This window comes from Rhineura floridana, chromosome 4, assembly GCF_030035675.1.
Source record: "Rhineura floridana isolate rRhiFlo1 chromosome 4, rRhiFlo1.hap2, whole genome shotgun sequence".
NCBI classification, from domain to species: domain Eukaryota; kingdom Metazoa; phylum Chordata; class Lepidosauria; order Squamata; family Rhineuridae; genus Rhineura; species Rhineura floridana.
In genome coordinates this window covers 70074223-70196118 of record NC_084483.1, presented here as the reverse complement: position 1 = coordinate 70196118, position 121896 = coordinate 70074223, and the positions used below count along the sequence as shown (strand labels likewise).

The following is a 121896-nucleotide window of genomic DNA, read 5'->3' as shown; positions in this document are numbered from 1 at the left end:
TACAAATGACTTGTTAACTTCAGCTGTTCCAAAATGCAGCAGCCAGATTACTGGCTGGGGTTCTCTTTTGATATCATTTAAACCCTGTTTTAAAACAGCTGCACTGGTTGCCAGTTCTTTTCAGAGTCCAATTCAAGGTGCCGCCTCCTTCCTTGCAGACCCTCTCGGGTGTTGAGATCAGCAGAGGGGGCCCTGAGGGTAGTAGCCTGGGAGAGGGCATTCTCTATGGTGGCCCCTAAGTTGTGGAATTTCCTCCCCACCAAGGTGTGTTTGGCAATTTTGCTGTATAGTTTTAGGTGAATACTGAAAATGCACCTCTTTATCCTGGCCTTTGATACCCAAGACATATATTTTTAGAACTCACCCTATTTTGTGATTGTAGTTTATTTTTTGTTTTTAATGCTGTATTTTGAAACTGTTGTAACCCACCCTGGGACATTTGGGTGAGGGGCAGGTAATACATGCTAAAAACAAAACAAAAAGACCAATAGCCATAGATAGTTTGAAATGAGATTAGACAAACGTATAGAGAGTAAGGTCACCTAAGCTGATGACCATCATCACATTCTGTGGTAGCAAATTCCATTACTTTAACTATACCAAGAATATCTCCTTCAAACCAACACTCCACATGAAGCTAGATTCTCAGAGGCAGTACATTATGAAATCTGTAACACAAGATTTCAGAAATACATGTATGATTGGAAATTGAGAATTGACTTGTCTGTGAATTCCCCGTTGTAGGTCAGAGCCTCAGATGGCGTGCTCTCAGTATCTGGCCAATAGAAGGCAACCTTTTTTTGGGGGGGGGAGGGGAGTTGTAATAGCCTGCAGTACTCTCCCTAGGGGTTTTCTATTGAGAAGATACAAATATTTTATAGAATAGGCATAGGATCATAGAATAGTAGAGTTGGAAGGGGCCTATATGGCCATCAAGTCCAACCCCCTGCTCAATGCAGGAATCCAAATCAAAGCATTCCCAACAGATTGTTGTCCAGCTGCCTCTTGAATGCCTCCAGTGTCAGAGAGCCCACTGCCTCTCTAGGTAATTGGTTCCATTGTCGTAGGGCTCTAACAGTTAGGAAGTTTTTTCTGATGTTCAGTCGAAATCTGGCTTCCTGCAACTTGAGCCCGTTATTCCGTGTCCTGCACTCTGGATCCCGGCCCTCCTCTTTGTGGCAACCTTTCATGTACTTGAAGAGTGCTATCGTATCTCCCCTCAGTCTTCTCTTCTCCAGGCTAAACATGCCCAGATCTTTCAGTCTCTCCTCATAGGGCTTGGTTTCCAGTCCCCTGATCATCCTTGTTGCCCTCCTCTGAACCTGTTCTAGTGTGTCTGCATCCTTCTTGAAGTGCGGAGACCAGAACTGGAGACAGTACTCAAGATGAGACCTAACCAGTGCTGAATAGAGTGGAACTAATACTTCATACGATTCGGAAACTATACTTCTGTTAATGCAGCCTAAAATAGCATTTGCCTTTTTTTGCAGCCACATCGCACTGTTGGCTCATATTCAGCTTGTGATCAATGACAATTCCAAGATCCATTTAAAGCTAGCCTCTTAAGGAAAACCATGCCTCACCAAATATTGTAGCGAGCAAACGAATATTGCAAGGCAGATTTAAGCAAATGGCTGTGGAGATATGCCTGGCTCCAGATCACTTCTTTGCTCTTAGAAAACAGTGAGCATCTTAGAAAACTGAGACTGGTCAAGGATCTGAATGAAAAAAACTAACATTCAAGTGAAGGAAACTCTCAAAAGGCTCACTGATATGTTCTAGAGCTTGCTTCTATGGAACAATATTCCACAGCTCAAGACATTGCTAAACCAGTCTTCTTACAAACTCATAATTACTATTTTTTGGAAAATATATCAGAAGTTCCATGATAGTTCCAGGGTTTTGGGGGCCCTCCAGCAAGGCACCCTCAGTGGAGCCCCCAAACTTCAGAAAACTGAGCATGCAAACAGAGATGTCTCATATTGCCTCAGGACTTTTAAAGTCCTGTTTATAAAGAGAGACAGGTGGCACTGTTGTGGTGATATATCTTTTACCTGCCTCGGGGGCCTGGCAATGCACACTGTCAACATCTTCTGGAGCTGGTTCTGCAGAAGAGAAAAGCACATCTATTTCTTCTGCCTCAAAGGACATCTACTGCTGACCTTACACAGGATTGGTAACATTTCCTCTTCACAAATGCACTAGAGGCTTACCCAAAATACTTGGGTACTGATTTGAATATCCATAGGATTTGCCATCCCCTTTTCTCAAGTCACCTATGGTATCATTGTACATCCTATGGGTACTGGGGAATACCTGGCAGCCAAACGGGTAAAATTATAGACAATTCATTTCAGAAAGGAACATAAATTTGAAACATACGTTCTACATTCTACCCATCTACTTTGTACTGCAGCTACATTAATAGATTGAAACAATTAGTTTTCAAAATGCAGTTCTGCATAAATATACAGTAAAGCAAGTTTCATGTACCATGTTAGCACATCTTTCTTTGATGCTATACAGTAACCTTTTTAAAAAAATTGCCAAGCTACTGCTTTAGCTTCTGTTTCAATGAGATAAACCACCACTCTTGCTTAATTGGTGTCATATAGTAAGCATTTTCACAATAAACACAATTTGGGGGTTCAGTTTAAAAACTATCCTTGGGCACTCACTTTTATACATGTTAATTTCTTCTGGAGTATCTATATACAGCATATTCTCTACTATGCTATGCACAAAATGACTAAGGGATACAGATGATTTGGACGCTCTACAGTACAAGAACTCTGTAGCCAACCTACGTGTGAAACATCAAATGATTACAGGGATAGTATTCCAGAAAAATACAGATGACCAAAAGAGGAAAGTGCTGTATGTTCAAATGCTGAGCTCCCAATTGCAAAAATTCGGAGAGTAAATCCACCTAACGTGAAAATCTAGGCACATCTTGAACAACCACCACCTAACCTTTGGTATCTTCAGTTGAAATACATATAGATTTAAAATGTACATTAAACCTGTACTGATGAATTGCATTTGGTTTTGCATATAGTAAGCTAAACATGCAGCACTTCTCACTGTTCCTTGGCAAGAGGACAGTTGCTATGAAGATAATCCAATGTTCCTGTCTAACCATCATACTAGCATTTAAAAAAATGTCTTTAAAAGTTTTCAAAGCTATAATATTCAGCATATTTTCAATGACTGCAGAGAAATCATGTAATTTTGTGGCTATATATTAGATAATATTTTTATAATACACTGAGGTCGCTTAGTTGCATCACTCAAAATATCAGCATCTCTCCAGCTATTAAGCATTCCCTAGAATTCAAAAAGAAAAATTCTGAACTTTCATGTTTAGATTTGTAATATGGTGTACTATTTCAACGTGATGCACATGCTGCTCCGATACCGAGACCAGATCCTTTTCCATTTTCAGGGATATTCAAGTAAACTTCCTCTTTCAGCTTCACCATTCTGAAGTCTTCTCTGACTTTTTCCAATAAATCTGGCTTGAAAATAACATCCAAGGCAGTCATTGCCAAAGCTTTAGCTGTCCGCAAGGCATAGAACTGAGCTTCTTCTGACCCTATGGTAAATTAAACCCACAAACAAGAGCAGAAAGGATCAAAACAACTGCAATGAAAATACAGTACCCTCTGTGCACCCAAAATCTGCTTGAGGGTTGGGGGAGCCTTAAGAAGTATCAGCGGTGGTGCAGGAGGCTGCATAGGGGAGGGAAACTGGCAAAAATCACCCTCCTTCCCCATTCTGCTGAACAGAAGCCTCTGCTGAGCTGAAGAGCCTTCTGTCAGTGCAAAGGACACCACTGAATACAACCAACCACTTTTGAAGCCAATTTAACCTGGTTTACGAGTAATTAAAACATTTTTAAAACAATTAAAATAGCAATAGACTGAAAAGATTAAAGCACTTCAACATCTGTGTGTCTGGAAAAGCTTGCCTAAACAAAAAAGTTTTAAGCAGCTGCCAAAAAGAACACAGCGAAGGATGCCAATAGGCAAGGATTTCCAAAGAGTTTGTGCTTCCATACTAAAAGAACAATTTCTTACAAGTGCAGAAGTAGTATTATGTGAACAGTGCCTGTTTTGCAGATTGAAGTGCTTGAGTGGGTGCATATGGGCAAGGCAGTTCCGCATGTACACTGGTCCCAAGTTGTTAAAGGCTTTATATACCAATAGTAACACCTCGAACTTGGCTCGGTAACAAGTCAGCATCCAGTGCAAATCCCTGAGCAGAAGTGTTATGTGTTGCCAAGGTCTCACTCCTGTCAGCAATCTGATTTTAACTGCTGCTGTTGATAATTTTACTTGCTCTTATTTGTTATATTGTTATTTTTTATGATTTATTATGCATTTTATAGTATTTTAACCACTCATGAAAAAGCAGGAAATAAATCCGACAAATTAAAATAAATAAAATCAGGGCAGCAGCTTTATGTGAATGCAACATCTGTTCCTACTTATGTAGCTTTCATTAATACAATGTCACAATTGCATAATCAATAAACCCTCACAATTTCTCATTATTTCCTTACAAAGGCATTGATAAATATATTTCTCAGAAATATGCACCCTTCTTGGAAGTAAGATTCAGATGTGAAAAACCCAGGTTCAAAGCCTGCTCAGCCTTGGACAAGTTGATCTTAACCAACCTCAGCAGGGTGTTGAGAGGCCAATATACCACTGTAAGCCCCTTGAAGGAAAGGCAGAGGGAAATTTAACAAGTAAATAGTTCTATGTAATTTCTACCTTAGTGTTCTCAAGAGTTTTTTGAAGGAGAAATGTGCGTGCACACACAAAACTCACTAACCTGAAGCTGTTGTGTACTGCTCAGTATGGTTTAGTGCATCAGAGCCAATATAAAAATAAGGATGGATCCCAGGAACCACAAAGGTAACATTTCCAAAATCAGTAGAACCTAGGGAGAGGTAACACACCGTAGAGTTTTAAGTGTATCACATCAGGCTACCAAAGGAAGCTATACACTTACTGCAGAGTTGTGCATGCTCTGCACACCAAAAATCAGGATTATACACCAAGAAAGCTGCTTATAGTCAGAACTGTGCAAATAGCCAATTCCATATATTATTGTTTTAAATGTCAGGATTTTCAAGATTTTTATTTATTTATTTCCTGCAGAATTGTAAGAAGAGAGTGACAGAGAAGCAGTCAAAGGCAATGGAAACTAAATGGAAATACAAGAATCTGCACTGGACACTCAACTCCAATCCCTAGTCATGGGAAGGTATGGCAGAGTAAAGAGCACATAGCACAGATAAAAGGACAAAGATTTGTTTGAAGCATAAAAGGAAGATTTTGGGTTCAACAATTAAAGTTGATAAATGTAGAATCACGCTAATTTCACAATGTGTTTTTCAAGCACATTAGGTAAATTTCTAACAGAAAACATATTTTACAAAATAAAATTAAACAAAATGCAGAATTCATTCCAATGGCACAACCGAGTATTTAGTTGAGAGGATTTAGCCTTATTTATTAACAGTTTAAAGCTCCTCACTAGAATAGGAAAAGCATCACTCTGAAAGGAAAAAAAAGTTTTATTCCTCAGTAGTATACACAGAAACTGAGTTTTTCCTTTCTTCAGCATCAAATTATTTATTTATTTATAATAATAATAATAATAATATTTTATTTATTGGTCGCCTATCTGGCCAGGTTAGTGGACACTCTAGGCGACTTACAATAACAAAAAGCTATACATAATATACATATACAAAAACAAACCACAGTCCTAAACAATTTAAAACCAATTTCCAATTAAAACATCATAAAATTAATCCTCCTTAATCCCACACACACACAAAAAAGCAGCACACAAAAAACAAACAAACACCCAGGCCACCCCAGCCAGCCGGCTTATGTATCCCTCCAAAGAGGAACAGGTGGTAGCAATCAGTCCCAGCTGGCTGGGTACCTGGGGCCTGGTCCTACAGGATGCCGGTCTGCCAGGCAGAAGTCCCACAGGGAAGGGTGGTGGAGGTGGCGATCCCACAGCAACAGCAGTAGCAGCAGCAGACTCTCCTTCCCTTATTTAATTTATATCCTGCCCTTCCTCCAAAAAGGAGCCCTGAATCAAAGAGTCCTGGAATAAATGTTTACTTAGGGGCTACCAATCCTATCCCTTGCATTTTGATGGGCAGTGGGGTAGATTTTCCAACATGGTTTGTGATGAACAGCCGATACCCTGGAATTGCAGAAACATTACAACACAGCTGCACAATTAACTCATTCTATCCTCACTTAACAATGCTAAGAACAATACAGGAAAGGGAGTATCTTCACTATGATAACATGGTTAAAAGGGAGACATTTAAAACATGTGCTTCTGAACCTGTGCTGGTATCATAATGTTTTTAATAAAAAAAATGAATAATCAAAGTTTCAGAACAGCCCAATTTTATTTTCCCTTATGAAACCTTAAAATTTGTTTCCTGCATTTACTTAGCAGTACATGAGATGATACTCTAAAATATGGAAACTGATCAGACTTCCCAATAGCAGGGAACTTCTTAACATGTTTTTAAATGTATTTTCTAGTTTAAAAAAGGAGAAGGAGAAGTAAGAATTAAGAGGTTTTACCTCTACACCAACTGGAAAGGGCAGAACAATATATAAATTTTAAAGTATTCTGGAATAAAGGCCAACTTGAATAATGTGAGTACACAAATGTTCTATGATTACCTGACAGCCCATTCAAGTTATCATCGGGGATGAACACCATGCCAAGCTTCTTCCCATTCTCTACGTAGGCTTTTTCCAGGCTCTTGTTAGGAAGCACATTGTAGTAATCATTTGCACCACCTTTTAATTCCACCTAGGCAGAAAAAAAATATACATTTGTTTTTCTACAAGAGTACCAGACAACACCTAAACCAAAAAATTTCCAGCTCAATCCTATGCATGTTTACTCAGACGTCAGTCCCATTATACTCAGTGAGATTTACTTTCAAGTATGCATAACACTGCAGTGTTAAACTGAAATCCTACGCTTGCTTACATGGGAATACAGTGAGGGCTTACTTCAAAATCAGCATACATAGACTTACACTCCTAGGAACTAATTAGTATTCTTCTGTATTTCCCATTCTATAGATATGAAGCACAAGTGTTGCATTATTTCCCAAAACAAGCATGCCCTTTTCTGTTTCCTGCCCTTAGGTTAACTGCAAGCATTTTACAAACTAGTATTAATTTGAAGTGTGGGGGAAGAATGTCAGTTTCAAAAGCTACCATATGGAAAGACCAACACTCCAAGGGTAAACACCTGGAAATGAGCTCAACTGAAATAATCAGGGCTTAATTTGAAGTTGAACCTTTAGGATTCATGTTCTTTGCCTACTTACTATCTTTACAATCAACACCCCCGCCCCAGTAAATCTACCAAAGGAAATGTATTAAGAAAATGTTCAGTGTGAAAGGAATACAGCCTGGTGCTTAGTCTTTGTGGATTTAAAAGCATGTGAAATTTGGCGTTTAGTTGGATTTATTAGCACTTTGGAGAACTATGACTTGATGAAGCTGAGATAATAATCCAGTTAAGTCCAAATTATCAGCTATGCAGAGATATGAATTCAACACGATCACGATCTAATCTAGGTGGCTAAACCTTTCCAGTCCAAGGGCTGCATGCCAATAGTGACCATGGCCAAACACACACCACATTCATCCCCACTGCGGCAATGAGCTGAGAGGAGAGGCTTAAACTACTCCTTGAAGTCCTGCAATGGTGGAAAAGATGGGGGGTGCTTCAAATGTCTTGGCTGGCCTCATCAGGCTGCAAGTTCATCACCTGATTTAGTCTGTTCAGAACCACAAATATAGAGGGTGTCTGTCAAAGGATATTTACATTTAGATGCTATAATTCTTACAACAAAAGCAATTTAATAGGGGCTGAGTGGTTTGGTCAAGATGTCATTCACACTTTTTTCATTTTACTTCAAAATCAGCTCACATATAATTTTTAAACAGAAGCTTAATCAACCTTTAAAAACCTTACTTCACACCCTGTGGCCAGAGCTGCAGCTCTAAAACAGTTCTCTGCTTTTTCTGTCAGGATGGAGAGTTCCCTTAACGAAGGAGCACGCAAGTAAAATTCTAATTCAGCATAAGAAGGGATGATATTAGGTTTCACACCTCCATTCTTTATTATGCCTAGATGAGAGAAAAATAAATATAACTGAAGTTAGAGCTTTGTACACTAGGTTTTCTGAGGCTTCTTACAAAACTGCTAAATAGAAAAGCCACACTAGTTTGTGCACTTGATCCAACTCTTTTCTATTCTCCAGCAGATCAGTGGGAACAGAGTCTGAAGATTTTCTTGCTTTCTTTAAGGAACAAAAAGTGTGTTTTGAAAATATATTATTTCAGTTAAAAAACACAAAGTTAGATATACATTCATATCTTTTCTGTTTGTTGTCTTTCAGGCTGAAATATTCTTAGATGGTACTAGACCGGGGGGGGGGAGGGTTAAGGGAGCAGTAAGACGGATGCTGAATATACTTTACCAGAGAAGAAGTCAAGGCATAAAACCATCCCTTTCACATTGAGTCAGGTATGAATTAAAACTGAACAATTTGGATGGTGCTTATGCCATAATGTCACTTGCTTAATCAGAGTAGGTATCAGTTTTGAAGAGTACACTTCTCTGGCTTTTTTCTTCCACATACTATATGGTGGGACAATACTAATGTAGTAGTTATGCAATGCCTTCTATCCCTAAGTTGACCAAAACAAAGGGTAAGAAAAGATTTCAAATTCTTAGATGGCATCAATTTTTAGGAGCAAATATTAAATTACATGTCCTCTCCACATCAGCATCTGAAGACTCCGTGTGTGTGTGTGTGTGTGTGTGTGTGAGTGAGAATTCCAAACACCAACTCTTTTCCAGCCCTGGATAATATAATTAACAACAGCGAAGAAAAGGTTCTAGATCAAAAGCAATGTGCCATTTCTTTGCTTTCCTATTGGCTCAGATCTAATACACATTAGACATTTTTAGTAATGAGTAGATCCATTGAAGTCCATTGATTTCAACTGGTCTACTCAAGAGTCTGGCAACTGGATATCACCCAAAAACTTAATGAAAGCCCCAACTGAAGCCCCTTTGAAGAGAACTTTTAATCTGTCATATCTATACATGTATAAGTTTTGTACCCCTCTTGCCTAATATCTGCAGAGAAAGGATAGCAGGATGGGAACTGTAGCATTTCTTCCTAAATAAATATATGATTTTTTCTGTTTTTTCCCCATTTAAATGCAATCTTGAGTTTTCCTGGGAGAAACCATGGCAATACCAATGCTGGAAAGATTCTGAGCATGCAGTTTTCCTTCTCTGAGACACCTCCAGTAAGCCCTAGATGAATTATCCCATTCTCAATAGGGGGGCTTCACACAAAAATAAAGGAGTATGGCATTTCCCATCTTAAAAGCAAGTCTTGCCTGAATAAAGAGTTTTATTTGGCCAAGGGTTTGAATGGACAAATTCTAAGAACAGCCTCTTTGTTTCAAGATCATTTAAATTATTGCAGTATTATTACCTCTACAATGCCCAGACCTAAGGCACTCAAAATGTATGCAAATTTTTTAGCAGAAAATTATCTTCAGATTTTAATATTTGAAATAGTTGTTTTCCCAAATATGTATCTTGTTTGACAGTTCTTTGGTTGTCTTGGGCTATTCAAATCACTTGCCAGAACACAATCTGCTAAAGTTTATGTAACAAAACAACAGCAACAAGTTTGAAAGTTACATTAATATTTATAAAGCATCTAAATCATATTAGGTGCTGAGTATAAACGGACAAGCTTTCCTGCCTAAAGGTGCACATTATAATATGCAATCCTTTTATGTTTGTAACAGTTATATGTAGCAAGAAGGGCTATTAGTGGATGGATACCCAGGAAGCCCTATTGAAGCGAATGTGTAAAAATGAATGAGTTGTTAGCTATGAAGCAAAAATTGGCAAGCTTTGTCTCACAGGTTAAAGATGACACTCAGAGAAGGCCTGAAAATCTATAGTAACTCTAGTATGTGTCTCTGCTTTCACTACAATTTCAAGCAACTTCCTACAAGCACCGATTACCACAAGTCACATTATGTTTTGTTTCCAAAGTACAAGGCCATGTTTGCACCTTGGACATTTTGTGCACTATAAAAAAAAACTGTGTGATTTTTTTGTGCAGTTGTAATATGGGATTCAATAAGGAGCTAGGTAGTTTCTAAAAAAGAAATAGAAAATGATGATAAACACTGGTTTAATTTAAATCTTCATAACCTCATACTACTAGTTAGTGCTTTTTGGTGGAAAACAACAATGAGGTGCCGGCACTCATATCTTGATAAAAGTACTGTGGGTGCCAGCACAAAATGGCTGGCATGGGCAGCAAAACAAGAGGTGCCAGTACTCCATACAGGTGAATACTGTCACAAAAATAGCACTGCTAATAGTATATTATGGGACTAATTACTTGACTAGTCTGCGGGTGGGCAGCGTACTGGCTGTTTGTGTAGTAGGAAAAAAATAAACCTTGAATAAACCTTGCACCTTGCTTCAGCAAATGATCAAGCTTCAATATGCACAATTAAGATTTCTGAAACATTATCACTATATATGGTTGATCAAGAAGGCCAGAGAAAAACAGAGTGCTGATCTGCTGGTACAGTCCAATTCTTATTTATTTTGTGCTAACTACCAATGCTGTATCTCTATGCTGGGAAATTCCTCATCTGGGGGGATATAAAGACTGGACAGAGAACAGTGTTTTCTGATATTGGCTGAGTAATCCAACTTTGCCTGAAGAAGGTATCATCACTCACAAGAGCATTAATAAAAAAAATTTTCACTAATATTTATGATTTAAATTGTCCACAAGCTAAGAATATTTTAAAGGCAAGTTATCATTTGACAAGCAGCAAACCACTTGGACTGATGTCCGGTACACAAATGCTTTAATTCAGGTGTGGGGAACCTTTGGCCCTCCAAGATGTTGCTAAACTGCAATCTCATCATCCCTACTACTAGCCACTGAAGCTGATGGGAGCTGTAGTTTAGCAACATCTGGAGAGTCAAAGGTTCCCCACCCATTTTAATTGACTGAACGTTGTGCAAAGAGTTTGACTAGCCCTCAGGACAACATAACAAGCCAAATGCTGACTAGAAAGTTAACACCATGAATACAGCAACCTTGCCTATGCAAAAAGTGTTTAGCTTTTTAAAAAAATTAATAGAGCTATTCCAGCTAATTTAACTACTAACAATGCAACGGTGTTAAACATTACCAAGTTCATGTCTTGTAAATCATTTTTAAACACAATGAATTGCTGTTTAATGTGGGCATCACAAAAATTGGGTCTGCAACAAGACATACCATTCCTTTCTTAATTTCACTAAGGTACAAACTTTGTCTCATTCTTTTCAATTTACATTATTTCGGGCAGTATTAGTCCTACTCAGAGTAGATTCACTGAAGTTAACAGACATGGCTAAGATTAATTCATTTCAGTGGGTCTGTTCTGAGGACTTGGGGTGCAGTCCAATACACGCTTACCTGGAAGTAAGTCCCACTGAACCCAGTGGAACTTACTTCTGAGTAGACATGCATTGGGTTGTAGCCTTAGTTGAATACAACCCTCTGATTTAATAGCTCTAATACAGAGCAACACTTTTACAGGGCAGAAATTGGATGGAAGGAAATACAGAACGAGAAAACAACACCCTGAAATCTAAACTGAAATTATTATTAGATAAAAATACTAAAAGTCTTTTGTATTTTAATTCATCTGGAGGAAATTTTTATGCAATATCCAGACCTTCTATCCTGACCCACAGTTCAGGAAAGAATGATCTTCTATATAGAAGGTATTAACTTCTTTGCAATAGACTTTACAGCAACATAAATATTAAAGTTAAATATAAATATTAGAGTTTACAGCAATATAAATATAAGTAAGTATTAATAGCAATATAAATCACTGTGTTTGCTTCCACTCAGGTGGTGGTAGCTAATTTGCAAATGGATTGTTGAAATATGCCAAACAGACCACTGACAACAGATTTGTTTTACGTCTCAATTTTTTCCTGGAATAGGTAAATCTTGATTAAATGAAAAAAAAAATGGGATGGCAATTTTGATACCAATGACGTATGGATGCAGCAAAAAAAAACTGCAAGCATGAGGAGCACTGATCCCACAATACCTGTCCAGCAGCACCATGAAAGGGAACAAATCAGCAAAGAACTACATGTAAAATCAGATTGTCTCGTTAATAACAGAATGGCATGGCTGGCCACTGATCAGAATTCAGTGAAAACAAAACATTGAAAAAGTATGTACTGTCCTATGTAACTGAAAGGCTGTTCTTATTTGTTTCAATTCCCACGTGATTTACAAGAGTTCTGCATTTAAGATTTGAAGCCATAATATGGATCCCACTTTACACAATTTTTATTTGGCACTGAATAAAGTATTAATAACTAGGCAGCCAACAATTAAATGTACATACCAACTGTGTTAAAGGAACCCAACAGCACACATTTGTGTTTTAGAAGGTTAGACATTTAGAAGAAACTTTAATATTTCTGTGGCTTTTACTCAATAGCTACTCATGAAATCATTGGGAAATAAAATAATTCTGCAAAATAAATGTGAAATACAGTGCTTTAAAAATATTTATAAATTATTAGTAACTCTGAATTCATATGGGTCCCAAACAGAAATAGACTTTAACAGAATAGTACCTTTCAAACACTACACTAGCAGCATGAGAAGTGCTTTTCCTTGGATTCACCCCACAGCATATGACATCAGGTGTGTCACAGTGGGTTGAAAGGGGAGGCCTGGTGGGATTAATTAGGCTCGCAGCCCAGAGGTTCCCTACCCTGATCTACATTAATTGAGCTTTTTAGAAATTTTACCATGCAGCTGGATGTGACACTTTCCCCATAATTATTAACTTCAGGGAAGTTAACAAACTGCAATTATTTAAGGGTAATTTGAGCTCTTATTAGCTGTGGAGTAGTTGCTGATTTATTTAAAAGGAAACATTATGCAAACCAGAATCTTTCTATAGTTATGTCCATATTATTATGACTAGGTAGAAACAACAGTAGGTCACATATTAAACCTTTTCCTAGGCTATAACACTTTGGCCTGCAGGTGTAAATATGACATGTTTGAATCCCCCCACTCAAACAAAAATCCCTTTATGTAGTGAACTAGCACTTAAAGCCTAAGGCTGCAATCCAATACATGTCTACTCAGCAATAAGGTCCATTGGGTTCAATAGATCTTCCTCCCAGGTAAGTGTGTACTGGATTGCAACCTTTGTATGTGCAAGGATTTTTCAATACGTGGGAGCATTTAATTATTTAACCACCACCTCACCTAGGACTCCACTAATAAATGTGTTGATTGCATGAACTGCAGAGCTTGCATTAAAGCATTTGAATTCCATACTCATAGATGTCTTTACACATTCTTAAAAACTTCCAACAGAGAACACAAGCCTGGCACAGCTACATCCCAATCAGATTAGCGGGGCAGGTAAAAATGTCATCAGAAGCATCCCTAAAGTGTAAAAAGATGGGAGGATATAGCAAGCTAGACTGACCGCTAAGGTATGATGACCTCAGTTTTGCGAGGCAAAGATCTGTGGCTGCTCACTATTACAATTCACATTATTGCACATGTTTGCCATAGTAGTATCAATCTAAACACCAACCGCTATCTATATGAACATTTAGTAACAAAATATAGTATACATGTCAATGCCTAAACCAAAGTAACAAACAAAAAACCTTGGCTTAATAAACCATACTGTGCATGCAGCCTAATGGCAACCAACTCAGCATGACATCCAAATCCGGGATCATGGTTTGTTTCTCCCTAACTAGTAGGGATTTGTAAGCCAACAACAAATTTTTGATGTCTAATTAAGCGATCACAGCTTGTTACTAAGAAACCAACTACAGTCCCAGGTTTAGGCATTGTTAAGCTGGTTTATTTACCTACTTGCACCAGGGGAGAAATGGTGGGACTAGTTGTTAGGCTGCATATACTAAGGTAAAGGTGTCCCCGCATTTATAGTGTGAGTCGTTTCCGACTCTTAGGGTGATGTCTTGCGACATTTACTAGGCAGACCATATATATGGGGTGGGATTGCCAGTTCCTTCCCCGGCCTTTCTTTACCCCCCAGCATATGCTGGGTACTCATTTTACCGACCACAGGTGGATGGAAGGCTGAGTGGACCTCAACCCCTTTTACCGGAGATTTGACTTCCTCCTTCCGTTGGAATTGAACTCCGGCCGTGAGCAGAGCTTCGGCTGCATTACCGCCGCTTACCACTCTGCGCCAGCTAATGCACAGTATGGTTTACTAAACCAAGATTTTTGACATTGTTATGTGCAAAGGCATTCAAAGTCTATTAAGTGATCAAATTCTTAATGAAGTTGTATAGCTCTTCAAAAAAGTTCTACTTCACCAAAAGAATGTCAGAAAAATAAAACACACGAATAGCCATTTCTATTTTAACATAAACATGCCTGTTATAATATATTTGCTTCAACAGTCTCTGAAATATTACTTGCTGGACATAAGATTTAATGAAGATCTCACCATGAACTCTCCATGTTGGTTTCATTTGCTGTCTTAAAACTGACAGATTGTTGTATGCAAGAACAGCAGCATCTAATGCATTTACTCCTTCCCAAGGGTAAGCAGCAGCATGAGAAGCTTTTCCATAGTATTTCACAGTCACACTAGGAAATAAAAGCCATCACTTGTTTTTAAACACTTTTTGAAAGGAAAAAGATCCCTTTGGATTCATTCAATGAACTTAAGTTTTAATGAGACAAATGTGTATACTGTGGGGTTGTAGTTTTTTTTAACCTCAAACCTCTATAAAGATAAATTGTTGAAAAAACAGACCAACATGATTTTGGGAGTGGGAGGTATTTGATATGGAGCTTCAATACCCAAGGCTGATTTTTGTCACCACAAAACAAAGTCTGACATTTCTATGAACCAGTAGATTGAAAAGTACACATACAAGACAAAAATTAAGCTCTGTGGAAATAAAGAATATTAATTTATTAAAGACAGATACTTAAGTTTCTCTACTAGACACCATGTAACAAATCAACCAAGAAAAGAGACATTTTCAAAAGGGGTGAAGCAAATAATGAAAACTACAATTAACTCACTTGAGATTTCCTGACATCTTCTCTGTTCGCCACCTCCTACAATACCAAACACAGCCTAGAGATCCTTTCTGCATAGGGAGCTATTAGCATTCATTTCAATAGAAAGCAATACACATTCACAGAAAAAATGTATGTTTAAACTAGGCTCATCAACTGAAACATGTATGTGTAAGAGAAGCATTTTCAATGGAGAAGCTCCATACATGCAAAGCTTCCTTCACCAGAACCAACTGCTTTGTCAAGATAACAGAACTGACAGAATGTAGTAATGCTTTTTAATTAAATATGAGTAACTGCAGGAATCTTTTCTACCTTCTTTTTAAAAATAAAAGTTTTTACATTTTCTAAATTTTAAAAGGTCAAATAATTGCCAGCTTTGACGCTGCACTGAATTACACAGAGAGCAGTTTAGTGTTCTTGACAAATTTAAAAACCTTGTCTGGATGTTTATTTTCATGAACAAGAACTGAGTGTAGTTTAAATGAATGTAATCTTAAAAGATCTAATCACAACTAAGTAAAACCTGAATGTTTGAAAGCAATGTGAAAAAATTAGCCTAAGAATTCAGAATTCAAGCAACATATAGTGTTGAAATACAACTTTCGCACTACTATAACTTTGTCCCATAAAATCTGTGGGAATTAAAAGATTAGCAATTATTCCCTCAACTTTTATTATTTATGTATTTATTTATTATATTTATGTCCCATCTTTCCTCCAAGGAGCTCAAAGTGGTATACCATTATCGTTCTCTCCATATTATCGTCACAACAGCTCTGTAAAGTAGGTTATACTGAGAGTATGTGAGTGGCCCAAGGTCACCAGTGAGCTTTATGGCCAAGTGAAGATTTGAACCCTGGATTCCCAGTCTGACACTCATATATCCTGGCATCCATTATAACTTCCTAAAATCTTTAGATAAATATATGAAACCAGCTGTGATGAATTGCAACAATTTTGTTTTTAGATTCTAGGCATGTACCTCATGGCTTTATTCTGACCTTGCAAAATTTGAGTTACATTTATGTAAGATGACTAGCTTAATTAGAAACAGGTATTAAGAAACGCACATTTTCGTGTGTGTTTGTGCTCTGTTGCTACTATAGACAAGGGGTAGGAGGTTCTTGCTGTGGATGCTTGCAAGCAACAATTCATGCCACTCAGGATCAGAGCCAGGGTTGGGGTGAAAGGTGTTAAGTTGCTCAAAAGCCAGAGAGAGAGCCTACTGGCACAGAGTGGGTCCCTCTTTATGTGAGGGACAGAGAGGGAGTGAGTAGGCTGCCACAGATGAGAGATGAGCTGGGAACTGTTACTAAGACAATTGGTTGTTTCATGTGTTTGAATGTCCTGGGTGTGGTTTTTTTATCAAGGTATTTTGTTAAATGGGTTTTTTATTTTTTTGTTCTCATTGTAGTTTTGCTTGTTTGCCTTATGACAGAATTGTTAATTTGTTGTTTATTGGACCTGTTTGTATGATTTTCTAACTTTATTCAATGAAAACCAGGCTATAAATAAAATAAAAAAATAATATTGCATGGCACAGGACCTGTGCATAGGCTTTTGCTGCTGCCATGAATTCATTCCTAAAGTATGAATTAGAACCTAGAGTGTATGTATGTATGTATGATGATGATGATGATGATATAGTCCTCTTCTCTGGCTGCACCCACGTTTGGAGACCATGGTACAACACCATACAGGCTTTGTTCTAAAAATGCAGAGATGTGTTCAGCAACACATGATGGAAATTATAGAGAAAAGGTCAGGATAAACATAAAAACTAACTGAAAACAAAGTAGTTTCAAGGTGCTATGGGAAAATAAATTGAAATGTTTCCCAAACAAAACTAAATTTTACAAAGAATTCAACAGTTTTGCAGAGTGCCAGAGTAGCCGTCATATGTGGATATGCTGTGTATCAACATCATCCACTTTCAACATGACCCAAAATAATCCCAGCAATACATGCTAGGTGCAACTTGTAAAGGTGCACCCAAGGACAGCCCAGCCTCTTCAGGTCATGCCAGGCTACAAAGTTAACAAACTCCAACGAAACAAGGTAACGTAAAACAAAGGATCATATTTCTATCCCAACTAGACCAAACTAAACTAACCTAGAGATTACTAGTTGCTGAGCTCAGAATGCCAGCGTTCTTCAATCCTTATACATGTAAATATTCTATACTGTCAGTTTGTTCAGAGCAGCCAGAAATGTCGTATGCCTCATGCTGTGGAATTCAACAATGCTGCTGAACATAACAATACTAAACCTGCAATGCTAGAGTTCCTCCCACTGAAATAAGATGCACTGGCAAAAACTGGTGCCCGAGTTTGCGTGTTTTCCTTTTTCCTTCTCATCCCTTTTTCCTTCTGTGCTATGGGTGATATCCAACTAACTCATATCCAGAGAAAACCAATTTAAATTAACTGAGTTAAAAGAGAGTATCACCCTATGTCTTTTAGATTAAAAGCCTGTGAGCAGAGACAGTCATGTTACTGACTTTATGTAAGCTGCTCTTGGAGCCTTTCCACCTGCGGGTAAAAATGTTTTAACTAATGTTAAGGGGGGCCAAGAGCTGGAATGTCATTCATCAGTTAAGATATTTGTCAGAGGTCCTTCTCTGCGTGCCCTTGCTTTCTGAAGTTAGGCAGACAACTAGTGGAGCATTTCCGGGCTGGTGCCAACTATGGAACCCTCTTCATAGGTAGGTTCACCTGTGCCTTCATTACTATTTTTTAGGCACAAGGCACAGTCTGCTACGCTATCTGACAGCCTCTTATGATACATGGTTCCCCTTTTAATTAGATAAGTGATTTTGAAAGTTATTTTCTGGCTCATTGCTTTTATTTGTTGCTACATTTTAAATGTTGTGTTAGCCACCTTGAGATGAATTTGAAAGGTGAGGTATAAATTCCTAAAATAAATAACGTAACTAAATTTGCTTACTAGTCCTTTCTCAGAAATCTCAAATGAACTCTCAACTTCTAGGGGAGAGTTCAGTACTGTTAGTTCAATGCTGACTAATGTATCAAAAATACCATCTCATTATTGTCATGGCACAGTTATTTAAACCACATTTGAGAAGTAAAATGGGCAAAACTTTTCTATTACGTATTTTGATATGTGCAGAGATGCTAAAGCTAAGAATAAAGTATATAAAAAACATCTGAAAGTAAAAAAAATTAAAATAAATTAGTCTAATACTTTGACAGGCTGATGTACACCACCTCCTTTCCCCTAAATCCTATTAGTAAACTATTATTGCTGCAAGAGAAGATCAAGCACCAGATGTACTGCATTCACAAAAAATAATTGTGTTCTGCAAATGAAGACAATTCAAAGGGCTGTGTGTTTTTACTTGATGAATCACCTGCAGAAGATGTGAAAAAAATTAGAATTAGTACTGATCAAAAGTATTCTGTTGTTACATGAGACCACAATTAATTGCAAAGCCTATAGCTCCTATATTAGATTTTATTCCAGTTCTGTTCAAGATGAACAACAGAAGAGGGTTAAATCAAACCAAACTGAAGATACTGATTTAAATTTCTACAAAGGGATAACATCCCTGCTGTACATATTCATATATACAAACATGCTATGCAATTTTCAGAAGAAGTGAGGAAGTGTTCTCCAGCCTCTAATGTAGTCACAAGAAGTTGTCTGTGTTGGATAGCTCACTTTAAAAATGGAAAGACATATCTAACAGTGTTACAGTGATGAGAAAAGACACCTGAGGTTTATTTCATTTATAGTGATCTAATTAGCGCTAGCTGGTGAAAAGAAGCCACAGTCTTTATAAATGCACAGCATAAGATCTATGGGTCTTACTAAAGAAAAGTATTTTGGGATGAAAGTCATAACTTGCACGAAGAAAAAAACTGGAGAAATGTGCCTTGTCCATCCTTGCAATATCTGCAATACACCACTGATTTCCTAATGCCATGAAGGCTAATAAAGAATCAACACAGCCACCATACCTGATTGTGGACTTCTGCATGGCCCACGGGCACAATAAAAAAAAAAACAGAACAAGAGAAATGGACTACTGATATTATCCAGCATGATAATCTGTGGTTCTGGGTTTGTGTTAGCCATCAGAAAAAAATAAGAAAAATACAATGTATTCATATGCAAATAAATTCCAAACTATGTATTAGCAGACATCAGTTCTACTTTTTTAAATGTGCGTGGTAGTCTTTGCAGAAATGGTCACTTAAATGTAGACACTGTCAAACAGGGAAAGAAATATAGAAGTTTATAACACTCAACTATGCAGCTTTAAGACACAAGATATTTAGTTCTATATTGCAGGGAAACACCCAGTCTAATTTCTGGAGATGTTCTGTAATGAGATCAGTTGAAACAAACAAAGAATCACATGAAGCAAAGTTGTGTCACTGGAATTGCTTCCAACTGAAAACAACCGGCTCCATCTCTAGTCCCAATAATGGTTCCAGCCTATACATGCCATATTATAAAAAGTACAAATTTGTGTACTAAAAATTAGAAGGGATAAAGGGGGGGGGGGAGATTAGCTTGTTAAATTGCAGGACTTCCTACTCCAACAGTTGACAGTCACTTGACAGCTGTCACGTATTAGCTATCAGGGAATAAAATTCATACCAAGAAAAAAATTAAAAAATTTGTGGTTAGGATTACCTGGATACTGATACAGCCAGTTTAAAGAAGTATAATAAATAAATGCTGGAGTTCAATAGGCAAGCTCAGATGAACATTTCAAATGCATGTTTCAAAAAGGTAAACATTCCTGAAAATGAAGCTCTGCTGCATTTCATTACAAATTTATAATTAACATATAATTAAACATATAATTAACAAGTTCAAGGTTCTAGGTTTGGTGTATGAAGCCCTATACAGCTTGGGACCAGGATACCTGAAAGACCGTCTTACCCCTACCCCTATATACCCAGTCGATCACTGCACTCTGCAGGTGAGGGCCTCCTGCAGATACCATCTTATCAGGAGGTCCATTTTGCAAAACATAGGAAACGGGCCTTTAGTGTGGTGGCACCTGTCCTGTGGAATTCCCCCCCCCCCTTAAATATTAGACAGGCGCCATCTCTGTTATCTTTTCGGCGCCTATTGAAGACCTTCCTCTTTCAATAAGTCTTTTAAGTTGAGACCTATCCCGGTCTGTGTTGGAATTGTTTTTTAATATGTTCTTAAACCTTCTTTTAGAAAATGTTTTTAATCTTAGAAGATGTTTTGAAAGCTTTTTAAAAAAAGAAACGTTTTTGAAAATGTTTTGTTTTAATGTGTTTTAAAGTTTGTTTTTATGATGTTTTAAAGTTTTTAGTGCTTTTGTCTGCCACCATGGGCTCCTGCTGGGAGGAAGGGCGGGATATAAATCAAATAATAAATAAATAATAAATAAACAAACATGAACCCTCTTAATTTTACATTCAGTATTTTGCCCAGAATATACAGACTACTGTAAATATGTAAGATAGGGTCAATAACTGGAGAGCTGAGGAACAAAGCAACTCTGACCCCTGTCACCCTCACTGAAGTACTAGTTATGGGGGTTATGGTCCCCACATCTTCCTCACACATCAGTCCAATCTTCCCCACTGCATAGCCAAAAGCAAGAGAGTTAGGATGAGTAAGCAGGTTGGAGGATTGAGGACCTGCTCTTTCTGGACAGCATGGGAAATAAGAATGGGCCCTATGGCACCACTCAAGAAGAGCAAGAGCTGCTGCCCCTGCCCACCCTCTCTCCCTCTGGGTAATGCAACAGAGAGCATTGGGCCTGCTGGTCCCAATCTCCAACACCACAGTGCCTGGTGGAAAAGCACAGCTATGCAAGTAGACGACGGAGGCAGCTGATAAAGCAAGGAGAAGTCACTCCATCCTCTCATGTGCTCACTGACACTCTCCCTTTGGAAGGCACAGTAATGGGGATTGGGCCCAGCAAGTCTAATCATCCCTACCATCTATGCCGGTCAGAGAGATGAGAGCAGAGCAAGCAAAAACAATGGTTGCTCCTCCATCTTCACTTTGGGAAGTTTCTGCTGGGCCAAATCCTCCCTGCTGCACCACCCAAAGAGAGGGCTGGCAGGAATGAGCCCCCTGGATCAAACAGCACGTAAGTGTCCAGAAGCAGGGCACGGTGATAGTTCCTTACAACTACATCACCCAATTCTCCCTGCCATGCTGAATGAGCAAGCAAGAGGAGGCAGCAGTTCTTCCTTGCTTTCCCACTATTGCTCTTCTCCTATCTCTAAACAGGACAGCAGGGAGAAATGGAAAGTGGCGATTACACAGTGTGTTGCTGCTTCTGATTACTCACATGCTCCGTCGCTGGTAATCCTAATATTTACCCTCATAACTCCCAGAGTAAGAGGGCAAGTTTGCACGCCCCTGGGCAGAAACTATCCTATGCCATTTGGTACCAGAGCAGAAGGCACTGCTGTTGCTGTGCTGCAGACACAGCAAGGACCCCCCCCAAATCTATCCAAAGGAGCCCAATTGTCCCAGGGGTTGCTATATCTTGATAGCAGTAGAGATGTGAAAGCCCAGAAAAAAACTGGAAAAATTCAGGGGGATGGGTTTTTCTAGCTAGCAGGTGGTGCCCGTGGGTCCTCCTGGGGCCCTGCAGTTTTGGCAGCTCTCCTAGAACGCCATTGATCATTCCCTTTTCAGTGGAGCCCTTCAGGAAAATTACCTAATGACTGGAGCATAAAATCTCAAACTTCACATAATACAAGTTAATTGAGGCAGAAACTTGTCTCTTTTACTTGCTGGCTCTAAAAAAAGCACAGTGTGCATTAACGGTTATGAGAGAAACAGGAGATTATGAAAAAGTGCGTCCAAGCAACCTTCAGCAAAAGGGGATCAAAACCGGAAAGGCTCTTTGAGAAAAAGTGAACAATGTCTCTCATTCCAGTTTACTCACTCATGTTCTGCTACATCTGGCAAATAAGCAGCATCTTCTTGGGAAGGATGGGCCATGAAAACAACATCTAGACCATCAAAAGCCCCAGCTTTAATTAAGTCTATTTTGCCTCCTCCATCTTCTTCAGCAGGAGTGCCCAACACCGTGACCTGAAAGAAGAAAGTTGCAAGCGTCAGAGTCATGAAGAGGAATAGAATGAAAGCCTCCGGCCACTGCGACATAGGAGTCCCGTTACCAGAGGGAGAATGGGCACATACAAAAATATATTCGTTTATTAATTCATATGTAAAAGATGCATATACCTCCCTTTAGAGAATCTCTCCTAGGACGATTTACAAAAACAAGAAATGAAAAAATGGGTATGATGGAAAGGTAACTTTTATAAATGAAGTATATAATACATGAACCAGCCACAAAGAAAGGGGGATAAAAAGGACATGGAGAGAAGCTGAGACGAGAAGCAAGCAGCAACTTCTCTCCCTCTCACCTTGACGGCGGGGACCTGGCGGAGGAGTCCTGCGGCTGGTCCGCTACGGCGAAGGCTCTCCAGGGCGCCCTTCAGGCCCAGCGCGGCGGCGGCGCCCACTTCGGCGATGAGGTTGTGGCCGCAGGCGTGGCCGATGCCGGGCAGCGCGTCGTACTCGCACAGGAAGCCCAGGCGGAGGAGCGGCGGCGGCGGCTTCTTCCTCTGCCCGGCCTCAGCGGCATACCCGTCCCACTGCCAGTCCGCGCGGAAGGCCGTCTCCAGCTTGTAGCTCCGCTGCACTAGCCAAACCTCCTCCTCCGGCGGCGAGGGGCAGCTGGTGAAGAAGCGCGTCATGGCGCCGTGAGCTTGGCGTTCCTCGTAGGCCAACTCCGGGCGGCTCCAGATCTTCCGGCTCAGCTCCCCCAGCCGCTCCGACGACGCCTCGATGCAATCGGCCGCCCGCCGCTTCAGCTCCTCCAGGCGCGCCGCCACAGCGGGCACCTCACCTGCCTCATTCGGCCTCATCGAAAATGCCACGCGAAAATAATGAAACGGCCGTAGAAAACCAACTCGTTCAGCGAGGGAGTAAACAAGAACGACGCCACCGCATTAAAAATATAACCGTCACTGCCTCAACAGCCACCAACGAACGTCTGAAACCCGCGCCGTCTGAGATGCTTATATAGCCTCGGTTAGCAGCCTAAGCCGGGCTTTCTCCCCTAGAGCTTGCTGGGAAGAGTAGTCTCTTTTCATTAATACCTGCAAATAATCTAATAACAGCTCCCCCTCTCCGCCCCCGCGCTGGCAGCAGACAGCCGAAGGAACGTAAAGGGAAATGAGTTACAATGCAGCAAAGGGTTTTTATCTGTCTGTTCTATGACTATCTCATCACCACTAGAACTATAATAAAGTGCCAACGCGGCGCTTAAGCTATCTGAGTGTTATTGGTCTGGTATATATATATAGGGTTTAACCTGAACCGAGTATCAACACCGAAACCTAATCTTACCTTTTTCCCCAGTAGTCAGTCACTCGATAGAGGGCATTGTTCAACCACCAGGGGCAGAATAAAAACTACAACAATTTTTGGTCTAATCTAAACTCTTGATCAATATTATGTTTTCTGTTGTCATGCCTGAGAAATTTGAGTTATATATTTATATATATAAAACCAACCATGGAGATTAATTTAAAAACACTATAGTGAGAATCTGTATTGTTTCAGGACTTTGAAGAAAACCAGACATGTTTACACTTAAATGTTTGCTTAAATAACTAACACATGAATCTTGCAACTGTTAGTCTGATCAGGTTTATCTTCCAAGAGTCAAGTGTATTTTTATCAACTATATTGCATCAAATAAACATCTGTATGTTTATGCTGGTGGGTGTATGAAATTCTGCAGCTTTCAATTGGTCTACAAGAACCACCATCTGTTGAGGTCATAAGGGCCGGAGATCAAGTTTAATACAGCCCTTACAAGTCTCATTAAGTATTTAGTGTGTGCATGGCTCAATCTGTTCACAACAAAAAACTTTTGGTGTGTTTGTTTAAAATAGAAGTGTCCACTCCTGTCCCCAAGGGTGCCTTGAGCCTGCTAAACTGGAAGGGAGGCTGACTGGAATACAATTTGCTGCTGACTGAAATTGGCCAGCAGCAGCATAAATCTCATGTAATTACCCTATAGAGTTCCATCACAAAAAAATTGCAGATTCTTTCAAATTTATATTCACTGTCCTCTCATATTTCCTTGTTCTTCCTGGACTACTAATTCCTCACAAGCTCCCATGTGAGACCACCACCCTACTCACCAAGAGTACATAATTCCTTCTGTCTTTAGAGCCTGTATAAGATATATTCCTCTACTTTTTCTCATTGTTCCCTGAACTTCCTCACTACTTACCCTCACAAGTTTTACTGTTTATGAACATTCCATATCATCAGAGGAGCTTGGTTAAGGTGCCAAGGCCAGGGAGGTCATCCTTATCAGCTCCTGAAGAAAGCACCAGAGGCCTGAAGTCACTGCTGAAGCAGCCCCTCCTCCATCTTTCCCAGAATTATTTAAAGACATGTTTGCCCTGAGGGAAGGCAGAAGCCCAGGTCAGGCAGCTAATGTCACCAGCTCCTGAAAAGACCATTAGCTGGCCTAATAGCACTGTTGTATATATGAACACTTTTTTTATAAAGTAGGTTAAAATTGTAAAAGACATGGGTGCCTTGGCAGAAATGTGGTATAAAAATGCAACACATATTACTACAACTTCCTTTAGTCTGGTAACACAATGGAGGGGATACATCCAAAGGTTGGGTGCCCAATGACATTATGTAGTGGGAATCCAAATAACTTATGAACTACTACTCTGCTTGATTGTGTTCTCTTTATTATTCTTGAATATACTGTATTGATGGACTCTGCTCTCTTGGTTTTGGTCTATGTTATGTCAAAATTTCAATAATTTATAAAATTATAAAATGCAACCCATAAATAAATAAATGTCCATTAAGCATCCTGGTTTTCCTTCTAGCAATAAGAATAAAAGTCTAAAGTAACTGAAGCTGACAATGCACAGTTGAAATGATGTCCATATGTATTTTAAATCCAGCCTTCCACTATCAGGGCCATCTCTGTCAAGAAGCAGAGTAAAGTGGCCACCTCAGGAGGATGAGGGGTAAATTAAATAGTAGCAAGCTATTTCTACTCTTCCTATACTATTGTAATAATTTAAGTGTAAAGCAAAATGTAGGTTGAGCAGTTAATGTTTATAATGACAGGTCATTGTGCACATTCCCCAGGTCTCATGGAGAATGTGCACATAATCCGTCCATGAAAGTGTGCACATTTCTCGGTCAATGTATACAATCCTCAACAGGTCTTGAGGAATGTGCATATATCAACTGAATTTTGCACATTCTCTGATCATTATTCACAATCCCCAACAGCCCTTGGGGAATGTGCATATATTAACTGAATTCTGCCCATTCCCCAGCTATTATGCAGAATCTCCAACGTTATATATAATCTCCAAGAGGGTTTGTAGAATGTGCATACCTCGACAGAATTTTGTACATTCTCCAGTCAGCATGTGTAATCTCCAATAAACATGAAGTGTTATCAGAGAATGAGAATTCATCTTCCAGTCAATATGAGAACATTTCTAAAATTCCACAAACAACTTCCATTTCAATACAGCAAATTAAAAACATTATAGATTGTTTGCATCCTCAAATATATCATGGAAAACAGTAACAAAACGCAGTAACAAACAGTCCCCCCCAATGTTAGTGGTACTGAGAACATGTATTTAGCTATTTCAAATTTGAAACCGGCTAATAAAATAGCTGAAAATTTTGAAACCTTGTTACTGCTTACACAGAATATACAGGAATTTTGAGAAATACAATGAACTTAAAGAAACAAGACTAAGATATTTAACACTTCAAAATGGTATAATTCTTCAAATTGTAAGCATTATTCACTAATAGGCAAAAGGCCTTGCGGTTTAAGAATGTACCTGTAGCCCACTGATATCTCTATCCAACTTTAAAAAGCAGGGAAATTGGGCAGCTATAGTGAATGCACCAGGGGAGCAGGAGACCTGACCTCCTCTTTGAGATATTGGACTGCCCTACAAATTTGTCAAAATGCAAACACCATTTGGGTTGGTCTTTCACAGTCCAATCGATTTCCTGAGTAGCTTGGAAGAATTTGGTAACATGTCTCTGAGCATATGGTGAGTGGTGGCAATATCTGCCATCTCCAAAGATGGAGAATTACATTTTTGTATGTTTGTTGGTGTTCTTCTTACTTTGCTTCATTCCTGTGTTACTATTGTTTCTGCAGAGAATTTAATCTAGAAAATAATATTTCTCTCATTATTCATCCTAGAAATGTGTCAAATCTATTTTTTATTAATTTCAAAGCTTTTTTATTGGTCAGTGTCATATGATGGTGAAGACAGCCTTTTGTGTTTCAAATTGGAGGTTATGTTCTATTTCTATTTTGGGTGTAGTGGTTAAGATGTTGGACTATGACCTGGGAAACCAGGGTTTGAATCCCCACATAGCCATGAAGCTCACTGGGTGACCTTGCACCAGTCAATGCCTCTCAGCCTCATGAAAACCCTATTCATAGGGTCGCCATAAGTCGGAATCAACCTGAAGGCAGTTACACACTAAAACAGTTGAATCTGAAACTGCAGTTTAATGTAAAATCAGATAACAATATATTGCTAATTCAGCAATGACTCTAGCTGTTGGAAAAAAAAAACTTAGTCTACCCAAGATGCATGTTTTCAGGCTGCTATGTATAAACCACTTCATTTAAGGCAAGGTGGGCACCACCAATTAAAAACATAGAGCACACCTAGAATTTTGCTAGAATATATTTCATCTCCCACTGTTTTATCTTGTGCAAACTCAGACGCTCCTGATGTCCACTGGAGACTATTCTGCAGAATAGTCAGTGTCATTATTACACAATTATGTTTGGAGTTTTTTACGTGTAAATTTTGAAAAGTGTTACTGTACTTCACATATTCACAGAAATAGAAGCAAAAGAAAATGATTTCCTATAGGAAAATTGCAAAGGAAATCAGACATATTTAAAGTGACAGACATATTTAAAGTGACTATCTGAACTATGTCAACTGTCTTAATAATGTTGCTTTCTCCCGGCTAAAACAAGATCAGCACAGCACGTGTCTTGTTTCTGTTATTTTGGCTGACAGTAGGTGTTGCCACCACTCACCATATGCTCAGAGGCACATGTTACCAAATTCTTCCAAGCTACACAGGAAGTGGATTGGACTGTGAAAGACCAACCCAAATGGTGTTTGCATTTTGACAAATTTGTAGGGCAGTATAATATCTCAGAGAGGAGATCAGGTCTCCTGCTCCCCTGGTGCATTCACTATAGCTGCCCAATTTCCCTGCTTTTTAAAGTTTGATAGAAATATCTGTTGGCTATAGGTACATTCTTAAACCGCAAGGTTTTTTGCCTATTAGTGAATTTCTCTGCTTTTTAATCCAGGAGATAAGAAATGGGATCCTGTGCAAGCTTGCCGAGAATGGATTAATCATTTGCATGCTTATTGAGTTCAGTAGGATTTACTCCCCTGCAATCATGCTTAGGATAGGTGAAACTGACCACAGGGGATGGAGAGGGGAGGAGGAGGAGAGAGGGGAAGAAAGGCAGAGGGGAGGACTAGGATGGGAGCAGGCAGGAGGGGGAGGGGAGGAGAAATACAGGTTTGATCATTTGCATGTTTATTGAGTTCAGTAGAATTTACTCCTGTGCAATCATGCTTAGGATAGGTTAAACTGACCGGGGGGGAGGGAGGGATGGCTGGAGTGGGCAGGGAAGGAGGAGGAAGGAAGAGGGAAGGGAGAGGAGGAGAGGAGGAAGGGAGAGGAGAGGGGAAGGAGGGAAAAGCCAGGTCTGATCATGTGCATGCTTATTGAGTTCAATGGGATTTACTCCTATTTAATCATGGTTAGGATAGGTAAAACTGACCATGGGGGAGGAACAGGGGGAGGGGAGAGGAGAGGAAAGGAGAAAGGGAGGGGAGCAGAAGGAGGGGGAGGGGGAAGGAGGGGATTGGAGGGGAGGGGCAAAGAAAGGGGCAGGGGAGGGCAGGTTTGATCATTTGCATGCTTATTGAGTTCAGTGGTATTTACTCCCATGTAATCATGCTTAAGATAGGTAAAAATGACCAGGGGGAGGGGGAGGGGGGATTGGAGGGAGGAAAAGGGAGAGTGGGTTTGATCAGTTGCATACTTTTTGAGTGCAGTTGGATTTATTTCTGTGCAATCATGTTGGAAAATGGAAACGGATTGCCTTCAAGTCAATCCCGATTTATGGAGACCCTATGAATAGGGTTTTCATGGTAAATGGTATTCAGTGGTGGTTTTACGAATGCCTTCCTCTGAGGCTGAGAGGCAGTGTCTGGCCCAAGGTTACCCAGTGAACTTCATGTCTGTGTGGGGATTCGAACCCTGGTCTCCCAGGTTGTAGTCCAATACTGACCCAGGGATGGGGCAGGGAGGGTAGGAGGTGGGGGAGGGGAGGAGATTGGGTGGGTGGGCACTGGGCAGAGGAAAAGCCCCTTTCCTTTCCAAAAGGAAAACATAGTGAGCAGTATAATTGCTTTTCAGGGTTTCCCCCACCTTTTTATTCTACAGCAGGCACATGTAGCCTCCCACCCAAATGTAACCAAAGCTGTCCCTAGCCACATCCACACCAGACCTTTATTTCACTTTAGACAGTCATGGCTTCTCCCAAAGAATCCTGGAAAGTGTAGTTAGTGAAAGGTGCTGAGAGTTGCTAGGAGATGCCATTCCCCTCACAGCGCATCAATCAGAGCGGCTGACTGTTAAACCACTCTGGCCACTGGACCTCTGTCAGGAGAATAACAGTTTCCTCTCAGCACCATTCACAAACTACACTTCCTAGGATTCTCTGAGGGAAGCCATGCCTGTCGTACGTGAAATCAAAATCTGGTGTGGGTGTGGCCCCTTGATTAGGGAAGCCAAGCAGCTGTGGGTCTGGGCTTTTAGAACACTGACAGGGTTGCCAGGTCAGAAGCATCCCAAACCCTGAGATTTCAAGGGAGGGCCCAAGTGATGTCACAGGGGAGGGCCCAAGTGATATAATTAAGCATGCATCAACCACAGTTGCTTGGAGCATACAATTAAAACAAAAACATTTCTCTGATCGGAAATTAAGATAGGAAATTTTAGCTGAAAGATGGAGCCTGAGTAGGGAACATTTAATCTAGCCTACTTGATTCTGGCAAGAGGATTTAAGGGCCCTCAGGCCAGCCCAGTCACCAGAAGGCCACTGTAGGACGAAAGCAGCCTAGTGTTGTGGAGATGTTTAGATAGGAGCACTCAGGAGTAAAGATGGATATCCCTGAAGGCTGCAATTCTAAACACACTTACTAAGTGACTAAGTCCCAGAGAACTCAACAGGACTTACTTCTGAGGAGATATGGTTTGGACTGTGCTGTTGGTAAAGCTTGACTAGGGATCCTCTGCCAAGATATCCATATCCAAGCAGGGTTGGCAACCCCTAGCCTGCAGTGCACTGCCTGTACCTTTCAACATGCCTGCTCCAAACTTCTTTACAGATTTGACCCTTCATTTCCAAAAGAGGTCTGAGAAATGAATAAGAGTAAGAAAATTCTCTACCCTTTTCTTTCTACCTTGTGGGCTGCAATAAACTCACTTTGAAGCCAATCCAATTCCAGTGAGTAATAACTGACAGAGAGAAAACACACATGCTTTGATCTACCTTCATAGACAGCAGCTTGGGAACAACAACAATTGCAGCCACACTTCCCAGTATGTGAATTCTCTTTTGCCACTACTGGGCAAGAAACAAACCGTCATGCAATCAATGAGGTGCATCATCAGTGGCTTTAAGGGGGATGAGCTGAGCGCATGGAACCACTGTTGTTGCTTCTATAGATGTAAGGGAGTGAGGTTAAAGGTAAATGAAATGCAAACAGAAAAATAAAAGACAGTGATTATTTCCTAAATGCAATACCATACCAACCACAACAAAGTTCCTATGAGTAAGGCAGAAAACTCAGAATCCCACAACCAGTCAGGATTCCTAACCAAAAACCAAAACTAAAGAACTCCTGGCAGCCACTCAGCCAAGGTCACAGAAATCCCTATGCAGCAGAACCTTACCCAGGGGCTGAGGTTAGTGCAGAATGCTGTGGTATGATTGCTGACAAGAGTGAGACCCTATCAGCACATAATACCTCTACTCCCACATCTGCACTGATTGCTGATTTGCTACCAGGCCAAGTTCAAGGTGTGCTTTCCACGCTATGGGTGCCACATGGTACTTGTTCTGCTCTTGTAAGAAATCATTCCTTTAGTGTGGCACCTATGCTTTGGAACTCCCTGCCTATTGACATTAGGCGGACACCTTCATTGTACTGATTTCTGCACCTGCTAAAAACATTCTTGTTTAGGCAAGCCTAACCTGGCATGTAGATACTATTGTGTTTTTTATATATTTTGAATGTTTTAAAATACCTGTCTTTAACTGTTTTTGCCAATAATTTTATTGTTTTAATTCCTTCTGTAAGCCCCTTTTAGGTTTTTTACAATAAAGAGTTATATGAATGTTGTAAATAAAATACATAAATAAATTTTGGAGTCACTGTGACCCTTGGGTCTCTTTCCACTCTTAGGAACAAAGGAATCTACCTTATACCAATTCAGGCTATTTGATACCATCTAGCTCACTATTGATGACATGGACTAGCATTGGCTCTCCAGGATTCTAGGCAATAGCCTTTTCCAGAAATTGAATTTTGGACCTTTGCATGCAAAGCACATGCCCTACCACTGAGCTACAGTCCTTCCCCTATTGAAAAAAGTATATTTTAAAATTGTTCTTTTCAGTTCACCAATGAATGCATATCATACCTATGACAGATCCACACCATCCATTTAAAACACATTCAACACACATTTGAAGCACATGAATCCCACCACAGAATCATGGTGTAGTTTGTTAAGGGTGGTGTGGGAACTATAACTGTTAGGGAGAAACTACTTCCCAGGATTCTTTAGGGGAAGTAATGCGCTTAAAGGAAGAAATATTTATATAAGCATGACTGTCAAAGATGTTTATTATTTATACAACCTGTAAAGATATTTGTAGTGCAACCCTATGTTTGTTTACTCAGAAGCAAGTCCCAATGTATTCAATGGGGCTTACTCAAACAGGGAAGCATGTCCAAAACTGCAGCCTCAAGTGATAAGGAACACTCAGCCAACCCAAAATTCAGAATCATGCCACTTTAAGCTGTTTTGCAACTGTTTATACTTGTTTTTATGGTTATTGGATTTTAAAGGGATTTATTTCTTGTTGTGAGCTGCCTTGGTTTCCAATCAGCAATCCTACCTCACAGGGTGGTTGGGAAGACTCCATACACACACACATACACTGGAGATGTAAAAATACATACATCCCATATAATTAGTGTGGCCAGGTCAGAAGCATCCCAAAACCTGAGATATTAGGGGCGGATCCGAGTGAATGTCATGGGGGCAGGCCCGAGTGATGTCACAGGAACGGGCCTGAGTGATGTCATTAAGCATGATACATTAAGCATCAATCACAGTTGCTTGAATCATATAATTAAAAAAATATCTGATTGGAAATTAAGCTAGAAATCTTAGGAATCCTGGGTAGGGAACATTTAATCTAGTCTACTTGCTTTTGGCAAGAAGGGTTTAAGTGCCTTCAGGCCAGGCCAGTCACCAGAAGGCCACTGTAGGAAGAAAGGAGCCTAATGTTGTGGAGATGTTAGATGGGAGCATTTGGGAGTAAAGATGGATGCCCCTGAAGGCTGCAATTCTAAACACACTTACTAAGACACTAAGCCCCATAGAACTCAACAGGACTTACTTCTGAGTAGATATAGTTTGGATTGTGCTGTTGGTAAAGCTTGACTAGGGATCCTCTGCAAAGACATCCATATCCAAGCAGGGTTGGCAACCCCCTGCCTGGAATGTCGTGCCCTTATCTTTTAACGTGGCTGCTCCAAACTTCTTTACAGATTTGACCCTTCACTTCAGAAAGAGGTCTGAGAGATGAGTAAGAAGATTCTCTGCCCTTTCTGTCTACAATCCTGTGGTTTGCTATAAACTCACTTTGACAGCCAATCCAATTCCAGTGAGTAATAATTGACAGAGAGAAAACACACACGGTTTGGTCTACCTTCACAGGCAACAGCTTGGGAACAACAACTGCAGCCACACTTTCAAATATGTGAATTCTCTTTTAACACTATTGGGCAAGAAACAAATTGCTATGCAACCAACCAGGTGCATCATCAATGGGTTTTAGGGAGTTGAGCTGAGCACATGCAACCACTGCTGTTGCTTCTATGGATGTAAGGGAGTGAGGTTAAAGGTAAATGAAATGCAAACAGAAAATGAAAAACAAAATGCAGTGATGCTTTCCTAAATGCAATACCATACTAACCACAATAAGATTCCTATGAGTAAGACAGACAACTTAGCATCCCACAACCAGTCAGGATTCATAAGCAAAAACCAAAACTAAAAAAATCCTTGCCGCCAGTCAGTTAATGCAGAATGCTACGGCATGATTGCTGACATGAGTGAGATTCTATCAGCACATAATACCTCTGCTCTGAAATCTGCATTGGTTGCTGATTTGCTACCAGGCCAAGTTTAAGCTGTGCTTTCCATGTTATGGGTGCCATATAGTACTTGTTCTGCTGTTGTAAGAAATCAGTCCTGTAAAGTGGCAGCATTTTGGATACTCTGTTCATAGGCTTTGCGTGGTAAGAGGTATTCAGAGGTGGTTTATCATTGCCTTCCTCTGACTTTGGACACATATCATACTTTGGATAGATACATAATGAGAAGACATGATTCACTAGAAAAGACAATACAGAAAAACAGAAGGGAGTAGAAAAAGAGGAAGACCAAACAAGAGATGGATTGATTGCATAAAGGAAGCCACAGACCTGAACTTAAAAGATCTGAGCAGGGTGGTTCATGACAGATGCTCTTGGAGGTCACGGATTCATAGGGTCGTCATACGTCAAAATCGACATGAAGGCACATAACAACAACAACAACAAAGTGGCAGCACCTATGCTTTGGAACTCCTTGCCTATTTACATTAGGCAGACGCCTCTTTTCAGCACCTGCTAAAATCATTTTTGTTTAGGCAAGCCTATCCACGCATGTAGAAGCTATTGCGTTTTTAAATCTGTTTTTAACTCATTGTTGGTTTTATTATTTTGAATGTTTTTAAATACACTTCTAACTGTTTTTACCAATAATTTTATTGTTTTAATTCTTTCTGTAAACCGCTTTGAGATTTTTTATAATAAAGCAGTATATAACTGTTGTAAATAAAATACATAAGTAAATTTTGGCGTCATTGTGGCCCTTGAGTCTCTTCCCACTTTTAGGAACAAAGGATTCTGCCTTATACTGACTCAGGCCATTTGGTACCGCATAGCTCAGTACTGATGACATGAACTAGCATTGGCCGTCCAGGATTCCAGGCAATAGTCTTTTCCAGAAATTGAATTCTGGACCTTTCCATGCAAAGCATATGCCCTTCCAATGAGCTACAACTCTTCCTGTTTAAAAAAGTATATTTTAAAATGGTTCTTTTCAATTCACTCTTGAATGCACATGTTACACTCCCCTTGAAGGAACAGGTTCGTAGTCTTGGGGTTCTTTTCGATCCTTCCTTGTCTCTGGAGGCGCAAGTGGCCACGGTGGCAAGGAATGCATTCTACCACCTTCGGTTGGTAGCCCAGCTATGCCCCTATCTGGACAGAGATGACCTCGCCTCAGTTGTTCATGCTCTGGTAACTTCTAGGTTGGATTACTGTAATGCGCTCTACGTAGGGCTGCCCTTGAAGACAGTTCGGAAGCTTCAGCTAGTGCAAAACGCAGCAGCCAGACTGCTGACGAGGACCAGCCGGTCAGCGCATATAACACCTGTTCTGGCCCGTTTGCACTGGCTACCCATTTGCTTCCGAGCCAGATTCAAGGTGCTGGTTTTGACCTATAAAGCCTTACACGGCGTGGGACCGCAGTATCTTGTGGAACGCCTCTCCCGCTATGAACCGACCTGGTCACTTCGCTCAGCATCTAAGGCCCTCCTCCGGGTACCAACCCATCAGGAAGCCCGGAGGACAGTTACTCGATCTAGGGCCTTTTCTGTAGTGGCACCCGAATTGTGGAACAGCCTCCCCGAAGAAGTACGCCTGGCGCTGACGCTTCTATCTTTTCGGCGCCAGGTTAAGACCTGGCTATGCTCCCAGGCATTTTAATGCATTTAATGTTACAATTTTAAATCTCTTTGTTTACTGTTTATTTATTGTGATATTTTGTATTTCTGTATTTTAATCTTTTGTACACCGCCCAGAGAGCTACTCACTATGGGCGGTTTAAAAATGAATCAAACAAACAAATAAATAAATAAATAAATAAATTATACCTAGGGCAGATCCACACCATTCATTTAAAGCACATTCAACACCCATTTGAAGCACATGAATCCCACCACAGAATCAGAACTGTAACTGTGAGGGAGAAACGACACTTCCCAGGATTCTTTAGGGGAAGTCATGTGCTTTAAATGCGAGTTGGATGTGCTTTAAATGTATTGTCTGGATCCACTTAATAAATTTTGCCTGCATGTAAATTGTTTTAATTAATTTTTCAAAATGCAAATGAGCTATAAAGTGTAGTGGGTGACCATGGGCTACTCACCATCTTTCAGCCTATCTGCCCCTCAGGATGAAAACAATGGAGAACCATGACCACCTCAAGGAAGAAAGGCATACTTAAAATGTAGAGGAAGTATTGTGCAACCATAGTGTGAAATCCGATACTTATTGGGACAGAGTATGAAGAAATATTTATATAAGCATGACTATCAAATATGTTTATTATTTACACAACCTGTAAAGATGTTTATAGTGCAGTCGTATGTTTGTTTACTCAGAAGCGTCCCAATGTATTCAATGGGGCTTATTCAACCAGAGAAAAATGCAGCCTCAAGTGATAAGGAACTTGTTCTTTTAACAAGCCTTTTAGGTTGAGACCTTATCCCAGTCTGTGTCTGGGTTGGAATTGCTTTTTAATATGTTTTTAAACGTTTTCTTTTTTTGAAAAAAAATGTTTCTAAAGCTTTTAAAAATGTTTTTAAAGACGTTTTGTTTTAATATATTTTAAAGTCTGTTTATATGATTTTTGAAGTGTTTTTAGTGCTTTTGTTTGCCACTCTGGGCTCCTACTGAGAGCAAGGGCGGGATATAAATCAAATAATAAATAAAAATAAATAAACTTCATTCACCCAACCCAAAATTCAGAATCATGCCACTTTAAGCTGTTTTGCAACTGTTCATAAGAAAAATCAACTCATTTGAAACATGGTGCTGGAGGAGAGCTTTGCGCATACCATGGACTGTGAAAAAGACAAATAATTGGGTGTTAGAACAAATCCATGGCGCAGAGTGGTAAGCGGCGGTAACGCAGCCGAAGCTCTGCTCACAGCCGGAGTTCGATTCCAACGGAAGGAGGAAGTTGAATCTCTGGTAAAAGGGGTCGAGGTCCACTCAGCCTTCCATTCATCCGTGGTCGGTAAAATGAGTACCCGGCATATGCTGGGGGGTAAAGAAAGGTCGGGGAAGGAACTGGCAATCCCACCCTATACGGTGTGCCTAGTAAACGTCGCAAGACGTCACCCTAAGAGTCGGAAACGACTTGCACTATAAGTGTGGGGACACCTTTACCTTTTTTTTTAGAACAAATTAAACCAGAATTGTCAGTAGAAGCTAAAATAATGAAACTGAGGTTATCATATTTTGGACACATAATGAGAAGACGTGATTCACTGGAAAAGACAATAATGATGGGAAAAACAGAAGGGAGTAGAAAAAGAGGAAGGCCAAACAAGAAATGGACTGATTCCATAAAGGAAGCCACAGACCTGAACTACAAGATCTGAACAGGGTGGTTCATGAGAGATGCTCTTGGAGGTCACTGATTCATAGGGTTGCCATAAGTTGTAATCGACGTGAAGGCACATAACAACAATTTCTTATTGTGAGCTGCCTTGGTTTCCAATCACCAACCCTACCTCACAGTAGGGTTGCCAGGCTCAGGGCCTGAAACTGATCCTGTATCTTTAGGAGAAGAGAAAGTCAGCCGAGTGCAGGTGTTCTTGCAACACTATAATGGGAAAAACCACAAAGTGAAATTCTCCCTTCTCCCTGCCCAACTTTTAAAGATACAGAAGACCTCTTGGTTGCCAGGCCCGGCCCCCAAGAGGTTTTCTGTATCTTTAAAAGTTGTGCAGAGGGAAGGGAGAATTCCACCTTGTGGTTTTTCCCATTACAGTGTTGCAAGAACACCTGCACTTGGCTGACTTTCTCTTCTCCTAAAGATACAGGATCAGTCTCAGGCCCTGAGCCTGGCAACCCTACCTCACAGGGTTGTTGGAAAGACGCCATACACACAAACACACTTGTAAAAATACACCCAAATAATAGTTTATTGTCAAACCAGTTGGTCATTGCAGAACATTTTTTAAAAAATCAGTATTAGTTTCCTACATAATAAAAAATGTGATACCTAGGTAAACCCTGCCTAATTGCTTTAAAAATAGGATTGGAACAGGAGGGAAAGATTTACAACACAAACACAATTATTTGCTATGTTTACTCAAAAGCCCCATTTATTTACAGCACAATCCTAACCATGTCTACTCAAAAGTAAGTCCTAATGAACTCAATGAGGTTTACTCCAGGTACATGGGATTAGCATTGCTTTACTCCCAGAAAAGCAAGTATTGTATTAAATATTTTCATATTGCCAAGGTTTTCAAATACTGCCCTCTCCAACAGCCCAGGGTCTGACTCTTGCACACAAGAGGAAAAAAACCTTTAAGTCATATTCTTACTTACTCAAACTGAAGATCTCAAAGCCACCATTTCCTGATGTTGCAATTAAATCTAGGCACTGCCTGGGTCAACAAATCACAACCCTGGCTTCACTTATTGGCTACAATCATAAACGGCAGGGTAGCTAGGAGCTGCTAGAACAGATTTAACCGATTTATAAACAGATTTACCAGTCCGGGAGGGTGTGTGTGATGTTTTGGTGTATAAGTCGGGAACCAGACCACTTAGAAATTTTTTTTTAATTGAAGCTGAGAGTCCGAAGATTAAGGTAAGTTACCTGGAGACCCGGAGGGAACCCCCAAAAGCTGGAAACTCCGGCCGAAAACCGGACATCTGGTAATCCTACTGACAGTTGGTTCTTACTGAGCATGCCCAACATTATCATTCAGTTCAATGCTAAATTTCTTAAATTAATTAAAAATCAGCCAGGCTTTTTTTATTATTTTAAACAGCAAAAGATGAAGGTCAGAGTATGGGGCAAGGTCAATAACAGGATTACAGGTACTCTGTGAACATGGCTGATTTTTAATTAATTTCAACAGATTATGAGAACTCTCAGAGAAAAAAGTCCAACAGGGGTCTGGGTTTTTTCTCTCTCTCTTTAGACTTTGAACTCTCGATTCTTTCTGTTTTGTTTATTGCCATCAAAATTGAACGGGTTGTTACGCAAGCATTTCTGAGTTCAGGACTATAAGTTTTGTAAGATTTTGTTTTGAAATGAGCTTATGGGAAGCATCAGAATGGCATGGGGGTATTTTCAATTTAACATTGCAGAATGTGAAAAATCCACACTGGCTATAGTATACAGCCACTCTTGTGGCTGTATAATGAATATAATTCTCTGATATCACTTCAATGACTATGCATATAGCCTGTGTTTCTCACCTTTCTTCCCTCTGCTCAGTGGAAGGGCCATGTAAGATTAAGCAGTGGGCCAGAAACAGCCCAGGGGGGCGCAAATTGCACACTTCTGAACTAGACATAGAAAACAAAGGCATGTTTCTTGGAGACTACGCATACTAATTGAAGAATGGGCATATTAAGAACATAAGAAGAGCCTGCTGGATCAGGCCAGTGGCCCATCTAGTCCAGCATCCTGTTCTCACAGTGGCCAACCAGGTGCCTGGGGGAAGCCCGCAAGCAGGACCCGAGTGCAAGAACACTCTCCCCTCCTGAGGCTTCCGGCAACTGGTTTTCAGAAGCATGCTGCCTCTGACTAGGGTGGCACAGCACAGCCATCACGGCTAGTAGCCATTGATAGCCCTGTCCTCCATGAATTTGTCTAATCTTCTTTTAAAGCCATCCAAGCTGGTGGCCATTACTGCATCTTGTGGGAGCAAATTCCATAGTTTAACTATGCGCTGAGTAAAGAAGTACTTCCTTTTGTCTGTCCTGAATCTTCCAACATTCAGCTTCTTTGAATGTCCACGAGTTCTAGTATTATGAGAGAGGGAGAAGAACTTTTCACTACCACTTTCTCAATGCCATGCATAATTTTATACACTTCTATCATGTCTCCTCGGACCCGCCTTTTCTCTAAACTAAAAAGCCCCAAATGATGCAACCTTTCCTCGTAAGGGAGTCGCTCCATCCCCTTGATCATTCTGGTTGCCCTCTTCTGAACCTTTTCCAACTCTATATCGTTTTTGAGATGAGGCGACCAGAACTGTACACAGTATTCCAAATGCGGCCGCACCATAGATTTATACAACGGCATGATGATATCGGCTGTTTTATTTTCAATACCTTTCCTAATTATCGCTAGCATGGAATTTGCCTTTTTCACAGCTGCCGCACACTGGGTTGACATTTTCATCATGCTGTCCACTACAACCCCGAGGTCTCTCTCCTGGTCGGTCACCGCCAGTTCAGACCCCATGAGCGTATATGTGAAATTAAGATTTTTTGCTCCAATATGCATAATTTTACACTTGTTTATATTGAATTGCATTTGCCATTTTTCCACCCATTCACTCAGTTTGGAGAGGTCTTTTTGGAGCTCTTCGCAATCCCTTTTTGTTTTAACAACCCTGAACAATTTAGTGTCATCAGCAAACTTGGCCACTTCACTGCTCACTCCTAATTCCAGGTCATTAATGAACAAGTTGAAAAGTAGAGGTCTCAATACCGATCCTTGAGGGACTCCACTTTCTACAGCCCTCCATTGGGAGAACTGTCCGTTTATTCCTACTCTCTGCTTTCTGCTTCTTAACCAATTCCTTATCCACAAGAGGACCTCTCCTCTTATTCCATGACTGCTAAGCTTCCTCAGAAGTCTTTGGTGAGGTACCTTGTCAAACCCTTTTTGAAAGTCTAAGTATACTATGTCCACTGGATCACCTCTATCTATATGCTTGTTGACACTCTCAAAGAATTCTAATAGGTTACTGAGACAGGACTTTCCCTTGCAGAAGCCATGCTGGCTCTGCTTCAGCAAGGCTTGTTCTTCTATATGCTTAGTTAATCTAGCTTTAATAATACTTTCTACCAGTTTTCCAGGGACAGAAGTTAAGCTAACTGGCCTGTAATTTCCGGGATCCCCTCTGGATCCCTTTTTGAAGATTGGCGTTACATTTGCCACTTTCCAGTCCTCAGGCACGGAGGAGGACCCGAGGGACAAGTTACATATTTTAGTTAGCAGATCAGCAATTTCACATTTGAGTTCTTTGAGAACTCTCGGGTGGCTGCCATCCGGGCCCGGTGATTTGTCAGTTTTTATATTGTCCATTAAGCCTAGAACTTCCTCTCTCATTACCACTATTTCAGAACTTGGGAAAGTTACTTTTTAAAACTACAACTCCCATCAGCCCCACCCAGCATGGCCACTGGATTGGGCTGATGGGAGCTGTAGTTCAAAAAAGTAACTTTTCCAAGCTCTGTACTATTTGTCTCAGTTCCTCAGAATCCCTTCCTGCAAATGTTAGTTCAGGTTCAGGGATCTGCCCTATATCTTCCACTGTGAAGACAGATGCAAAGAATTCATTTAGCTTCTCTGCAATCTCCTTATCGTTCTTTAGTACACCTTTGACTCCCTTATCATGCAAGAGTCCAATCGCCTCCCTAGATGGTCTCCTGCTTTGAATGTACTTATAGAATTTTTTGTTGTTGGTTTTTATGTTTTTAGCAATGTGCTCCTCCTATTGTCTATTGTCTGGAGAATGTACAAAATTTTATCGAGGTATGCACGTTCTCCAAACCCTCTTGGAGATTATACATAATACTGGAGATTCTGCATAATGGCTGGAGAGTGTGCACACTTCCCTCTTCATGGATGGATTACGTGCACAAACACTGGTCATTAAGCATGTTAAACACTCAACCTACATTCCCCATTACATAGATATTCCGTCTTTGGATCACCAGCTCATTTTGAACTCATTTGAACTCATTGAAACCATTTGGCTCTGGTGGGCCGGTGTAATCTATTATATCCTAGAGTTCCAAAATTATGAAAAGGTGTTAAAGATGCCTTGGTAACATTACAGTGCGGTAGGATGGGATTAACACTTCTTGTGTGGTGATATTAGTCCTCTCTCTGTCCCACCTCTGATAGAGTATCTATGGTTAAGTGTCATAAGCAAACCCATTGCTTATTGCAATGCAACACTGATGCTCAAGTTGTCCTCATTTTGGTATGGCACTATGACACATGTCAGTCATCAGAGTGACACTACAAAGGCCTAGCTTGACTGAGGCTGGAAATAAGCCTTAGGCAGAGAGCTTTAGAAAGAGACGATTCGGGTTCACTTCCTGAGCTACCCTCTTCAAACTCCACTACCAGAATTACACTGGGTGTGTGTTATTGAAAAGTGACATCAGTCACTTCTCTCAGGTGTCCCTGCCTTTCCTGGAAGCACAAGCACATCGATTGCACCGTTACATTTCAGAGCAGCAAAGCGCCTCATTATAGACCATCAGCTGTCGTCTTTTTCAAACAGAAGTAGCAGCCAGGCCGGCCACCCGAGATCCCTGTAAAGCAGAGACGCCGAAGAGACTGAATCTGGGACCTTTTCAGGGTGCAAACTTTCGAGGGATACAGAAGAACCCGGAGGGGGAGGCGCTTTTGATTTTCCTCCGTGCGCAAATTCAGTTCCCAGCAGCAACTGCAGTGATATCTAGTCGGGAGAAAAATACACGGGGAGGCTAGCCAGCATTTGCTTTCTCTCCCCTGCTCCGTTGTTCCCGCCCCTTCGCCTACCGCTTCTGGTCTCCAGTGGCTGCTGCCGTTGCAATTTCTATACCTTCCCTTTCCCCTTCCCCTTCCGCCATCGCCTCCATCTCAAGCTGTGCGGCGTCGGAGCGCGGAGAGCACCTCACTCTGCCCTTCCCAATTCCCTTTCTGTGGGAAGACTCCCAGGGCCCCAGCGCCATGTCCCGCTACACGCGGCCTCCCAACACCTCGCTCTTCGTCCGGAACGTGGCGGACGCCACTAGGTAATAAGCAAGGAGGGAGGCGGCCTGCGCATAAGGAGGGGCGGGCGGGGACTTTCCTGGGGCCGGGGCCGTCTGTCATGGGCCTCTCGGGGGAAGCGAGCCGTTTTTGTTTCTCTTTTTGGGAGGGAAGGGGGGTTTAAAATGGGTTAGCCTGACTAGAGAAGTAAGCAATGGGGGCTGGAGGTAGGTGACGGAAAGAGAGAACAAATGTCGCTTTCTTCTCTTGGTTGCTGTTGTTGAGGGGGAAGGAGAGGCCTTCAGCAGACCCACAGGAAGTTATCGGGTAAAGCTGTGCCTATCGTGGCTCTGTGCCAAGTAAAACATCACCTGCTACATTTTCTTTGGGGCTTTTAAAAAAAAAAGCCCATCCTTTTTCTTTTCTGTTGTTAGCCGCCTTTATTGCTACATGCAGAAAGGCAGCGTATACAAAAAAATTCTGTGCCCATTAATAACGCACGAGAGCAGGGCCGGGTTGCTTTTTGTCTTTGTTTTTGACATAGCAATCTCCCTCCTTGTTGTGGAAGAAAATAAAAATTGATCTCATCCCCAAAGGGCAACGTGCCCTGGGAAAACAAATGCAACAATATATGCAATTTATAGCAATATTTTGTTTTCCTTGGGTATCAGGTATAGGCTCCTGGCTGCTTGCCTTAGGTGGTGATGGTGGGAAGGAGAGGTTTGTTCCCAGGCATTTGCTAGGAGATGTGGGAAGTAGGTTTCCTCCCATTATACTTTGGTTGAGATGGAGCTTTAAATGGAAAGTATCCCATGTGACCCGTATCCCTCTTTGAAATGCATGTAGCTATGCGGTCCTACAGGCACCTTGTAGGTTATAGCTATGTGACTTGAAAGTTACCATATACCATCTGCTGACCAATTGTCAATTTAGGCCAGCAGTGTCTATTCTATCAATCAGGAACCACAGTGGCATGAGGCCTTTGTCACCCCTGTTGCCTGAGATTGTTTTAACTGGAGATTGAACCTGGACCTTTTGCATAACAAGCTTGTACTTTGCCATTGATCATAGCCTTTGTCATCTTCCCTAGGTCTTTTGCTTTGAAGTATTTTTCTTAAAGTATTTTGAATTAATTCTCCCCTGCCACTTTGCTGCCCCTGGTATTGAAGTTAAACGGAAAGTCACATAAGGTGACAAGATGTGAATGAAATCCAGGCCCCTGTATTTCTTCTTTTTAAAAAAAAAAAAGTTGGGTAATCGAGTGAATTTTTATGGGTGCAGCTGTCTATTAATGTTCAGGAGCCCTGTCCTCCTTTGCATTTGGTTGCCTTATGCATTTGTTTTTCTTTTGGACAGGCTTCAGTATTTTTGTGTGCTTTTAAAATCTTTACTAGAGTCTTCCCTTGTTTCTAGAGGGAACACTTTGTAGGGACGAGTTTATTCAAACAGTAGAGTATTGCTAGACTGCAACGTTTAAACCATTAATCAATTAAATTAATAATTGTTAAAACTCTTAATTGAATAGAAAGGGTGCACCAATTAATAGGAGAGCATCATTAAAATAAAGCATGTCAGAAATAGCAAGCATAATATTTGAAGGATATTCCTCCTTTTCTCTCACATTAGGAATGCCTCTTCTACAATCAGGCCTACTGTGACATAGGAATGCATCATCTAAAAACAAAGAAAGTAGGACTATTGTTTTCCTCATATGTAAATTTATTTATTGATAATAAGGAATACTGCCCCATAAATTAAAGCTCTCTGGGCAGCTTGTAATAATTATTAAAAATAATTTAAACTCAAACCATAAAACCGAAAGCAACATAAATGCAACATAAAAACAACTCACTACAGTCCCCAAGTTAAAATACAGATTTAATTTATTTACTTTGATTTCTTTCATTAAGTGAACTATTGAACTTTGATTGTTTAGCATGCCTTTGTCTTAAATTAGAGAACTTTCAGGAGAATCAGCTATACGAGGCAACTGGAGAAAATATATGTGTTTATATTTATTTTGTAATATAAAATGTATATATTTGTTTTCAAATATAAAATTCCTTTTTTAAATAATTTAAAAAATACTATAACAGGACATGAGAATGCATAAGATCTCATGCATTCGCCGGGACTTAGACTCCTATTTAATAGCAGTTAATCCTACTGAGGTGTCCAGAGCACAGTCTTGTCATGTTTTGTTGGATGAGTTTCAGTTGGTTCAGCTCGAGGACGTGGACAAGGTGCTTGGACAGGTTCGTGCGACCACTTCGGTACTGGATCCTTGCCCCTCTTGGCTAATTAAAACTAGCAAGGAAGGAACAGTTGGCTGGGCCAAGGAAGTGATTAATGCCTCTTTACGAGAGGGAGTGGTCCCTGGCTGTCTGAAAGAGGCGGCAGTGAGACCACTCCTGAAAAAACCTTCCTTGGACCCAGAGGATGTCAGCAGCTACAGACCAGTAGCCAATGTTCCGTTCCTGGGCAAGATCCTGGAACGTGTGGTTGCTGACCAGCTCCAGGCGCTATTGGATGAAACCGATTATCTAGATCCATTTCAATCGGGGTTCAGGCCTGGTTTTGGCACTGAGACTGCCTTGGTCGCCCTGTTTGATGACCTATGTCGGGAGAGAGACAGAGGGAGTGTAACTCTGTTGATTCTCCTTGACCTCTCAGCGGCTTTTGATACCATTGACCATGGTATCCTTCTGGAGAGGCTTGAGGAATTGGGAGTTGGAGGCACTGCTTGGCAGTGGTTCCGCTCCTACTTAGCGGGTCGTCTCCAGAAGATAGTGCTTGGGGAACATTGCTCGACACCGTGGGTTCTCCAATGTGGGGTCCCGCAGGGTTCGGTTCTGTCTCCCATGCTTTTTAACATTTATATGAAGCCGCTGGGGGCGGTCATCAGGAGTTTTGGAGTGCGTTGTCATCAGTATGCTGATGACACGCAGCTCTACTTCTCCTTTACATCTTCTTCAGGTGAGGCAGTCGACGTGCTGAACCGTTGCCTGGCTGCGACAATGGACTGGATGAGAACTAACAAACTGAGACTCAATCCTGACAAGACTGAGATGCTGTTGGTGGATGGTTTCTCTGATCGGATGGTGGATATATACCCTGTCCTGGATGGGGTTACACTCCCCCTAAAGGAACAGGTGCGTAGTCTGGGAGTCATCTTAGACTCTTCCCTCACACTTGAGGCTCATGTAGCCTCGGTGGCCCGGAATGCGTTCTACCAACTTCGGTTGGTAGCCCAGCTACGTCCCTATCTGAGTAAGGAGGACCTCTCATCAGTGGTACATGCTATGGTAACCTCGCGTCTGGACTACTGCAATGCGCTTTACGTAGGGCTACCTTTGAAGACGATTCGGAAGCTACAGCTAGTGCAAAATGCGGCAGCCAGACTGCTAACAAGAACTAAGCGGTCTGACCATATAACACCTGTGCTAGCCCGTTTGCACTGGCTTCCAATATGTTTCCGGGCCAGATTCAAACTGTTGGTACTTACCTATAAAGCCTTATACGGCGCGGGACCACGATATCTGTTGGAACGCCTCTCCCGATACGAACCGGCCCGTACACTACGGTCTACTACAAAGGCCCTCCTCCGGGTTCCGACTCATAGGGAAGCCCGGAGAGTGGTGACAAGATCTAGGGCCTTCTCAGTGGTGGCCCCCGAACTATGGAATGGTCTCCCCGAGGAGGTGCGCCTGGCGCCGACACTATCATCTTTTCGGCACCAGGTTAAAACCTTTCTCTTCTCTGAGGCATTTTAATTCCTGTTAATTGTAAATTATTATATTTTGATTTTAGACTGTACAGTTTTGTGTACAGTTTTGTGTTATTTTTATTGTATTTTTAATGTTCACCGCCCAGAGAGCTGTTGCTAGTCGGGCGGTATATAAGCTTAATTAAATAAATAAATAAAAAATGACAGGTTATATGCTTCCCTGTGAGTCAAGACTGAAAGGTCAAGTACAAATTGGGTAAATCATGCCATGTTATCATTGGAATATTGTCAGTTCATTAAGGCTGTTTAGTTTCTCATTATAACAGTGCTTATTTGGAGATTAGTGAATTTGGGTGAATGGCACTAAAGTATGTTCATACAACCACTTCTCATTAGCGCTCTGCTGAGTTAGCTTTCCTTGTTATGAACTTGAAAACTGTAGGAGTTGACTTCTAAACTCTGTATTGGCTTGGATCCTTGTTGCCTTTTGCAAATGGAAGAGACTTGGATCCAGTGGAGGCTCCCATTGGTAGAAGAAGCAGTGGGGACAGATGGCTTTTGTTCATTATTCGTTCAACTCCCAGTGTCACCTCCCATGCTGTTTTAAAGAGTCCTCCGACTCTCTGGAGAACATTTTCAGGGGATTGTTGCGGGAATGAGGAATAATTGAAAATCCCTTATTTCCTCCCCCCCCTTTTCTACCCTTGGAAATTTAGAATCCAAGCCACTGTTACATGGGGCTCCCAGTGAACTCCAATCCAAAGGAATTATCATAATGCTCCACTCCCACTTAACTTCAGCAGTGCTGCAGCCTCAGATCTCTGAGACCAGGCATATAGCCATTTGTGAAGAGTGATGCTCTTAGGCACCATCACTTCAGTACAGATGTTTTGGTCCAGCCAGAATGAAGCCCCTTTTAGTTCCTGTTGTGTAACGATGTAAAAGGATTCCTGATATGCCAGGAAAAAATCCTCCTTACTCTGTGCTCCAAGCATAGTAGGATTTCTTTTGTTTGTTTGCAGGGTGTGGGAGATTCTTTTTGCATGAGAACCCGATATGCAAAGAGCTGCAAATAATTATCATTATCCTATATGACTGATATGTGATATATAAATAGCTAGTTCTTGTATTGGGTAACCTGCCATTATTCCAACAGGTGCCCAATAATTACTGTCTAGTATGGAGCTTTGATACGTAAGGGGTGACACCCTCCTCTCCAACTATTCGTTTCACAGAGGGGAGCTAATTTGTGCATGTTCTTCCCATGGTTTTGTGTAATCCTCACCACATCTGGTGGCAATGAATTCAGCATAGCATTATTTGTTGTGCAGAATTCCTTCTCTTGTTTCTCCTGATCCTTTTGTCATTTGTCTATGTGAGGAAAATGTATCTGAATCCATCTCTCCATACTGTTTCACTCTCTTCTAAATTTAGTCCCATCCTTTAGTATATTTATTTGAAACTGAAAACTGGCATCCTTTGCTGCTCCTTCCCCTGATGAAAACATAGGAGCTGCATTATATTAAATTAGGTTGTTGGCCTATTTAGCACAGTACAGTGTACTTCAACTGGTGTTTAATCTCCCAAGTGAAATTGTAGTCTAATACGAAAGCAGTGATTCCAGAAAGAGAATGCTGGCATTGGAGAATTTTCAGTTGCAGGATTGTTGACATTCATCTACTGTGTGCACTGTTTCCACAACTGATTTATAAAAAAATCATGATAATGATTAATTATCAGAAAAAACACACACCAGTGAACCCTAAAAGATACTGATAAACTTCTGACTGTTTTTGGTTTCAATAATTATATATTTGAAGATGTTAAAAATGTATGGCTATGATGTCCCAATTGTGTTAGAATTATAGAAAGTGTCTTTAATATTCTTAAAACACAAGAGAAGTCTGCTGTAGCAAGGATTTTTTTTAACATAGGTGTAATAATAATAAAGAAACACTTTTTTTTGCCTTATTTCTAAAACACTTCAGGCCTGAGGATTTGCGTCGTGAATTTGGTCGATATGGCCCTGTAGTAGACGTATACATTCCGCTTGACTTCTACACAAGACGCCCAAGAGGATTTGCTTATATACAATATCCTTTATGTCACTGTATTTTTATTGAGGTGCATTGTTGTTATTGCGTCCTAACTTAATGTATTTATTTCTTTGTCTCAGAAAATGTAAAGCAGTCCACAGTGGCTGGCAAGCACCCCAAAGTTTGAATGAACCTGGTTAGATAGAGTCCAAGCAGGCAAGCCAAAAGACACCTTAAAGTTCAAGCTTCAAGGAATAAAGAGGGAGGGTGGAAAAGATAAAAAGAAAACTGGAAGAGGGGAAGTCCTTTTTCAAAGAAAAGACAAAGCCACAACACCAAGTTAAGGCTTCGGCTTTCCGACATTTGCTCAAGTTCTAAAGTCAAAGCCAAGTCTGATTTGGTTGGTTCTCCAGCCCTTGTCAAGTCCATCTAGCAAGCTCTAAAGAGTAAAGGTCAAGATCAAGTGACGTGGAGGTAACTGCCAAAGTTTCCTTTTGTATCTTATCGCTTGAGCTCTTGCATTGCAGTCAAGAATTTGTTTGTTTATAATTGTTTTAGTTTTAAATATTGCTTCCTTAAACTACTACAAGAGAATTGTATGCAAATATTTGTTTATGTTCTTATGAATCATTTCCCTACTAGTACAGATTTTAGTGGAATACTGACCTAATCAGTGGTTTAGATGATCTAGTGCAATTTTTGTGGCGTTTATAGTTATTTGTTTTAAATATTGAGAATAAAGGAGAATGAGAAAAAAGGAAAAAAACATGTTGGGTATTTATAGATAATAACAGTGTTTGGAGTAAAGCAGAACAGAAATATCGAAGTAAGGCTGCAATCCTAACCCCACATACCTAGGAATAAGCTCCAAAAATTCAGTAGGACATACTACTTAGTAGTAGACATGGGTAGGATTGCATTGTAAAATATTTTCTCCATCTAGATAATCTTTCCTGTTAATGCTTCAAGTTTAAAGGCCCTTGAAATAAAGATGTACAACTTATATATACTTGCATTACTTCAGTGATATGTTATAGGTGTAGGGGCTACAAAATACATGGAGATTCCCTTCTTATGAGGGCTTTGCCATTCCAGTCAGTAAAGAAGCAACTCTATGTGCATAAAGATATGACATTGAAATGGAGGGGAAGCCAATATGTGCAGAAGTTTAATGTGCATTTCAACATACATATGAGTTTTTGAATCAGAGCAGCTATATTTTAAAGGCATTGATTGCTAGCTTGTTTCTGCATGTTGTACAGCTGCCTCATACTTTTTGTGGCAGTCCAGGTATACTGATATTCCATCGGTACTTGCTCTTATATACCCACAAAGTATTAAAGAAAGATGCACAGCCAAATTTCTAGGATTTTGAGGGCCTAGGGCAAGACACACTTGAGAGTGGTGTGGCTTGCAAAGCAAAGTGGGAATGGTGACGTGGTTAGGATAGTGTGCCTTTTGCCAATTTGGGGCCTTTGCAGGTGCCTGAATGTGCCATCTTCTGGAGCCAATACTGTTTTGAAATACGTATTGTACACATGCCAGGGACTTGTGGCCAGTCTTAGTTCCCCAACATACTTGCAGTTGTGTATCCTTTTCTCATATTTGTATGTATTTATGACCATAAACACTGCTGGAACACTGGCATACTTCAGTGGCAGTATAAAGTATGAAGTAGCTCTAAGCTTAAGTGGCATATCAAAATAACTCTTGATTTTGAAAATATCTTTGAGTAACATGGTTTATGTTATATGATACAATTTTTTGCTTTGTGCATGTTTAAAGCGTCCTTAACAGACAGTCATGTTTGAAGATGTTCGCGATGCAGAAGATGCTCTTTATAATCTCAATAGAAAGTGGGTATGTGGCCGGCAAATTGAAATACAGTTTGCACAAGGTGATCGCAAAAGTAAGTGAACACCAGCTTGTCACTTACTTATTCTGCACAACATTTCTTTAAGACGGTTATCTTTCATACCTCTTAGAATAAAAAATAAAACAAGCATGAAATCATAAAATGTAGTTTTATAATATAGTATGCATGTAAAAATGTAAGAAGCTGCCATTTTCTTGCAATCTTCCAGTTCTGCTTTAAATTCTAGCACCAGGTCAGATGAAATCAAAAGAGCGCCGTCAATGTTCTCCAATGGACTACAGAAGATCAAGAAGCCGCAGCCGAAGGAGGACACGTAGCAGAAGTTCTTCATGGGGTTGGAGTAGGAGGCACTCTGACAGTTTTAAAGAGTAAGTCTGAGGATTACTAGATGATAATTTGATTATATACTATAATCAGTGCCAGGAGAATGTTTGTAAACAGCTAGGATGGTAATCAATGAAAAAAAGGAAAACTTGAGCTATTCCTGCAAAGGTTCAATAGCCCTGGCTCCTTAGTAAAATAATTTGGACACCATTGCTGTAATCCTATACCTGTTTACCTGGGGTAAATCCAGTTGAACTCAATGGGGCTTACTTCTGAGTAGACATGTATAGTGCTGTATGCCTGGCTATTCTAACCTAGGGGGCTAGGGTATCTGCAAAATTCTGGATTAAATGTTGGATCAAAATTGAGCTGTTAAATTGATTTTGATGGCTGCCTCCTAGTGTGGCCTTATTCTTGTTGCACCAGTCTTGAAGAAGAAAGTTTGAGATAAAATTGATTTTGTCTGAGATATTAACAATGCATAGATGATTTTTAATTGCTTGTTATGCCAGTCTAAAGGCATTTCATTAGAAAATAAACATAAACCATGAATGCAAGTTTTCCTAAGTTATGTTCCATCCACAATAATTGTTCATTTTTCTTGTAGTTTTCTTTTTGGAATTTTGGAAGTGAGAGTGCTCTTGTGCTCAGGTTCTGCTTGTGGGCTTCCCATTGAAGCATCTGGTTGGCCACTGTGACAACAGGATGCTGGACTAGATGGGCACCGGAGTGATCCATCAGGGCTCTTCTTACGTTCTTTAATCATCAAACTACTCTTTACATTTCCTTAGATAAAGTGTTTTTTTTTTTTTTTTTGGCATAAAGGTAAAGGTGCCCCCGCACTTGTAGTGCGAGTCGTTTCCGACTCTTAGGGTGATGTCTTGCGACGTTTACTAGGCAGACCATATATATGGGGTGGGATTGCCAGTTCCTTCCCCGGCCTTTCTTTACCCCCCACTATTAAAAACAAATTAAGCAAAATGTTTGGGTTACAACACTCCTTAACAAAGCATGGCAAGATAAAAGACCACTTCTAACGCTTTGGATGATTTGCAGGTCAAGGCGTAGACGACATTCTTACAGCCAATCTAAGTCTCGCTCAAAATCTCTTCCAAGGCACTCCAGCTCACCAAGGCGATCCATCACGCCCCAAAGAAATTCTAGTTCTAGGGGAAGGTCACGATCAAAGTCAACCCAGAGAAGTTCAAAATACGCTGAAAAGTCACCATCCAGTTCCCATCGAAGACGTTCCAGTTCAAGAACAAAGTCGCAATCTCATCCAAAACGTTCGGGCTCAGCTACTAGATCCATGTCTAAATCTCCTCGGAAACATTCTAATTCCAGTTCTCGCTCGCACTCTAGGAGTTTCTATCAGAGAAACAGCAACCAGTCAGTATCTGAAGAAGATTAACACTTTTCTTTAACACAGTTTTTATGAGCACAAAATAAGGAGAACAAAAATTGTCCAAAACTTATCTGAAATGTATGGTAGCCGATAAATGAGAGGTCTTGCTATGTGTTCTTTTGGTCCGTGCTTCGATGTGCAGAACTCTTTTATTTTAAAGTTTTCAGTTTATTTTTTAAAAAGCATTTACCTAATCTAGATCCTATTCCTCTTTGAACCCAATAATAGTGGATTCTATGCCCAGCTCCCTAAGCATAAGCAAGCTGATGCCGGTCCCTGCGGCAATGCAACTGCTACACAAATCTGCTTTATCAGAATTATGATTGCCCCCTTACTCCAAGTTCTTCCAGCTGCCAGAGCCTAATGTTTAACTTTGGACTGGCTAGAAGCTGTAGAAGCAATTTTCCTCAGTGTTTGGGGGGGTGATTGGGGAGGGAGACCCATTCAGCTGTGCCCTGCTTATCTCTCACAGAATGGTTTTGTAGCTGTTGCAGTGCAAGCAGGATTTGTGCTTCAAATCTATACCTGGAACAGGACTGAGCTGCCCAACAAGTAGTCCTTGCTCGTGGTTTTTCTGTCTCTTTTGTTGTTATACTTAGAATATCCAGTTTAAATTTGAAGTCTACCATTCTTGTATGTTCTTCAGATAATTAGGGTTTTTTGTTGGGGGGGGTATTGTTGAGGGAGGCATTACAGTGTGCATGTTAAGTCTGAAATGCCATTTCAAATTAAGGTGGTCTAATTGTTTCAGATTAGAGAAGTATGTTAACAGGCTAGTTTGGGGAACTATATGTAGCAGTAGTCAGAATTTCATATCTGTCTGAATTTGTTTATTAAAACGTAACTTATTAAAAAATCTAGCAATGTATTTCCTTTCAGGACTCCATTTGAAAGAGTAGTAATAACTGATCATAATTAACTTGTATCAAAAGCCTAATCTAGAGCTCTGCAAGCACATAAATGTTTTTGGATCTCAGTTTTCCCTGTCAAATGGATGATTGGTGGGAGGGGTGGGGGAAGAGTGCCTGGATATCCTTTCCTCTCCATAACTGAGAAGGTATAGGCTGTATATGTGGATTTCTTGATTTGGCAAAAGGGTGAGACAGGGTAGATTTTACCCAGGTGTAAATAAACAGCAGAAGGAAATGCAAGTGAAGTGGTGGAATAGACTGTCCTCCTACATATGGGAGATACCATTTTTGAAAGCTCCCCCATTTTTTAAAGATGCAAAACACAATAAAAATAGAAAATCGGCTCAGGCAAATAGCTAGACTACAATTGGCTCCTGATGTGCTTACTTTCTATTTGTAGGGAGTTTTTTTAACATAAGAGAACGTTCAAAATGTGATGTATCCACAAACTGAACTGGTACAGTTCATTCTACCAAAACATTCACCTATATGTGTAAGATGCAGCCTTTGATCTGTACAGTGGTCTCTTAACACTTGCAGAGTAGATGGTTATCTCAGTGTCAGCCCCTGGATTGAGGCCAATGCTTATGAGAAAGCAGTCTAATATGCATTGGATTTTTAAAAAATATATAATTGGATATAGAAAGTCATTTTGTGATACTTTAATATAAGTTGTTAAACACATGATTTTCATGTGTAGTTGTCCGTTTTTGTGAAACTCTTAAACAGTTAACTTTGTAGTGTAAAAATCTTACTACATTATATATTTTCAAAATATCATATTAGGAGATCAATGTAGAAGACCCCTTCTTCGAGCATTTTAAAGTTTTGAATCCCTAAAACTATTGAGTATAAAATAATTATTGTCTTGTTTAACCCAAGTAACAGAGGGTATTCTGAAAAGATTTTGTATTTTGCAATATGTTACATTTGCATTGTATAGTAATGTTTGGGAACCTATCATTTGTGTTTAAGTGTTTGGTAGCTGTGATGTTTGTTACATGGTACAAGCACTGCATTGTATTAAATTGTGGTGGCAGTAAAACCACGTTTCACTTCCTGAGTAAGTATACAATTTTGTGTTGGGAATATTACAGTTGTTTCATAACTTAAGATATTATTTTCAATAAAACACTTGAAGTTCCTTTTTATTTTCTATTTTTAAGAAACTAATGCTTGGTTTGCTTTCATAGCAACTGTACATGTAGCATGGTAATATGTCTTATACATGGGAAACAGAGGGTAGGAAGGGGAGTGACTTGCCCAAAGCAACACAATTTACCTAGGACTAGGTCCTTTCCACATGTGGGAGTCTCAGCAACCCTGCTTTTCTCCTCACAGTGCAAGGTTAGGTGAAAAGTTTGGGACCATTCAGAACTCATTCTTCAATGCTCCCCCAATGAATATAGTACAGGTTGAGGGTTCATGCTGTTATGCGGAAGCTGGGACTTCTCCCCTGTGTGGTCCCAGGCTTCTCACACTACCTGGTGGTACAGAAAGGAGTGGTGTGGCAGCTAGCCCCTTGCCATGAAGGGTGACGTAACAACCCAGTCTTAATGCAGATCTACATGCATAGAATAAGATAGTAAGATGCTGGGCTGTTATACTTCAGACTTGAAGGTGGGGGCTCAATTTTTTAAATCTCTGTTTTTTTATATAAATATGCACACATGTCCTTGCATGTAGTAGATAGAACACGCAGAAGAAAGATTTAGTATATCTTTTTTTTCAGTTTACCACATGCATGGAGCTTTTATTGGTGACGGGCATTAAAATAGGATCTTCAACTCCCAGACTATAGTCTGGACTTCTGCTGCCTCATCATTGAGAAAAGGAAAGTGTCAATATGGTCGGGAACCCCAAGGTTTGTGGTTGCATAAAAAAACCCCAAGGGGATCCCCCCTAAAAACACACACCCAGATGAGGAATGAGAATGGCCATAGAATGTAAGTGTCTTTTGGGGGAGGGGAAGAATTGAAAACTGGAAGGAAGTAGAATGCAGTCTCCTAGAAGACACAGCATTACTGTTTGGCAGGAACACTGAACATTCCACCATGCAACCTTTTGTTACAAGTCCAACTTGTTCTGTAGAGTATATAGATAGGTTCTAAATTGGCACAAACAAACTCTTGGAGTCTTGGCAGAAAGGTCTCTATCAGTAAGTACAGTAGCAAACTGGTAAATTGAGTGTTCAGAATTTTTAGGAAAGGGCTTAAAAAAACAGCAAATATAAATGCCATTGTATACATCCATGAAGTGCTCACATTTGTAATATTGTGTACAGTTCTGGTAGTTCTCCCTCAAAGCTAACCTAAACCTGGAGAAAGAAAAGAGGACAAGAAAAATGTCAATATCATTGGGGCATCTTTCCTAGAACAAAAAGCTGAAGTGTTTGGGCCTTTCTCAGTTTAGAAACTTGGCATCACCCCATTAAACAAATAGGTAATTCAGAACTGACGAAAGTACATTTTCCACACAGCACTTAATTTGTTTATGGAATTCAGTACCAGGAGATGTATTACAAATAAACATGTGCCTTAAACTTAGACCATTGGCCCATTTAGTTCAGTTATTTCTGTGTTAACAGCCTTCCAAGGTCTCATGAGAAATCTTTCCCAGGGGCTATTTCCTGAGATCCTTAACCTGAAGAAAGCCTAGGGATAGAACCTGGAATATTTTGCATGCAAAATATTTGTTCCACCACTGAGCTGTGGGCAGTGTGTCACTACTGATGCCAATGGCTTAGAATCTTTTCAAGGGATATAAATTCATGGAGGATTGCACTTGTCAGTAGTTATTAGCTATGACAATTGAATGAAATCTTCATGTATACCGTTCAGTCCAGGAGACAGCCATTGCTTTCGTGACATGTTTGTGCATTTCAAAGGACAGCTGTGTGTTGCTTTTGGAAAAGAGGTAATTGTAGAAGCCTCAGGGACTCCGTCTCATTTCTTGATGAGAGGAGTGTCCGTAAATAAGAAATTTTGTCTGCCTTTCCTACTGTGAGGCATGGCATTGCTTCTTCCCTTGTAAGTGCTTCTGACAGGAATTGGAAATTGGAAGGGGTGATTGCCAGGTCCTTTTCACCCCCTGCTGTGAAGAGTCGGCAGGGGCTGAGAAAAAAAACAGGTCAGATTGTGGCCCAAAGGCACCACTTATCCTTACCTTAAGCATAAAAGTTGATTCAGCAAAAGATACCACAAAACACTAGTATTTACTGTTACATTATTTAATAGCTTGGCCTGCAGCCTGGCTAAGCTGAAGTACTTCGAAGGAACTTCACTTTAAACTTATAAGACAGTAACATCTGTATTTCATGAGCTAAGATGGCAACCACTTGGAATACTACTAGCTTTATGAGTCTATGGATGGCTAATAAATTCTCTTAAATGACATGTTCAGAAGAAAATTGAAATACAGTTCTGAATGTTCTTGATGGCTAATAAACCCAATTTATCTCAAATCTTATGTTCTACAGCTGAAAGTGGAACTTTTGGATAGTTTGGAATGTTCTTGGTAAGAATTTTTGCATTGGCACTTACATTGTGTGCTTCATTTCATAGCTTTCAGTGCCAGCATAAATGACTAGTCTCCATACCTTTCTTGTTGTATTCAAGAGGAATAGAGTAGTACTCTATTTCTCTAATATTTTCCTCTTTTGCTGGCCTTCAGATGTTTTTTCCATTTGCCAATTCTGCATGAAACATACTAGGAAGATAATGCTGTATATATGTTATTCAAGTTTTTCAGAAAAAGTGTTTATTCTCATGGATTTTACATATATTCAATCTGGAGAGCTAATGTTGCCCTACTTACTAGATTTGGGATTTCATAGCTGATGTATGATACTGCCCAAGTATGTGAATGTATCCATCAAATGAAGGATTTATTGGTCTCCAAGAGTAATTTCTGATAGAACATTAAACTTACCCAGAACTGGTAGCTATAAAACATTTGTTTTCCCAGCTAATAATTACCTGTTTCCCAAGGAAAAAAATTGTTTTATTGCAGTAAAAACATAAAGATCTGAGATACCATTCAAGTGGTCCTCTCTGAGGGAGGATTGGAGGACGTTGACAAGGTAAAGCAAGCTTTTCTGTTGTGGCTCCCCACCTGTGGAATGCTCTCCCCAGTGAGGTTCGCCTGGCACCATCATTAACATCCTTTCACTACCAGATAAAACCTGTCTCCCATGAATTTGACAAGATGATGATAAATGTTCTACTGTGTATTACTGTTTTCAGCTGCTGAAGTTTAACTGGGTCTGTTTCTGGGTCATTTTAGTGATTCTATTGTAATATATTTTGTTTTTATACTATGCCTTTAGCTCCTAATTTTTTGTAAATTGCTTAGACACTTTTATATGGATTGGCTAATAAATAATAATAAATGTGTTAGCTACTGCTAGACAGATTTGTGCTAAAATTATGCTTATCAACTTCTTGAACACTACTTAGTTTTAACAGCGAACAGCTTTTAGGAATGTCAGAGAAACTAGATATGGGCACTGATCCAAAGAAAGTTGTGATTACATGTTATTGAAATCAATAGAACTTAAAGCAGTTGTGACTTGTTCAATTACTTTAGAAGAAGGCTGCAATCCTAGGCTGATTTATTTATTGGTAAACCCCATTCAATTTATCTAGGCTTAATTTCCAAGTAAATCTTCACAGGATTATGGCTGCTGTAAAGGATGTTATCTAACCAGTTTATACGGTCTTTTTTTGTACTCATCAAAGCATTTGACACTGTAGAGACAGCATTTGGAAAATGCTTGCTGGACATTTGGTACTGTGAGAAGAAAGCACATGATGACTTAATGGTTAGAATAATGAAGAAAGAATGTTTCCAATATTCCCCCAATAACTAATAAAATTAAGCAGGATGTGCTCATGTACTATTTTTTAAAATTATATTTTCTTTGGATAGCCTACCTAGGGCTGGTGCCAGTTCTGAGGGGGCCCTTAGCAAGATGGCCTTTCCCCCTAGCACTGGCCTGGAATCCCTCCAGAAAGCTTACTACATGGAGGGTGGTACTATGGACAGCAGCAGGGGTGGGTAGCATTGGGCAATCCATCATTGATAAGAAAAGCATTTGCAACACCTTCCATCTTAATTTCCTGAGAATGCTTCTGAGTCATATTTTGGACCCAGAAACATTCTGTGGAAATAAGGTGGCAGCTGCTATAGCCACTTCATTTGGCACTAGTTCTTATGTCAGATTAAAATTAAAAACCAAAAGAATGTCAGTGTCAAATCCAGGGGACACTCTGGGTTAGATGGGCACTGCCATTCACCCCACCATGCTGGATACTGATGCAGGATTTGAGCCTACCACATCATCTCTACTTTTCTATGGACTGGATCCAGAGACTGAAGTGACGTTATTCCACAAACTGTTGTATATGAGCTAGTGGATGACTGTGGATGACTTTATGCAAAATGTTATTGTACAAGACTGCACACAAATGAAAGCACAGCTATCTCTGAATTTCAGTTATCTTGTACAAGAATGTTGCTCTACGTCAGGAAAAAGTCCACCTGCACGCAGTAGAGGCTTTCTACTTGAGGAAAAACACATCTGGATCTAGCCTTATACAGTATGCCAATACTAATAATGGTTCAGGTTGTAATCCTCTTTGTACTTGAAAAGATGGACTGCTTTCAAGTCGATTCTGACTTATGGGTGACCCTATGAATAGGGTTACGGTAAGCGGTATTCAGAGGGGGTTTACCATTGCCTTCCTCAGAGGCTGAGAGACAGAGACTGGCCCAAGGTCACCCAGTGAGCTTCAAGGCTGTGTGGGGATTCGAACCCTGATCTGTGTAAACATTGCATAATTATCATGCAGTAAACCTTCATCTTACCTTGTCCCTGGTGATCCAAAGCCAATTTGAATAAACATGTTATATACCATGTTAAGACAAATGAGATGTTTTAACCTGAAAAAAAAGAGAGCTAAAACTAATGTACTTGAAGGAATGGTTCAGAATCTGCTTGTCATGCCCCCTTATTTTGAATAAAGTTGCCTTTAAAAGAGACTGTTGCCGATTATTCTGAATTGAATAGATAAAGTGAAGAGTTGCCTGCCAAAACAATGTCTGTTGCTCTGAGGGTTATGCTAGTGTAACTGGCAAAATTGGTAAAAATCCACTAGAGTGCTCCCAACATTTTGTACAAGTGAGCAGCTAGATTATTGTGAACATGTCTGTCTTAATTACATACCTTTTTGCTTTGAAGACACACCAGAAATGACAAACAAGTATTACTGAAACAGAGAAGGCAGTAGAGTTATATTTGCTGTATGCCAGGTTGAAGAAGAATGTGGAGATGGGAGACAGCAAAGGAGTATAGAAGCCAAGGAGATGAAAGCTTCTCTTGAAAAGTTCAAGACATAGAGGCTGCTTGAAATCATGTGGCAAATGCTCATTCAATTTATGTACCAGCTTGCCATGCAAATTTGACCCCATCAGATGATTTGCCTCCACTCCGCTGTCAGTCACTGTCAAGAAAGACTGCTTCCACAATGGAATTTCTGGATTAGACATCTTTTGTTCAGTTTTAGAGAATTCAGACATTGTTACCAGCATGTTATATTCCATTGTTTCTGCATCTTTTTTGAGACCTGATTTGTGGTGCAATGTTTTACAATGCATGTGGACTACTAGCTAGCCCAATGTAGATGAGCACAGTGCTAGTGTGGCTTTTTCAGGTCTACCGTCCTTTCATTACCAGCTTTCTTCTTGCTCCCCCCTCTTTAAAATGCAAAATTGCACTACTACAAAAATAAGAGTAATTGTTTTAATTGCAAACAGGAAGAATAAAAAATCCTTCTCCCCCCTGCAAACTAGAACAATTCAGGAAGCTGCAATTAAATGGGATTATGGGGTATGATCATACCCAAGCCTGTATTTGGTGTTCACTTTTAGTAGGACAGAGGAATAGGATTTGTCTTTTTTATATTATTGTAAAATGAGCACTTTGATATTTTTATTTAATTTTGATGTATTTTAATTTTTGTTATGTATTATAACTTGTAAGTTGCTTTTGAGACATTTTTGTACTAAGCAACAAATAAATGTAATTAACTATCGCAGTTGAACAGGAAACAACTAACTAGTTGCTTTTTTTAAAAGGGGGCAAGGAAGAAGCTGCAGGTTGAAGGGAAACATATAGTGGGATCTTGCTCATATAGGAAGAGGTATTACCAAATTTGTATGGGGGAAATAAGTCTCTATTCAGTGCCTTGTGGAAATACCTTTGTAATTCTGCTTTCAGCTAATTGCAGAAAAGCATTGCCTCAGTAGTGCTAAGGGGCCCTAATATGAAAAGTGTCTAATATGAAGCAGAAGAGGCTGTGATAAAAAAAGACTTTTTTTAATGAAACAGATTGTGTGGGTTTATTATCACATATTTACAGCATGTACACCATCTGCTTTGAGAACATGTAGTGTTGAAAAACCGTCTCTTTTAGAGAATGGATCAGGAGAGATATTTGGGACATGGCTACAAAAATATGCATGGTTGTATTTTGGATTTGTTAGTTCTATTTGGTCTGGAACTTGGCTTTCAGACCAAAACAAAAGGAACAAATTGAAAGCAAAGAAATTGTTCCAGCAAAATGGGGCTAATCCTGAGTTATCAATAAAGTTCTCTCTCTTTGCAGATATTTAGCACAAACCACTATTCTATCTCCATTCCTACTCTTGGGTACTGCAGTCCACTTCCTATTGAAATCAGTGGGCAGATCTATTTACTTCATGGTTGTAAATGGCACATTTTTTCTTTTGCCTATTTAGACAGTTTGTTTTGTACTTGTATACACCTAGCAATATGGAATCTCAGCACTGAGCACCCCAGAAGTAGTTGACAGGTTTTTTGTTTTTTTTTACAAATGTGATGGAAATTTACAGCTTTATAGTTGCCTACCTTTGTTTTCTCTATAATTGAAATTATTGCAGCAATAATGGAAAATTAAGTTGGAATACTAAAAGATGAACAGTAGGGCCCTGCTTTTTGGCATTCTGCTAATACAGCGGCTTTCAATTAGAGTAAGGCCCCACTCATGGCGCTTGTTCCGCTTTTACAGTGTTTTTCGGGCATCGGCTGCCATTCTATTGAATGAGTTCCGATTTTAGGCGGGGGTCTGGAACATAACCCGCCATGAGTGGGGCCCTACTGTATGTCATAAACATTGACAAAACACAAGGATATTTTGTATGTGCTGAACCACCATTAAGACAGAACAACTCACAAAGAATGACAACCAAGTAAGGGGAGGCCAAATTGTTTTATTTAAATTCTTTTTAAAATAAAATAGCCAATTATCTCTGGCAGTTTGCTCTGCTATTCTTTGTTAGAGAATAAACAGTGCTACGTTTTTGGGCTAATTCATCTAATTAAAATTTATATTTGCAATAACAAATTGAACTTCTCTATATTTCAAATTCACATTTTTATGAGAGCTTCTTATTCAATGAAGTTTTGTGGCAAATTGAAGAACTTTTCAGTAGTGCATTAGTAATGTTTTCACATTTCCATTTGAACCTTGAGATGAGCTTTTCTTCTTTCAAAATCTCAGCACCTTGTGCAAACATTGTCAGGTCTTTTCATGTGCCAAGTGCACATTAGAAGGTGTCCATCATTATATACAAAAAATCTACCACATGGGCAGTGTAAAATACATCCTTTCATAACAAAACTAAAATGTACCTCAAAATATGAATATACACAATACATGATATACACTATTTACAGAACCATAAAAAATAGAGCACAAGTTTGTGAATTTAAGACTTGACAGTCTTTTGCACTTCATGTTGCAACAAGGCAGGTTCCAAATTTTTAGTATGTTCTATGTAAATATCCGTAAGCTATGCTCGAACTTTTAAGAGAGTTTTTAGATGGACTGCCATCATCTCCCTGTTTTGGTCAGAATATTCAACAGTGCTTCCTACCCAATGACTGGGAGGCTTTGGAAGGACGCTGGGAGAAGGAGGGTCACTAAATTTTGCCCCAGCATAGTTTTCTTTTTGGTTGGCTTCAGACAGAAAGATGGGTTTCTTTGATTTCACATTTTCTGCAGTTTTCAGAGGCTTTTTCTCCTGCTTTTTAATGAGTTCAGGCGACACTGATTCTTGCCACAAGATATTTTCACTTTTTTTTGTAGGTGGAATTTTGTTTAATGGTATATTACATTTGCTCCTCTGTCTATTAATCTTCGATTGGTCACATAAGTGTATACTGTGAACAGGTTGATTGTAAGGAATGGTAACTTTCTCAGACTTTCCCATCCTGTTTTTGAACAACTGCAAAGATAAAAAAATAACCTCATAAATACAATTAACTACATTCACATGTATAACTACATTCACATATATTGTCTCAAAATTAGTTGTCCTTTACATCAGCACACTCTCTTTCACTCTTTATTGTGTTAAGTGACTCTATAATGTCCATTACTAGCTTACGAAGAAGTGTGCTGATACAACAAACTCGTAATCCCTTTTCAAACCTTTCCCCCCCACAACGTTTTTCTTTTATGTATCTTGGCAGCACATATAGTGCTATCCACTGCTTTCAGTACACCAGGTATTTTGTTTTATTAAAGCACTGCCAATATCTTGTTGTAGCTAAGCCATGACCAGCCAGTTTTATATCTATGGCTTGCTTTAGCTTCTAATGTGGAAGAACTGGGACAAGCTGAATCAGCAAAAATTTTATTTATTTATTTGTTAAATTTTTATACCGCCCCACTAGCATAGCTCTCTGGGCGGTGTACAACAAAGAAATACAAATATATACAATAAAATCCCATAATAAAATACAACAAAAATATAAAAGAGTAAAAACTAACAACAGTTACTGCACATGTTAAAACTAGAAATAAAAAAAATAAAAATAAATTTAACCAAAAGAAGAAATTTGACATCAGCTCCTAATTGAATCTTACCCTGAGGCTCACCAAGTATCTACCTGAAAAATCTCACTGAAGCGAGCCTGAATAAATTTACTTGGAAATTAGTCCTACTAGTTTCAATGAATGGGACATTTACCGCAACTGCAGCCCCAGGAACATCATCACAGCAAAGGCAAGACCAGTCTAATTCTATCCATCAGTCAGAGAGCCAAAGGCCACCAGGTAGTCACACCAGCACAGAAAGGTCAGCCAGGCTTTAACTGGATATAAAAGCCTTACAACTTACCATATCAAACTGATTCTCCCTCCCCCATGTGTGTATTGTTTTGTCTTTTTAATTAGTAAGCCCACAGGCACAGTCTCTGTTGCCATTTTGATTAACGCAGCCAGTCTTGTGAGACAATATTTGTCTAACAAACAGTATAAATATATTAGTAAACAAAACAAGCAGCCTTAAGAGAGGGTCCTAGCAGCCTAACCCCATCATGCTTACTTGTACTTACGGGGCTTCTAAGGATGTATAGGTTAGCTGCCTAAATATCTTCAGAAGACCACTGGGCAGCTACCTGAAGCAATCAAACTTAGCCATCAGACTTCATTTCTCAAAGCACAAAGCAGCGAGTTAATGAATTTATAAAGCTGTAATCCTATGCACACTTAGGGCTTGCCCAGATGACCTGTTTTTTTGAGCACTCATCCCAATTTGCTTGCACAACAATTATGTAGTGGTAAGACTATGCCTTGAGCATTCAATCTGATTAGTTTGCAGGGAGATTAGGTGACTAGGAGTACTGTCCTAAATTCATTCCATTTTGCTTGTGCAATGATTATACATTTTCCCCTCATTTGTCTGTCCCACTTTTCAGTGCATTTCCCTTTCACTATCCTAACACAGAAATTCATTTTTAAGTGGATTTGTCACACCAGGACAACAGAGTAGCACAGACCTAAATTTCTAGTGTACACTTAAAATAATAGTCTGGAGATAACTTTACTAGGGAATAAACCCCATCTAAAGTATTTGGTCTTAATTCCGAGAAAGCATGCACATGATTGTACTCTATTGGGCTGTACGATACTATAGACCTGTGGTGAATGTTCCGTTCCTGGGCAAGGTTCTGGAGCGGGTGGTGGCCGACCAGCTCCAGGGGCTCTTGGATGACACTGATTATCTTGATCCGTTTCAATCCGGTTTTAGGCCTGGGTTTGGTACCGAAACAGCCTTGGTTGCCCTGTATGATGACCTTTGTCGGGAGAGGGACAGGGGGAGTGTGACCCTGTTGATTCTCCTTGATCTCTCAGCTGCTTTTGATACCATCGACCATGGTATCCTTCTGGGAAGGCTCACGGAGTTGGAAGTTGGGGGTAATGCTTGGCAGTGGCTCCGCTCCTACTTGGTGGGTCGTCAACAGAAGGTAGTGCTTGGGGAACACTGCTCGATACCCTGGACTCTCCATTGTGGAGTCCCACAGGGATCGGTACTGTCCCCCATGCTTTTCAACATCTATATGAAGCCGCTGGGTGCAGTCATCAGGAGTTTTGGAGTGCGTTGTCACCAGTACGCTGATGACACGCAACTCTATTTCTCCTTTTCATCTTCCTCAGGTGAGGCTGTTAATGTACTAAACCGTTGCCTGGCCACGATAATGGATTGGATGGGAGCTAACAGACTGAAGCTTAATCCAGACAAGACTGAGACGCTGTTGGTGAGTGCCTCCTCTGCCCAGATGGTGGATGTTCACCCTGTTCTGGACGGGGTTACACTCCCCTTGAAAGAACAGGTTCGTAGCTTGGGAGTTCTTATCGACTCTTCCTTGTCTCTTGAGGCTCAGGTAGCCTCAGTGGCAAGTGCTCAGGGAGACCTTGAGATGAGATATGAAATTGAGGAAGCATCCAAACTAGGAAATGTGGTAGTAATGGGTGACTTCAACTACCCGGACATAGACTGGCTGCATATGTGTTCCAGTCATGACAAAGAAGCAAAGTTTCTAGATATTCTAAATGACTATTCCCTAGACCAGTTGGTCATGGAACCGACCAGAGGGACGGAAACCCTGGACTTAATCCTCAGTGGGGACCGGGACCTGGTGCGAGATGTAAGTGTTGTTGAACCGATTGGGAGCAGTGACCACAGTGCTATTAAATTAAACATACATGTAACTGGCCAATTGCCAAGAAAATCCAACACAGTCACATTTGACTTCAAAAGAGGAAACTTCACAAAAATGAGGGGATTGGTAAAAAGAAAGCTGAAAAACAAAGTCCAGAGGGTCACATCACTCGAAAATGCTTGGAAGTTGTTTAAAAACACTATATTAGAAGCTCAACTGGAGTGCATACCGCAGATCAGAAAAGGTACCGCCAGGGCCAAGAAGATGCCAGCATGGTTAACGAGCAAAGTCAAGGAAGCTCTTAGAGGCAAAAAGTCTTCCTTCAAAAAATGGAAGTCTTGTCCAAATGAGGAAAATAAAAAAGAACACAAACTCTGGCAAAAAAAATGCAAGAAGACAATAAGGGATGCTAAAAAAGAATTTGAGGAGCACATTGCTAAGAACATAAAAACCAACAACAAAAAATTCTATAAATACATTCAAAGCAGGAGACCATCTAGGGAGACTATTGGACCCTTGGATGATAAGGGAGTCAAAGGTGTACTAAAGAACGATAAGGAGATTGCAGAGAAGCTAAATGAATTCTTTGCATCTGTCTTCACAGTGGAAGATATAGGGCAGATCCCTGAACCTGAACTAACATTAGCAGGAAGGGATTGTGAGGAACTGAGACAAATAGTGGTAACGAGAGAGGAAGTTCTAAGCTTAATGGACAATATAAAAACTGAATCACCGGGCCCGGATGGCATCCACCCGAGAGTTCTCAAAGAACTCAAAGGTGAAATTGCTGATCTGCTAACTAAAATATGTAACTTGTCCCTTGGGTCCTCCTCCGTGCCTGAGGACTGGAAAGTGGCAAATGTAACACCAATCTTCAAAAAGGGATCCAGAGGGGATCCCGGAAATTACAGGCCAGTTAGCTTAACTTCTGTCCCTGGAAAACTGTTGAAAGTATTATTAAAGCTAGATTAACTAAGCACATAGAAGAACAAGCCTTGCTGAAGCAGAGCCAGCATGGCTTCTGCAAGGGCAAGTCCTGTCTCAGTAACCTATTAGAATTCTTTGAGAGTGTCAACAAGCATATAGATAGAGGTGATCCAGTGGACATAGTGTACTTAGACTTTCAAAAAGCGTTTGACAAGGTACCTCACCAAAGGCTTCTGAGGAAGCTTAGCAGTCATGGAATAAGAGGAGAGGTCCTCTTGTGGATAAGGAATTGGTTAAGAAGCAGAAAGCAGAGAGTAGGAATAAACGGACAGTTCTCCCAATGGAGGGCTGTAGAAAGTGGAGTCCCTCAAGGATCGGTATTGGGACCTGTACTTTTCAACTTGTTCATTAATGACCTAGAATTAGGAGTGAGCAGTGAAGTGGCCAAGTTTGCTGACGACACTAAATTGTTCAGGGTTGTTAAAACAAAAAGGGATTGCGAAGAGCTCCAAAAAGACCTCTCCAAACTGAGTGAATGGGCAGAAAAATGGCAAATGCAATTCAATATAAACAAGTGTAAAATTATGCATATCGGAGCAAAAAATCTTAATTTCACATATACGCTCATGGGGTCTGAACTGGCGGTGACTGACCAGGAGAGAGACCTCGGGGTTGTAGTGGACAGCACGATGAAAATGTCGACCCAGTGTGCGGCAGCTGTGAAAAAGGCAAATTCCATGCTAGCGATAATTAGGAAAGGTATTGAAAATAAAACAGCCGATATCATAATGCCATTGTATAAATCTATGGTGCGGCCGCATTTGGAATACTGTGTACAGTTCTGGTTGCCTCATCTCAAAAAGGATATTATAGAGTTGGAAAAGGTTCAGAAGAGGGCAACCAGAATGATCAAGGGGATGGAGCGACTCCCTTATGAGGAAAGGTTGCAGCATTTGGGGCTTTTTAGTTTAGAGAAAAGGCGGGTCAGAGGAGACATGATAGAAGTGTACAAAATTATGCATGGCATTGAGAAAGTGGATAGAGAAAAGTTCTCCTCCCTCTCTCATAATACTAGAACTCGTGGACATTCAAAGAAGCTGAATGTTGGAAGATTCAGGACAGACAAAAGGAAGTACTTCTTTACTCAGCGCATAGTTAAACTATGGAATTTGCTCCCACAAGATGCAGTAATGGCCACCAGCTTGGACGGCTTTAAAAGAAGATTAGACAAATTCATGGAGGACAGGGCTATCAATGGCTACTAGCCATGATGGCTGTGCTCTGCCACTAGTCAGAGGCAGCATGCTTCTGAAAACCAGTTGCCGGAAGCCTCAGGAGGGGAGAGTGTTCTTGCACTCGGGTCCTGCTTGCGGGCTTTCCCCAGGCACCTGGTTGGCCACTGTGAGAACAGGATGCTGGACTAGATGGGCCACTGGCCTGATCCAGCAGGCTCTTCTTATGTTCTTAAGGAATGCTTTCTACCATCTTCGATTGGTAGCCCAGCTACGTCCCTATCTGGACAGTAGCGACATCGCCTCAGTCGTTCATGCTCTGGTAACTTCTAGATTGGACTACTGCAATGCGCTCTACGTTGGGCTGCCCTTGAATGACAGTTCGGAAACTAGTTAGTCCAGAATGCAACGGCCAGATTGTTGATGCGGACAAGAAGGTCCGCTCATATTACACCCGTTCTGGCTCGTCTGCACTGGCTTCCTATTTGTTTCCGGGCTAAATTCAAAGTGCTGGTTTTGACCTATAAAGCCTTACACGGCATGGGACCGCAATACCTGGTGGAGCGCCTCTCCCAATATGAAACTACCCGTACACTGCGCTCAACATCTAAGGCCCTCCTCCGAGTACCATCCCATCGAGAAGCTCGGAGGGTGGTGACTAGAAATAGGGCCTTTTCGGTTGTGGCTCCCATACTATGGAATGGTCTCCTTGATGAGGTGCGCCTGGCGCCGACGCTGCTATCTTTTCGGCGCCAGGTGAAAACCTTTTTATATTCCCAGGCATTTTAATGTGTATTATTATATGTATTGTTGTATTTTGCTACTGTTTGATTATTTTTGTTTACCTTTGTTGGTTTGATTCTATTGTTTTATTGTATTTATATATTCCTGATTGCTTTATTCTATGTACACCGCCCAGAGAGCCCTTGGGCTTAGGGCGGTATATAAATTAAATTAAATAAAAATAAATAAATAAATACAGACCTTCACTGTAAATATCAGTCAGCTGGCAAGATAAGAAATTTTTCTAAGCAAGTGTCAAGTAAAGGAGCCCAAAGGGATCCGGTAGGATTATTGGAGAAGAAGCGACGCCCAGGTTCCATAAGCATATTTTAAAAGTTTTTCCACAAAGTGAAAAACTATCCCAGGCAGAAAACTTTTAAAAAGGTTTTAAAGACGGAAACATATAAGTCCTTTTTTATCTTGGTCATGGGGGAAGAACTTTCGGGCAACTTGATGTCAACACCGACTTCCCTGCCAGGTATGACTGCGGAGCCAGCAAGGACTTCCCAGCGAGCATGGCTCGCGCTTCCCCCCCTCCAGTTCATTACGAAGGAGAGCCGAGGCAAGCCCGTAACATGATCTACACTAGGTGAGCCCCGCCCTAAGGCCCCCTTTCTCTCCGTCCATTGGCACTGCAGCGCCGTCACGTCTCACCACCCGGCGCTGCCGCGGCCAACGAGCTAAATCGGGCTGTTGCTGGGCGCAGCCGCCAAGCTCATTGGTGGAGTCTTTCAACCTATCAGCCTACGTGGAATCTCGCTTTGAGCTCTCTCTCACGCACACGAAATACAACAAACGTAACGGAAACTTCCTCCTACTCCCCACCCCCCCCTTTTCCCAGCCTCAACAGCCAAACGGAAACTGCGCAGCCCCATCCCCCCTCGAACCAGAGAAACGGCTTGTCTCTTCGGTTCGTAAACCCGCCCGCACCCCTCTTTACCTCTTTTCTGAGGGGCTTGGTGATGGGGGCTGTTCTTGGCAAAGCTGCCGGAGGTTCCTCCGTCGGGACTGTTTCTAGCCCAGGATCTGACGAGGGGACGGGGACTTCGTAGGGATTGCGCGCCCCCTGCGCGGTGTTTCTTCGCGCCAGGCCTGCGCGGTGTTGTTGATACTGTTGGTAGCGACTCTGTAAAAGGCCAGAGGGAGTGGACCGAATTTTCCCTCTTCGTCGCCGCACTCTTTTCAGCGCGGGGCGGGCGCTACCGCCTGGTCCCACTGGGCAGCAGATGGGCTGGTGGCTTTCACCGCTGTAGTCCGCCCGCATGAGACGCTGGAATAGGGACACAGGAAACCTCCGGGAGTCCTCGGTACCGGCCGAGATCCGGGCTAGGAAGGGTGAAGGCGCTGTGGTAGTCACCATGGTAAAGGAGTAGGATTCGCGCAGCAGCGCAGAGGTGGTGAAAAATAGTTGGGTTAGTGGACAAGGAAAAACAGTTGGGGCGCAGGGATATGATTGCGGAGCCCCTGCTCGGGCTTTCCGAGGCTTCGCTGGTAAAGCGATCAGCTCCGCTGCTAGGAAAACATGGCGGGGGAGTGAAGAGAAGGCACTACAGCGCCTCACTGTTATTACTCTTGCCTGCCAATCAGAACAAAAAGGTTGCACGGGATCCCGCCTCTCCCTCGTCGTTGTTCAATCAGCTGAGAATTCATCCTGTGATGGGCCCCATGCTCTCCCAATGAAGACAGACACAAATACTGTAGGAGAGCACACCCTCTTTCCAAGTCAAGCAGCTTTTTCCAGCTTCTTAGCGAAGTGAGAAATGGGCCTGGGGAGAAGGTCCGTCTGTCAGCTTTCTTAGGCAGCACTCGTAAGCACACTTACTTGGGAGTAAGCCTCATTGAATTCGATGGGATTTACTTCTGAGTAAACAAGGACTGGCTTGCTCTGTTGGGCGCCTTTGCCACGCCTCCATTGTGTATGTACCGCCCAATCCGAAAAGACGTAATACAGCGAAAGGCCGCCCTTTCGGGCGGGAGGTGGCTGATACGGAAAAATCCGAAGTGCCACCGGAGGTTCCGGGTAGGGAGCGAGCTATGACTGAGGAGGCAGCAGCGCCGGTGATTGCCCCTGGGGGCCCGGACGCAGTGAGTTTGATGGAGGAACAGCCGGGCACCTTGGAGCTGGAAGGCACGGTGCGTTGGGACGGGTGCCTCACCCACTTCGTAGCCAGCAACTTAGAACTTAGCTTCTGCCTGCTCCCATGTCTTTGTTTCATCGTGGCTTTCTGCCTGCTTGCCGCCACTCCATTCAAGTTCGCTGCTTGGGGCGTGTTTTACCCTTTTGGCTTGCTTACTTGTTTGTTTGTGTATTGGGTCTTGGGCAGATATTTTACAACTTTATTTGCAGATATTATTTATGGACGAAGTTTGATGCGGAGGAGTATTCTTAATACCGGCTGCTAGTGTTGATGTTTGGGCATATTTTAACTTGTTAGTTAGTTTGTTTGTTTGTGCGTGTGAATGAGATTGTGTGGATGTGTTTGTGTGCGTTTATGTGTATTTTATGTGTTGTTGTGTGAATGTGCCTGTTGTGTTTTAGTATTTTTAAATATGTGCCTGGGACAGCATATTTTGCATTTAACGGGGAGGCTTTTGGGGGCCCCAATTAGCGTAGTGACGGGTTATGGGAGGTATGGCACTAGGAGGAGAACGTGCCAGGTAAGGGGAACTCGCCCCAGACAAGTTGTGTCTGTGCCTTGTTCCAGTTCTCCTCTTACCCACAGGATTGCCGGTTGTCCTATCAGCCAGCTCTCGGATCTCCAAGTGCTGCTCTTGAATGCCAGGTCGGTATATAATAAAACCTCCCTTGTCCACGACTTAATTGTGGATGAGGGTGCCGACCTGGCATGTCTAACCGAGACCTGGGTGGGTGAGCAGGGAGGAGTTGCTCTCTCTCAGCTTTGTCCACCTGGGTATACGGTGCAGCACTATGGTAGACCTGAGGGTCGGGGAGGCAGGGTCGCTGTGGTCTATAGGAGTACTTTCTCACGAGGCATCCTGTCCAGATGGCGACTGGTCTAGAGTGCCTCCACCTTGTGCTGGGCCAAGGAGACAGACTGGGAATCCTGTTGGTGTACCGTCCACCTTGCTGCCCAACAGCTTCCCTAGCTGAGCTGACAGAGATAGTCTCGGAGGTATTCCTGAGGTCCCCCAAACTTGTGGTGTTGGGGGACATCAACATTCATGCCGAGACTGTTTTATCTGGGGTGGCTCAGGACTTCATGGCCTCCATGACAACCATGGGGCTGTCTCAATTTGTTACTGGCCCAACGCATGTATCGGGTCACACTCTTGATTTGATCTTCGCCACTGGTCATGGAAATGGTGATCTGGAGGTGGGGTGTTTTTCATCTACTCCATTGTCATGGACAGATCACCTCCTGCTGAGTTTTAGACTTACAACGACTCTTTCCCTCTGCAAGGGTGGGGGACCTATTAAGTTGGTCCGCTCTCGGAGGCTTATGGATCCTATTGGTTTTCAGACGGCTCTGGGAGTTTTTCCAGCTGATAGTACTGGCGCTCCTGTCAAGGCCTTGGTCGAACTGTGGAATATGGAGATGGCCCGGGCTATTGACACGATTGCTCCCGCGCGCCCTCTTCGATGCAGAGCTCATACAGCTCCGTGGTATATCCTGGAGCTGAGAGTGATGAAGCAAGAGAGAAGGAGGCTGGAGTGCAAATGGAGACGAACTCCAGACGGATGCAGTTATGCTTTGGTAAGTGCCTCTACTAAGTCGTATATAAAAGTGGTAAGGGCGGCGAAGAAGTTTCACTTCGCTGCCTCTATCAGGACATCTCTCTGCCGCTCTGCAGAGCTTTTTAGGGTTGTACGAGGACTCTTACATTCTGGTCCTCGAGATACTATTGAAACATCTGAAGCTCGCTGTAACGACATCGCAGGGCACTTCCAAAATAAAATTGCATGCATCCGTAGGGACCTAGACTCCGATGTTATGACAGACGAATCCATTGAAGTGTCCAGAACACGGTCTTGTCTTTCATTATTGGATGAGTTTCAGTTGGTGCAGCTTGAGGAAGTGGACAAGGTACTTGGATTGGTGCGGGCGACCACGTCTGCTCTAGATCCTTGTCCATCTTGGCTAGTGAAGGCTAGCAGGACTGCTACCACCGGCTGGGCCAAGGAAGTGATAAATGCCTCCTTGAGAGAGGGAGTAGTCCCTAGTAGCCTCAAGGAGGCAGTAGTAAGACCTCTCTTAAAGAAACCTTCCTTAGACCCAGATGACCTGAACAACTATAGACCGGTGGCGAATGTCCCCTTTTTGGGCAAGGTTCTGGAGCGGGTGGTTGCCGGTCAGCTCCAGGTGCTCTTGGATGAGACCGATTATCTGGGTCCATTTCAATCCGGTTTTAGGCCTGGTTTTGGCACTGAAACAGCCTTGGTCGCCCTGTATGATGACCTTTGTCGGGAGAGGGACAGAGGGAGTGTGACTCTGTTGATTCTCCTTGATCTCTCAGCGGCGTTTGATACCATCGACCATGGTATCCTTCTGGGGAGACTCGCGGAGTTGGGAGTTGGAGGCACTGCTTGGCAGTGGTTACGCTCCTACTTGGCGGATCGTCACCAGAAGGTAGTACTTGGGGAACATTGCTCAACTCCTTGGACTCTCCATTGTGGAGTCCCTCAGGGGTCGGTTTTGTCCCCCATGCTTTTTAACATCTACATGCAGCCTCTGGGTGCGGTCATCAGGAGTTTTGGAGTGCGTTGCCACCAGTACGCTGATGACACGCAGCTCTATTTCTCCTTTTCATCTTCTACAGGTGAGTCTGTGGATGTGCTGAATCACTGCCTGACCGCGATAATGGACTGGATGAGAGCTAATAAACTGAGACTCAATCCAGACAAGACTGAGACACTGTTGGTGAATGCCTTCCCTGCCCAGATGGTGGATGCTTACCCTGTTCTAGATGGGGTTACACTCCCCTTGAAGGAACAGGTTCGTAGTCTTGGGGTTCTTTTCGATCCTTCCTTGTCTCTGGAGGCGCAAGTGGCCACGGTGGCAAGGAATGCATTCTACCACCTTCGGTTGGTAGCCCAGCTACGCCCCTATCTGGACAGGGATGACCTCGCCTCAGTTGTTCATGCTCTGGTAACTTCTAGGTTGGATTACTGTAATGCGCTCTACGTAGGGCTGCCCTTGAAGACAGTTCGGAAGCTTCAGCTAGTGCAAAACGCAGCAGCCAGACTGCTGACGAGAACCAGCCGGTCAGCGCATATAACACCTGTTCTGGCCCGTTTGCACTGGCTACCTATTTGCTTCCGAGCCAGATTCAAGGTGCTGGTTTTGACCTATAAAGCCTTACACGGCGTGGGACCGCAGTATCTTGTGGAACGCCTCTCCTGCTATGAACCGACCCGGTCACTTCGCTCAGCGTCTAAGGCCCTCCTCCGGGTACCAACCCATCGGGAAGCCCGGAGGACAGTTACTCGATCTAGGGCCTTTTCTGTAGTGGCCCCCGAATTGTGGAATAGCCTCCCCGAAGAAATACGCCTGGCGCCGACGCTTCTATCTTTTCGGCGCCAGGTTAAGACCTGGCTATGCTCCCAGGCATTTTAAAGCGTTTAATGTTACAATTTTAAATCTCTTTGTTTCAGTTTATTTATTGTGATATTTTGTATTTCTGTACTTTTAATCTTTTGTACACCGCCCAGAGAGCTATTCGCTATGGGCGGTTTAAAAATGAAATAAAATAAATAAATAAATAATAAACAGCAGATCCGTCTCAGCGCCTCAACGGGCTCCGGGTGCCTGATTCCGGCCATTGACCCCAAGGCTTTGCAGGAGTTGGCGGCTCTTGCCGTTCAGGTGGCGACGCAGGTGGACGAGCTGTTGTGGAGCGTGCACGGTGCCCTTCAGGCCCTGACAGCCCTCAGTGTGGGGTGCATCCAGACCTATCGGGACGGCGTGGAGAGTCTGGGCGAGGCGGTGGACACGACCATCCGCTCCATGTATACCCTGATGGCGCGCTGTGAGGAGCTGGACAAAGAGATGCAGCCGGTGCCGGCCTTGGCCCGGCGCATCCGGGACATGAAGAGCGCTCTGGAGAGCTTGGAGGGGCTCTGCAAATAGGTCTCCTGCTACTTTGGTGCCCGTTGCTGAAACATAGTAAGCTGGTTTCCACAGCAGCTCCTGTCTCGTCGGTGATGATGGCTTAACCTTCAAAGCACTTCGTTTTTTTTCTGTGTTGATCTCAGGACAATTTTATAGCTTCCTTATAACCAAGTTTTTTAAAACTGCGTGCAAAATCAGTTGTGCCACGTAATAAATACTTTCTTTTCCTGCGGCCCTCCCGTTTTGCAACGAACCCTGTACAAACCGCCTTTCCCAACACGTAGAAGTACTTCTGTTAAAGTGGTAACCCTTTATATCGCCATGAAAAAAAGGCATAGAATGGAGTCTATCAGATTGATCCTCCGTATATGTACTCAGAAGTCCTTCCTAAGTAAAGGTTCGTAAGATTTCTGCATAAGGCTGCAAACCCCAAGCAGCAAATCCCATCGCCGAACTTACAAATAAAACAGGCATAGGGTTGCACAGTAAATGAATATATCTGATGCTTTATGCCTGCATTTGCTTATGCAGATATGATCCATTTAACAGGAATATAGTCATGAAGGACAAGGATGCCTAATAGATTCACTGTGAGATACATAAGAATTTTGCATACCACACAGGCCTTTTTTGGTACAGAGATTCACTGTTTTGCAACTACATAAAGTGTTAATGCCTAACTTGTTTGTGTTTCACATATTTAATGAAATATAAAAAAAGCAGTTTTGGTATTTATAATGAACAAGAGATTAACATTCAGTTGAGGTGGCAATTCCGAAACACTTATTGTTATAATTGTATCATTTTCATAGAATTTTTTTTAACTGAAATTTGAGTTCTGAACCTACGGTATGAAATGTTGAGGCTAAAATAACATTGATTTACAAGCCAACTATGCTAGGCAACTTGGATTTAAATCTATTGAGGGGAATAATAATGTAAAATGAAAACTGGTGTTGTGTGGTGACTAAATGTGAACTGGGAATTCCCAGGCTCAAAACTGGCCTCACCCATAAACCCATTAGGTTACCTTAGGCAAGGCCACTATTCTCCGTTCTTAGGGCCTGTCATGAGAGCATATGATGCAGCAACTGTGCTGAACCTAAGCAGGTCTGGAACTGCTCAGAGCTTAGATACTTTCCATCTGCTACCTTTAGTTCCAATGAAATAGGGTGGAATGTAAATGTCATAAAAATTCTCTGACCATACCTGTAATTACCCTGACACAATGTTGTGAATATTCGAAGGTACCTTATAACTGATTAGCATTTGCTGTCGGGTAGGGACATTTCCTAAGCCTTATAGCTGAGAGGTTTTTTAATAGAAATGCCAGTGATAGAAACTGGGGATCTTATATATACAAAACATGCTCTCCCACAGAGCGGTGTCCTCTCACCATTTCAAGCATTGTAAAGTCAAACACTCTGAACACTCAAAAATACTGAATAAATGCTATTACTATTACTCAATCATTCTTGGCTTTTTTTTTTACACTTGTGTCTAATTTCCTGTTCTGGTTCATGTTTTACAGATGGCATATTGTTGCTGTAATAATTGAGATCTATAAGCTCAGATTTCTATAGCATGTATTCTTTGGTTTCCTACAAACTGTATTCTCACCCGAGAATGTGAAAAGATTTTGATGGATATAGACATACACATTTTTATGTCATGAACTATAAAGTAAATAATGCTTTAGAGCAGAGGTGTCCAACACTTTTTCATACTTGCCAAAATTGTGGTGAATGTGTTAACATTTTTACCACATGACAATTTTTAAAAAACTTTTTGGAGGCACAAAAACACACAAGCCTTTCATTACCAGGGAAATCAGGCATAAAATATGTTACTACTACACCTCAACCCTGCCTGCAAATTTTCGTCCAGTATCTACGACCTATATTTTGATTTCACAGTTTTTATCTCATAAAAAAGTGATTTACAGAACCATGTTCAATGAAAAAATGAAAAGTTTTGGAATCACTGTATTTAGAACTGCAAACTCATTTTGATCTAAAATATGAGTCCACATCACAATTTAATCATCTTTCAGATGCTGAGGGCTTTGAAGTAAAATCATATTAGCCTGGAAAAGGTGCCTCTCTAAAGCATGTGTTTAAAATTGTTTTTAAATTTTTTAAATTGTGTTTTTAAATGGATTTTTAAAAAATGTTTTTAAATTTGTATATTTGTTTTTAATGGTTTTAATTGCTGTAAACCGCCCAGAGAGCTTCGGTTATGGGGTGGTATATAAATATAATAATAATAATGATGATAATAATAAAGAAAGAAACCTCACAAGCTCTTCAGATAGTTGAGAACTGTAGATGTCAAAATGAAATGGATCTTGCTTTTTGCTGTGTATAGGACCCAAGGATGAATCTGATTGTTAAGGGTGACAGCTTTTTTGAATTGGTACATGTATAAAAGAATTTAAGAAACAATTTGTTTTTTAAAAAGTTGGTAGAAGTAAAGCACCAAGTCACCACAAGTCAATATCTGTTTCGCCACATGTAGCGAGTGCTGACTGTTGGACACCAGGGCTTTAGAATGAGAAGCAGTGACTTACTGTTGCTTGAAAAACAATACAGATGAATCAAATAACAATTCTGTGTGGCTCATCACTGACACTCGTTAAGACGCATTGCAATTACTTACAAATAAAGTTTTGGTCTTTACTGTTAACATAACATCATTAATCCCACTCTGTTTGGTTTTGGCTTTAAGGGCTTGAAGTAAAAAAATGTTACTACATAATGCAGCTATAAAAATAATACCATTTGGCTTTGATGACCAGACTTGCTGAAATGAAACTGAACAACTTGAATGCAGCATAGACTGGGGCAGTAGCTCTTTCTGTAGTTATCAAAACACACACTTATTAAATATTAGGATGATTTTGTGTAACTTTCAATTTCTAATGAGTTCCAGTCTCTACTGCCTTTCCAAATAGTGTAATCAGATATACAGTAAAACTTTCTTTCACAACCAGACCTGGAAAAATATTTGAAATACCCAGTTTTTTATAAGGCTGGAAAAAAATATTTTTAATTGCTAGGATTCAGTTTCTAATGCGCAAGCATAAAGGACATGGAATTTTTCCAGCCCTGAGGGTAGTAGCAGCAATGATAATACAAAACTTTGGACTGCAATCCTAGAAACTGGAAATATGTAATCTGACTTCATCCTCCATTGAGACATATTCATTTAACTGTATATTCAAACCAGGTTCACAACCTGAGGCAGTAGCTCACAACACTGATGTTATCTTGCTGTGATGAGAGATTTATTTTTATATTACAGCATTACATTACAGAAAATGTAATGTAGGGAAAGCTTTTTCTCACCAAATAATTTAATGAATTTTAAAACAAAGTGCCATATGTGTGAGACGGTATTTATCCTTAAGGCCTTTTCCAGCTTGTTTAATTATATTGACAATTTGGTGGCCATTATTCTAATCCAGTAGATTAAAAAGTGCTTTTCATCTTGTTTGCTGCCAGTCAGTGACTTATTAAATCAAGGCCCTGTTGTACCTAGATTTATCAATGTGTTTCTCACTGACAGAGTATTGGTATCTGGAGTTGAATCTAATGGGTTGAATCCAATGCCATGTGAGAGGGCTTCCTTTTCTCTCCTTTGCATCTCCAAATCTGCTCTGGAGGGTCCTCAAACCAGAGTAGATTTCGGAGGCACACTGGGGGAGGAGATGACCCTGTCACATGAGCAGAAGTCTGTTCTGCGCATGCATGGGACACCTTTGGTTACAATCCACTACCTTTGTTGTTGTTATGTGCCTTCAAGTCGGTTACGACTTATGGCGACCCTATGAATCAGTGACCTCTCATAGGGTTTTCGTTGTAAGAGGTATTCAGAGGTGGTTTACCATTGCCTCCCTCTGAGTTTGGATGCATCTTAGTCTGGTGTCTCAGCTTTGACCATTCGCCTTGGGTGCCCCTGCTAGGAGCATAGCCTCTTGGTCTGGACTCCTGACAGCATTGCTCTCCGCTTCTTCAACACTCTCAAACCCCCTCACCACGTTAAGGACACTACCTTTAGTAGATACATTTTTTTCTGATCAATTTTTCATAATAAAGTGTGCAATGAAAGTGAGAAAGTCTTTCGTAACCTTTGAGGCAATGCTTTGTATATCCTTAGCAGCTCTCAGAGCTTAGAATGTGTCATAAATATATTCCTTTTTACCTGTACCTGTTGGGGTTTTTGTTTTTGCTTTCTGATTTTGAAAAAAGGGCTTTTCTTTTGATATTTTCTCATTTGAAAGGTGAATGTCATATTCCTTTTTTAATTCATTTCCAATATCAGTTTTTTCCCTAGCTTGTAATGGATTGTACCTTCTTTCTTATGTTGGAGCCACTGTTCTCTCCAGCAGCTCTAGTCCCCTCCAGTATTCCCCCCCTCCAGGTATCAAAAACATTCACATCCCAATTGTATTTCTTGTCTAAGGCAAGTTGCCCCATTTCTCTTTGACAAAATGCTTCTAGAATTGTGCTGCTTAGGTATAGTTGACAGAATGTTGAACTTGGACCAGGGAGTCTTTGGTTCACATTCCCACCTGGCTATGAAACTCGCTGGATGACATTGGGCAGTTGCTCTTTTGCATGGTGGTTGTAAGGATAAAAATGGGGTATGCCTGTGTGTGTTACCTGAAGATCCACAGAGCAACGTGTTGCTAATTCCCTCTTTACATGACTTCACTGGCTTTTCATTGAGGATTTTTTATGACTTCACTGGGTTTTCATAGTGGATTTCCTCCCCACTAAAAAAATGCTGATGGCATACTCGCTACTTAACATGATTCCAGTAATCATCTAATTCTCATTCCCTCCCTTGCCTTTCCTCTCCCCGTCATTGTTTTGTAGACAGGCTTCTTGATGCTAGAATCATGTTTTTTCTGAACCACTAGACATCTTTTAATCTGAAGGACAGTTACTACAAACTGAAGTCTTTGATACTAGCTATAATTTTGCCAAGTACTAAACATGAATGCATTTTCCTCAGAATAATATTTTTTTTCAGTTGCAAGAAATAATAGAGGCTCTGCTGGCATTTTGATGCAATTTAAATATTTGACAAGTGGGAACATGTTGCAAACCTAAATTGCATATGCTGAGCAGTTTGAAAGTATCCTGATAAGAGGTTTGCCTGCTGTAAATTAAACGCTGTTAGAAGAGAGAAGAAAATTAAGCAGCTGCTGCCTAGACTTGCTCTTGAAGATTGTATGCAAGAATACTAATGACTCAGCCTCATGTGAGATGGAGAAAGAGGTGATGTAATTGGTATGAAATACACTTGTCTTCCTAGGGGAACCCCCCCCCAACTGTGTGGTTAAAGCTGCTTCTGTATGCACTGATAATTTGGCTCTTGTGTGAAAAATAACAGCAAAGGAAGGCACAAGCTTGATAGCACAGACCTGATTCTTCTAAGCACACAGGAATACAGAGAAACATTTTTTTTATTTAAAAAAGTTGGAGATTAATTTTAGGTGATGTGCTAGGTTAAAATAAAGTCAGTCGGGATTCAACCATTGTATGTTTCTTCTTCCCAGCAGCCCTCAGTGCAGCGTGAAACCTGGGCAAAACACCTAATACACTCTATTATTAAATAGAGTCTCATTTGAATGTCTGGTACCTCCTTCCCACATTCCATCTTAAGTCTGACTAGATGCACTCCACTGATGGCTCCAACATGAATAAATTTTTCCTTGTTTTGTTTACTACCTAGCTTGACGGCAGATGGAGAACTGGAAAACTTGAACACTATTTTGTACCATTTTGTTTGACCTAATAGAAAGGTAATGCCCTAATGTGAGTTTGGGGATTTTATTTTATTACCCTGTGATCCAGACGTCCCCTCCCCAGAAGGAAGCATCTACATTATTTTATCTTCAACATCCATTTCTTGCAGCTCAAATATATATCAAAAACAATTTAGGATTTTTTAAAAATGATGCCAGATGTGCAACTTGTAACTGAAATGTTAACCATAGCAAGATTACATATTTATGGAAGGTCAACTTAATAGTTTACATTTTATTAGAAAAAAATTGTCAGTGTAGATAGGAAAGCAAATAAGCTGAACTGCTATAAACTGAACAAGATGGAACAGAATATCCATTAAAGCAGGCTTAATGGCTGGGTTTTCCTGTTTGTGTTAAGACAGAAGTGAAACTGCATAGCTTATGAGTGATTACTGGCATTAATCTGTACTGGGAAAATTCTTGATTGCAACATGCATGTATCAGCAAAGGAGGCACATACTCCATTGGTCTCAGAATTGTCTCCTGGAAATCAGCTTTGTTGGGGGGGTATATCCTGCCAAATTTTTTGTTTGTTTGTTAGGAAATATGCCACAGGAACTAGGGGAAAAATCTTTGACCCAGTTTCAGTTTTGAACAGAAATGACATTATGTGAATGATGTCTATGAGCCTTAATTTGCCTTATGTTTTGGAAATTCCTTATTTGGGAAAGAGTGATGTGGCACACATTTAGTCAGGACATGTAAATACTCATTGTACATTTATGAAATAGCTTCTTTTGATTCTAACATTGGATATTTGATACGTTTTAATCAATGCTCAAGATGCAAAATGAAGAACACAATATAGAAACTTGCTATCCCCTAATGGGGACATTTCTTCACTCTCGCTGCCCCCTCAACAGCCAGAAACATTTTATTCCCTCGCTCATTCCTTTATGAAATATTGCAGCAGAGTTTTTGCGTTTATTCCTGTAATGTTTGTAAGTTGAGATATCGTTGGCTGTGTGGTCCCACCAGTAACAAATGGTAATAAATCAAGGGAAAAAAGCTGAATACAACCAATGAAAATTTTGTCTCAAATACAGAATGCTGAAGCACACATTTTGAATGTTCTTGTCCCCTTGAGACAAATGGGACAATAATAGTTCAGTTCCCGTAGACTGTACAGTCTGTATAGTGATCAAATGAATAGGGTGTATGTCACAGCCAGGAGAAGCTCCAGTTGTCCACTCAAGTTGTTCATCAACATACCCTACTTACTCACTTTCTTGAGCTGGGTCCAGGAATTTAGAGAGGAGTTGGGGAACATCACTTGACTGGGGTATGGTCAGGCAACCCTGCATTTCTGTTACTTTCCTGCCAGAGGGTACGCATATTTCTCCTTTAGCCTATAGTTTTGTTCTCATTGCTGTTTCTAATTATTATAACCTCTGTCTCCCTTTCCTTGAAGTATTTCTTTCAACCTTCTGTTTGTATATTTAGAAAGCATCAGGGAAAGCACAGCACTGTTGAAGACATCGATCCCTTTATTCTAACAAAAGGATTATTTAAACATTTAAAATAATTTAAAACAAACATACATTGAGCTGAGGAATAGGGCTCATCCCAGTTCAAACAGCTGTTATTAGGGAACATCTAACAACCTAGGAAGTTGATCCCAGGGAGATGGAAAGCAAGACCAACTGAGAATAGGCCCCTGTGAAAAAATTAGTGAATAAGACAGGGTGAGTGCATAACAAAAGCCTCATCTGGGAAAGCCCTCAAGTCTGCTCACTCAAGACTTTCCGTGACTGAGGGTGGATTTTTCATGATCACAATCACCCTATACTTAAGTGATCCTGAAAAAACATCCAGCCTATAGTATATAGTAACATGACTCTTGAGGAGTTAAATATTAGGACTTTGCATTATGGGCTAGAGTTTAACTCCACCCTTTGGACTTTCCTGTGCTCTGCTTTTCAGTTTCAGTTGTGTTCTCTACACAGCCGGCAAACGAAGCATATTTGTTTGCTTGCAGTATGAAGTAAATGTTAATTTATTCTGCAGTTATCATGATAAGTTGAGCAGGATTGGGTGACTGTTATAGGGTGAAATAAAGAGATAATTTAAAGCAATCTGAAAAAAACCCTACTCTAAGTTGTCCTTTAGTCTTTTAAAGCACTCACTATCAGGTGTGTAGTCGTCTAGGGTTTTGGGGGGTCTTAGACCTCATACCTTTTTCAGAGCAGGGTCTCAGCAGGGTTCCTATGTCTTCAGCATCCTATGAGACAATCAGCATGAAAGGGGAGTGCGTTAGTCACTGAGAAGAGTCTTCTAACATGCTTCCTTGTCCTTCCCTGCTGATTGGAGATGATCAGAGGGAAAGGAGGTGAGACAGCCACTGAGAAGACTCTTCTCAGCAGCTAACACGCCCATGCTGATTGGCTCCTAGGGGTATCTGTTGTTGTGGAAGAAGGTTTTAAAAAGGATCTCATTCTTAATCTAGCAGCAAAAGGGGGGGCAAGGCTGTGACTAACATGAAGGGACACTGCACTTCTGAATTTGCCACTACTCTAGTGCTCACTATACTTTCAATCATAGTAGCCATTGTTTCTTCTTTTTCTTGAGTACTTGTTGGCAAAGGATGAAAACAGTCCTAGAGGAATAGAAACACTGCTGGGCACACTACAGTCTGGCGGGTTGGCTGACCACCTAGGCAGCAACTCAGGCCTAATTTCCAATTTTCCCAATGTGTGCAGCTCAGCATGGGGCCTTTGTAGGGTTCCTGGGCAGAAAAATCAACGGGGCAACCAGTTAAAAAAAAAATCCAATTGCTTTCCAGTTAGTTTCTAAGCATGTAGTCCTTTATATAGTAACCAGTTAAAAAGTTTTCCCTTGATTGTCCAACAGGAAGGAAAATCTAAAGGTCAGGAACAAAACTAGGAGGGGGGACCTCAAGGAGGAGTTAACACCTTTTGATATCCCCTTGTTCACTGTATCCTTAATATACTTTTTTCTTCTGAAACAAAAAATATGCCGGTCATTTAATTCCTGGTGTTCAAACTAAATTTTCTGTTAGCTTGACCTTTAAATAGCCCATGATGTAAATTAACACTGTCTGCATGGAGGAGGAGTGAGGGGAAAGGAAGGTCACTGACTTCCCCTTCCCCTCACATACTGTCCATGAGTGAGTGGAGGAATGGGCTGGGGCTATATGTCTATTCCCAATGCCCCCCCCCATGTGGCTGCCCTGCCTAATGAGGAAGGCTGGCTACAGGGTTGAGATGACACTCTGCTGGGCTGGAGAATGTGCAGACTGAATTGACCTTTATAGAGAAAAGGACAGGGGGAATGCAATCCTGCTCCTTCTGCTTAATCTCTCAATGGCTATTGATACCATTGACCACAGTATATTTCTGGATTGACTCTGTGGGATGGATATTGGTGGCACTATGCTTTGGTGGTTCCATTTCTACCTTTAGTGTCATGTCTGAAAATAGCACTGGGGGACAGTCCTCTTCAGCTTTCTAGTGTCTACACTATGGGGTGTCACAGGGAACTATTCTTTCCCCAATGCTATTCAACATCTATATAAAGTCACTGAGAGTGGTAATTAGGAGTTTTGGAGTGAAGTGTCATCAGTATGCTTATGATACCTAACTCTACTTCTCTATTACATCTGAGTCACGGGAGGCTATGCAAGTCCTGGACTGGTGCTTGGATATAGCAGTGGACTGGATGAGGATCAATAACTAGAGCTTGAATCCTGGAAAGATGGAGCCCTTGTGGATGGGTGGTTCCATAGGTCAACCACCTGTTCTGGGTGGAGTTGCACTCCCTTTGAAGAAGCAAGTCTGCAGTTTGGGAGTACTTCTTGATCCATCTTTGTCAATAGAGGCCCAAGTGACTTCTGTGCTAGGAGTGCTTTCTACCAGCTGTGGGTGGTATGCCAGCTGCAACCTCTCCTGGACTCCGATAAGCTGACCACAGTGGTCCATGCATTGGTAAGCTCAATACTTTATTATTGTAACACATTTTAGGTGGGGCTACCCTTGTATATGGTCTGGAAGCTGCAGCTAGTGCAGAATGTAGCAGCTAGATTGCTCACAGAAGGCTACAGGACCTTAAGTAGTACCTTAAGGACCATGGGATCCCTTTTGCTCCACCTTGATCACTGAGCACTTCTTGTGGTTCCCCATGTCCCTGAGGTTGTTAGCCCTTACCTGGGACTGAGCCTTTAGTGTGGCCTATGAAACTCCTTGCCAGTAGAGGTTCAGCAGGAATCATTCTTGCCTTCTTTTAGATATCTCCTAAAACTGGGTTATTTAAACAGGTCTTTGTAATGTGAATTTCCTTTTAGCAAGTCATATTTTTAAATTGATTCTTTTATTGCTTTTATTGTAATTTTGTATGGTGTACACTGCCTTGCTATATTTTTATGAAAGTGCAGTTTATAAATATCTAAATAAATGCACAACATTAATTTCAAACAAAAGAGAAAGCGAGCAGCAGACGTTGCCTGGATAGGCCCTCCAGAGGTGCCAGGCATCTAGCGAGACTGAGCAGCAACTGGGGCATAATACCAGGCAGCAGTCACCCACAGATTGAGGCCAGACCTCTCCCAAATCTCAACCAGCCAAGTCTCACAAGACTTTGCCACAGGCCTGCAAGACTTGGGGTGCCTTCTTTGTGTCACCTGTGGAAAATAGCCACAGCTGGCGATGTGGGGCATCAGCCTCTGGCAGCAAAATAGCTTGGCTCAGTCCTGACTGTATTCCTGAGGACCCTCACTGGTGCCCCTTGATTTGGACTGGCAGCTGGTACAGCTGAGCACTTTGCATTCAGAGCTGTACTACTAGAATCATAGGCTTCAACAATAACTTCCAGGATGGACCTGAGCATAGGAATGGGGGAGACATTTGATTCAGTTCACATGTAAAGGTGAAAGTACCTAATTTGCACTTTCTGAAACGTACAAACTGAAACACAGTGATTTGTCAAAATGTGTACTTATCCTAGGGTTGCCATGTTCCAATTCCACAAATCTGGGAAGGCTAATTTGCATATTATGCAAATTATAAATTAGCTGCGTAATTTGCATATTATGCAAATCATGTCCTGGTTAGGCAAATTAATCATATTAAAAGTTGCATTGTCCAGTTTTGTTTTGTGCCTAGCAATTACCACCAAAAACTGGGGGAGGATTTGAGATTTAAAAAAATCCTTCATTTTCAACCTTAAATGCCTATTATGGAATATTTATTTATTGAGGATTTATATCCTGCCTTTCCACTGTTAAAAACGGAGTTCAGGGCAGCTTCCAAACATAGTAAAAACAATAAAAATGCACAATCAATGTAAAAACAATAAAAACACAACAAACATAAAACAAGTCAATGCAGCACTATAAAAATCATACAACTTTCAATGCAGATAGAAATCAAGATTTCAATATTATCAGTTCTGTCAATCATCTTATTTAAAGGGAGCATGTCTGAGCATGTAAGAAGTGTCTTTAGTACACCGATTCTCACATATCCGATCAGATAGAGGGGAAATGGAGCCTTCTATGATAAAGGCTGGAACATGATGGAGATCTGGGTGCTGGCACCTTTTTTAAAAAAGAAAATAAAAATGCAGTGAATTCTAGAGACCTGGCAAGCTGTGGTAGTATTAGACAGAGTAGCTGTTCCATTCCTATTAGTTTTAAGGGGGGGAAGGTTACACCCCCCACTGCATTGAATATATGCAGAGAGAGGGAGCGCCTCCGTGTGCATGTATATATATATACATGTGTGTAGGTATATGTGTACACACACGCGCACACACACACATCCATCCCTGGGGAGATGGAAGTAGGGTGATCTTTGGTGGAGAGATGCCTGCCAGTCATTTTGAAGAAGGGTATGTATCAAAAAATACATTTTAGCCTTTTCTGAATTGCTGAACAGAGGCTCTGTCAGGCAACAGGGTGAGTGAGGCTGCATTCCAATGCAACTTTACTTAGGAGTAAGCACCATTTAACAAGGTGGGTACAGGGCTGAAAAATGCAAATGCTAGTATCACTGCCTTTTCTACAGAAAGGTTTGCTTTTATATCTTGTATCTGTTCACGGGAGGGAGTGTTGAGTGGAATCAAACCATGTCTACTCAAAAGTAAGTCCTATTGAATTCAGTGGGATTTATTCTGGGCATATGGGATTAGCATTGCTTTTACCCCTCACAAAAGCAAATATTGGGAAGGTTTTCAAAACACTGACCAGGATCTGACTCCTGCACACAAGAGGAAAAAAACCTGAAATGTATATACTTACCCAATTTATGAGATTTTCAGATAAACGGAGGGAAACCACCATTTTCTGGCATTGCAATGAGGTTTTCTAGACACTGCCTCAGGTCAACCAAACACAACCCTTGCTTCACTTATTGGCTGCAATCCTGAACGGGCGGGGGTTAGAGCTACGAAGTGCTATACAGGACAGATTTGTTAACAAAAAGATTTAACAGTCGGGGGCAGCTGACGTTTTGATGTATATCTTGAGAACCGGACCACCTAGAAACTTAATTTTTTAAAAATTAAAGCTGAGAATCCGGGCCACCTAATGGGCTAAGCGGGCGCCAGGTGGCATGGAAGGAATCCGGGTAAAACCCAGCTAACCGGGCAATATGGCAACCCTAACTTATCCAAATTTTGCAATGCAGTTGTCTCACCAAGTAATGCACCCAAAATGCATACCCTAGGGTAAAGTGTGCATATAAATGCATATATTAGTGAAAATAACATATAAAATGAACTACATTAGGGAAAATGTTTTGCAAAGCTGTGTAATTAGATAAACTTACATATAAAATGTGTATAGTAGGAGAAATTCACACAAAAATGCTGATAAATTTTTATGAGAGCTTTTCTAAAAATCACACACTGAAATGTGGAGAACTGAACTTAATGAGAGAAACTGAAATTGACATATTTTTCCATCTCTACAAACATGTCCAGCTTAGCTTCTTGGACAACTGAACTATATTTACGGAAGCAATGTCTGGGCTCCTTGCTGATGCCAACTGTTTCAACGACAGAGTTATGTTGCAGGGTCAACAAGACCTGAAAGTAGGTCATGTTTTTAAAAGGGGAGGAGATTTCAACTCTAGTTCCATTGGCCTGTTCTCAGTGTTTACCTACTTGAAGGCTGAGTTTAAAAGACAACGTAAATAGAACAAACACGTTTGCTCTTTCAAGAACCCCGTCCTGCACATTTCATTTCATTGCAAAAAACAAGCAAACAAAAAAAAACCCTGAATGCTAATAACGCAAAACATTTTTTTTATTTTCCTGTTGCTTCTAGGTTTGAGGGAATTCTAAGGCTGTATCCCAAATCACTTTTCTTCGTACATCATGGAGATATAGCTGCACCCCCCCAACTTCTGACCTTTCGTCATCATCTAAGGACATCTCTTTACATAGGTATTTGGTGTAGGAGGGTGAAATTATGGAATGATCTTTCTGACGAGGTGCACCTGGTGCCAATGCTGTTATCTTTTTGGCGCCAGGTCAAGACTTTCCTCTTCTCCCAGGCATTTTAGCATGTGCTTTTCAATTGCTTTTTAAAAATGTGTTTTTAAATTTGTATATTTGTTTTTAATTGTTGTAAACCACCCAGAGAGCTTTGGCTATGGGGCGGTATACAAATGCAATAAACAAACAAATAAACAAATAAAGCTGATATGGCATTTTTATATCTGCTGATCAATCATTCAGTGATTGATTGCTTTTTAATTATTTCTAAATTGTTTTGAACTATGTTTAAAAATATATTATGTTTTTGTGGATTGTGGAGGTTTTATTTGTATACCTCTGAAATGAAGGGAGAAGTGGCTCACAGGGTGGGGTGGAGCTGCTCTGCTATCATTCTGGCTGGTGGGTTGCTGTTGCTTCCTGAGGAGGAGGGATGAGGTGGCGGGGAAGCTGATGTGGTGCAAGCACACTGGGGGAGGCATTCTCAGCCATATTCACACCATATTTTTTCCACTTTAAACAGTCATGGCTTACCCCACAGAATCCTGGGAAGTGTAATTTGTGAGGGGTGCTGAGAGTTGTTAGGAGACCTCTGTTCCCCTCACAGGCCTGTAATTCCCAGAGTTCTCTGGGAAGAGGGACTGTTAAACCACTCTGGCAATCATAGATCTGTGAGGGAAATAGGGGTCTCCTAACACCTCTCAGCACCCTTCACAAACTACACTTCCCAGGATTCTGTGGGGGAAGCCAGACTGTTTAAAGTGGAATAACAGTGGAATAAATGTATGGTGTGAATGCGGCCTTCATCCTGCTGGTGCGCTTGCACCACACTGACCTCCATTCCCACTCTTGATACACAATAGTGACCCACCTGCTGGGAAGCTAGCAAAGCTGCTCCACTCCACTTGGCGAGCCGCTTCTAGATGAAGGGCAGTTTAGAAGTATAAACAGTCAAAACAGCCAAACTGGTGAGGACTAGAGAGGGGGCTTTTTCAATTGTGGCCCCCACCCTGTGGAACTCCCTCCCAAATGATCTCCGCCATGCCCCTTCTATGATGAGTTTCCGCCGGGCCTTGAAGACCTGGCTCTTCAGGCAGGCTTTTGGGGTGGGCTAGATTTTATCTTCATTGTTTTTAGATTTTCAATGTCTAGGTATTATATGCCTATGTTGTACGTCGCCCAGAGTGGCTGGACAGCCAGCCAGATGGGCGACTAATAAATTCTATAAATAAATAAATAATAAAAATAATAATTCTTACATACATGGGGGGGCAAACCTCAAGCAAGTTATGATAGATCCATCCATTTGTGGATGCCCCCAACTCAGATCAGATGGTGGTGGTGGGAAGGGGTTAATCCTTTCCTTTCATGCAATTTTCCCAATGAAAATTGCCCGCTCCCCACTTGTCTGTCCTGGTATCTAAAACATATGAGCACAGAACATGTTTAAAACTTTCATGATGCTGTTTTTTTTGGGAAAAAACTGTTATGGTTTGTTTATATCTGAAATTGTACCCAACTACTAAGTCATACTCAGAGTAGGCCTACTGAAGTCAATGCTCTTAAGTTACTTCAGTTCATAAATTTAATTGGGCTTAGTCTGAGTATAACTTATTGTTCTTTTAAAATTTGCTGCTAGCTGCATCATAGCTCTGTAGGGGAAAAATACAAGATACCAATATTTTAATATATAACAGAAATAGGAAAACAACGGTTTACGCATGTTAAGAGACAGCATGTAAAAGCACAAGACCATGACTGTTCATTCACAAGAAGATAACTTGGTTGTATTATGTTCAAGTTCATGCACATCAAGATAAAATCCACTCATTTGATATTGGTTTACTGCCTGTTTTTAGCAATTGGCTTACAACACAATCCTATGGTCAAAATCAGATGGCATAACAGACACTGTAGCAGTCTTATTGCTGCAATTAAATTCTAAAAATTCCAAAGCTTAAGCTTTGGAATCATTGTTGTGTGATGATGTGGAATGTTGGTGCCACCTACTGATCTGAAGACTACATCTAAACATATTTAGAATCAAATATAAAGAAGGATCATTCTAGGGTGAGTATTTTTGTCTGTTTGGGCGATTTGTTTGAGGACATATAGATCAACTGTTTAAAAAAAACCCAAAATATCTGGGCTCTGATCCAGCTAAAGTCGATCACTCTGAGTTAGAAGTAGTCATAATCATGTTTGCTGAACTGTTATCTCTACAGAGATAACAGCAAATGAAAGAAAAATCTCAGGATGATAATACAGCACATAATAGTTCAAGAGCATGTGTCAAAAACTGCATTGCATAAGGTGCAAAGGGTTTGGATATCTACACATCTTACAAAATTTGTGGCATTTCCAAAACTGCCAGACTTATGAGCAGGTGTTGGGGCATTTAGGGGATGGTTGCCTGCTAAAAGCCATTTCCAAATGATTACATCATAAGGTACATGGATGAAAATCTGTGTCTGTTGGGGAATCATGCAGATAATTTCAGGCTATCAAATATGACTGACTTTGTTGGGGTTTATCCCCTTTCTGACCCCTTCGAAAAGGGATAATGGAGATCATTAATTACATCATAAAGTACACAGCTAAAACTGGTTCCACTTGACAGGAACCACCTTCTTGCTTCTTAAAATACCCAATCTAACTCTTTTATATGGGGCTAATCCCAAACAAAGAACAAAGGACAAGTACGAGTAGCACTGTGACTAATGACGCAGCTGGGTCAAAGCCGAAAGGAAGCCCAGAGGCTGATGCGCACAGATGTGAAAGGACAGTCCGGAGTTGGACGATGCACACAATAGGAACATGGAATGTGAGAAGCATGAACCAGGGAAAGTTAGAAATTGTCAAGCGAGAAATGGAACTTATCAACATTGCAATACTTGGTGTCAGTGAATTAAAATGAACAGGAATGGGACATTTTCAATCAGGCAACTACAAAATATTTTATGCAGGAAATGAGAAATCAAGAAGAAACAGGGTTGCTTTAATAGTGGGAAGTGATGTAGCAAAAGCAATTAGGAGCTACAATGCAAGGTCTGAACGAGTGATATCAATGAGATTGAACAGAAAGCCTATTAACATAATTATCATCCAAGTCTACACTCCAACAGCAAACGCAGAAGAACAAGAATTGGAGAGATTTTATGCAGAGATACAGGAGGAAATTGATCACACACCAAAACAAGATGTTCTAATAATCATGGGGAACTGGAATGCAAAAGTAGGGAACAGAGAAGAACTAGGAATTGTGGGGAAATGGGGCTTAGGAGACAAAAATGAAGAAGGAGAAACACCTATTGAATTCTATGAAGCCAATAATTTGTTTCTTGCAAACACAGTTTTTGAGCAACCGAAAAGACGACTGTACACGTGGACATCACCAGATGGTCAGTATAGGAATCAAATTGATTATATAATTGGTAACAGAAGATGGAGAAGTTCCATACTTTCTGCAAAAACAAGACCAGGAACAGGAGCAGACTGCGGTACAGATCATGAACTGGTCGTATCGAAAATCAGAGTAAAGCTAAAGAAGAACAACAAAGCAATAACAATGCCAAAATACAATTTAAATAACATCACAGAAGAATATAAAGATCAAATAAGGAACAGGTTTGAGGCTTTAAACTTAGTTGACAGAGAACCAGAAGAACTATGAAGTCAGAGACAATATCAGGGAAGAATGCAAAAAGAAAATACCTCTAGTTAAAAAGAGAGAAAGACCTCAATGGATGACTGAAGAAACTCTTCAAATCGTTCAAGAGAGAAGGAAAGCAAAAGCAAAAGGAGATAGAAAGAGGGTCAGAACCCTCAATGCAACAATACATTGACTAGTACATAGGGACAAAGAGAACTATTACAATAGTTGTTGTATAGAAATAGAAGAGGACAACAAAAAGGGAAGAACTAGAGCTCTATTCCAAAAGATTAGAGAAATGAAAGTGAAATTTAAACCATGAGTAGGGATGTTGAATAATCAACAGAGGAACACACTGACTGACCGAGATGAAATAAAAGGAAGATGGAAGCAATACACTGAAGAACTCTATAAAAGAGATGCAAGGATGACAGATTCATTCACAGAGGAACCATATGATGAAGAACCAGAAATGTTAGAATGTGAGGTAAAAGCTCCTCTTAAAATTCTTGGAAGAAACAAATCACCAGGAACAGATGGCATACCAATAGAGTTGTTACAAGGTACTGAGACTGAATCTGTTCAAATTTTGACAAAAATTTGTCAACAAATATGGAAAACTAAACAATGGCCCACAGACTGGAAGCGTTCAATATATATACCCCAATTCCAAAGAAAGGGGATCCCAGGGAATGCAGTAATTATCGAACTATTGCCTTAATATCCCATGCAAGTAAAGTCATGCTCAAGATTCTACAACAAAGGCTCTTACCATATATGGAGCGAGAAATGCCAGATGTCCAAGCTGGATTTAGAAAGGGAAGAGGCACCAGAGAACATATCGCAAACATACATTGGATAATGGAACAGAGCAAGGAACTTCAGAAGAAAATCACTCTGTGCTTTTTATATTACAGCAAAGCCTTTGACTGTGTGTAGATCATGAAAAACTATGGAATGCTTTAAAAGAAATGGGGTTGCCACAGCATCTGATTGTCCTGATGCGCAACCTATACTCTGGACAAGAGGCTACTGTAAGGACAGAATATGGAGAAACCAATTGGTTCCCAATAGGAAAGGGTGTGAGACAGGGGTGTATTTTCTCACCCTATTTGTTTAATCTGTACGCAGAACATATCATATGGAAAGCAGGATTGGACCAAGATGAAGGTGTGAAAATTGGAGGGAGAAATATCAATAATTTAAGATATGCAGACAATACCATACTACTAGCAGAAACCAGTAATGATTTGAAACGAATGCTGATGAAAGTTAAAGAGGAAAGCACAAAAGCAGGACTACAGCTGAACGTCAAAAAGACTAAAGTAATGACAACAGAAGATTTATGTAATTTTAAAGTTGACAATGAGGACATTGAATTTGTCAAGGATTATCAATACCTCGGCACAGTCATTAACCAACATGGAGACAATAGTCAAGAAATCAGAAGAAGGCTAGGACTGGGGAGGGCAGCTATGAGAGAACTAGAAAAGCTCCTCAAATGCAAAGATGTGTCACTGAACACTAAAGTCAGGATCATTCAGACCATGGTATTCCAGATCTCTATGTATGGATGTGAAAGTTGGACAGTGAAAAAAGCGGAAAAGAGAAAAATCAACTCATTTGAAATGTGGTGTTGTAGAAGAGCTTTTGTGTACCATGGACTGCGACAATGGGTGTTAGAACCTCTGTGGCACAGAGTGGTAAGTGGCGGTAATGCAGCCGAAGCTCTGCTCACGGCCGGAGTTCGATTCCAACGGAAGGAGGAAGTTGAGTCTCCGGTGCCTTCCATCCACCCGTGGTCGGTAAAATGAGTACCCGGCATATGCTGGGGGGTAAAGAAAGGCCGGGGAAGGAACTGGCAATCCCACCCCATATATATGGTCTGCCTTGTAAATGTCACAAGACGTCACCCTAAGAGTCAGACACGACTCGCACTATAAGTGCGGGGACACCTTTACCTTTTTAGAACAAATTAAACCAGAACTGTCAGTAGAAGCTAAAATTATGAAACTGAGGTTATCATACTTTGGACACATCATGAGAAGACATGATTCACTAGAAAAGACTATAATGCTGGGGAAAACAGAAGGGAGTAGAAAAAGAGGAATTTATTTTATTTTATTTATTTATTTGATTGAACTTTTATACCGCCCATAGCAAGCTCTCTGGGCGGTGTACATAAAAAATAAAACACTTACAAACAATTTAAAAGCAGCTAAGAAACCAACTAATCATCCAATTATAAAAGGTGTGTCGTATGACTGTCTGTCAAACTAGAGATGGATTGATTCCATAAAGGAAGCCACAGACCTGAACTTACAAGATCTGAACAGGGTGGTTCATGACAGATGCTCTTGGAGGTCACTGATTCATAGGGTCGCCATGTCGTAATCAACTTGAAGGCACATAACAACAACAATCCCAAATCATACCATTTAACATGGTCCAAGCAATAACAATTTCTCATTGTATTAAATGGAAACTACGCACATTGGTCCTGAAATTATAAACTACCTTAGTAATGGTCAAAGCAGATATTTATTTTTTTGGCTTCAGGATGATGATGGTGATGACAATGATGATAATAATTACTATCAACAACAACAACATTTCCATCCTCCCCTTCTAACCAAAGGAGTCCAGTGTGGCAAACATCAAAAAGTAAAAACAATACTGTACAATTTAAAATCAATACTTTTGTATTTTATATTGTATCAGTTATGAAAACATGGACAAATGAACACAGAACCCCACCACACACTCCCAACCATTCTAGGTAGTATTAAACTAACTTTTCTTACTAGTGCTAGTGGTAGTGCAACAGGGTTTCCTTCCTCTCCCACATCTGCTCTGAAGCATCAGGGGAAAGCTACATTGAATTACCACCCCCTGTGTTATTTTTACTGATTTCATGTACGTTACAAAGTTGCCTAAAGATTGGGGAGTGATGGGTGGTTTGAGGTTGAAGTATGAATGGGGAATTGGGATGTTGTGTTTGACTTTTCTAGGTTTTTAACATTTTAATTTTAATTTTTTGACAATATTTTCATAACATGTTAATTGGTGGTTTCTACAAAGTGGCATCTGATTTAGCTCATGTACCTTATGATGCTTGTCCTCCTGCACAATGCTGAGTTCCACTGGCTGCAATTCAGCTGGTGGCAGCCATTTTTGCTTTCCTTAGGGGAACTGATTCACATAGGAGTAGCTGGCATGGTGCCATCTTCCAGATACTGGTGTTGTCACTGCTTACCTGAATTGTACTGCACAGTGGTTAGGTCAGGGCTGTCACACTCGTGAGAGTGGTGGATTGGTTCCACTGGTGTGCTGGGGCAGCCCCAACTTTGCTGCCACCCTGTCTCGCTGTTGCAATGTGTAGGTAAGCATTTGTGATGCCAGTGTTGGAAGGATGGCTCTGTGGCATTGTCCCACCACACCGGTTGCTGCAGAACAAGACCCCACTGAGAGCACTTTGCTGAGGGCCCTATCAAATCTGAAGCAGCCTCAGTTTAAAGTAAATCTGTTTTAGTTCAAACTCATTTCCTGGAGAGTATGAACAAGTTTACATACCGCTATTTCACAGTAGCTTGCTTATTGTTTTAGGGCTCCTGGTTCTTAACTGCCTCACATTCTGTGAGAATTAGGTGCATCCTGACCTCCAAGACCAGTTGAGCACACCCCCTTCACCACAGAATGGAATGAAACAGGAGCTGAACAATTATATACAAAATTAAAGTCAGTCTAAAAAGGGTGAAGTGGCATCTGTTTTAAGTTCCACTTCACGTGAGTAAGACTAAGAGGAGAGAACTGTGGTGGAGGGAAGAGATAACTATTTTTGAGTGAAAGTTTCTTCGTCTGATGATTTCCTGATGACTATTGATGTCATTATTCTCTTGTTATGTTTGCATAGAGATAGACTGTTTCACTTTCTATTCTGTAGCTTTGTTAGAATGGTAAAAGTGAGGAGATCATGGAGAAACCTAGGACTTACTTTCAAACTCAGGTGTTCTCTGTAGGACAACAATGTTATCTGTTTATTCATTAAAGTAGTTAAACGTTAAAAAATTGTCCTGTAAACACATTTGGTATATGATACAAGGGAGGAAATAAACGGTCCTATACTGCTTATGGCGGTGACGTGAAAAAGACATCCGTATTTTGTAAGGAGCGAGGAGATAACGCTAAAATACTGTCTTCCAACAAACCTGTAATGTAGTCCAGTGTTATTATTTTCCTCCCTGATTAAAGACAGTTTTTTTCAACTTGTGTACGTCGCCTTAGAGGATTTAAACAAAACCAGGAAGGGGGAATATATAAATATTTTTAAATAAACTAAATTGAATTCAGACACCTTGCATACAGAAATCAGAATTTACTCGCATGCAACTTTACTGTGCTGTTACGTAAAACGGAAATCTCTCCCCTTCCCCCCCCCCGGGCAAAGAGCGAAAGCCCAGCAGTCCGCGCTCCTCTCCTTTTTTCAATCTCTATGGGGAGAAGCTCAACATCTCCCTACGGCGAATCGTACTGCCATAGAGAGTACAGAGTCCTCCTTCCTTGAGTTGACAGAGCGACCGCAGTTCGGAGGACCCCGGAAGCGGAACCGGTCGCGCTCTGTCGCGGTGTATTGTGGTCTGGCGGCGTTACTGCGGGACAGAGAAGTGGCTGAAACTGCTGGTCCTCTGGGGTGGAGGAAGGTGTCAGTCCTTTCGCCCCGAGAGGCGAGGCAGCTACGTGACTCTTCCCGGCCTCAGATGCTCTTGCCGTCTTCGATATGTCCTTCAACAAGATCCCACCGCGGTGGCTGAACTGCCCGAGGCGCGGACAACCCGTAGCAGGTGAGCTGCGGTGTGATAGTTGGTGTGATGACGGGGCGTGGTAGGACAGGCGTCGCCTTGGGTGTTGCAGTGGTGCCGCTGCCGGACCGTTAACATTTGTAGCTATACCTCCTGGGTCCGTTCTTGCAGTACAGAGTGGAGCGGTTCCTTCGTATTCCATTATAAAGTCAACTAGTAACTAGCATACATATGTGAACCAGGCCTCTAAGGAGGGTGCAACACACTTCCCTCACAATTTTTTAAGCATTATTATTGTAGGAGGTTGATATCCGCACTTTTTCGTCTTAACTTTCTTTGCTGTTAAGGAGAAACGCTGTCGAATAATGCCTTTGCAGACTCTTTCTATAAATGTATAAAATACACCCACTGGACCTATCACAAACAGCCCGACACGTTATCCTAAGCAGTTTGAATACAGAGCAGTGGTGTGGAACCTCTGGCCTATGGGCCTGATTAGGTCTGGTAGGGGCCCTAACTTGGCCCCTGAGACCACTGTCTCATGTCCATCTGCCCCACATATGATGTCTTATGTGACATCAGGTGTAGGGCAGCCAAAGATGCAACTGTAAAGGAAGAATTGGGAGACTTAAAGTGCACTCCCTAATTGTTCTTTGACAAGCAAGGCTTGTATTCAGTGCCTTTTTAATTTGGCACCAAATGAAAGTCCAACTGGGATTGGTTCCACTTTGGAGTTTCCAGTCAACACTCCTCTTTGCAGGTGTTTCCCTGCCAAAGTAGGGTTTGCAAGCACTGCTGATCAACTCATTCCCAGTTATTTGAAGTTGGGTCACTTGTCGTCATGGTGACATCAGGTGATTGACAAATGAGCAGCCCTGCCCACCTGTTAAAATGGCCTGTGGAGTGTGTGGGAGTTGCTGGTTGCATCCTGTTCTCTACCCTTCTTAGAGAAGATCATCTGATAGTAAAAGTAGAATGCATACAATTTTTGAGATGTGCCTGCCCAGTTAAAGGAATGATTTAATAATTGTATTAGGTCAGGGAAGGGAGCCAAACTGCACATGCATGAATTGGAGGGGGGATGCTATGGCTTTCCATATGTTGTTGGATTCCATTTTCCATCAGCCCCAGCCAAACACTGTCAGTTGTCAGAGATGATGGGAGCTATAGTCTGGCAACATATGAAGGTCCACAGGCTCTCCACACCTGCTGTATGGGAAGACAAAAAATGCCTGGGCATGACTACTGGCCAGTTTGACAATGGAAAAACTAGTTTGTGATCCCTAAATAGCAATAATTAGTTGGATATTGAGTGTAAAGTAAAATGTGACCATGAAACAGTCCCTATGGATCCAGAGTTAAGCTGCAGGAACTTCTCTAGTATCAGGACCCAGTCACTGAGCAATTATAAAGGCCTTTACCACTGAGTAACCACATGCAGTACTCCTGTGTGGGGTTATGAGAAAAGTCTCTCATAGCATGATTTCCAGGCAGATTTGTTTCAGCCCTGGCACCTCTTGTTTTATAAATTACGCATTGTCACTGAGCATCTTATTGTAGGCTGCTTTTTTATTTATAGACTGCTTTACTGTTCCCAAAGTGACACTAGTGTTAGTCACACTCTGAGTAAGCCCATTAAACCAACAGACATAAGTAATTGATATCAGTTGATTTCAGCAGATCTAGTCTGAGTATGACTTAGTTGGATATCAACCAATAAAAATTGCACAGTAAATCCAATAAAATGTAAAAAGAACAATAAACGTAATAATAAAAGAACCACCCAGTAGCTAAGCAGGGCTGTGGAGTCGGTATGCCAAACCTTCGACTCCGACTCCTCTATTTTTCTACTGTCCGACTCCGACTCTGACTCTACCCAAAATTGCTTCCAACTCCACAGCCCTGGAAAGGCTGTAAATGTCTTTTTAAATTGGAAGCTCTCATGGGAGCATTTTTATCGCTGCCTGAATATGCGCTGATCTTGGCATCACAGCATTTGTCTTCATCTGGGTCCTGTGTCATACACTGACACACAAAATGTTTTCCATCTTGAGTTATGGTGAAATGCTCAACTACAGCTGACTTCATGGGAAGTGTCTTTGACATTTTGAATTTATATTTTTAAAAATTTGTCAATCAAAATTTATTTTGAAGCCGGAGTCGGTACATTTCTACCGACTCCGACGCCACCCAAAATTGCTTCCGACTCCACGACTCCGACTCCACAGCCCTGGCTAAGATAAGATGTAAAAAGACTTATACAACAGAATAAACATTAGCCTTAAAGGCCTGGCAGAATAGAAAAGTTGTTACTGTGTTCTAAAAGAGCCACGAGTGCAGATCTTGTTGGTTTATCACAGAAGTGGGATAAGTGATATTACTAGTGGCTTCCTTGTTTTAGTGGAACCTGTAAAATGGACTCATGTAACAAGTTCTACATTCTTTGAGATGGTGACAGTGATGGTGGCACCTTTTATGGGAGAATATTTTTTTTAGACAGCCCTGCCACATGCTGTTTAGAAATTTAAAGATTAAAACCAGCATCTTGGACTTTGGCCTGGAAACAAATTGGATGCCATTAGAACTCTTGCAAGATTGGTGTAGTGTGCTTCCTATGTGTTGGCCCAGATAACAAATGAGCATCCACATTCTGGATTTTGATTCTTTTTCAGGGGCACTTGCATGTCAAATGCATTATGGTAGTCAAGTTGAAAAGTTACCAGGGTATACACTACAGTAGCAAATCCCTTTTCTGGATTATAGCTGGTGTACCAACTGAAACTGGCAAAACACTCTTCTTTCCATAGCTGTCACCTGGGCATTCAGAAGCCAGACCAGATCCAGGAGTTCTCTTAAGAAGAAAACTTTTTTTTTTCAGGAGAGTATGTTGTCCTCCAGAACAGCCTCTCCTTCTTGCATTCTTGGCCCTGGCATAAGCATATCTGGATTATCTAGATTGAGTTTTGGTTTATTCACAACCATTCAGTTCATTACTCATTCCAGATAACTGTCATACTCTTTCCTTGGCAGACTCTGTGTAGTTTATGTGGGCTCCCATCCAGGCACTGATGAGGTTCACAGTTTCACCATTTGTATAGGATTAGAGTTTCTCAGACCATTTACAGCTGTAGGAAAACAATTGCTAATTGTTGCCAATATTGTGATGCTGGATTTCATACTATTTAAATTTGTTTTATATATTGAGTGGTTGTAAACGGAAACAAACTCTACTACAGTTCTTAAAGCTTTTTAACAAAGATTCAAGCAGCGAGTCAGTTTATTTGACTCCGTACATACCATATGAATGTTGTAAGAATGAGACACTGTTTTTGCTGTCAAACAGGAAAATTTTTACCTCTGAAGACAATGTTAGGAACAAAATATGATGATCAAGTTGCTGAAGAGTATCGCTTCCATCCCAGTATGTTATCCAACTACTTAAAGAGTCTGAAGGTAAGGGGACAAAACCCAGAAAGGTATTAGTGCGTAAGCATTAGTATTTTTTCTCCTTGAGAATTATAGTCATAGAAGACTGTATCTGAGGAAATGATTGGCTGTTTGGGGACATTGGTGGTGGAGGAATCAGAAATGCAGAGGGAAGAGTCATAAATACTGTAACCATTTTCTCTCCACAAATTCTCATTCCTTTTGTATTGGTAAAATGTATTTATTAACTGTATAAACTGTGCAGAACAAACCTGCCCACTGTCCTTCTGTAGCATATGTGTAGCATCAGTTAACATTTGTGTTTAGGTTTGACCATGCAGTCACTGATTCTTGGTACTATACTTTTTATTACTGTTGCAGCCCGGGCCTATATATCCACTTAAGCTGTTAAACAGGCACTAGTTGCTTTAGTTACCAATACTTTGAAGCCCAGGGTAACTGACTGCTTGTCTAGCTCTTCTTGCTGTTCTGCTTCCTGTCAGGGCATTTCCACTTGTACAAATCTGGGGGTAGCCATATATTGTGATTCACTGCTATTATCTGTAAACCACTTGTTCCCATCATGATCATCATTCTTCTGGTCCAGATGAATTAAGAGGATCAGCATGAGAAACAGAGCTGCTGTCATGCTAAAACAGCGATGGTAGCTTTAAATCTCTCCGGCAAGTACCTTTTCAGTAAGGTATGCCCTGTTCCCCATCTACCACTGCTTATCAGTATGATAAGTGGAAGGACACACTCTTGGGCTTATTGGATTGGCTCCTATAGGTTAATTAATATATACCTTGTTGACAGATGTTCATTATTGTTGTTGTTATGTGCCTTCAAGTTGATTACGACTTATGGCGACCCTATGAATCAGTGACCTACAATAGTATCTGTCGTGAACCACCCTGTTCAGATCTTGCAAGTTCAGGTCTGCGGCTTCCTTTACGGAATCCATCTTTTGTTTGGCCTTCCTCTTTTTCTACTCTCTTCTGTTTTTCCCAGCATTATTGTCTTTTCTAATGAATCATGTCTTCTCATGATGTGTCCAAAGTATGATAACCTCAGTTTCATCATTTTAGCTTCTAATGATAGTTCTGGTTTAATTTGTTCTTGTTGTTGTTATGTGCCTTCAAGTCGACTACGACTTATGACCACCCTATGAATCAGTGATCTCCAACAGCATGTGTTGTGAACCACCCTGTTCAGATCTTAAAAGTTCAGGTCTGTGGCTTCCTTTATGGAATCAATCCATCTCTTGTTTGGCATTCCTCTTTTCCTTTCTACACCCTTCTGTTTTTCCTAGCATTATTGCCTTTTCTAGTAAATTCTAGTGATAGTTCTGATTTAATTTGTTCTAACACCCAATTATTTGTCTTTTGCGCAGTCCATGGTATGAGCAAAGCTCTTCTCCAACACCACATTTCAAATGAGTTGATTTTTCTTTTGTCCACCTTTTTCACTGTCCAACTTTCACATCCATATAAAGAGATCAGAAATACCATGGTCTGAATGATCCCAGCTTTAGTGTTCAGTGATACATCTTTGCATTTGAGGACCTTTTCTAGTTCTTTCATAGCTGCCCTCCGCAGTCCTAGCCTTCTTCTGATTTCTTGACTATTGTCTCAATTTTGGTTAATGACTGTGTCGAGGTATTGATAATCCTTGACAAGTTCAATGTCCTCGTTGTCAACTTGAAAGTTACATAAATCTTCTGTTGTCATTACTTTAGTCTTCTTGATGTTCAGCTGTAGTCCTGCTTTTGTGCTTTCCTCTTTAACTTTTATCAGCATTTGTTTCAAATCATTACTGGTTTCTGCTAGTAGTATGGTATTGTCTGCATATCTTAAATTATTGATATTTTTCCCTCCAATTTTCACACCTCCTTCATCTTGGTCCAATCCCGCTTTCCGTATATGTTCTGTGTATAGATTAAACAAGTAGGGTGATAAAATACACCTCAGTCTCTGTCCTTACAGTAGCCTCTTGTCCAGAGTGTAGGTTGCGCATATGATGGTGAAGATAGCCTTTTGTGTTTCAAACTGGAGGTTATGTTCAATTTCTATTTTGGGCACATTAACAGTTGAATCTAAAACTGCAGTTTGATGTAAAATCAGACTGATTACAATATCTTGCTACTTAAGCAATGACTCTAGCTGTGGGAAAAGACAAACGTGGCCTTCCCAAGATGCGTGTTTTCAGCCTGCTATACTTAAACTACTCCACTTAAGGAAAGGTGGGTATGGTCACTTAAAAACATAGAGCTGCCCAATTTCCCTGCTTTTCAAAGTTTGATAGAAATATCTGTTGGCTATAGGTACGTTCTTAAACCACAAGGTTTTTTGCCTATTAGTGAATTTATCTGCTTTTTCATCTAGGAGGTAAGAAATGGGATCCTGTGCAAGTTTGTTGAGAATGGATTGATCATTTGCATGCTTATTGAGTTCAGTGGGATTTACTCCCCTGCAGTAATGCTTAGGACAGGTGAAACTAACCACAGGGAATGGGGAAGGGAGGAAGAGGAAATGCAGGGTAGGGAAGGAAGGGCAGAGAGGAGGAGGGGGATGGGAGCAGGCAATAGGGGAAGGGGTGGAGGAGGGCAGGTTTGATCATTTGCATGTTTATTGAGTTCAGTGGGATTTAGTCCCATGCAGTTACGCTTAAAATAGGTAAAACTGATCATGGGGGAGGAGGAGGGGTTTGAAGGAGGGGGAAGGGGGGAGAAGGGGTTTGTAAGGTGATGGGGAGACAGGGGCAAAGGAAAGGGGCAAGGAATAGGAGGGAGGAGGAGGGTAGGGTAGGTTTGATCATTTGCATGCTGTTTGAGTTCAATGGGATTTACTCCTGTGCACTCATGGTTAGGATAGGTGTAACTGACCTGGGGGAGGGGCAGGGATGAAAGGAAGAGGGCAGGAAGGGAAGGGGGAGGGAGGAGATTGGGTGGGTGGGCACTAGGCAGAAGAGAAGCCCCTTTTCTTTCCAAAAGGAAAACACTGTGAAACAGTATCATCGTTTTTCAGTGTTTCCACTCCTGTGGCTGTATAATTTTTAATTGTCCTTCTCTTTGCCTTTCACACAGAATGATAAGCAGTCTGTAACTAAGCGTATTGGCCCTTGGGCAAGTTCAGGAGCTATATTAGCAGAATAGCTGCCTGTAGGCAAGGGGTGGCTTGTATTCCCCCCCCCCGCCTTAGTTCTCTAGTTTACCATTCAGTATCTAAGCATGAGGAAGATGGTTCAAGGAACGGTCAAGCAATTAGCTCATAGCCACCTGGAGTCTAATCTGGGGTTCCTAATAAGCATTCGGTGTGATGCTCTGCCAAGAGTGATTCTGGTATGCTGGGAAGGTACCTTGTTAACCAAGATAATGTAGATTTTGGAGCAGTTAATGCCCCGTTAGGCAATTAGAGGCTTTGCCTATCAGTTGTTGTTATGTTGTATGATGTAGCCTTTCCTAGTAATATGTCATATTCTTAGCAGGTGGATGAGTCAAGGTACGGTCAATGATGAGATAGTATAGGTGTGCTTGTTAGCAAAGATAGAGATAAAGATAAGGCAGGCATATAGTTTGCCAAGGGAGGATGCCAGGATGTTTCAGCTATCTATCTTAAAATAATATAGTTTTCAAGCAATTAGTCTGCTTTTGAAGGTGTCCTGTTAAAGGTCAGAATAGCCAATTACATGTAGCAGGTGCCATGATGTAATGTTTTGATGCCTTAAAGTCATCACTCATTTATGTAATCATATCAGTTTGTATGCCAATTTTTATGCTATAAAAGTGTCTCTTGTGCCCAGTATGAGTGTTCAGTCTGACACCAGCTACTGCAGAGCTGTGTGGCTGATCCACTTTTATTGGGGATACTTGGCTGTATGCTTTGTAAGTGAACTCAATAAATTTTAACTCTTTGTAAGCAAACCTCACATCTGCATCTCATCTGTGGTAATCCAAACAAGAACCTGAAGGGTAAACACTAAGGTTGCCAGTCATTTCTTTTATGTCCATGCTTCAGCTTTGAGTAGCAGTGGGCTTGGGGGGGGACCCCATAGTTTACAGAAGTACAAAAAAAAGCCTTAAAGGGAGACCCACCCACTAGCCCAATGGGGATTGAGTGTGCTCTGTGGAAAAAGTGGAAAACCTGGGATGGGACAGGGAGAATGGAATGAAGTGGCTTTAATTCTTAATTTTCTGTGTTCACCGCCCAGAGAGCTATTGCTAGTCGGGTGGTATATAAGTCTAATAAATAAATAAATAAATAATAAATAAATTCTGAACAGCAGCATACCATACACCAATACCGTGTTGCAGGTCTTGCATGTGTAACTGTAACAAATACTTAGTCGGTGAAATACAACAGGTCATTCATCTGCTGTATGAAAGCATTGAGTACCCTAATGTATGCCAGATTAATGTGTGGAAGGTTATTTGAGCACTGTGTCGGTTGCAGTCTGGCCTTAATGCAGTACATGACTAAATACACCAGTGAAAGGAGGCCATAGAGTGAATTCTCTTGAGTAAAAGATAAAATTATATGAACCTAGGTCTTCCTGGTGCCTTCATTTGACATGTTTATGGTGCCAGGTAAAGACTTATCTTTTCCCCCAGACATTGGGTAGGCTGAGATTATGTTGTGTATTACGAGTTTGTGCCAAATCTTCCTATAGCTGTATGGGGGTGATATTGTTTTGTTTTAGAGTATGATATATTTGTTTGTTTTTAACGTTGTAAGTCGCTTGGAGATCTTCAGGTAACAAGCGACTAATAAATCAAATAATGCAAGCAACAGCAAAAAGCTGTGAACCTGCTGCCTTTAACTGTCTTAATAGTTTTTACTTTGGGTCGCAGATCAGCCTGATGCACTGTAGCTTTCCATCACAATTAACTTTTGGTTACAAAAAGTTAGTCTTTGGCTCTTTTTTTAAAAAACAACAATACCACAGCTGTGGAGGTTTAATTGGAATAGTCTCAACTTGCACATTTTAGGAAACGTTTAGGATAGCTACAGTAAAATGCAAATCAAATAAGATATAAATTGTGATATGAATGAGAATGAAAGAAACTTTCTTTTTAAATAAGGTGACCATTCTTTAATGGATTAGCCTTCCTATTTTAAGCCCTAAGAATTGGCCTGTCCTGGTAGCTGCAGGGGTTCTTAGTGATTTTAGCCTAAAAATTTGGCAGAGAGAAATCCGGATTCACAGCATATAATCTACTGTGCCTGTTTAGCTGCCTCTGAGTCTTTCCTGCATTTCCCCCCTTCTGCATCTGTTTAGTTTCTGCTAGGTGTTTGCCAAAAGACCAGATAGCTACAGGTCCCCTCAATCTTTTCTATGTCTTGCTCTTTGTCACATCTCCCCAGCAGGTTTCCTAAGCACCCTTTTGGGCTGCTGAAGTAGATGGACCACTGTACTGATTGTGTGGGGATGTCTGGGTTTGAGAACTGATACTCTGATAGGCTTGGTACTTTGAATAAAGCAGAGGCATCTGCAGATTCTCAAAGTTCATGTCCATATTTTTTAACCAAATAAATGTCCAGTTTGGGAGGAGTGATACCAGAATGTTAGATGTTCAGAGGATATGCATGCTGAAGATAACAAGCTGAAGGTAATATTAACTTTTGATGCAAATTTTTTAAAAAATGTACACAAACTTATGAAACTGTGTTCTTGGGATGAGCTTTTCTCATCACAAGATGCCTCTGGTGATGAAGACTATTAAATTCAGTCTGCTCAGTGACAGCATTAAGAGGGGGGTTGGGAGTGGGTGGGGGTTGAGATAATAAGGAGTTCTAGATAAGTTATTTTGCTGAATGATTAGTCCTGGGAAGAACTGTGTGTGCCTTAAACATTGATTTTATATTTTCAGGTTAAGATGGGTCTGCTGATAGACTTGACAAATACCACTAGGTTCTATGACAGGAATGATATAGAGAAGGATGGCATCACGTATATAAAACTTCAGTGTAAAGGGTGAGCTGATTGAACTCATTAATACTTTTTTTTTTTGCAGGAAAAATGTTACTATAACTTTGACTCTTCTGTTTTGTCAGGCATGGTGAATGCCCTACCGCTGATAACACAGAAACATTCATTCGTGTGTGTGAACATTTTAGTAATAAGAACCCAACAGAGCTTATAGGTATGTGTATTTACTATATCTGTTTTCGCCTTCTTCTACCTTGTATATATCTCTTTTTATGTAACATACTTCTGATCCTTTTGTCCCAGGTATACAAACATCACCAGTTATAGTTAGGTGTGGACATTTCCAATAGCAGTAGTGTTATCAGTAGAATTTATTTTAGAAAAGCTTAATAAACCTGTAATTTGGTGTACCAGTGTTATGCCACAAATAAAAGAACTTAGTATCCTGGCATAGTATTCTTTTTGAGGTAGTGAATTACTTTGGCCATTATTACACACCAGCAGCAAGAAATGGTACCAGGGGCAGAATAGAATGGAATCCCACAATTTTGAGAAAAAATTGGTTGCTTTTACTGGTCATGTATGTACAGAAGACAGGGCTGAATAATGAAGTTTACCTAATGAATTTATAGTGTACTGTTAGTCCCTATGGCTGCATTGCTTGGTAGTCTGTATAAAGCAGAGGTATCGGCAGATACTCAAGGTTCATGCACACATTTTTGTAACCAAAAGATTTGCCATTTTGAAAGGAGTGAGGTAAGAGTAGGACCACTAGCTGGCTTTTAAAAATACCCTGTCATACAAATTGTGTTTGGTTACAGGCCTTTTTTCACCCATAGACATATGTGGGAACGTAATTGCATGGAGAAATACATTGGTCAGGAGCAAGCATAATCACAATTAGATAACTAAAAATGCCTCAGGAGCTTGCGCACCCCTTTTTCTTCTTGCATGTGAATTTCCCTCCTTCCTTTCATTTCCTGAAATACCTGCAGTACAGTGTTAAAACACTTTGGTGTTTTGCTAACTGTGGTTAGCTCCAAATGAGAACTAGCTGTTGTTAGAAGTGAATTTGCAAATAGTAGCATGAGCTAACCAGGTGCTGTGATTAGTTCCAAAAATAAATGGAAGGGGAAAGTAATGTAAACGTGGAGGAGGGGAAAGTGCATAAACCCCATCTCCTAATTATTGTGGCAGTTTGAGTAGTGTTATGTCTGCAGTAGGACAGCTACTGTGTGAACTAATGGTACAGAGATATACTTGACAGTGATTTCTGTGATCACATTCCTGATCATTGACCATGCTGGCTGGCTCTGATAGGAATCCAACAACATATGCAGGGCACTCGATTATCCACCCCTTGGCTAAGGTATGGAAACAAAGGAAAATATATTTTCTGTGACAGCAGCCACCTTATGGATATTGCTGCTCTAAGAGATTCACCTTGCCCCTTCCTTATGATCTTTTGCTCCCAAGTGACTGTTTAGGCAAGCATCTGACTTGCTCACTGTTATATCTTGCTAGTCTCCCTGCTTTTTTCCCTCGCTGTGGTTTTGCTCTGCTGCTGTTTGGTTGATTTTATTAGACTGTTATATTTTTAGTTGTAATTTTTTTATTATTTAAAAAATGCTATAAGCTGCCTTGAGCATAGAAAAGCAGTTTAAAGTCCTGTAATGAATAAATTAAAATTAACAAAAGCAAAATGTTAGTGTATACGTGAGTCAAATTAATAAAGTTCTCAATTTATATTATAATGTAGAGATGCTTGAATTTCATTGCCTAAAAGATCTTCAGTCTCTCACTTTTACCTGGAATTTGAGCATTAGTCTGAGTTATTTACTCATGTCATCTATGACACTTTCTCTAACTTCTCCCTGTGTAGAGCTTGAAACTGCTTAGAAAGATTTTGTGGGAGTAATCAAATATCCAAGTTCTCGATGGAATTCTCTAATTGTGTCTTCTGTTTCTATTCATCTTTGTATGGCCTATATGAAAAGCAATACTTTCACGTAGATGTTTCAGTTCCATTTTACTCTGTATTGGTCAGACTGCATTTGGAGTATTGTGTCCAGTTCTGGGTACTACACTTGAAGAAAGATGTAGGCAAATTGGTATAAGTTCTGAGAGCAATGAAGATAGTCAGAGGTATGGAAAACAAGTCATATGAAGAAAGGTTGAACTGGTGTTACAGCATATGTCCTTGCGAACCTGAGTGTGTGAACCTGCCACCCATGTGTCCCATGAAACTCCTTGAGAGGAGGGGGATCTTTTGCTAGGGATAAAACCAGCGTTTTGCCCTGAAATGTGCCTAAATGATGCGTGTATAACCCAAGAAATGCAGGTCCAAACCAGACTAAAGCGAAGCTTTCCTTTATTGAGAGAAAAGAGAAGAATGGCATTACAAAATTACTGGGTGCGTGGCCGCATTAATCATTAATATCCTAACCCATTCATAACTTTAAACTAAAGAGATCAAAGGACCCTGTTACTATAAGGAGTGACAGGTAGGAGAGATTACCTATCCTAGGCTCAGGAGTGGGCAGTGGACTACAGCTGAACTGATGTGAAGGAGCTCTGGCCCAAAAGCAGGAAGGAATCTGCCTCAAGGCTTATGTCGAGACACAGACTCCCTTCCTGGTTGTGGACCGCAGTCCCGTGTTGTAGCTTGAGAGCGTAGTTACCTGTCTTGGAGCTCAGATCACCATCACCCCCCTCTTAGATCTCAAGCCCTGCTTTTTAAAGACACTTTTTCTTTTCCATCTCCCATGAAAAAGGAGGGGTCCGGGTATGAGGTGATCTTGTGTGTGTGTGTATTTCTAGCTGACACTGAGAAACTCAGGCTACTTTTTAATGCTGGCATTAAACAATGGGATTGTTCTGCTGAGCTTGAGGGAAGCCTGCCAAGGAAGAAGATAACATTTATTTCAGTTTCTGTTGGTTACTTTTGTTGCTCACAGGATGGCCTTGTGCTGTCCTTTTCACAGTACCTCAGGAATGCATAACGAATAGGACAACAGGGGGTGTGGGGTGGGAATTATAGTCCAGAATGGTCCAGGGCCTTGCACCCTCTTGATTCCACATGAACCAAAGTGGGATTAGCTGAGCACTCGTAACACTGGGCTTGTATAACTTGCAGGAGAGAAGTTGTGAGTGGGAGGCATTTATTTATTTATTTATATACTGCATGATTGTAAAAAGCCTCTGAGCCGTTTACAAAAATCATTCAAATTTGAAGACATGATAGCAGCCTTCCAATACCTGAAGGTATTTGTCACATAGAAGAGGGCAAAGACTTGTCTGCCACCTCAGTGGGCAGGGCTAGATCTAAGGGGCTTAAGTGATAGGAGGGTCGATTTCAGTTGAACGTTCGGAGAAATGTCTTGACAATAATAGCAGTTAGACAATGAAATCATCTGCCTAGCTCTAGCTTTTCTTTATTGAGCAGGAGGATGAATTTGATCGCTTACAAGTTCCCTTGCATTTCTGTGATTCTTTTACTTGTGGGTGTCATCCTAAATTGAAAGGAAGTGGAAAGAGAATGCCCCTATCTCTGGGATCTGAGGTGTCTCTGTTGTGGGATCTGTGACACATGCTATTGGGCAAGGTCCTTGAACGAGTGGTGGCAGGCCAGCTCCAGACACTCTTGGATGAGACCGATTATCTGGATCCATTTCAGTCGGGTTTCAGGCCTGGTTTTGGCACGGAAACAGTCTTGGTCGTCCTGTATGATGATCTTTGTCAGGAGAGAGACAGGGGGAGTGTGACTCTGTTGATTCTCCTTGATCTCTCAGCGGCTTTCGATACCATCGACCATGGTATCCTTCTGGGGAGACTGGTTGAGTTGGGAGTGGGAGGGACTGCATGGCAGTGGTTCCACTCCTACTTGGCGGGTCGGCTCCAGAAGGTGGTGCTCGGGGAACATTGCTCGGCACCCTGGGCTCTCCAGTATGGGGTTCCACAGAGGTCAGTTCTGTCCCCCATGCTGTTTAACATCTACATGAAACTGTTGGGTGCAGTCATCCGGAGCTTTGGAGTGCACTGCATTTCTCCTTTTCATCTTCTTCAGTCTTCTTCAGGTGATGTTGTCAATGTGCTGAACCAGTGTCTCCCTGTGACAATGGACTGGATGAGGGCTAATAAACTGATGCTCAATCCAGACAAGACTGAGATGCTGCTAGTGGGTGGTTCTTCTGACCGGATGGTGGATGTCCAACCTGTCCTGGATGGGGTTGCACTCTTCCTGAAGGAGCAGGTTCATAGCTCGGGGGTTCTCCTAGAACCATCTCTGTCACTTGAGGCTCAGGTAGTCTCGGTGGCACGGAGTGCCTTCTACCAACTTCGGTTGGTGGCCCAGCTATGCCCCTATCTGTACAGGGATACCTGGCTTCAGTTGTCCATGCTCTGGTAACCTCCAAGTTAGATTACTGCAATGCACTCTACATGGAGCTGCCTTTGAAGACGGTTCGGAAACTGCAGCTTGTGCAAAATGCAGCGGCCAGATTGGTAACAGGGACCAGACGGTTTGAACATATAAAACTGATTCTGGCCCATTTGCATTGGCTGCCTGTATGTTTCCGAGTTCGATTCAAAGTGCTGGTTTTAACCTATAAAGCGTTACACGGCTTGGGACCGCAATACCTGATGGAACGCCTCTCCTGATACGAACCCACCCGTACACTACGGTCAACATCCAAGGCCCTCCTCCGGGTGCCTACTGGGAGGGAAGCTAGGAGTCTGTCGACAAGGGAGAGGGCCTTCTCAGTGGTGGCCCCCAAATTATGGAATGATGTTTATGATGAGGTGCGCCTGGCGCCAACACTGTTATCTTTTCGGCGCCAGGTCAAGACTTTCCTCTTCTCCCGGGCATTTTAGCATGTGTTTTTAAATTGTTTTTTAAAAATGTGTTTTTAAATTTGTTTATTTGTTTTTAATGTTTTTAATTGTTGTAAACCACCCAGAGAGCTTCGGCTATGGGGCAGTATACAAATGTTGTAGTAGTAGTAATAATAATAATATTGTGGGTTGTTTTGTTTTTCTTTACATATGCAGTCTATCCCAATGCCAGTTTTTAATACATCAAAGAGAAGCAGGTGATCTACTGGACCAAAGGCTTTCCAAGCATCCCTGATGACAATGTGTAATGCATAGCTACAAAATCTATAATTCAGTACTAAAATCTTTAAAAGTTTGTCTGGAATATATTCTGCAAACTGCACACTTCTCATAATTGGAAACTGCTTATTTCTCCTTTTCTGCCTAATTTTTCTTATAGAACTATATCATTTCCATCTTCAGGGACAGAACTGGCCCTCACTATTTAGAGCTAAGTTTTACATCTCTCTAAAAAATTGGCATTCACTGCCATATGTTAACTTTTTTAAAAAAGAGTGGAAGGTGTAGCCCATTTTGAACCTTTAAGAATGTGTAAAGTAAAAATCTATTACATACTTAAAAAGACATCTGTATATTTTTATTTTATTTCTTATATTCTTTCCCCATAGGAACCCAAGGTGGCATGCCTGTGGTTCTCAGGTGGAATCCCAACCAGGCACTGGCCAGCCCTAGACCTCCTTAGATTTAAGAAGGTGGTAGCCTTGTGTGCCTTCAGACCACAGCACTGGACCTTTTAGCCCCACATGGCATGTGAACTACACTAACTTCACTGTAAACACAAGTCAGCCTTATTTCATTTCCTGAACAGATAACATCACCTGTTTTCTAGTCATCCAGAAACACCACTGACTGAACCAGCCCCTGGATGCATTTTTACATGGATGCTCCTTCAATTTTCTTGAATAATTTTAACTTGAATTAATTAAGAATATAAAACTTCACCTCAATATTTGCTGTGAAAGTTTTCTTTATCCTCAACTGATTTACCATCCTTTGTTCAGTATACTCTTTTGTGCTGAACATATGTTGCAAACTATTCATGAAGCATTGGAGCTAGCCCAAGATATGTTTAAACTTCCCATTTCAGGTTATGAGCTAAACTAATTACAACTAATGGCATAGCTCTTAAGCTCTACTTATTTTGAAGTATTGTCTTTTTTGTGTGCTATGTTTATATTTTGAATATTTAATTTTCTGTCAGCAGCTTCTCTTGTGCCATTAGGTTTTGGTCTTGTCTTTTTCTGTTTTTTTATGGACTCTCATTCCTTTCTTATCATGGTTGGAGGAAGTTGTTCTGTGCAGGTGTTTTCTTATTTGGTAATACAGAATATGGTAATATATATACAATTGACCTAACGAAATGCCATATCCTTTTGGTTTTAAAATATCAAATATCTTAGCATTAGTTTTGGCTACATTTGCTCAAATGGAGTTAGCAGATTGAATCAACTTATTTATTAGATTTATATCCTGCCCTTGCTCCCAGTAAGAGCCCGTGGTGGCTCCAAGCTTATTTCTAACTGTTTTGTTTTCTTTCAGGTCCTCATTACTCATTTTATTTCTCTGTTGGCTCACTTGCTTGGGTCATCTTTAGCTATTTGGTGTTCAGGACTTTTGCTATGGTGTAACTGTTCCATCAGTAATGTTTTTTGTGTGTGTGTATAACAATAACAATAATAACAACAATAATAACAATAACAACAACAACAACAACAACAACAATAATAATAATAGATATTAAGAGATATCTGTACTGCCCTTCACCAAAAATAGTTACAGGGAGGTTTACAAAAAAATTATAAAACATAATAAAGAAAACACTAAGCAATTCTTATAAATTACATAATATAATTAGCAGCATCATTAAAAAAAGACTTGATCCATCAGCCCCTGAAAGTCTGACAAAAATGGTGAGTCTTCACCTAGCATCTAAAAGAATATAAAATCGAGATGACATGCATCTCAGTGAGGAGGCCATTCCACAGACTTGGAGTCACCACTAAAAAGGCTCTTCCATGGGCCCTCGCACTACACAATTTAATGCAGGGAGCCCCAGGAGTACCTCTTCTGATCTTAATGCATGGGTAGGTTGATAAGTGAAAAGGTGTTCTCTCAGATACTTGGGCCCAAGGCCGTTCAGGACTCTGAATTCAACATAAGCACCTTAGATTATTGATGTCATGTAAACAACTACTCAGGGTGTCCTTTCCCAGCTTTGTTTACTCCTGCAATTTCTTTCTCTTTTCTCTACCCTCACCTCCCTGGCCACAACTAGCTTCCACTATGGAAGGGTACTGACTTAGTAATGCTGAGCATAGGGTTGCCGGTCTCTGGTTTTTGCCTGGAGACTCTGGATTTATTGGGTCCTCTCTGGGTGAGTCACACCAATCTCCGGAATTAGCTTTCAATTTTTTAAAAATTAAGTTTCTAGGTGGTCTGGTTCAAGAGATATACACCAAAATGTCAGCCCCCCCTTCTGTTAAATGAGCTCATAGCTGACTACTCTAACTCCACCTTTTCAGGTTTGTAGCCAATAAGTGAAGTCAGGGTCGTGATTGGCAAGGGATTTGTTGAGCTCCAGGCAATAGCTAGACCCCATTGCAAGTCCAGAAAACGGTTGTCTTTTTCTGCTTGTCTGAAAATCTCATAAACTGAGTAAGTCTATAGCTTTCAGCAATAGCAAAAGTCTATTTCTCTCTTGTGTGCAGGAGAACTAAATGCCATTACAATGTGTTATGCTTTTCTAATTATGAGGAGTCAAACAAGTTTAAATTTTCCTGGGCTGTTGAAGAGGGCAGTTCATTTGTCTAATTCACAGCCTGTTTTGAAAAACTTACTTTTCTGGAGTAAAGCTGCAATGTTAATCCCATATACCCAGAGTAAACCCCATTGAATTCAATATGACTTTTCAGTAGGCATGGTTAGGATTCTGCTGTAAATTAATGAGACTTTTGAGTGAACATAGCAAAGGATTGTGTTGTAAATCTTTCTCTCTCCCTTCAATCCTATTTTAAAGCAATTAGGCTGGGCTTACTTAGGTGTCACTGCTTTTATTATGTAGGAAACTAATACGTTTTTTAATGTTCTGCAATGACCAACTGATTTTGACAATAAACTATTATATGGGGTATATGTATTTTACATCTCTGGTGTGTGTGTATGGAGTCTTTCCAACATCCCTGTTAGGTAGGGTTGCTGATTAGAAACCAAGGCAGCTCACAACAAGAAATAAATCCCTTTAAAATGCAATAACCATAAAAACATGTATAAACAGTTGCAAAACAGCTTAAAGTGATATGATTCTGAATTTTGCATTGGATGAGTGAAATTTCTTATCACTTGAGGTTGCAGTTCTGTGCACTCTTCTCTGTTTGAGTAAGCCCTATTGAATACACTGGGACTTGCTTCTGAGTAAACATGCATAGGATTGCACTACAAATATCTTTCCAGGTTGTGTAAATAATAAACATCTTTGACATTCTTGCTTATATAACCTAAAGGAGATTAGCAGTGGGGAGGGCGTATGACACATGTGTAGTTCCTGTGCCGGGTGAGAGCCTGTGCAGTGACCTGAATGATAGGAGAAAGTTGCCAGATGCCTTCAGAGTGAGAGTCTATAACTGGCAGAAGGCTGGCCCTCCCTGGGTGTGAGACGGGGGAGTAGATGTGCCCTGTGTGAAAGATATTGAGTGGGTCTGACTGTTCCCAGTTCTCTCAGAGGCCTACTGGGATAACTGGTTCAGGTAGATTTTGCTGGTGGGCCCTTGTTGGGCCCGTTTCAGGTGTTTAGGAGGAGTCTGAGTAAGGAGAAACATGGGTGATGCCACCCCATTCTCAGTGATCATTGGTAGAGGGAGGTATGGCCATGGGGAGGTGGTGAACTACCATAGAAGATGAGGACAAGGATATCTATGCCTTATTCCTCACCTTCACTCCTCTCATGGACTGGTTCCTTGTTGCTCATCTGCTGTGCCCACTGGTCTGTTTGTGGTGGTGTTTGACACCAGATAGACACACAATAAGACCACACTCATCCATGATTTGATTGTGGATGAAGGTGCCGATTTGGTGTGCATTACCGAGATGTAGGTGGGTGAGCTGGGTGGAGTTGACCTGACTCAGCTTTGCCCACCTAGATACTTGGTGCAACTCCAGCACAGGCTGCAGGGACCAGGGGATGGAGGAGTTGCTGTGGTCTACAGAACTTCCATCTCTGTCACCAGGAAACCACTCTGTCTTGGAGCTGGCTGTGAGGGCCTGCACCTGGTGTCTGGCCAAGGAGACATTAAATTAGGGTTGCTGCTGGTATACTATCCACCCTGCTGCCCTGCAGCTTCTCTGACTGAGTTGGCGGAAGCCATCTCGGCTGTGGTATTGGAGGAGCCCAGAATGATAGTCCTGGATGATTTCAATGTCCATGCTGAAGGCTGCCTCTAGTGTTCCGGCGTGGGACTTCATGGTTTTGAAGTTTTGAAGGGGTGGTCTGGAGATGGGGTGTGTGGATGTCACCTTATTGTCATGGTCAGACCACTTCCTGGTGAAGTTTACACTTATGGCTCCAATCTTCCCCTGCAGGGATGGTGGACAGATTAAAATGGTCCGCCGCTGGAGACTAATGGAATCCACTGGATTCCTGAATGTCCTGGGGGAGTTCCCAGTAGATAGAGCAGGTGATCCTGTTGAAGCCCTTGTCACTCCTTGGAACAGTGAGGTGCGTCAGGCTCTTGACACAGTTGCCCTGAACACCCTCTCCAGCATTGTGGAGCCCAGTCTGCACCTTGGTACACCAGTGAGCTAAGGGCAATGAAACAGGCTGGATGATGGCTAGAGCGCAAGTGGCGAAAGATGTGCTGTGAAGTTGATCAGGCATGAGTAAAACATCATAACTGTGCCTACTGTGTGGTGGTGAGGGCAGTGAAGAAGGCCCACTTCTCTGCCACCATCGCATCCTTAAGTAGCCATCTAACGGAGCTTTTCCGTATTGTCAGGGGTCTGTTGACATCAACTCCAGGAAATGGAGTTTTAGTCCCTTCAAAGGCCCACTGTGAATTGTTTGCAAGGCACTTTGAGGGTAAAGTTGCTTGCCTTCATAGCAGTCTTGATGACCTATCCACATCTACTGTAATCCCCAATGAAGTGTCCAGGGCAACGTCTGCTGCAACTTCTTGGGGACAGTTTCAGTTGATGTGGCCTGATGATGTGAACAAGGGGCTTACGACGATGTGGCCAGCTTTGTGTCCTCTTGACTTTGCCTTTCTTGGCTTATTAAAGCCTTCTAAGGGCGGTTGACCGAGTGGATGTGGTCAACACATTGTTGTAGGAGGGAATGGTTCCAGCCGCCCTGAAAGAGACGGTACTCCGACAGTTCCTGAAAAAGCCCACCCTGGATCCATTAGTTTGTGACAACTACCACCTGGTTGCAAATATCCTCTTCTTAGGGAAGGTGATTGAGAGGGTTGTGGTGCAGCAATTGCAAATACTCTTGGATGAATGGCTTTTGATACCATTGATCATGGTATCCTTCTGGGCTGACTTGGTGAGATGGGTATTGGAGACACTGTTTTAGAGTGGTTCTGATCCTATCTCCAGGGTCATTTTCAGAGAATAGCATTGGGTTATTGTCTTTCGGCCCCCTGGCAGTTGTGCTGTGGGGTGCTACAGGGTACCTTCTTGTCCCCCATGCTGTTTAACATCTATATGAAGTCCTTGGGAGCAGTCGTCAGGAGATTGGGAGTGAGGTTTCAGCAATATGCTGATAATACCCAGCTCTGTTGTTCTGTAACATCTGAATAGGGAGAGGCCGTGCAAGCTCAGGACCACTGCCTGGACTCAGTGGTGGGTTGGATGAGGGCCAATAAGCTGTGTCTGAATCCTAGCAAGATGGAGTCGCTATGGGTTGATGGTTTTAAAAGATACTTTTTTAAACAGGGGAAACTGGTTAGGTGTACAAATAGTCTGACTTGGTAGAAGGCAACTTCCTATGTTGTAAAGATTTTTTTTATAATGCTATAAAAGAGAGAGAGGAGCATGTGTATAACGTCCACATCATGGCTGTGTGCTAAACACAGAAGTGGGCTATAGTGTGTGCCCATGTTGCTCACTTATTGTTTCAAGGAGCAGTTTGCTACCCAAGTACTTGTGTAAGGAAGTTGGTAATCTCTCCAGATGAGCAGACAAGGGGTACAGTGCATGGTGAGATTATAGAGATTAATTTGTGGGTGATGGGAACATGGTGTGTTGGAGGAAGGGAATCAGATATCTTAAGAGTTTTTCTGTGTGATGAGAGTATTTTTTTAACCTCTCCTTCCCCCTGCCACAACCTCTTATGCTGCTTTGGAAGCTCCCCCAACTCTCTGGAGCAGATTTTTAAGGAGCTAAAGGTGGGAAGGGGAGATCAGCAAAAATGCTCCCCTTCCAGTGCCACAAGAATCCCATGAGTTTATCTGAGCCTCTATTTTTATACCTGAGATAACATGTTCATAGCAATTATAAATTGTGGTATGAAACTGTGTATGATGAATGGTACAACTTTTCTGGTGTGGTTGTTTTTGGGGGGAGGGGCAAGTTGTTATTCCACAGTTGCATGATGCTTCTGTGGCAGAAATAATTACTGTTTGCCCCTTCAGAGCAAATTACTTTATTGCACTCATGTCCGCTATGTGTTTATTTTTTTTTCTCATTAATTTTTTATTCAAAGTTTCAAAAAACAAAACAAAACAAAACAAAAACAAATTAATAACTAATACAATAAAATAAAATGTTGACTTCCGATTTGTCGCAGATCAGTTATAGGTCTATAATATATAACAAACCTGTCTCTTAATATATTACAAAATCACTTTCCTCCAGTAGTTATCTTAATTAATCATCAAATCTCATTAACATCACTTTATTCTTTCCGCAAAAAGTCAAAGAGAGGTTTCCAGTCCTTGAGAAATATATCCATCGATTTTTCTCCAAATAAACATGTCGATTAATCCATCTCGTCAAGTCTACTAGGTCCAGTAATTTCAATAGCCATTCTTCCATTATCAGTGTTAATTCCATCTTCCATCCTTGCATCCATAATAATCTTGCTGTCATAGTCATAGTCATATAATAAGAGTCTGATGGGAATTTCCTTCCTCACAAATATTTCCTTGCCATCAATTCTGAATGTGTTACTGAAATGTTGTTGTAAAGTCATATCTCTGTTCCTCTTTTTTACGAAATGCACTAGCACATCTCTTGAGAGTTTTTCCATTGTCACATATCTGTAATTCTATAAATTTTCTCTATTTCAAGCTCCATCACATCATTCCAGTCCAGAAATTTTTTTGAAACATTGATAGCTTTTATCTCTGATATCTTCATCAATTTCTTCAGGGACAACGCTGAATTCCAAACAGTAATCTTTATCTCTAAAGTCCATAAACTCCAAATCTTTTTCCAGTTCCACATTTGATATATCTGTTCCAATCTCCAGGACTTGCATCTTCCCTTTAATTTTTCTTTCTTTTTCTATTGCTTGTCTAGTTATATATCTGATCTCATCAACCTCCTCTCTCATAAAATCCCCTATTTCTTTCAGCTACTGCTTCATTTTGCCAAATTCAATTTTCATCTCTTGTTTGCCATGTCTAAGTTCTTGTTTCGTTATCTCAATCTCATCCATTATTTTCTGAAACATATTTACATCCAGGGTCTCAGCCACTTTCTTAATTGTCATTTTTAAAACCAAGAAGAAAAAAAAACCCTTCAATTTCCAATATAGCACTATTCCCAAGCAAAGAGCAATTTATTTCTTTTTCCAGCAACAAAGGAGTTAATATTCCAAACCTGATGACATCATAATGTAGACAGCACAAACTGCCTTATCTGTTATGTGTCCAAGAATGCAAAACAAATTTAGTTCACAGCTTCCAAATAGTTAGTGGCATAAAGAACAAGCAGATTCGTCAAAATGAAGTAGACCAGAAAAAATAGTCCCAGACATATAATACTCAAAAGTTCATATAAATCAAAAATTTTCTCCTCAGATTAGATATCTCTCATCCGTTTGTATCTTTATAATTCTCAATTCCAGGCCAGCTTTTTGCAATAAAAACAAAGATAAGCTATTTCGATTTCCTTCCGCCTTAATTCCGTGTATAAAAGAGAAAAGTTATAACTCACCCAGGGATTCTTTACTGCTGATTCTTTTAACAAATCTCTTTACTGCAACAATTTAAGCCAAATGATAAGGATAGAAAGAAGAATGCTTGCCTGTTAGAATCTGTTTTTCTTTGAAGAAAAGAAAAACGTCTCGCTTAATCAGTTTGAGCTTGCTTGAAATTCCTTGGCTCCGTCCAATGTTGCTGGCTGGTCCTTCGTTCATAGGCAATCCTAATTAATTCAAGTCCCCCAACAAACACAACGAAGCTTGTGGATGATCTCTTCGTTTCTCCCTTGCCTGGGAGAAAGTTTTTACCAGTCAAAAAAAAACTTTTGGCTGGTTTTAAAACTGAAAAAGCTTCCTCTGAGACAAGAGCTCGTCTCAGAGGCAGGCACAAGGGAAGCAATCCTTCCCGGAAGTCCTCCGCTATGTGTTTATATGTGTGGTTGGAATATTGCACTGCTATTTCTGAAGTGTTGTTTAAGGGTTCAGAGCACAATAGCTCAAATGTGATTTGGGGAAAGCTTTTCAGTGATCATCTAGAAAGGCCTTTGTTACTGGATCAGCAGTTTGCATTGAAATTAGGTAGTGTTACCAGGCTCTAAAACAGTTCATAATGGGACTTCGTTTAAGTGTCATTTTCAGTGTTGGGCTATTAACTTTTGATGGATAGGGGGAATGTATAGTGCTTCACACTGATCATTTTATGCTGCATAAATCAAGACAAAGGTGACAAATTAATTTCATCTTGTAAATATTTCTAATTCTTTTCTTAAATATTAGCATATTGAAAACTTTACATCTGGTAGGTTTTCTGTCAAGATTGCTAAAGGAGAAACAGGTGATGCTTCTGCAGGTAGATTCAAGTATAATGGGGAAGTGTGGGAAAATTGTAAATATCATCTTGACTTTATTCCATTTGTTCTATGGCTCAGACCATTAATAAGTTAAGGGATTTAGAAACTGCTAACTCATAAGACAAATATCACTGTTGTGCACTCTAAAAACTAACAAAAATCATGAAAACACCAAAAAATTATAAAATACAGGACCAAATGACCAACAGTGAACAGAATAAATTCTCTAGAAATTCTTGATGAAACAAAAATGAAACATCAGAATTGTAGGTGCCAGTCTAATTTCAGTAGGAACAATGTTCCAAAGTACTTGCCAAAACCATAGACTCTCGTTCTGATGTGAATTACCTTAACTAGTTGAGCGTTGCTTCCTTTTATTGAGAGAAAACACCTTTCTTTGTAGAAGTGGGGAAAAAAACCTATGAGCTGGATTAATGTATTATACAGCCACAAGAGTGGCTGTATACTATAGAAAGCATGGATTTCTCGGATTCCACAATGTTAAATTGAAAATACCCCCTATGCCATTCTGCTGCTTCCCATAAGATGATTTCAAAACAAAACCTTACAAAACTTACAGTCTTGAACTCAGAAACGCTTGCTTAACAACCCTCTCAATTTTCGTGGCGATATACAAAACAGTCAGAGAACTAAGAATTCAAAGGGTAAAACGAGAAAAAAAAATCCAGACCCCCTGTTGGACTTTTTTCTGTCAGTGTTCTCATAATTTGTTGAAATTCATTAAAAATCAGCCATGTTCACAGAGTGCCTGTAATCCTATTACTGACCTTTCCCCATACTCTGACCTTCATCTACTGCAGTTTAAAAGCTAAGAAAATGCCAGGCTGATTTTTAATTAATTAAAGAAATTTAACATTGAAGTCTATTATAGTGTTGGGCATGCTCAGTAAGAACCATCAGTGTTCTAAAAGCCAGACTCACATTCCCCTGACAGAGCTCCAGTGGCCAGAGTGGTTTAACAGTCAGCTGCTCTTATGGGGATTGTAGCTCTATGAGGGGAATAGGGTGTCCCCTAGCAACTCTCAGCACCCTTCACTAACTACACTTCCCAGGATTCTCTGGGAGAAGCCATGACTGTCTAAAGTGAAATCAAGGTCTGGTGTGGATGTGGTCAGCGACAGCTTAGGTTTAAATTTGGGTAGGATATATATGTGCCTGCTGTAGAATAAAAAGGTGGGGGAGACCCTGAAAAACAGTGATATGTTCACAGTGTTTTCCCGTTGGAAAGGAAAGGGGCTTTCCCTCTGCCTTTAAAAAGCAGAGAAATTGGACAGCTATAGTAAATGCACCAGGGGAGCAAGAGACCTGACCACCTCTCTGAGATACTGTACTGCCCTACCAATTTGTAAAATTGCAAATACAATTTGGCTTAGTATTTTACAGTCCAATGCATTTCCTGTGTAGCTTGGAAGAATTTGGTAACGTGCCTCTGAGCATATGGTGAGTGGTGGCAACATCTGTAATCGGCCCAAATAACAGAAACAAGGCGTGCTGTGCTGATCTAGTTTTAGTAGGGAGGAAGCAATAATATGAAACATTATATAGTTCAGATGGTCACTTTAAATTTGTTTGATTTACTTTGCAATTTTAGTGAAGCATTTTCTATTGCTTCTGTTTCTGTGAATGTGTTAAGTACAGCAACACCTTGCATAATTTACACTAAAAAACTCCAGAAACAATTGTGGAATAATGGCACTGACTATTCTGCAGAATAGTCTCCAGTGGACATCAGGACTGTCTCAATTTGCACAAGATAAAACAGTGGGAGCTGAAATTATATTCTAGCAAACTTCTAGGTGTGCTCCATGATTTTAATTGACCATGCCAACCCTTCCTTTAAGTAGGGTAGTTTAAGCATTGCAGGTTGAAAGCATGCATCTTGGATAGGCCAAGTTTGTTTTTTTCCATCAGCTAGAGTCATTGCTTAAGTAGCAACATATTGTAATCAGTCTGATTTTACATCAGCCTGCAGTTTCAGATTCAAGTGTTCATGCACCCAAAATAGAAATAGAATGTAACTTCCAGTTTGAAACACACAAGGCTGTCTTCACCATCATATGACTTTGACCAATAAAAAGGCTTTGAAATTAATAAAAATAAATTTGACACAGATTTCTAGAATGAATAATGAGAGATTCTCTGTAGAAACAGTAGTAACACAGGAAACAAGCAAAGTAAGATAAACACCAACAAACATACAAAAATGAAATTCTCCATCTTTGGAGATGGTAGGTGTTGCCACCACTCACCATGTGCTCAGAGGCACATGTTACTAAATTCTTCCAAGCTACACAGGAAATGGATTGGAGTGTGAAAGACCAACCCAAATTGTGTTTGCACTTTTACAAATTTGTCGGTCAGTCCAATATCTCAGAGAGGAGGTCAGGTCTTGTGCTCCCCCGGTGCATTCACCATAGCTGCCCAATTTCCCTGCTTTTTAAAGTTCAATAGAAATATCTGTTGGCTATAGGTATGTTCTTAAACCACAAGGTTTTTTTTTGCCTATTAATGAATTTACATTAATGGAAACACAATTGGATAAGAAAATGTCAGACCATATGGGTCTTGAGCAAAATGAAGCAAAAAATGGAAATAAGACACTAAATCCTTCACTTTTGAAATATTGAGAAATGAGTGGAAGAGAAATAAGGGCATAACTCTTGAACAAAACTGTTTGCTTTAGTTAATTTCTGTCTAGAATAACCACACCAAAACTAATGAATCCTACTAAATCAGACAATCTTATTTTTAATTTAGGCTCAAGACAAAAATATGAGCCGGTTATGCTTGATTTATGAGTCTATGGTTTAATTTTGTGTAACTTGGCCACTAGATGGTGATATTACCACAGGGATAATATTCTTAAGACATTTCAATTTTTTTATACTGCAGATGCAATTCTTTAAGTAATACATCTTTCAGAATTTTCTTATAGCAGTTGCTGATCTGTGAACTTTGTTTATTAAAAGAATACAATGCAGTCTTAAATAAAAGCTGTGGGTTAAGGGATCCTTAAAAGTTAGGAAGAGCCTGGCTGGATCAGGCCAAGGACCAATCCAATCTTACATCTTGTTCCCACAGTAGCCAACCAAATGCCAATTGAAAGCCCGCATGAAATCAACAGTCTTCTTCTCAGCAACTGGTATTCAGAGGCATGTTATCTCTGAGCTTTGAGGTTCTAATTAGCTTTTTGTAGCTAATGTGTGTTGAACAGACCGGTCCATGAATTTGTCTAATGCCCTTTTAAAACCATCTAATTCTAAGCCAATGGCCAACACTATGCCATGTAGATTCCATAAGATGGTTTTATGGGTTGTTTGAAGAAGTTACATCTTTGTCTGTCCTGATACTCCAGTTAGTAGTATTAAATGTAGCATGTTTGTATATATTTAATGGATAGCAAGTAAGTGAATGTAATCTCCTTCCCCTGTTTTGATCACTAAATTCTTTTTAGTCCTGTTTTTGGTTCCTATAAATTTTGTCACAGTGCAATTGGATATTTGCACCTGTTAACCATTAATTGCTGTTAAGCTGCTTTTGTGCAGTATATTGATGTGAATACATATTAGTGATGAGATTTTATCAGAGAATTTGTGTTATAACAATGGGATTTTTAAAAATTAAGTTAATTCTAAGAAAGATGACAAACTGTCACATATTCCTGGTTCTTTATTGTGCAAAACGTTTTCCTTCCACCTCAAGCACATTTATTTGTATAACATTTTGAAGCACAGGGGCAATTTGGGATTCCAGAGAAACTATGGGTAGAAATACTGCTTAAATGTGTCTAGTGTTGTTCAGCATCTTTTCTCCTAAGCACGACAATTGCAGTTACAGAACATGGGGTTGCTGTGGCTGCTTGTGCTTCTTGCGTTCTGGTGAAACAGGGAGGAGAGGGATAAAGGGCAATGTGAGATGTAGCTGGATATGAGCTGGTGTGGTCAGGGTAATTTGTGGATGTCTGAGTAAAATGGATGGAAAGACCCATTGGGTTGGGGTAAATGGCTTGTGCCACAGCAGAGTCAAATTCAGGGTTTTCTCTCCCTGAAAGATCAGCATGTTATGTAGGAAGAAAATA

The 121896-nt window shown here is 40.9% G+C and overlaps 5 protein-coding genes across 15 annotated transcripts in view; 3 read left to right on the top strand and 2 right to left on the bottom strand.

Annotated features, from left to right (window-relative positions):
* Window positions 1-3226: 3226 nt before the first annotated feature.
* Window positions 3227-23637, bottom strand: PM20D2 (peptidase M20 domain containing 2). Of its 3 annotated transcripts, XM_061623313.1 has the most exons (8): window positions 22657-23632; window positions 22170-22318; window positions 15251-15286; window positions 14664-14806; window positions 8047-8201; window positions 6732-6864; window positions 4840-4947; window positions 3227-3595 (listed from the first exon to the last, which is right to left on the bottom strand). In XM_061623313.1, exons 1-8 carry the CDS (start codon window positions 23158-23160, stop codon window positions 3390-3392), a joined length of 1434 nt encoding a protein of 477 aa, XP_061479297.1. In that variant the 5' UTR covers window positions 23161-23632; the 3' UTR covers window positions 3227-3389. The 3 variants fall into 3 exon arrangements, with proteins under 3 accessions (XP_061479297.1, XP_061479298.1, XP_061479299.1); XM_061623314.1 differs by lacking the exon at window positions 15251-15286 and having other exon boundaries at window positions 22657-23627; XM_061623315.1 differs by lacking the exons at window positions 3227-3595; window positions 4840-4947 and adding an exon at window positions 5751-6234 and having other exon boundaries at window positions 22657-23637.
* Window positions 23638-41046: 17409 nt separating this feature from the next.
* Window positions 41047-52932, top strand: SRSF12 (serine and arginine rich splicing factor 12). Of its 6 annotated transcripts, XM_061623312.1 has the most exons (6): window positions 41055-41559; window positions 43142-43204; window positions 47419-47752; window positions 49064-49187; window positions 49381-49522; window positions 50535-52932. In XM_061623312.1, the coding sequence occupies exons 4-6, from the start codon at window positions 49082-49084 to the stop codon at window positions 50887-50889; spliced, it is 603 nt and encodes a 200-aa protein (XP_061479296.1). In that variant the 5' UTR covers window positions 41055-41559; window positions 43142-43204; window positions 47419-47752; window positions 49064-49081; the 3' UTR covers window positions 50890-52932. The 6 variants fall into 6 exon arrangements, with proteins under 6 accessions (XP_061479290.1, XP_061479292.1, XP_061479296.1 ...); XM_061623306.1 differs by lacking the exons at window positions 43142-43204; window positions 47419-47752 and adding an exon at window positions 47231-47335 and having other exon boundaries at window positions 41047-41559; window positions 49084-49187; XM_061623308.1 differs by lacking the exons at window positions 43142-43204; window positions 47419-47752 and adding an exon at window positions 47231-47335 and having other exon boundaries at window positions 41049-41559; window positions 49084-49187; window positions 50595-52932.
* A 7134-nt stretch (window positions 52933-60066) lies between these two features.
* Window positions 60067-68590, bottom strand: PNRC1 (proline rich nuclear receptor coactivator 1). Its single transcript, XM_061623304.1, has 2 exons — window positions 67708-68590; window positions 60067-61103 (listed from the first exon to the last, which is right to left on the bottom strand). The coding sequence occupies exons 1-2, from the start codon at window positions 68125-68127 to the stop codon at window positions 60669-60671; spliced, it is 855 nt and encodes a 284-aa protein (XP_061479288.1). The 5' UTR covers window positions 68128-68590; the 3' UTR covers window positions 60067-60668.
* On the top strand, window positions 67628-74286 carry LOC133383162 (BLOC-1-related complex subunit 6-like). Its single transcript, XM_061623305.1, has 3 exons — window positions 67628-68900; window positions 70250-70483; window positions 72500-74286. The coding sequence occupies exons 1-3, from the start codon at window positions 68802-68804 to the stop codon at window positions 72854-72856; spliced, it is 690 nt and encodes a 229-aa protein (XP_061479289.1). The 5' UTR covers window positions 67628-68801; the 3' UTR covers window positions 72857-74286.
* A 20003-nt stretch (window positions 74287-94289) lies between these two features.
* RNGTT (RNA guanylyltransferase and 5'-phosphatase) overlaps window positions 94290-121896 on the top strand; it is a 272562-nt gene continuing 244955 nt past the window's right edge. For 2 of the 4 annotated variants that reach the window (XM_061623301.1, XM_061623300.1), the window contains exons 1-4: window positions 94293-94601; window positions 97903-98012; window positions 103855-103958; window positions 104039-104127. In XM_061623301.1, coding sequence (XP_061479285.1) covers window positions 94538-94601; window positions 97903-98012; window positions 103855-103958; window positions 104039-104127 — 367 coding nt within the window. In that variant the 5' untranslated portion in view covers window positions 94293-94537. Of the gene's footprint in view, window positions 94602-97902; window positions 98013-103854; window positions 103959-104038; window positions 104128-121896 lie in introns of all 4 variants that reach the window. The other 2 variants (XM_061623302.1, XM_061623303.1) reach the window with 2 other exon arrangements.

Bases quoted from the DNA above. Each gene is read 5' to 3' on its own strand.
- PM20D2 (XM_061623313.1), bottom strand. From the start codon at position 23,160: ATGAGGCCGAATGAGGCAGGTGAGGTGCCCGCTGTGGCGGCGCGCCTG. The intron at 22,319-22,656 runs GTGAGAGGGAGA...TTCTTCTTTCAG, and splicing joins GCCAGGTCCCCGCCGTCAAG to GTCACGGTGTTGGGCACTCC. The intron at 3,596-4,839 runs GTTAGTGAGTTT...AATTTACCATAG, and splicing joins GCAGTACACAACAGCTTCAG to GGTCAGAAGAAGCTCAGTTC.
- PNRC1 (XM_061623304.1), bottom strand. From the start codon at position 68,127: ATGGTGACTACCACAGCGCCTTCACCCTTCCTAGCCCGGATCTCGGCC. The intron at 61,104-67,707 runs GTAAAGAGGGGT...TTATCTTTGCAG, and splicing joins CCAAGCCCCTCAGAAAAGAG to TTGTTCAAAAACAGGATGGG.
- LOC133383162 (XM_061623305.1), top strand. From the start codon at position 68,802: ATGACTGAGGAGGCAGCAGCGCCGGTGATTGCCCCTGGGGGCCCGGAC. The intron at 68,901-70,249 runs GTGCGTTGGGAC...ATTGGTTTTCAG, and splicing joins CCTTGGAGCTGGAAGGCACG to ACGGCTCTGGGAGTTTTTCC. The intron at 70,484-72,499 runs GTAAGTGCCTCT...AATAATAAACAG, and splicing joins ACGGATGCAGTTATGCTTTG to CAGATCCGTCTCAGCGCCTC.
- SRSF12 (XM_061623306.1), top strand. From the start codon at position 41,495: ATGTCCCGCTACACGCGGCCTCCCAACACCTCGCTCTTCGTCCGGAAC. The intron at 41,560-47,230 runs GTAATAAGCAAG...AAAACACTTCAG, and splicing joins AACGTGGCGGACGCCACTAG to GCCTGAGGATTTGCGTCGTG. The intron at 49,523-50,534 runs GTAAGTCTGAGG...GATGATTTGCAG, and splicing joins CACTCTGACAGTTTTAAAGA to GTCAAGGCGTAGACGACATT.